The sequence below is a fragment of the Candoia aspera genome, chromosome 2 (genome assembly GCF_035149785.1).
Source record: "Candoia aspera isolate rCanAsp1 chromosome 2, rCanAsp1.hap2, whole genome shotgun sequence".
Taxonomy (NCBI): domain Eukaryota; kingdom Metazoa; phylum Chordata; class Lepidosauria; order Squamata; family Boidae; genus Candoia; species Candoia aspera.
The window spans coordinates 151,091,380-151,233,609 of NC_086154.1; the positions used below are offsets into that span (position 1 = coordinate 151,091,380).

The 142,230-nt window shown below is 42.6% G+C and overlaps 7 protein-coding genes across 10 annotated transcripts; 4 read left to right on the forward strand and 3 right to left on the reverse strand.

Moving 5' to 3' along the window:
* The first annotated feature begins 371 nt into the window (after window positions 1-371).
* On the forward strand, window positions 372-12,605 carry IKBKG (inhibitor of nuclear factor kappa B kinase regulatory subunit gamma). Of its 3 annotated transcripts, none has more exons than XM_063294294.1 (16): window positions 372-473; window positions 2,455-2,543; window positions 2,657-2,851; window positions 4,209-4,408; window positions 4,603-4,698; window positions 5,060-5,233; window positions 5,395-5,456; window positions 6,085-6,147; window positions 7,432-7,543; window positions 7,655-7,773; window positions 8,619-8,771; window positions 8,879-8,975; window positions 9,133-9,282; window positions 9,389-9,531; window positions 9,716-9,774; window positions 12,269-12,605. In XM_063294294.1, the coding sequence occupies exons 3-16, from the start codon at window positions 2,668-2,670 to the stop codon at window positions 12,424-12,426; spliced, it is 1,770 nt and encodes a 589-aa protein (XP_063150364.1). In that variant the 5' UTR covers window positions 372-473; window positions 2,455-2,543; window positions 2,657-2,667; the 3' UTR covers window positions 12,427-12,605. The 3 variants fall into 3 exon arrangements, with proteins under 3 accessions (XP_063150364.1, XP_063150366.1, XP_063150365.1); XM_063294296.1 differs by having other exon boundaries at window positions 5,060-5,194; XM_063294295.1 differs by having other exon boundaries at window positions 2,455-2,527.
* Window positions 12,606-13,129: 524 nt separating this feature from the next.
* On the reverse strand, window positions 13,130-19,466 carry LOC134490918 (selenide, water dikinase 1-like). Its single transcript, XM_063294297.1, has 8 exons — window positions 19,169-19,466; window positions 18,403-18,506; window positions 18,141-18,248; window positions 16,680-16,834; window positions 15,887-15,977; window positions 15,368-15,467; window positions 14,235-14,447; window positions 13,130-13,856 (listed from the first exon to the last, which is right to left on the reverse strand). The coding sequence occupies exons 1-8, from the start codon at window positions 19,449-19,451 to the stop codon at window positions 13,627-13,629; spliced, it is 1,284 nt and encodes a 427-aa protein (XP_063150367.1). The 5' UTR covers window positions 19,452-19,466; the 3' UTR covers window positions 13,130-13,626.
* Window positions 19,467-28,521: 9,055 nt separating this feature from the next.
* Window positions 28,522-47,314, forward strand: SHFL (shiftless antiviral inhibitor of ribosomal frameshifting). The gene is made up of 9 exons (XM_063294300.1): window positions 28,522-28,629; window positions 37,170-37,311; window positions 38,511-38,554; window positions 39,596-39,640; window positions 40,319-40,351; window positions 41,807-41,956; window positions 43,695-43,798; window positions 45,051-45,199; window positions 46,014-47,314. The coding sequence occupies exons 1-9, from the start codon at window positions 28,597-28,599 to the stop codon at window positions 46,229-46,231; spliced, it is 918 nt and encodes a 305-aa protein (XP_063150370.1). The 5' UTR covers window positions 28,522-28,596; the 3' UTR covers window positions 46,232-47,314.
* Window positions 47,315-47,411: 97 nt separating this feature from the next.
* On the reverse strand, window positions 47,412-73,524 carry ANGPTL6 (angiopoietin like 6). Of its 2 annotated transcripts, none has more exons than XM_063294299.1 (6): window positions 73,399-73,524; window positions 56,751-57,393; window positions 53,739-53,925; window positions 52,457-52,647; window positions 51,426-51,696; window positions 47,412-48,856 (listed from the first exon to the last, which is right to left on the reverse strand). In XM_063294299.1, exons 2-6 carry the CDS (start codon window positions 57,324-57,326, stop codon window positions 48,663-48,665), a joined length of 1,419 nt encoding a protein of 472 aa, XP_063150369.1. In that variant the 5' UTR covers window positions 57,327-57,393; window positions 73,399-73,524; the 3' UTR covers window positions 47,412-48,662. The 2 variants fall into 2 exon arrangements, with proteins under 2 accessions (XP_063150369.1, XP_063150368.1); XM_063294298.1 differs by lacking the exon at window positions 73,399-73,524 and adding an exon at window positions 61,122-61,340.
* A 7,104-nt stretch (window positions 73,525-80,628) lies between these two features.
* On the reverse strand, window positions 80,629-114,565 carry KIF17 (kinesin family member 17). Its single transcript, XM_063296636.1, has 14 exons — window positions 114,335-114,565; window positions 112,161-112,307; window positions 110,089-110,190; window positions 106,854-107,043; window positions 105,314-105,754; window positions 100,372-100,481; window positions 99,235-99,397; window positions 96,121-96,188; window positions 91,220-91,353; window positions 88,920-89,151; window positions 86,500-86,758; window positions 85,378-85,445; window positions 82,955-83,075; window positions 80,629-81,876 (listed from the first exon to the last, which is right to left on the reverse strand). Exons 1-14 carry the CDS (start codon window positions 114,563-114,565, stop codon window positions 81,680-81,682), a joined length of 2,463 nt encoding a protein of 820 aa, XP_063152706.1. The 3' UTR covers window positions 80,629-81,679.
* Window positions 114,566-117,369: 2,804 nt separating this feature from the next.
* On the forward strand, window positions 117,370-129,708 carry PPAN (peter pan homolog). The gene is made up of 12 exons (XM_063294305.1): window positions 117,370-117,457; window positions 118,638-118,808; window positions 119,973-120,074; window positions 122,441-122,491; window positions 122,873-123,043; window positions 124,034-124,110; window positions 125,906-126,013; window positions 126,336-126,459; window positions 127,013-127,091; window positions 128,242-128,371; window positions 128,523-128,683; window positions 129,219-129,708. The coding sequence occupies exons 1-12, from the start codon at window positions 117,440-117,442 to the stop codon at window positions 129,641-129,643; spliced, it is 1,617 nt and encodes a 538-aa protein (XP_063150375.1). The 5' UTR covers window positions 117,370-117,439; the 3' UTR covers window positions 129,644-129,708.
* Window positions 129,709-134,281: 4,573 nt separating this feature from the next.
* P2RY11 (purinergic receptor P2Y11) lies at window positions 134,282-135,658 on the forward strand. Its single transcript, XM_063294307.1, has one exon. The coding sequence runs from the start codon at window positions 134,329-134,331 to the stop codon at window positions 135,298-135,300; it is 972 nt and encodes a 323-aa protein (XP_063150377.1). The 5' UTR covers window positions 134,282-134,328; the 3' UTR covers window positions 135,301-135,658.
* The last annotated feature ends 6,572 nt before the right edge of the window (window positions 135,659-142,230 follow it).

A 142,230-nucleotide genomic window follows, 5' to 3' on the forward strand; every position in this document is an offset into this window, starting at 1 on the left:
AGGTGTCAGTGGCTGTTTGGGACGTGTGTGTGTGAGAGAGAGAGGAGAGACCACATATGGACATCCCAAATATTATTGTTAGTAGGGTTTTGTTTTTTGCCTTTAAAAAAAGTATCCATCGCTACTTCTGGCAACCAGATCTCGGATGCAAAAATCCGGACGACCACTAGGAGGTACAGAAAGCACTCGCTCCTTCCTCCCCCGCCGCGATCGTCCGCCCGCCCGAAGTTCTGCGACTCAGATTTAGGAATCCTATGCACATTAGACCCTTAAGGTACACTCTGTTTGATGTATCTATGGCCACCGCCTTTATTGACGTTACTTCCGGGCCCTTCCTGGACTCGAGGCGGGCCTCTTTCGTTTTCCCGATCCGCTTTCTCTTTCTAGATGTCACTTCCGGTGCACAAGAAAACAACAAACCAGGAAGGAAGAAGTCCCAGGAAGGAGTGTGGGATCTGAAGTTCGAAGTAGAGGTGCGACTTTTTCTCTTATCCCTCTTTAGACGGGGGTGTCCTTTGCAGCAAGGGGTTACTTTAGCAAGGGGACCCAGGTGTCCGGCCCCTTCCACACCACCGTGGTCTGCGAGCCATGCGGACTCCCTCGTTCGGCCTTAGGCACTAGTCGTTTGGAGATGCTTTGCCCACCTGGCGCTCCCCAGATGCGTTAGATTACGATTTCCATCATCCTAGTCCCCACAGCCATGCTGGCTAGGTACAATGGGAACTGTAGTCAAACACGTCTGAAGGATGCTAGGATGGGGAAGAGTGCCATGAGAGTGTGCTCAGTAATGCTGGATCTGATCAAACGTTTGTCTAGAGCAGTATTTTTCAACCTTGGCAACTTTAAGATGTGTGGGCTTCAACTCCCAGAATTCCCCAGCCAGCATGAAGTCCACACATCTTAAAGTTGTCAAGGTTGAAAAATACTGCTGCAGAGCAGTGGTTCTTAAACTGGGGGTGATTAGCCAAGGGGGTAATTTGGGCATATCCTGTTGGTAATGGAGCAATTTGTAACTGCTTGTTTGTGAGTCAAGGATCTAGTCTGGGACTGCTGCTGCCAAGGCGTTTCTGTAAAACATCAGAGTCTGTTTTTTAATGGGGGGAAATGATATTTTTGGAGACCAGGAAAAGGGTCAAACAGTTTAAGAACCACTGGTCTAGAGCAAGTCTTTTTAAACACTTGCTAGCCAAATACTTTGGGAAACTTGCAAGTGGGTATGAGGACATAGCTGCTTCTCTTATTTTATGGTGCTATTTAAGGTGAGGGTTGTAAACTACCATGTCTAGTGGTGATAGGCCTATTTCCTCTCCTCCCTACTGAGTCATTTTATTTATTGCATTTTTATGTGTTCCCTTTCTAAAGAGCTTAGGGTAGGTTACATAAGTCCCACTCCCTTCTTTTTATTCTGCTATCCTTGTAACACGTTTTACATATCACAATACATCATAATATGATTTAACCTGCTAACAGGTTAGCTATACCTGCTAACAACAGGTTGTTAAGCTTGTTGTTGCTGTGTATATGTTTATGTTTATACAATCCACCTGTTCTAGTTTTTTTAAGAAGCCATAACTTAGTGCAGGATATAAAGCTATCCTATGAGCCATCTAATATGCTTTAGCACTAACCTAAGATTTGGACCTTGATCTTTCTGATCTTAATCCCAGACGCTCAGACCTTGACATCATAATCTGTCCAAATGTGTACCCAGAAACTACACTTAATTATATTCTTTGGGACTCATGCATTCAACTTACCCTTCCTATTCTCCTGTTATAGTTGGGCATTGAAGAGCACATTCTCTCTGCATATAGATTTTTCCCTGTTGCAATGGTACCTCTCTTCTTGGGCTGTATCACTGAACTTTCAGCAGGAAGATTTTCACAAGACTAAGCGTTTGTCCATTTAAAAAAAATCCACATGAAAAGCAGAGATGTCAGGCTAAGGAACTGTAGCCTCATCTTCTCCTTGACATGCTAATTTTTTATGTGGGGCTCACACATCATGCTAAACTATATTTCCTTGATTTTGACTTTGCTTATTTTATATTTGAACCTAGCAAATTATGACTTATTCAACAAACCAAGAGCTAACTGCATCATACCATAGCATAATTTGTGACCCCATTCAATAGGCAGAACATTCTGTTTCTTTGTATGAAGAAGCACTTAATTATAGGAGTCTTCTGTCTGAAGTGCTATTGCCTGGAGGTAGACAAATGGTAGTTCTAGATCGGCTGTTAGATCCCTGGAGATTGGAAGTAGATTGGCAATGTTTTGGGGCCCCAATTTTTTAAGAAAAAGCAGAATCTGTATTACACCCCCCCAATTCATATATAACTTATCTTGCTGAAATGAGGAAAATTTCCTTTATGGCAAATGAACAGACTCTGAACTGGTATTCAGAACAAATTCCTGTGCATAGTGTTCTTTAACTATATGTCCTTTTCACTAGATTCAGTTTAATGGATCTTGAGACTAGTAAAAAAAGACAAAGCACCTCCACCTCTGCATAGCCCAGGCATACAGTAAATGAGAAAGAAGGTAAAGTCTTATCACTTCCTATTTCTTTTTCATAAACTGAGGCAAAGGGATGTGTATGTGTGGTTATTGTGCATGTGTGTGCTTTGACGAAGGTGTGCTTCTTCTGTTCCCAGGATCTGGCTGGATGAGTATAGCCCAGGGGGACTGGAGCTGCAACATGGTGCAGCCAAGTGGGTGCCCAGCTAGTGACTATGGCATGATGGGAGATGACTCCTCTCTGGGCAAAGCTGGTACCCTTCAGTTGCCAGCTGAGCTAGCAGGACATGAAGCTGTGCAATATTTCCTGGCTGAGAACAGAGACCTCAAAGGTGAGGACGTGTTGGAGTGAGCTTCGCTGTTATGTTTAGATGGAAAATATCCAGGTTGATAAATCCAGTTTTCTCTTGTTGGGTCCGGTCATTCAGTTTATATTCAGTCCCTGTTTCCTGTCATGGACATTACCATAAATGAATTAGGTAATATTTTAAGCTTAAGCATCAGAGTAGGTAGATAACTAGAATGGTTTAGAAGAAAGAATCTATGCCTTTCCTAGGTGTTCCTGAATTATAATTCTCTGCAGCTCCAGCCATCATGATTAATCATGAGGGATCCTGTGGGGGCTATAATTCTGTAACCTCTGAGGTCTCAGGATATCCAACCCTTGATTAGATTCTAATTTTCCTGTTTTTGATTTTGCTTATATTCAGTGACCTGATGTATTTAGGAAGAAACCTAACCAACTGGGCTAGCTGACTAAGATTTGGTTTCATGCATTCCAGTTTTCCTTGTTTTTGCATCACAGGCTCCAAAAGCTTTAATTCTTCACCTCTCTGAATTTATATTGGGCAGCTTTGTAAATCAGTCCACAATTACTTTCTGTTGATGGCTGAAAAGCTTGTCCCTCCTTTTCTCATTTCATTTCTATGCTCGGTATGTAAGAGGGGACTCCCTTGGTTTTTTTACTAGAGACAGAACAGGTTCAGAGCACTTCACCCCTTTCCTGCCAGCTCTCTAAGTCATTTGAATAGAGTTTCTTTTGGCCAGTCATTGTATATAATCTTCTGCAAAGGAGAAGTATTACTCATGTAATCAACTCCAGATGGAAATGAATGGCTGCATTGCAGGGACAAATCAGAGGAGGAGAGAATAGTTCTCTTACAACTGAATTTGCTGATGGAAATTGCAGAAATAAAGTAATAAATGCTGATGTTACAGTGGGAGAGAGTCTGACCAGCATCAGTCTAAAAGCAATAGCTTGTAGATATAATAAAAAATAGGTTAGAATAGTCCCCTATAATAAAAATCTGGTCTGTAGTAAGATGAATTAATCTGAAGGGAAAGAGAAATAGGACCATGAGTAGCATCCTGAATGGATGAGTTATATTTGATGAAATTCTAATCTGTCAGACCTTTTGCTTTCGATAGCCTGATCCTAACATAGTTATTTGGGTGTGTTTCCCTAGTTTTTAGGAGCTTCTGAGATTATGTGACTAGAACTGAGAATTGGACTCTCATCACAGAAGAATGCACACATCCTGCAGAATAAAAAGGGATTTTGATGGGAAGGTGGATTTGCTGTTTGTTCAATCATTGTCCCATAATGTAATAAGTGTGCCCCCACCTCTGTGCAAAAAGAAGGTAGGACACTGATCTAGTAAACCTCCTTTGTCTGTGTTCTGTGTGCAGAAGCCATCCGACAAAGTAACCACATGCTACGAGAACGGTACCAGGAATTTGTGCAGTTCCAGGCGTCCAAAAAGGAGGAGAAGGAATTCCTTATGAGCAAGTTCCAGGAGGCTCGGCTTGTGGTGGAAAAGTTGCACTTGGAACGCATGGGGCTGGAGAAGCAGTTGGAGCAGGCTTTTCAGGATCTAGAGCGACTGAAGGTGCAACGGGATGTAGTTGGGGACAGAGAAGGGATAAGAGTTTGGGGTCTTCCTGTAGTTCCCATTTGTTCCAGTTTAAGTATCTTGCTAAAGAATAGGTCTCCTTATAATGTGTGGTATATGTTGGCATGAGAGAGAACATTGAATTTGCAAAACTGTCACATATGTCAAGATTTTTGTACCCCTCTTCATAGACAGCTTCTCAACCATTTCTCTCAGAGAAAGGCCCTGCTGGCACCCAAGAGGAGCCAGACACTGTGACTCTTACTGAGGAAGATGTATGTACTGTGGTAAGTATGTGTTGTCTATTGTTCTGTCCCATTCTCTAATTTAATCCCCTCTGGATATGTTGATCTACAAATTCCGGCAGCTCTAACTAGGGTAGCAAATCCTGATGAAGCATGATGGGATTGGAAATGTAGTTCAGCACCTCTGGAAAATTTCACATAAGGGAACACTGACTTAGATGAGCAAGTAGGATTTGTAACTGACCCAAAGAAATAGCATAGAAAATGGGGTTTGCAGTCTTTCTACATCTGTCTCAGCCTGTAGATAGATTAAGGCTGTATCTTTTTGCCTGCTGTGAATGGCTGATACTAAATTTCCCATCCCAGTGACGTTCCTTCTTCCCATTGTTGTTTTTTATTTCAGACATCGGGGATACTAAAGCAGAAAAAGGAAAGGCTGGAAGAGGACTTGAAGGCATTGCAAGACGCCAACCAGGCCTTACAGAAAGAAAAACTTGCCTTGCAGGCCAAGATCGCCACACTCCAACAAACAGCAAAGGTCACTGTGCCAGTAAAGGAGTTCAGAATAAAGATTAATGTGAGAATTGGCAGCAGAGGAAGCTGAATGTGTGATGGAAGAAGGGAGGACAGTGGGGGAAAAGCTCACATGAAGTCCAGAATAGCGGCCTGAGAGATGAGGCATGGCAACTGGAGCTGGTAAGGCTGAACTCACAATGCCCCCCCTTTTTGCCTTCCTAGGAGAATGGTTTTCCACTGGAGCAGTCCCTGGAAGTAGAGTCCCTGCAGGGTTCAGGGGACAAGTAAGTATCCGGAGACCTTTAGAGACTAGACTGGATACTCATCCTAGTGTACTTCTTTATCTGTCAGTATTGTTGATTATTAAGATTTATGCCCTATTATGGTTTGCAATGAATTATTTTAAATGTACAATAAAATAATTAATACAGATAAACTGCTTCAAACAGTAAATTTGTAACAGTAAGTGCACAAATATGTCTGCCAGAAGAAGAGAAGCCAGCTAAAATTAAAAATGCTGGACAAAAATGGTGATGGTGAAAATATGTGACAATGACAACCCCCTCCCAGAACCAGGGAGCCACCCTGGAAAAGAAAGACCCTTCTGTCAGTCACTCTCACACTTGACAGGAATGTGCACAAATGTAACTGATGATGATCGTCTTAGGAGTTCAGTGTAAGGCAGTGCTACGTTGGAAGTATCCAGTTCCATTTAGGTTGCCTACGTATCCCTCCATCCATGCAGTCTCTAGCACTGGAGTGTTTAATCCACACAAAACCCTGCAGTATCCACAGCATTTGAGTATAATGTGAAAGGGCTTGCAGAGATGCAGTCCTCCATCATCATCATCATCTCCTCCTCCTCCTCCTCCTCCTCCCACTTCCACTTCCATTTCCATTTCCACTTCTCAGAGACAGTGTTGGTGGGAAACAAATTGAGCAGCTGCAAAGAAGGCTGAAGGAGGCCGAAGATGAGTAAGTAGAAACGATGCACTGGTATTTTATCAGAAACAGCCAGTTAAGTACGCATGCCGTTAGAAGAGGTCAAGGACTAAAAGTTCCAGATGCTTGAGAAATCGGGTGTTTGAGGAAAGAGCAAGTAGGAGTAACCATCTCCTGGATGGCCACCATAACTGAAGGAAATGCAATGTTTTGATGAGAAAGGAAGATAAGGCTAGCCAAATGCTTGAAAAACGATGGGCATCTGTTGGCAATTCTTTAAAGCAACAGTCAGGCATATGACGCAAGACCGAACAGCATTTCGTTCTGTTACACACAGGGTTGCCGTGAGTTGTAAACGACTTGACGGCAACTAACAACAACCAAGTCAGTAGAACCATTATTTTGGATAAGTAAGATCACCTATTGGCAAATTGATGTTCTTCCCTGAGGGTTTAGTCCCACTGGCTCTATTAGATAGCTTTTACTCAACTTGGAAGAAGAGCTTAGAGGCAAAATGACAAAATATTGGCCTGTCTGTAACAGCGCTGGCATTGGGGGAGGGAGGGGGCGGTTACTGAAGCTAAAGGAGTTTTCAGGCAGCAAATAATGATTATCAATTTGCAGAGAGAGAACGCTAGGAGCTTCCCCTGATCTGAGAAGTAGGCAAACCTTTTGTCCTGTCTGAATATCTACAGTATATAATCTTACTACTGCAATATACACTGCTTTCACCCTTACTGGAAGGAGGATACAAATGTGTCCGTATTAGAGAGAGGCTTTGTCCTTGTTGTTCAGGAGCAGCTGAAACTATATGGCAGTTTCATGATGAAATTTGTCACTTATACTTCACTCCACTCCTAAGCAATTTCCTGAGCAGACTAGACACATGTTGAGTTTCATTTCTTCTTTCAGGCAACGGCATTACTTTTAAAGTTGCCAAATTGTATTTCATAGCTCTTATCATTAGGGAACAGATAGTGAAACAAGACAAATTTTCATTCAACCCAAGTAGAGGCAGAGGATGGAATTTGGCAGCTCCATCTAAATTTTATGTCATTTTACACTATTTTATAACTAAATATGTTCTTTAATAGTTTAGCAAAGCAGCTTTATAATGAAGTGATTCGTCTTAAGTATTTAACTTTTTAGACCTTGGCACGGGTATTTTCCTGCTCCATTTTACTTCATTTTATTTTAATTCCTACATTGGATATTTTTGTGTATTTCCATTCAGACTTCGTAAAGCCTATTATTTGTAAAGTTGGGTGAAGTTCATTGTGTGAATCCGGGCCCCTCCTTGTTTTGTTCCACCCACAGGAACTTAGCCCTTCGGCAACAGCTGGCATCCAGTCTGGAGGAGCTGGCCTCCCGGACAGCCCGGGAGCAGGAGATCCAGCAGCAGCTGCATGCCTTGACCAAGCAGCTGGAGGTGAATGTGCTCCCAGACTCTCCTTTGCAAGATGGGGAGGAGGAGTGAATCAGGAGGCTTCTCTCCATCCCTCTGCAGGCATATTGACCCTTCGCCCCCTTCTCATTCCAGCAAGCTGGGGAGGATAAGACCCTGGCAAAGGCCCAGGTGACATCCCTGCTGGGGGAGCTGCTGGAGAGCCAAAGCCGCCTCGAAACTTGCACAGAGCGAAAGAAGGAGCTGGAGGAGAGGTGAGGGGCACGCAGGAGGCCTGTGCAAGATGTTGTGGGCAGCCAGCTGGGAGAGGCCTCTTTCCCTGCAGTGATGCAGACATTATGGAACAATGAGCTGGGTCTGCTCTGTGGGACAGGGAGGGAGGCTCCCCTGCCTTTCCTCTCTGAGCACACTTGGCTTCAAACTAGCAGAGATAATGGGATCACCCTCGTGCTCTAAATCTGCTTGCAGTGTCTTTCTGTGCCAATTGTGAAAAACGCTGGCTGTTTGAAACCCCAAAATAGGCTTTTTTTCAGTCTTGGAGGAAGAACCTCTCATTTTGAAAAGCAGAAGAGGCCAGCATCTCTTCCAGGCTGGAAGGGCAAGGCATCTCTTTCTGTCCAGCGCTCAGTCACTGAACAAAATTTTTTTTATTCAGCTGTGAACTGGGTACTGCTGTGGGTCATCAGTTGCTGGTGATCTATGGGATCACAACAAAAATAATGCAGAAAATAGCGAAGAGCTGGAGATGATTCTTTGTTGTTTCCACTGTGTTTACTTGCACTGCTGAAGAGGTAGGCGGGTTGCTTCTTCAGGGGTGCAAGCAGCTGGGATGGAAAGCTCAGAGGGACCCCCGTTTGCATGCACATCCTCCAAAGTGACACACTTTCCATGTGAAGCCACAGAAGAGGATGATGCCCCTGAACATGATGGTGAAGATTCAGGAAGCTGTGTAGAAAACTTACTGAATCAAACAATGCTGGATCTGGTGTTGTCATGGTGCGTACTTGCTGGGGTAAAAGGTTGAAGGGAATTCTGTGCACACTGGAATTTTGGCAAGCAAGCAGAGCTAGATGCCTGTGTGTGCGTATCATCTCGACAGGGTTCGTGGGGCTGGTGAACGACTGCAGCAGCTTGAAAAGGAGGCGGAAGTCCGCACCAAGCAGCACAGCGTACAGGTGGATCAGTTACGGCTGCAGGTGCAAAACCTTGAGAGTGCTCTGCGAGTGGAACGGCAGGGTGCCACAGAGGAAAAGTGAGTGCGAGAGTGGTATGGGCAGAGCCAAAGGAAGAGGGCATTCCTGATAGAAGTGGTCAAATCTGAGTCCCGTGGCAATGATTTGTATGTTTTCCCCCATTTAGGAGAAAACTAGCCCAAGTGCAGGTGGCCTATCACCAACTCTTCCAAGAGTACGATACCCACATCAAGACCAGCTTGGAAAGTGAGAAGAGGAGCAAGGTGGGAACAATTATGCGAATTGTAACAGAAAATCTTGATGCTGTGGATGAGTGGGAGCTAGAATGTGGGATGGGACAATCTTCTCTTGCCCCAGGAAAAAGGTTTCTTTGCCCGTAGTGTCAACACTGTAATTGTGGTCTCCTTGTCCCCTTCTCAGGGCTTGGATCTGCAGGTCGCTGAACTGTCTCAGCAACTGCAGCAGGCCGAGGAGGCTCTGGTGGCCAAGCAAGAGCTCATTGACAAGCTGAAGGAGGAGGCTGAACAACACAAAACTGTAATGGAGACTGTGCCTGTGCTCAAGGCACAGGTGAGTATGGTGCCACAATGTTAGAGAAGAGAGTGGGATTCCTGTGTGTTTGTGAGTGGTGCAGCATGAGGAGTAACGGGAACTTCATCCTGTCCTTTCCATTCAGGCTGATATTTTCAAGACAGATTTCTTGGCAGAGCGCCAGGCTCGTGAAAAGCTACATGAACAGCGAGAGACCCTGGTGGAGCAAGTTGCACAATTGCAGAGGGAGAATGAGAAGCTGAAATCCGACTCTGAAGGAGTCAGCCGGTGAGTAGGTAGAGGATGGAAAGAAACCCTCATGCGTCTGGAATAGAGCCGTTTTTCTACCCCAGCTCATGTTGGGGTAGAAGTTTTGTTGGAAATGGAGTCTGTAGTCAGAGACAATCCAGCTCACTCTTCTTCTGCCATTTCCTAGTGAAAGCCATTCCAGTGTTCTCTCTTGTCCATCTAGGGCACTGATGGAAGAGATGAGGAATCGCCATTCAGAAATGCGTCCACCTCCTCAGCCATGTAAGTGTTGGCACCAATTATTTTGCAACGATCTCCACTGATTTCAGAGGCTGACACAACTACAGAGCGAGGCTATGCAGCACTTCAGATCTGAAGGCAAAGAAGTGCTTTAGAGCGTGTGTAGATGCAGCACTTGGCTGCAGCTCTTTCAATCAAATGCGGCATTTCCCAGGATCAGGTATAGCTGTGGAGGGCAACCATGCAGCCCAAAGCTGCTGCTGCTGCTTTAAAGATTAACAGACAAGGGCTATATGATCATCCCTGCAGAAAGATAAACCTGATAGGATTAGAAGCCTTAGAGTTGTTTCTTTGAGCAAGGATGTATGGCTGTCATTTCAGTGTTAGTACAGAGACACTTGAATGTAGGATGTAGATACTCTTAAGAATCAAATAATGCCTGTCTTTGGACAGTACATTTGAGTTGTGAATTTCATCTTTTTACTGTTATATGAAGTAATTTCTCTAGTGTTAACTGTGAGTTTGAATTTGCCCTCCATGCACTGAATCAATGAAAGGAAACACTTTTTCTCCTCAACTTAAAGTTCCAAATCTTTTCATCATTCTTTGTAGGTAAAGTATGCCAAACTGAGCTAAATTTGCTGAAAATATGGGTGCTGTTTCAGCAGTTTGGGGCATGTGGCAAAGTTAAAACTTAAAAGAGTTTCAGTCCAGGGCTTATTATAGGCAAGTCTTTCGCTGCTGCTAGGTTTGCAGCAGTTTTTTCTTAAGGTCGCTCAATTTTCTTTTTTGCCATTTGCTCTGATATACATGAAAATAGTCAGCAGCTGTCTTGGGGAAACTCTCTTGCTCTCATTGGAAGCAAAATAAAAAAATAGAAAATAGGAACTTCTGCACCTAAATTGTGGCAATGTTTTTAGATCAGCACTACTGCAGCCTCTTGCTGTTTCTTTTCTTTTGCAACTTGATCTCAACCTTCTTGCAATAGGAAAACTGCTTAAGTGGCTATGTCAGAACTTGAGATTCTGGTAGCTTCATTTTTCATTATTTTCCTGATTTGTGGCATGGGATTTGCTTCCGATTTCTGTCACTTATAATATTTTCATTGCACTATTAATATTTTTCTTGTAACTAGCAGTTCAGAGTCTGACATATGTGGGAATTGAGGTATTACTTTTCACTTCCATAAATAGGACTTTATTTGTTCACTGGAGAAACCTCTTTTCAACCTTATGTGAAGAATGTATACATTCCTAATAATTTGATAGTACGTACAGACCTGGCTAGGTTACTGCTGACCTGTAATTTCAGAAATTTAGGTCAAGCAGTGTGGTGCCCATGTGTACCCACTAGGCTCCTGCATCTCCTTTAATATTTTAAAGGTTTTATCTTTTGAAGAGAAGTACTTGCCTCCAGCACCATCTTTATTTCAAAGAATACCTTTGGGCCTCCTTGGCAGTCTTGGGGGGGGGGGGAAGTTGCATGGCTGTTGCCCAGTCCTTGGTTTGGAAGTGTGCAGTGCTACCCTTAAAAAAAAAAACCTGGATTGTAGAAATTGTGGGGTGCTAAAGAGGGTGGTGGGAATCCATCTTGCCAGTTTGCCTTCTGGTAAATGGGTGTTTTTATGACTGGCCACACCTAGCACAGCAACAATGTTATAGTCACACCCACTTCACAAGGCTAAGGTCTCCCCAAGAACAGTAACAAGGTAATTGTGCTCCAATTAGGTACTTGAGAGAATCATTTGTGTTTGTTTTTAAAAACTAAATATTTAGACCAGCTCTGCGCTTGCTGGTCTAAATATTTAGTTAAAAATATTAACCAGTCGCTTATCTAAGATGGGCTGTCATCTTTTCTTACGTCTGAGTTTATATTGGATGAAGCCTTTCATAGATTTTCTCAAAGTCCTTTTATGCTGACTACCAAGTTGGTATAAAACTCGGACACATTTGGAGAGCTCCAAAAGGGGTTTCTAAGAAAAAAGTTGTTTCTGATACTCTATTAGCACAATTTTTACATCACAGATCACCAACCTTTTTGCACCCCCGCCCCCAAAATCACGCAAATGTTGAATGCCCTGGAACCTACCAGGTTTTCTCTATACTTAGCAATCCATTTTTTCCTCCTAGTGGGAAGTACAGTGGCCTGCAATGTCCTGAACTTTTAAAAAACAATGGTTTGTTAACGGTCGTCTTCTCTGAAAAGCAGCTTTCCTTCAATTGCATATTTATTAACTATTGCTGGCTCCTTGATAAAGACTAGTGAAATTTTTGTCAGAAAACCCTTCCTTAGAAAGGGTAGATAAAAGTTATTAAGCTTCTCAGTGATCATACTGTATTTTAGCAATTGTATCTTTGGACCGTTAGATCACTGCCTCCATTAATTCAGTGCAGAATTAACATGGCTCTTTTTCTTGTATTTCTACCAGACGCTGCTCCTTTTCATAACTTTCGTTAAATATTGCCATCGCTGTCTGTTGAGGGAATGACTATACCGTGTGTTCAGTTTGCTAACTTCTGCCTCCTTCCCTTTCCAGCTTTCTTGATGGGTACTGCTCCATTCCACCCCCAGCTTATAACAGGGCGAAGACAAAGCGTTCTAGAAGAACCACCTATCCACTATTGTCCCAAATGCCAGTATAAAGCTCCAGACATGGACACCCTACAGATCCATGTCATGGATTGTATCCAGTGATAGCGATAAAGAAGGGGAAGATCCAGGCTGACGTGCATTTGCATTGCTTTAAACAGAACCAGCAGTTCAACTGCCGATCCTGGAGCAAAGACCGTGGACTGCTTACTTCCCGCTCCCCTGTATGTCATTAACTTTTTTCCTCTTATAATAATGGCTGAGCCTACTGCTGTCCTTCTTCAGGGCCTGGCTATTATAGCCATGGGGGAAAGGGGCTGCACTGTCTAAGTTTGTGTAAAGCAATCTTTTCAAGTGTTTCTGGTTTACTGTATGTCGGGGCTACCAGGGATTAGGTCACTCCCTCAGAATAACAAGTCACGTCTCTATTAACCTCCAAGTAACTCATTTTGTGGGTGATGAAAAAAATCTCTCCTTCCCTACAAAGACTACCACTGGTTCTCTCTTTGTCCCATGTTCCAGTAAGAATCCTTCAATCTGCATAACTTTGCCTTAAACATTTCCTCAATTAAGCCATAATGAGGTAATTTGTCCATGAAATAAAAAGGATGGAGGGTTTTATTTTCCTTCTGCTTTCTAAGAGTACTTCCAAGTGAAACTGCTTGTTGTTAGTAACCAATCTTTCAAGGTGAAAAGGCACCGTATGACTCTTTTACCTTAAGTCAATTAAAGCAACAATAAGTAGTGACTTTCCTACTTAAATCAGGTACTCCCTTCTAGGCCAACAATGCATTAGCACTCCATCCTGTAGAAATCAACTTTTTATTAACTCAATCACCCATAATTTACAACCAAAACAATAATCCACAAAGCTGAGCTTGGCACTGCTCCTCTAGGATTCCTCTGCTCCTCCAAGCCCTGGCAGGGTTTTCAGGGAGATGCTTCATGAAGAGAGGAGACACCGCTGACTCAGCCAAATGGCCTTTTAAATCACCCACCCTCCTTTTGGACCAGCTGCTCAGTCTGACCAAAAGTTGGGAGAACTCAACAATAGGCAGAACTATTCCAATAAATAATTTGAATTATCATATTCTCCAAATCAACCATGCTAGCAATTTACCTGCTTGCAGGAAATGACTTCAAAACTAATTATCTCAGATAGCAGGAAGGAACCAGCCATCAACCCATAAGGAGGTACGTTCTGGGCACACTTCTGGTGTAGAGACCAGTACATTGACCCAGAACTTCTGAATGCTGCCCTGTTCAACTGCAGCGCCTTTGGTGGGGAGAAATCATTTTCCCTCCTCATGAGGCAACTTCAGGGCTAGCACTGGAATTGTTATCCTGAGGGGAAGCGCTGGCTCCCCGCGGGGTTACTTCAATAATACGAGGTTTGTCAATGATGCGAGCTGTCTGGTTGCCCTTCTCCACAATGCCAATGATCCAGGCTTGGTGACCTTCTCCATATTTAGGCGACTTTATTTCGGCACAGAAGCGGGCAGCTTGCTCCCGGGGCAGGCAGATCAGTAGTCCCCCTGGTAACAGAAAGACAGCAAATTATAACCACCCAAAGGATGATACTTCCCTATTCCCCCCTATGCTGACAGTAGCCTTCTTTGGATCAGATTAACCTAAACGCTGACAGTCCACTAAATTAATGCTATACAAGACAGGTTTAACTTACACAGGGTTCTGTAGAGCCGTTTTTCCACACCTAATTACCCCATTGTTTGTTTTGTTCTGTTTTTTGTTTTAATTTCAGCAGTTTTGTGGGAGGACTGGGGAAGTTAAGTAATTTTGTTAAATGTTCGGGACTCTGCACTTGTTGCTGATCTACTGCAAATCATTTAGAGGTCTTCCAAGGAATCCCAGTCTACATTTTGCTTGTTCCTTGTCTAGTTTATCCCACTTACCAGAAGTCTCTGGAGATGTCCCTTGGAGGAGCCTGGACCGGTTGCCACATGCTTTGCTAATAGCAGCCATCTTGGCAATGATGGGTAGATTATGAATGACAAATGATACCTCGCTACGCTGCTGCTTGGCCAAGTTCTGTGCGTGGCCCAGAATCCCAAATCCTGTAATGTCTGTGGCAGCATGGGCATTGAAAGTATGCATCAAACTGGCAGCTGGAGAGCAGGAACAAAAGTGGCATCATAAGGGGTAACAGAAGAGTAGCTAAACCCATGTTCAACGGTTCTTAGCTAACTGCTGTCTGTCTCGTGGCTGAAACAGCAAGAATCAAACATTTACTCTCTAGACGTCTGTTAGGAGACATCTAGTGACAGCAATATATGCGCAGAGGGATACAGCCTTTGATGCACACGAAAGATGGGTTTACAGCTGCACATTATATATGTAAGGAAGCTCCCAATAAAAACAGTTCTGTACGTATCTAGATGTTCTACCTCTGATAGCATATTAATCTAATTGCTGCTCAATTATTTTAATTTTGCCTCTATAGGTCAACAAACGACTTTTACAATCCCAGAGATGGTTGCAAATCATCTGTGGCAAAAACCCTGTGATCATTTCACACAGCTTTGTTTAGTATTTTGCAAGTCAATACCAATCATGCTCAACACACCTTGCTATAGAACATTAAGTACTTTAGTGTCATGTTTAACTGTTTCCCTAAACAGGTTTTTTGTAGGGGAATATGACTGAATGCTATCTGTGAAAATAAAACAGCTCTTCTACTAGAGATTGTCAGACTGTACTTTATACACCTCTTTAAAGAACAGGGGTAAGGTGTTTAAAAATGTAGAAAGCTCCATTCAGCATAATTTCCCTTTAAATTATGGTGGGATTCAAACATTCCAAGAATATTTAGAAATTCAAAACCAAGTGTGGACATTAAAGAAGAAATAATCACTAGACTGATTTCTATTCCACTTTGCTCCTGTGAAGCATGTTCAAAAATATGTTTATTATGACTCTAATGTATATTAGCTTGGTGTTTTGGTTGTTTTCTGAAGTCAGCATTTCCAGCCACAGCAGCCTTGTGCTGCAACCTGAGTAATGGCCCAACCCCACATTCAGCTCCTACCTGTTCTGTTCAGCATGGCCATACTAAACATGGCTTCCTGGTAGGCCAACTCAACATCTTCTTTGGAGACCACCAGCTTAATCTTATTCCACCGCTCTGGCTGGAAGAGTAATACAAGCATTTAAAGTGGCTGTAAGGTTTCACTCTTCCCTAGCAAAAGCAAGAATATCTGACAGATCATTGTGACCTCAATAAATAAATTTCACTGTTTGATACAAAGCAACTTAGTTGGGACAACAACAACAGTCTTCCCTGCTTATTTACCACCTTCACATCAAGCAAATGATATAGATTTTGTGGATGGGAATACAGTGTTCTAAAATCACCTTGCAATTTGGAGCCTGCACTAGTGTTTTCCTTTTGCACTTTTCCATGTGTGGATGGGGTGGGGAAAGGACCCTTTTCCTCTCTATTGGTATATGTAAACACAAAGAGACATGCACATTTCCCCATGGATAAATTTATTTATTTATTTATATTTCAAATTTCTGTCACCGCCCATCTCCCCCAAATACTTACATTATCTAACCATTGGTGAGCATTTACAGCCACTTGAGTCCCCAGAGGCTTGGTAAGCACAAGGACATCTCCTGGAACTGCACTGTCTGGCCTAGAATCAAGGGAACAAGAATCCAACATTAAAAAATGCCTTGCCTTACTATTTTCTTACTATCTTAATAGTCTAACTTACAGCCTGTGAAGCTTATTTGTCGTATAATGAATCACATAACACAAATGTAACTACAAAAAGAAAAAAATACAGGCAGTCCTTGCTTAACGCACACTTGTTCAGCGACCATCTGAAGTTATGAGGCGCTGAACGAGGGCTACTTACAACAGGTCCTCATAGCTGGAGCTGTCACAACATCCTCACAGTCACATGATCGTCATTTGTGACCTTCACCGCTGGCTCTACAAGCAAAGTTAATGGGGAAGCCAGCAGGAGGTCGTAAACCCTGATGACATGACTGCGGGAGACTGCAGCCATGCAGGATTTGCCTAATGACGGCAACTAGGACTGCTGGAGCTGCCATCATAAGTCGTTGCAGTCACATGTCGTTGTGCCTTATGACTGTGTCACTTAGTGATGGAGTTCCTGGTTCCAACTGCTGTTGGTTAGTGAGGACTACCTGTAGTCTGTTTCAAGTCTGTTGTTTTTCCCCTAGAATATGTTGACCTGAGCGTTTTGGAGAATGTGTGTTTCCCATTGTTTACAGACAATGCAGCATGCTTGCCTCTTCTAAACATGCATCTGAAATGCTACACCCTACTTTTTCAAATTCCCACTTGCTAATGAGAGCTCAATACTCACATAATGAATTCATTGGGCTGACAAACAACTGTTGCAACCCCTCCAACAATGATCCAAGGATTCAAGACAGTCTGCCCACCGGTTACTGAAGTGCCACCATCTTCTGCTGCATCCCGGAAACCCTTGATTATCAGAGGCATGATTTTTTCCCGCTCCTGGGTGACATATACAAGAAAGGATTTAAGAACCATTTGTAACCATCAGACGAGGAAGTTACGTCAAGGAGATTCAAGATGATTTGCCAGAATACTTCACAACAAAAGATGATCTACATCAGTGTAACATTGCTTGCTCAATTCGGATATACTAAGCTATGATTATCAAGATGTCCAACTTGATAAATCATTATTTGCAAAAAGACAGCAAACCAGAATTTACAAAATGTAATGAATTGCATTAACAATTGCCTATGAATATCCCTGCACATAGGTGTACAAATGCTGATGGAAAATGAACATAAGCAATTCTAAGCTATGCTTTTGCTGGCTATTTGCAAAGACTATGGTCTCATTTAAAAATATTACCAGGACAAACTATGGTTTAGCACATTGTCTAAGCTTTTCTCTACAATAAATCATTCACTCAAATCCTAGAAACAAACTTTGTTCCAGAAAATCTGCATTGGTAACACATTTGAGCATGTAAAAAGTGATCTTTTCTTACTGAAAAATGCCTCATACTCTGTTTGGCTTTCTAACTCAGAGACATCTATTTTGTCAATGTCGTTCTAAAATTACAGCTTGAGGACTTTCATCTTAGCTGCTACTGGATCCAGTTAAGTGCTGTGCAAGGACTGAACCTGGAATCTTCTGCACTGAAAACATATGATCTATCACTGAGCTATGTTTCTACCCTTTTAAGATTTTCAAAATACTGTACTGTTTTCATTTTCCTGGCTACAGCAAAGATCACAGAATTTTTGGGGGGTCAAAAGGTGGAATTAAGAAGGTAGGTTTTTTAAAAATCATTAATTTTGCATTCAACACTCACAATACAGAAAGGTAATGTTTAATTTAATAATTAGGTACATAAATCTGTCCTGTAATTACAAGTAGTTATGCTTAACAATATGCTAAGGCATCATTTGTTTAAATAAGCTTCACTGAACAGACTACAACTTCATTCAGCTACAGTACCATAATTAACCAAAACTGTGGTTTAGTTGTTTTATTTACTATGGCTTCTATGCTGCTCAGTTCCCACAGGTTTTAAGCAGTTTACACCTACCAACGTAAGTTACAAACAGTACAAGAAAATGTCCCATTATAATACTAGAAACGATAGACTAGGGACAGGCTAAAGCTCAATGTCCCCTTTATTCATTCAAGGGGTTAGACTAACTTGTTTGCACATCTTAAGCCAAAAATCACTGAATCACATTATAACTTGAAGTGCTGCATGAACCTAGCCAGCATATAAAAAACATATTCAAATTATTTTAAGAGGTAAAATGTTTCTCACCTCCTCAGTCATTTTCTGGCTCACACTCAGCAGCATAAGCATGTTGTCACATTCTGTGATGCCCATAGCATAAAGGTCACTCAGCACATTGGCACAAGCAATGCGGCCCTAAATCAGATAAATGAAACAACAAGCACTGAGCAAGAAGGGCAAGGCAACTGTTATAATCAGCTGGAAGGAAGAAACCTATTTCATTGACACAGCTCAGTCCTTCTAAATTGATCAACACTCCCTCCACCTTCTCACCAGCATGCCAACTCACCATCATATAGGGGTCTTCTACTAGTGGGTAAAAAAAGTCTGTAGTCTGTACAAGGGATAGACCCCCATGCCTCAAGGGAATCACACAGGAGTCCATTCCAATGCCTGTAGAGAAGAGGGATCAAAGCATTCTTCAACCTTTAGAATTATTTCCAATTCAAGCAATTACTTGCTTGAAGTGGATAGTCTGTATCTTCATTTTCAGAACTCATACAATAAAATAGAGAACGTGATGAGACAGTGTCCAGATTACAGAACAGACAGCAAGATAGATTTAGGTAGTGCTTCTGAGCAGCCAGCCATGCACTATGTTACTGTACTGTGATCTTTGTAACCTCAGCTAGACCAAAGTTTTAAAAAATCCCAGAATACAACTGCAAACCATTTCTGCAGTACTGACAAGAATTACATATCCATGGGGTCACCAGGAGTAAAGTTCAAATCAAGGGAGATTTTTATTTAACAGAATGTAACATATTATCCACATGTGAAGATTATGTGGGAGCAGAGACTAAAATCCTACGGATGTAGTTTATTTAGGGCCAACGTTTATGCAAAATAAAGGTTTTAAACAGCGCACCCCTGTAATCTGTAGTCCAGACGCTGCCACTGCACCGTATCGGACTCGCTCTTCAAGTTCTGCACTACCACTCCCATCATCCACTACTAGCACTCCAACAGTTTGGAACATCCCCGCGTAGTAGCACACAACAGGCAACGGCCCTCCCCCGAAGGCCACCTTCGTCCCTTTCCCCATCAAGGCTTACCGAGGGTGGGAGGAGGACTCCCGGCCGCCCCCGCCTCCCCCGCCCCGGCATGGGAAGTGCCAAGTCCCTCCAGGAGCCTGAGCAGCGTCTCCTGGGGGACCTTGCAGCCTCAGCCGCGCAGCTCCCCGTAGCTGGTGAGCCTCCAGCCCGGGCTGAGACCCAATGCCTCAGGCTCAAAAGGCCGATAACCTGGCGGCCCAGGCGGCAAGGCGGCGGGACCGGGGGTGGTAGTAGTCGCCAAAGAAGGCAGAGGGGCAGAGGGTGAACCTGCCACCACCGCCATGATGGCTCCACCGCAGAAGCTTCTCTTCCCGCGAGAACTCAACAGAAAAACGTTCGCCAGACTTCGAGCGGGCAGGGCGGGAGTTGGCCTCAACCTAAGGGCGAGCGGGCATTTCCCCTTCCCCCGCCCGCGGGTTATTCTCTAGCAATGCGAAGGGAAAATCTCGCGAGAAGTTGAGGGAGGACACTTTGGAAGTTCACATTTAAATTGTAAGCGGTGATGTCATAGAAGGGGGCGTTCCAGACAAAGGATAAAAGTTTGTTTTTTCTCAAACTGTCTAGAGCACAACAGTTAATATGAACTGCCCTGTGGAATATCATCTGGAGCAAAAACATGGGATTGAGATTTCTAGTACACGAATGTTAATAACACACTTCTATAAGATAGAGTCAACTTACCTCCAAGGAGAAGTTCACCTTGTTTTCTTTGCAACAACATACAGAAGTGGTTTTCCACTATGGTTTTCTGGGTTATTTCTGTAACTTCCTACTCTGGTCTGCAGACATTTCTGGTATCCCACCTATGTTCTAACCAGGCTGTATCCTACATAGCTTTTCAGACTGGCTAACTGCTATCCCACATCCAGAAGTTTCATTATGGTCACCTTTTAAAAGTTTCCAGGCAGTGCTATAAGCAAGCATGCAGCCAAAAATTATATAAATTTTCAGTATGAATTAATCGAATAGTCACTATTAACCACATACCATATCAAGAATCCTTCAGGATTATGGTGGGTTATAAATGTGACAAATAAACATGGAAGACAAAAAAAGAATGTTTCCAAGATTGCTTATTTGTTTAATTTGATTTTGGCACCACCCCATGCCAGAAGGACTCTGAATTTCAATTTCAAATAGATGAAATTCAAATATCAGTTTTTTCAGAATCATAATTATTACCTGAGTGCTGGTAAAGATACCAATGGTACTGTTTAAAGTTTCTTTTTGAAGGCCTAGCGATATGGAACTCAGTTATAGAAACAATCAACTTTACCCAGATGATTCTACCCATAATTTAGAATGTTCATTTCAGGTTCTTCACTCTGGTCCTCCATTACATCAGACTTCTTCACTAAGTCCAGGGAGATGAGAACTTTTTTGCAGTGGCATCTTGATTAAGGATGTTTCTCACCAGATGGCCCTTCTCTGGCACTTGGCCTAACTACCCAGAGTTGTCAGACTGGGGCAGCATAGAGATTGGGTTAATTAATAAAAACATTGTTAATATATCCAAAATATGTCAGTACACTGCATGTGTCCCCTACTGGGTGGCATGGGAGTAACCAAATGTTTCCTTGCAAGGTAACCTTTAGTTCGAAGATCATAACGTGAACATGCCTGGCACAGAATGAGCTTTGGTTGCACTTAGCATACTGGCAAACTGACTGATATTTGTCTCCTTACAGTACTGTGAGCTGGCAATGCTACACATGTCACAGGTGTGACTAAGGATAGTACCTAATCTGCTTTCCTTCTCTTATTAAAAGCATTATGGAAAGCTGCAATCAGTCTTAGCTATAATGAGCAGTGGAAGTCAATATCTGTCATGACTTATGGAAGATTATGACTTGGAATGTATGAAGAGTAGATGATAAGCATTCATTTCTTTAAAGAATTCAAATGGCCACCCATCTCACAAAAGTGACTCTGGGTGGCATGTGGTGGTGAAAGGTCCCCTGTGCAAGCACCCAGTCATGTCTGACCCTTTGGGGGGACGCCGCCTTCGTGACGCTTCCTTGGCAGACTATAGTGGGGTGGTTTGCCATTGCCTTCCCCAGTTGTCACCTTCCCCAGCAAGCAAGCTGGGCCCTCATTTTACCAACCTCAGAAGGATGGAAGGCTGAGCCGACCTGAGCCGGCTACCCGAGAATCCAGCTTCCGCTGGGGTCGAACTCGGGTCGTGGGGAGAGTTTCGGTTGCAATACTGCCACCTACCACTCTGCGACCCGTGAGGCTCTCCCATGTGTATGGGCGTATGGGTGGCATACAAGGGTTAAAAACAATAATTTAATGACAGTGTTAATACCTGAGGTCACAAACCAAACACAACCAGGTCTTTAATGCTTTATGAAAGGCCAATAAGTTTGGAATCATCCAGAGCTCTGAAGGGATGCTGTTCCATAGGACAGGCACTGCCCCAGAGAAGGCATGACTCCAGGGTCCAACACAATGACATTGTTTAATGGAAGAGAGCACACCCTCACTGCTAGTTCTAGTGGGGCTGGCAGAGACAATGTGGACCATGGAGATGGCTTTGAGGGATATATTCAGAAGCTGTTGGTGGTATATAGATTTTAGTGGCCAGACTTGACCGCTGTGGTGCTGGCCTGAGTCAGCAGAAGGAGAAAATTTTTAAAAAGGGAGGGGGGGGTAGAAGAAGTTCAGATATGGCCTTGGAGTGCAGCTGTGCTATCACGAGGGCTGGTGAGCCAGGGCTGTTGTGGGGCAGATATAGGTAGCATTTCCACTGGTCAAGCCTTGTATATAGGTGTTGGGGACTAAATCCCTGGGGGGGGGAGCCTACTATCTGAGTTGCTGGGGGGGCGTGCTGCTGGTCTGACCTGGGAAGGAGAGAGAGAGGCAGAGAGAGAAGAGAAACAGAGAGATATGTTGCCACATTGTAGCAAGTACTTCAGAACATGCCCTTGGGGAGACTGTGTTAGATGTTTTGGCTGGAGAGAAACATCATAGTAAGTATGTGGAAGTGTGTGGTCACCATTTCCCAGCCCCGGGAGGGAGAAGAGGGTGAAGAAGTTGACAGGAAGCTTCCCCTGGCAGAAAAGACACGAAACTCCAGAAAGAAGGACAAACTTTGCCTAAAACCCATGGCAGATGGGGAAGGAGGGAGGCAGCTGGCTCCAGACAATCACTTGGAGGCTTTGGGGAAGTCCCAGGCTGGAAGGGCTGGGCAGAAGACCCAGAGGGAGAAGACCCAGAGGGAAGTGCATCATGCAACAACACGCAGAGGGTTGGCTGATGAGATCCAAGAAGGCAGAACATGCTGAGCACACTCTGGAGTAATCCAGCCAATTTTCTTCCTATTTTTCTCAGTGAGAAACCAAAGAGGGAGGGAGGAAGAAAAAGTGCATGTGGGGAGGGAACTGGTAGCTTAGCCCCAGAGCTGGTGGTTGTTAGTGAATAGCCCTGAGAAAGAGGCTTGGAGAAAGTGACACTTTTGTATATAGAAGTTCCTACTAGCTGTAAATAGTTGTATATAGTAAAAGAATCATAAAAGCCTCTACTGTTTCTGTTGTTGTGTTGCAATTGCCCTCCTTAATGGTGAAAGGACATCCAGCTGCCAAAGGAACCATGGTCACAAAAATAACAAGGGCAGAAGCTTTCCTTGAGCCCTGGAAAGGAGGTGGTATTAGGAAGAGACTCAGGCTGGTTCCCCCTGACTCACTGGGGTATAAGAGGGAGGGGAGGAAGAACACAGTCAGACTTGCAAGATTCTGTTAATATAGTCCATCTCAGTAAAGCTGAGTTCTAGTCTTCTTGTGGTCTCTGTTTCCTGATCTGGACGATCTCGAATGGCTGACACAATGGGAGACAGGCAGTCCCATATATAGCCTGGCACTATGCCATGTAAGGCTTTATAGCTGATGACCAGCAGCCTGAACAGCATCTGGAAGCCCACTGGGAATCAGTGCAGTTCTCAAAGCAGTGGTGTTAAATGGGTGTAATGAGAAACACCAAAAAATGCCAGCGCCACTGCATTCTGGACCAGTTCTAGTTTCTGAGTGGTCTTCAAGGACAGTCCCATGCAGAGAGTGTTATAGTGACCCATGTGGTAGATGACTAAGGCATGAGTCACTGTGAACAAGGTCTCCCAGTCCAGGAAAGGGCACAGTTGGTGCACAGGAAGAACCTGTGCAAAGATTCTCCTATCCACGGCTGCTACCTGCTTTTCGAGCAGGAGTCATGACTCTAGAAGCACCCCTAAATTGTATACAAACTCTGACTGGAGAAGTACCCCTCCTCCATGTAGAGTTAAAGATGGAAAATCTCCAGATCTCCACAGCTATTTGGTCTTGCCAGGGTTGAGCTGAATCTTTTTCTCCCACATCCAAACCCTGAAAGTCTTGAGGCACTGGGGAAGGACCTTGATGGCATTTCCGTGTTGGTCTAGGACAGAGATGTACAACTGGGTATCATCAGTTTACTGATGATACCATACTCTATGCTGATGGATGACCTTGCCCAGCAGCTCCATGCAGATGTTAAATAAGAGTGGGAAGAGAGGAGAGCCCTGAGGTACCTCATAAAGCAAGGGCCCCAGGCTCAATCTCTAACCCCCCTATCACCAACAACTAGAACCAGCCCTGGAAAAAGGAGGAGAACCACCATAAAACCATGCCTCCTACTCCCAATTCTCTAAGCTGGCCCAGAAGGATACCATGATTGATGATATTGAAGGCTGATGAGAGATCAAAGAGGGTGAGGATGGATGCATTATTCCCATCCTGAGTCCATCAGAGGTGGACCAGCGTAATACCAGCGTGATCAATCCTGGTATTATGGCTAGGCCTGAATCCTGAGTGGAAGGGGTCCAGATAATCTGATTCTTCCACAGCCCTCTGAAGCTATAGACCAACCACCATCTCAACCACCTTCTGTTCAAGGAATGTTGGAGACTGGATGGCAACTGTCCAAATTCATTGGGTCCAGTGACTTTATCCAATGGAAGCCTAGAACAATCCTCACAACAGTCCTACTGGTAATCCCCCAGCCCCTCCTTATTCAGGAGGAACTGGGTTATTCTAAATAGGGCCACTGGTTGGCTCTCTGTAGATGCACTAAGAGCAGGAAAATAACTCCATTTTGTTGCCCTTATTGCCATGAGGTAATCCTTAAGAAGGGCTCTTACCTGTGTTTGGTCAGTTCATTCTTCATTTTCCTCCAGCAGCAGCCCAGGCATCTCTTATGCCATTTCATCTCCTGGAGGTTCTGTGAAAATCAGGGGACCCTCTGGGACCCACATACATGGAGAGTCCTGATAGGCGCCATCTGGTCCAAGACCATTGTTGCTCTCTTATTCCAAGTGGTGACCAAAGCTTTGGTTGAACTATGTACCAGAGCCTCAGGAACAACTCCAAGTTCTTCCTGAAACCCAGTAGGATCCATCAGGCTCCTGGGGCTGACTGGTCAAATAGACCCCACCTCTCCTCTCCAAAGCCAACAAGGAGTGTTCTCTCCATAACAAGGGACTGATGGTAACATCCCATAGCTCCAGATCACACCACCACTGCCCTGAAATAAAAACCAGGCCTACTGTGTGGCCTCCGTTGTGAGTCAGGCCAGAGATAACTTGGGTCATGTCTGTGGTTGCCATGTGCCATGAATTCCTGAGCTGCCTCCAAGTCTGCTCCCAAGGATGGCAGGTTAAAGTCCCCCCAACATGGAAACCCCACTGCCAATCCAGCGACAGCATGGACTTTGCTGCTATTGTTGCTACTGCTGCCTGGGAAGAACGCTCCAAGTTCACTGCTGTTGCTACCACATTGCTAAAAGATCTTCAACATCTGAATGTTGTGTGGTAACATCCCATAGCTGATGGTAACATCCCATAGCTGATGGTAACATCCCATAGCTCCAGATCACACCACCACTGCCCGGACCCTTGTGTGAGGGGGGGGGGGCAAGGTAAAGAAAAACCCTTGTACGTGCCTCAAACTCATGAGAGAAGAAAAAGGGAGTTAGCCACAGATGGGTGAACAGACCCTGAACACTGATAAAATTGCTTAGGTTAAGAATTTGTAGCTGATTGTGTGTAGGATGGCTGGCCAATAGAAATATGTGTTTGAATAGAGATAGACCTTGAAACAAGGATGGGAAAGGATCTGCAGAAATCATCCCACAGACCCATAAATTTAATAGCTAGTTCAGGAATGTATGAGATAATGCTGAATGTCTGGGGAAACAGGAAGATTGTGAGCTGAGCCCTTGGAGGAGGGGGAGGACAGGTAGGGTATAAAAACTTTGAGCTAGCTTTGTTCTTGGTTCCTTCTTGCACGGAGGGACCTGCCTTTGCAAACGCGTTATAAATAAAACTCTTTTCTCTGAATCATCGAACCTTGTGGATTGGAATTCTTTTGGGAGGTTTTCCCGCTGACACTTGGCTTCCACCAAATAGCCGATAAGTGGCACCACTGCACATCCAATTCACCCAAAGCCTCTGTTGCTGCTTTAACTGCTCTGGCCAGAAACAATGGCTTTGAGCCTGCAGATCCAGCTGGCTCTCAAACATTTCAGAGCCTTGTGAGGTAGTCCAGACAAGAAGCACACCCAGAAGTACTAGCTCTAAGTATATTGTAAGGTTACATGAACAGAATCGTGCAAGCCTGAAAGTACATTTCTCCTCTGTCACCTTTACAGCCCATGAAACTGGGGGGGGGGGTAGGGGTAGGGGGGTGTTCCCTTCTGGGAGGTTTGCCATGCCCACATTCCTTCTGCATGCTAAGCTGCCTCTTATCCAGCCATTCCCCTGGCTGTGGCTCTTCCCCCTGTCTCCCAAGGTCATTCCCACATACCATTACAGAGTCACATTCAGACATCCAACCTCAAACTATCTCCAATATCCTAAATCCTCCACACCAGCATCAGTGAGCTTTGCTGACACACATCTAGTCTTGGTTCCATTGCAAAACAAACAAACAAAAATTAGATAATGTATAGAATGAATAAAGAAAAAATACGTTGTGTGCCTGTAAAATTAAGAGAAGGGAAAAGATGTAATAGGTCTGAATGAAGGTGGGCTGATCCTGTGGCAGGGTGATCCATAAGGGAAATCAACGAAGTCCAAATGGCATATACTTGACACTACCTGTCACTAGATATAAATAACTGGGTGATCCAAACTTCGTCCCTTTTTACCAGGAACAGCTAAAATGTGTGCTCAGAAATTTGAATCAAAGTCCTCTAAATTGCTGTAGTTATGTATGAGAATAGGAATTCATAACCTAGTGATTGTTGCACAGGAGTATGCTCCAGTGAATGGTAATAAGGAAAGAACCAGGAATGAGTTTTGGGAAAAATTACCCAATTTTTGGAATGCCAGTGATTCTAGGTGAAAAATTATGCTATTAAGTGACATGAAGAGGTGGGTGGAGAGATAGTACCAAAAAAGTGGTAATATGGCCATTTATGAACCCAAGAAGGAAGAGAAATGGTGAATGTTTTTAAGTATCTGCTTAGAAAAAGGTCTGTTTTACATGGCTTAAGCACCAGTTTATTTATGCAAGCACGTGGCACAGGAATGATGTAAACCTGAAACTATGACTGAGTTGATCATTTACACTGAAAGATTGAGAAAACTAGTAAAGAATACTTGGATGATCTGAATTTGAGACAGGTAATTATTTGAGAATGTCAGGAGTGGATCCTGGGAAAAAATGGATATTAAGAAAAATGAAAGGGTGGAGTCCTTGGAGCTCTCTGAGCCTTTTTGTTTTCTTGCAGACATTTCATTGCCAGACTAGGCAACATCTTCAGTGCAAAGAGGGAGTGGGCCTTGCTCTCTGTTTATACACCGTGGCTTGCCCTGCTTGTGTTGGTGGGGGTGTTGTTCTCCTCTTGGGAGTTCTTTGATTGGGCTGTTGTTTGCTGCATGGTTGATTGACTGAGCTAATAGTTCCTTGATTAGGGTATATTGTGCTGTTTGTTCATCTGGTGTTAATCCTAGTATTGATTTTTGCATATTTGGGTGTTGATTGCTGGCAAGGGAGTGTACTGGTCTTTTGGCTTTTCTATTGTCCCTTTTGAACGGTATGTAAATGTTGTTTACCTCTATGTGTCTGTTGATGGCTGCTTTGTCTGAGTGCCAAGCTTCCAGGAATTCTCTAGCGTTTTTTGGATTTGGCTTGGTTTAGGATGCTCACCGTTTCCCAGTTGAAACTGTGGTTGAGTCTGTCCATGTGTTGTGAGATTAAGGAGTTCTCATTGTGTCTTCTGACCGCTAGTTGGTGTTCGTGGATGCGCTCTGCTAGTCTTCTGCCTGTCTGTCCTACATAGTGGCTGTTAAAGTCTTTGCACTGTATGTTGTAAATAACATACAGTGAATTATTCAAAGTCGTACATAAATGGTGACAAATTAAGAGCATGGAGTTGAATTTGGGCACCTTGATAGAATGAAGAAATGGATGGGGAAAATTTAAAGTATGCAAATGCTGGTAGAAAGGTAGTGTGAAGTATATGGTCTCTTGCAAGGAAATGTTTATTAAAAGAAGTGCAAATGGCTATTTATAAGAGCATGTTTCTACCCATTTTGTTATATGGAAGTGACAGTTGGTATGTTAGGAGAAACATAAAAGTTAAGTTAAATGCAGGGGGAATGGAGGGCTTAAAAAGGGGTGTATGACAAATCAAGAAGAAATAGAGTGCTGAATGAATGTGGACTGACTACAGAAGTGAGTGACCAGTATGAATGGAGTTATGTGAACATGGTTTGGTCGTATTGAGAGAATGAATGAGGATTACATCACAAAACAAGAACAGTGAATGAATCAAGATGGAGGTGTGTTGGTACTTCATGCCAGTTGCATGATGCTCAATCCAGAGTGAGGGAAAAAGCAAAGGGGACAATATAGCAGTGTGAAAAAAAATCAGAAGTCCTTGACCCTATAGTGGTTTCAACCATGAACTCAAAGAATGGACAAACGAATATCCAACAGGTACCATTTTCTAAGAGTGAAGCTGAGAAAGCGAGGCGGACAGGGAGCTCTGAATGCTGGCTCGCCAGTCGCGAGGATAATCCCATGCCATGGGATGAACTGCAAATGCAATAGCAAATATCCAGCAAAATTGTTTCTTGGGGTGAGGGGGCGGCGTCCGAATGATAAGTGACTTCCCGAGGACCCAGAGGGGGTCAACCGCGTTAATTCCTGGAGGATGCTTGCTCGCTGCAACATGTCACTCGATGGGGCTTCGCTCTGGCGAATTTTCTAGCCGGAAAGAGGAAGGAAGTCCGGTCAGGCTGAACATCCGGGCGGACCCTTGTTTTGAGCCGATCGAAAGTGAAAGCAACGCCAGGCTGGGCCGGGCCAGGCGGGCCTCCTGTGCCGCCCTCCGCTCCCAAGCGGGAGGGAGCACCAAGCTCAAGCTGGAGAAGTAACTCTCGCGGACCGAAGTGATCCCTCGCCAGCAGCGTCATGCACCGGAGGGACAGGCAGGATGAGGTGGAGGTAGGCATTACCCTTCGCGGTAGCGAGAGGACGATTGTATTTTAAAGAAAGGGGCCGGAGGAATTTGTAGTATTTGGTCGATGCCCTGCGGAGGAGTTTCCTCCAAGGCGATGCTCCTCCAGAGGGGGGAGATTGTAACACCCTTCATCTTTGATCAGCATTAGATTTTGCTGGTTTAGGAGGGTGGTAGAATCGTTTATCCCTCAGATCTGGAGGACGATAGGTCTGAAGAAGGCCGTTCCCGTCTAATAGCTTTCGGCGACAAAGCCGTCGCCTGCAAAAACCCGGGCGAACACTAGACGGCAATAAAGAGGGACTCCACTTCTTACTGCCTCCGAAAATTCCATATGTAACATGTTAATAAAAGACAAACAGAAAAGACAACAACAGTAATTGCATCAGGGAAATAGCCTCAAATTTCTGCTGTTGGTGTCAGGCCAAGGACAGGGAATTACAGGGTATAGAATTTTATATGTGTGTAGATAGCTCAAGTTCCCACCCAAAATATTTGTAGTAGCAGATTATCAGTTATTGCAGAGTTTCTGACTCAACCAGTATAGATGGGTTTTGCCTGAATATGCATAGAATTAAATTAAAATTTGTAATTTTTAACAATAATTTTTAATGATATATATATGGATATCTTTTAAGCTAAAAAGGACAGGGCCTTAGAAGTCAGTTTTAAAAGATATGAAAAGAATCAATTAAATTAAAAAATGAGAAATTAAATGTCTCAAAGTTCCAATTCTTTTTTCAGAACATACATACCACTGTTTTTGTATATTTACCCAATAACTTTTATTTAATCATTTCTGAGCTCAAAGTGGCAAGAATGACTACATTTTTCTGAAACATTTAACGTAGCTTGGAGGCAAATTTTGCTAGCTAGGGGCAACTGCATTTGGGCAGGTGGTTTACAAACCCTAATCAGCATAACACAGAAAGCCTGAAATGCTTTAATTAAAGAAGGGTTACAACTAAATTTGTGCAAAATACCACACTTGAAATGCCCCTTTCTGATTCACATCGAAGAGGACTGCTTCAGTGATTTTGGAAATACGTTCAGCTCAAAACAGAGCTGTTTCATGCTTGACACATTGAGAAAATGATTGGAACTGTCTGCCTCTAATGCAAAACTGCTGTGTTGCACTGAAACAAATGTTTGGGACTCAAAATGGCATGTTTAAATACAAAACACTTTGAGTTTAAAACATTTTGCACACTACTGGGTATAAATATGTTCCATCAAGAGCAGGGCTGTGTGCTTTGTAAACATGCAGTTCCTAGACATGGGTTTGTTAATGAGTATAGGAGAGAGACAATTTCCAAACCTATCCCAGAATCCTCCTGTACATTTTCCTGTAGCTCCCACTTTCCAGCAACTTAGGCCTCTTCCTTCTCTTTATCTGCTTGGTCAGTGGCTTGGAGTTTATTAGAGAAAAAGTGCCCAAGTATTAATAGAACTGCAATATGCTTGCTCACTTTCGTTGCCTAGAGAAAGAAGTATAGTGGACTAATGATAAACAAAAACTTTTTTTGATGTGCAAAAGCTGATTGCATTCCATTGCCTCTTGGCCTTGAAATTGATTTTAAACATAGGAAAATGCTACTGCAAAGAAGGAAGAGGATCACATGATCATAATGGCATTTAAACAAAGAAAAAAAAAGTTCTATTTGCAGAATTGATACCATGTCACTAACTTGTTTTGAGCAATAATGCCAGGAAAACACAGCCAGTAATCTTCATGTTTTCTTGGCAAGGCTTTTTGTAAGTAGTTTGCCATTGTCTCCTTCCTAGGACTGAGAGAAGGTGACTGGCCCGAGGTCGTCCACACCTAAGGTGGGACCAGAACTCATAGTCAGCTGGTTTCTAGCCTGATGCCTCAACTACTACCCGAAACCAGCTCTCTACTTTACTACTGTTTCAGTTTCTTGAGGTCCTTCTTGCTGTGCAGCTTGGATTATGTTTCTTTGAAATTACATTTGTTAATGGAATCAGTTAATTATGCAAATTTGGAATGCAAGCTGAAGTTTGAGCGTATTTATTAGCTAAATAGGTGTTTTCAACTATAAAAAGAAAAATGCATAGCAGATATTCTGGGTGTGTGTTTGTGTGCTACACTGAGCATTAGAAATGTAATCTTATGTCAGCCTTAAGCCTGCATGACTTCCCTTTCCCCCTGTTATCTTTTCTTTTGTTGTTTCTCTGGTCCTGTTTTTCATTAACAATACACGCCGGCTCCAAGGCTTAGAAACGGAGATGAGCACCGCCCCCTAGAGTCGGACACGACTGGACTTTACGTCAAGGGAAACCTTTACCTTTACCTTTACAATCTGTTTGCACTAATAAAATACAACAACAACATTCTTTCTAGACTCCTGGCAGATGCATCCAAAGAGGGCAGAGGGAAAACTGATTTTTGTAAATTTAAACATCCACACACAAAAAAGGTTTAGCATTTCATATGAATGGAGGCAGAGCGTGGGTTCACCTATCACACTAAGCCAGGATTCTCCAGAGTGGTCAGTATCGACTCCCAAGCATCAATGGGACTGTTGTTGTTATTTGTGGTACTATTAAAGTAGCATTTATGAAGTTATTTTCATATAAATGTTTGGGGGTTGATGAAAAATCTGCAACTTCATCAAGGGGTCGATGCTCTTAAGGGTTTGGGGCCCCTGCACTAAACTGTAAAGTAGTTTGGCTTTGGCTTAATACGTGAAATTTAAAAATTGTGGCTTACTATTACTGTATGTGCAAACCAGGCTGTTTGAAAGAAAGAATTATTTTTGGTTTAAAAAATAATGGTTTCTTGGGACATCTGAATAGCTCTTCACATTTTGAAGTAATATGTAATTGCCCAGCAGTGGGGGAATGGAATTAGAATATAGATGAAGATGATAATCATCATTTGCCAAGGAAACAGAATATTGCAATCTCCCTAGATTACTGTCTGTGAGCTAGCTTTGCTCTTTTCTAGTGCACAGGCCAAACAGCACCCAAACTCCTTCAAACTGTGCAAAGTTTAATTTAACAAATGCAAATTACAGGTTCACGCTCGGCCTCCAACCAATAGTTTCATTAGTGTTGAAAACTTCAAAAACACCAGGTGCAAGCACAACCAAATTTTCTTTAGAAAAGAGGAATCAGTTCTTAGCAGATGCACAGACCCTAAACCCACCACTGATTTTCAGCTCATTGGGTGGATTTGTATTCAGCAATGGTCAGCTGGAGTTGTGTTTACCTTGAGTAAACTGATAAAGCAAGGACAAAGGTAGGAAAGATCCCTGGTGTAATGCTGATGCAACCTGTAGATTTTGTCCTCCCTTATCGGAAGAGCCAAAGGACAGTGACACAACAAATGTCACAAGCCAACTGGTCTGTTTATTTGTTGATATCTAGCTCTTTGCTCCTTTCAGCTTTCCTCTGAGCGTCTGCTCCTTCACAAATTTTTGGAAAGGCTGCGGAAACTGGGGGCACTGCCAGGCAACTGGGTTAATGGGCTTTCCGCTGGTGCTTGAGTTGGCAAAAAAAAAAAAAAAAGGACGCTGGCATAGACTTTTGCTGCCTTGGTGGCCAAGCTCTAATCTGTGGCTGTCCTTTTAGGTGGCCCTACTTAAGGGTAGTGATTGGTGGATTCCTCAGCTTTACTTCCCCTTCCCACTCAGCATCACATACTGGTGGGTAAAACAGCCTCCAATTGCTCTCCTTAATGTAGGGTTGGGTGAGTGTGGGCAGCTGTCTGGGTTGGAGGTTTTAGCCAGTTTTCCATTTGCCTGAAAAACAGGTCACTAGTATGGAACTGCTCCCTATTGGTGGTTTGTCACATGGGCTGTTTCTGAACATGCGACTGGTGCTCTTGTGTCCCAAAATAACCTGGCTGACAGGTCGATGGGGTAGAAGAAGGGTGCAGGATGAATTGGGGGAAGCTCTGTGGCTCCTTGGAAGAATTGGGTGAAATTCAACCCACATCCGTCCCCAGTTCTGTGATAGTTTGTCAACTGGGGAAGCTCAGCAGCCTAAAGGAAGTAGTAGATGCTGGGCAGATCCCCCTCTATCCCTGTCATCACCAACCTCATCAGAGATTGTTCTGCATCAGGAGAAGTGGGAAAACATTACCACAACACCAGAAGAGCTAAAGAGCAATTTAGGCTGCCTCCATGGCAGGGCTGGATGAGACAAAGGAGATACCATGAAGATCTGTCCTTTAAAGAGGATTAGCAAGGCAACTTTCTGACATGGTAAAGTTGCATTTCATGCACAAGCCTATAGCAACTTGCAACATTTTCAGGAACAACCTTGACTTGGAATACCTAGAACAACATAATGAAAAATAAGCCGCATTGATTTTTCTAGATGTAGAAAAGGCCTTTGACAATTTGAACTGGACTTTCTTGTTTAAAGTTTTGGAAGATACAGACTTTGGTGAGGATTTTATTAAATGGGTAAAATTGATTTATACCTCACAAAAGGCATAGATAATTGTAAGTGGAGAATTAAAAAAACCTTGTGAGATACAGAAAGGGACAAGACAAGAATGTCCCTTGTCAGCACTGTTATTCATATTAGTTTTGGAAGTATTGAACAGAGACAAGGCAAGATGAGAGAGTTGCTGGATTGAGTGAGGATTAAAAGGGAAACATAAATTACAGGCATTTGCTGATGATCTGGTCATAATTTTGGAAGATCCTTTGGAAGAAATAGAAATATTACTGGAAAAGCTAAAGGATTTTGGTCTATAGCTGGTTTTAAAATTAATTACCAAAAGAAAAGACAAAGAGGTCAAAGAATATGAAAATGGAAAACCAAATGAAACTGATGGAAAAAACTGGTTTTAAGATTGAGACAATTTGGGTATTACTATGACTAATATGAATTGTATGTTATTTCAGAACAATTAAGTTAAGACATGGAATGAAATTAAGAAGGACATGTGAAAATGGGAGAAATTACAATTGTCATTGTTGGGGAGAATCACTGTGATAAAAATGAATGTATTGCCTAGAATAATGTTTTTGTTTCAAACTATACCTGTTTTGACAACTGATGCACCATTACAGCAATGGCAGAAAAATATATCTAGGTTTGTATGGCAAGGGAAAAAGCCAAGAGTTAAATATAAAGTCCTCGAAGATGCAAAGGAATGAGAAGAATTGGGATTACCTGCTTTAAAATTGTAGTTAACTGCTGTTTGGTTTGGATGAAAGGGGGTGCTGCTGAGAAATAAAAGAATTTAAGAATTAGAAGAGCACAATCTCAGGTTTGGATGACATGGTTTTCTATGGTATGATAAAATTAAAATCAGTGTAGATTTCAAAAACCATTATGTGCCATATTGAGAATATGGAATAGATATAAACCCAGATTGTGCCTGAAAATGCTTTTATGGGTCTCAGCACAAGAAGGATTTTATAGGAAAGAAATAGCAGGTAAAGAGAAATGGTTAACCTATTGAGAGTTGTTTGAGCAACAGCATGGAGGATATAAAATGAAATTAAGAGAACAACTGGTTGCAGAGGGATTTAGTTTTCATTGGTTTTCGTACTCACAGTTAAGAGAAAGATTCAAGGTAGATAACAGGACATTTGGAATTGAGCAACAGAAGACAGAATTGTACAGTAAGTTGAATTATGTACAAATGATGAACATGTAATTGCCAAAATGTATGTATTCTTGCTGAAATTTGAAATGGAGGATGAACAAGTAAAAGAGTGTATGATGAAATGGGCTAAGAATTTTGGAGACTTCCAAGGGAGGCATGGCAAACTGAAGACATCTTCACAAAAGCAGAGCTGGCGACTGTGGCAAAGACCAAAGAACTGGTGAGTAGTGCGGTCCTTTGGAACCTCTCCAGATAAGGAGAGGATGGGAGATTGCCCATGTGCTCCAGATGGCTTCTCTTTGTGAGTGCCAGGAGATGAAGGGATTAGCTATCTTGCTTGCAACTGTGGTAGAGCCTTTTAAAGGACACTTAGTTTGCAAACCTCACTTTCTAATCACTTTTGGAAATTGCCTATTAACCCTCTTAAAGCTATTAGAGACCTTCAGAATGACAAGTTTGAAAGATGAGTTTAGCTCCAACTCCAAACAAAAGAAAAATTAATTATAAGCTTAAGAACTTAAAGAATTTGAAACACACAGCAAAAAGCTAAATAAGATTTTGATTAGGAAAGTTATAAATGGATTAAGGGTCCAGATAAACTTGGAATATTGACTTTTACTATAAGATTTTGGAATTAACTATAAAAATAAGTAGCTTCTTGTGGGAACTAAATATATTTTGACTATCTTGGCTATTCTAAGTCATAATAAAGATAAGTGACTGTATGATTTTAGAAACTGGACACAGGAGGGGACTAAAGATTCTAAGTAGAAGGAAGAAAAATACAAGCCTGCTTTTGGTGTTGGTTAGCACTGGGAGTTACAAAATGACACAAAGTGTCATAACGTTGGAAGTATTAAAGGAGATCTTTGAAGAACAGGGCCAGAAATTAGCTGGTACAATATTAACAGTATCAGTAATGATGTCTGACTCTATGGATAGACTGTGTCCAAAAGTTGTTAATGAGGGAATGACAGATGTTGAGCAATTTTTTTCTGACAAGACAGAAAGTACTAAAAATGGAACTACAAATGGCAGGCCAAGAGAATGATTTGGAAAAGGATGCTTTACTGGATATACAAAAGAAACTGGTAGAAGTTTTAAAAATGAAAGGGGAAATACAAATGACAAACCAAGAGAATGATCTGGAAAATGTTTTCTTATTGGATCTACGAAAGAGACTTGTTAATCCCTTGAAGACATCTGCGATGGGATAAAGAAGAATTGAGACATCAAATCCTATGACAATTTTTGAATGAACTAAATATTAAGATTGATAGAAGTAAAAGGAAAGAATATAAAGTTGGTTTATTTGATCAAGGTTAAAATAAGACTTTTTTTTTTTTTCCAAAGCTCTGGCAACCCTTCATGGACTTTTTGCTGACACCAGGATTGAAAAGTTGATGTTTTATAGATTTGCTTATAGATAAGGGATGGTATATGGGATGAAGAGATATCTGTTTGTAACCTTATAGGGGAGGAATAGTTACTAAATGGTTGGTGAATATGACAGAACTAGCAGAGATGGCAAAATTAACTTGTTTGCTTAGAGAAAGATCAACTACTACATTTATTACTGACTGGAAACTCCTTATGGACTTTTTGCTGAAAAAAGAAAAAAAATGAACTGAAGATTTATGGATTTAATGATTAGAAAGGGCAGATTATGGAAAGAAGGAAACTTTGATGTAACCTTAGAGAGAGAGGGTAAAATATAAAGGTACCTATAACTGATGCTAAGAACATTGGAAGCCACTTCTTTATTATTTTTTCTTTTTTCTTTTTCCTTCTTTTCTATCTCTTTTCTATCTCTTTTTCTTTATTTCTTTTTCACTTGTCTATTACTTCTCTTCCCTTTAACTTTGTATTTTTATTCTGTGGAAAAACTTCTTAAAAAAAATCTATCCATCTACCTACCTATCTATGGAACAACCTTGGCTAATCCAGAAGCTAAGCAGGGTTGGACCTGGTTTGTACAAAATTGGAGGCCACCAGTTAATCCCAGGGCTGTAGGCTAAACTGGGAAGTTGAAATAAGCACCCCCAGAAGAAAGGGATGGCAAATTACTTCCAAATTACTGCTAAAAAAATGACATGGGTGCATCCATGAGAGTCAGCTTTGACTTGAAGAAGCCTTTGTCTTTATCATGCACATGGGACATTGGCCGAGAAGGATGAGCGTTCCAGTTTTGCAAAGTCTACATTGCCTGTTGAGTGAAAATTTCACAGCAAGTTATGGTTTGCTCTACAGTCCACGGTTTAATCTTTAGGTACCAAAGCATCCTAAAGTATAGATAAGCCTTCCCGCTTCTGTTTTTGGTCCTCTCAGTACCCAGATTCATAAACTAACTCTTGCTGTTGGGGAATGGGAACTCTGGCATGTCTGTTACTATGACTTACCAATTCTGACATTGAAAAGGATGCACTTTCTGGGGAACATTTGCAAACCAAATTTGCAAACAGTTTGGAAAAACTGGTGAAATTCTAGACAGCTGCTCAGTAAAGGCCAAAGAAGAAATGATGCTTGATATGCTAAAGGTTTTAAGGGAGAACCTTTGTGTGTGTGCATACATGTGTGTGTGAACTCTTTCCTCCCCTGCTACAATCCTGATTAAAAAAAAAATCCCTCCTCCCCTAGCTCTCCGTCAGTCTGGATGGAAAGCTCACATTTGTGCTAATAGTAGTCAAAAGGAGAGTTCGATCAAAATCACAAGTGAGGAAAGAATTAAGCCTGCTCCTGTATCTGCCTACGTTCATATTCAGCCACCAGCCTGTTTTAAATAAATGATTAAATAAATGATTAAATAAATGCATTTATGAATCCAATTGCTGAGCAGCAAGTCTCAATTGGCTCTAAGGAGTAAACCTGCCCTGAAAGAAAATATGACAGGATTCTGAAAATTTTACCTTTTTGATTGACCTCATCTTTCTGGTGCAGCTGGAGAAAAGTGTCCGCCGACTACGGGAGAAATTCTATGGGAAAGTGAGCATCAGAGATGCTGTGGTTCTGATGCAGACATTCGACAACAATCATGACCTGGTCTGCAAGTACATTGTCCTTGTGAAAGATGAAACAGAAGGTCAGTCTAGCACTGATGCTGATACACTGTATTGCATGGGAGGAGGAGGAGTCCGTGCCCAAACATTTCAGGCCACCCATGGTGGTTAGGGATATATCCATGGAGAAGGGAACTTGCCGAAGGAAGAATCTCAAGGATTTCCGTAGTCTGTTTGAAGATCTGAACGGTATCTTCCGTATTACCTTTTTTTTTGAAGTTTGCAGTCTGTTATAATTCTGAAGCATCCTTATTCTCCCTGCTTGCATGTCCAGACACAGGGTTATTATTATTAAGCATATTTTTTTGTCTTTTTACTCCTGCAGCCTGTCTTGCCTCGTAGGGACTGGAGGTATAGGTATCTTGTTTGTCATAAGTGCTGGGAGAAAAAAAAAGTTTCTCCAAAAAAAAAGTGCTTAACTGATGTAAAACCCACATTACCCCAGTCAGACTAACCACTGGAGTGTGTATTTTCCTTTCAACATGTGCCTTGCCTTGCTTTCTTGAGTTTCTTGGATGCTTTTATTAACATATTCATTGCATCCCATAGGTTTTGCAAATATGTGCATACAGACATTTATTTCTCTTGTTTATGGCTTACTCTAGTACAGTATTTCTCAACCTTAGCAACTTCAAGATATGTAGACTTCAACTCCCAGAATTCCCAGCCAGCCATGGTGGAATTCTGGGAGTTGAAGTCCACATATCTTAAAGTTGCTAAGGTTGAGAAACCTTGCTCTAGTATCGGGACAGGCAACCTTGGTGACTGATTGCTGGCATAGTTTCCCTCCATGTTGAGGTGGGAAGCTGATGAAAAGTATTGTATACATGGAGGGAGGGAGGGAGGGGAAGGAAGGACCATATTCTCCCCAATCCTCAGTCTTACCTAAAAGTTGCCTATCGATGCTGCAGTAAAAATGCAGTTCCTTAATTTTAAAGGACTCTTAATATATGGAACAGCACAGAAATAATAAAAGTACAGAGATAATGTTGAGAAAGTATAATCCATGAGCAGTAAAGATAAAAATCAATATAAATTATGCCAAATTGATTATTCTGTGTTGGCCTTTATCCCCAGTCAACTGTTGCATATCTGTCCAGCATAGATTTCCATTAAGTATGAATTTCCCAGTTTCACAATTAGAAACCTTTATATTGACTGTCTGTTTGGTTGTTTTAAATCTAATCTGCTCTAACTGTATATTGTTGTTCTTTGGGTGTAGAATCAGAAGATGAAGAGAAGTTCAGTGATGATCCAATAGCATTGGTAATAATACTCTTTTAGATGCTCTGTTTACTTTAGGCAAAGACTGAGGAGTGAAAGGCCACATTTAAAGGGTTACCATGGACACTAAACTGGGAAAGGGAATAGAAACCAATGTGAAATATCATATGACTAATATATTCTAATACATAATTGAAAGCTTTTAATACTATAAAGTATTTCATACCATTTTCTAATCAAAACATTTCTCTATTAAACTTTGAAGGTACTTGGTTAAGACAATTCAAGTCATTAAAAGAAAAAGAGAGAAGCTAGAGGTGATAATTAATGTATTAAGACAATACTGTAAATAATATGTAGATCAAACATCAAGATATAAATTCTAAAACCTGAATTTTGGATGTGGCACCATTCCATGTATAAAATCGTAGTCTAAAGATGGAAATAGTATAGAACTGAATTCCATATTAGATTTACTTTTTAAATAGGAAGTTATTCCAGGCTTGGAAGCATACTCCTACAATTTGGTTAGCCATTCTTTTACTGTTAAACCTCTGTCGGCACAACTTCACCAGCTTCATGTTCTGCCATTATACCTAAGCTGTTCTACCTGTCTATTGGTCATGGCATCCAGATAGAACATTCTAGGGTTGGTTTACTCAGGTAAATTTGTGATTTGGCATCTCACAATGTGTGTCAGTGCCCAAGAAGAAAGCATTGGTAGATGTAGTAGCTAGTTGTCCAAGTGACTTCCTTCTTCCTGAGGGGCTGAGGTCATCAATGTTGACTTAGTGCCATTGAGCCTAATCCCTTAAAAAGAACCACACCTCTGGTTCCTAAGTTACATTCTATTGCTATGAATACTGATACAGTTAGTTATTATAATAAATGATTAATCACGTGCAAACAATAGCTTATTCTTTCTGATCTGTTTGTTCCTGAAAAATTACTTGCCATTCTAATTTCCCCCACAATATGTTTTTGTAACTTGGAAATGGGTTCTTTGTTGTATGGCTGTAATTTCATAGTTGTTAATACTTCTGCTGTCTACTTACTGACTTTAACTTTTCCCTCTGTTTTTAGAAAGTAGTGAATAAACTGAAGAAAGAAGAGGAGCAGAATAAACAGGTGATTAAGGGAGGAGGCAGGTGGAAAGGGCAGGTACAGCTGATGGAACTTACTTTGGTAGCAATTTTTTCTGCTTTATTTAGATCAGGTTCTCTGAACAGTTGCACTGTCAACAATTAAGTTTGAAATTTTTAAGAGAGAAAAGCATGTGGTTAAATTTCTTTGGCAAATCTAAAATGTCTTTTTTGTCAGTTCCTGTTAACAGTTAACAGACTGATCAACGGTTCAATCATTTGATGTTGAAGAATTTATCAGATTGTTGATAGGTAGATCTTAAATCATAGGCATGCAATGCAGGACCTGTGCTCACAGGCACTTTTCTTAACACCTCCCACCTGCTTTTAAGATTTTTTTTTAATTAAAAAAGGAATTGAATAGAAAGTTAAGATATTGAAAAGCAAATCATTCTCCTCTCAGCATCATTATTTCCAGGTGTGCCTCTGAAGCCCCCATAAAATTCACAGGCATTCTTGCAAAATTAAAGAATGAGTAGCTGCATTTTATCTGCTGCCTACCCAGAAAAAAGGGCAAAGGTCTGTGGAGTGGGAAAGAATATCCAGAGGGTCTAAAATGGAGAAGACATAGAGCAACCTTATTAATTGTTTCCAAGTTACTGTTCGCACTGTTACTTACGAAGTTCAGCAGACGTGTGCCTTATAATATTTATTTTCTTTGCAGAGCCCAAGTGGCAAGGATGATAAGAAAATTAAGGTGAGAATAGAATGCTGGGGCATGATGGAACTATGCGAGATGTACAGCCCGAAGGCTCTGTGACAGCAGGAAGGATGAAAACTCGCCATCATACTGACATGATATAGTTAATTTATCTGCATTGTTAATTTATCTGCCGTAAATATTGCTTGATGACAATATTAGTACAGTGTCCCAGGAAACAATCCATGGATGGATTGGGAAGTGAAAAAAATAACTCCACATTAGAACGCATGGTTCACTCCTAAAGTTAGCTTTTCTGGTAATATATGTCAGACCAGTATTAGGAGCACTATGCACACATGCCTGCATAGACAGACATATATATAGACATACACTGCCCAGAGTGCAGGAGATATGTACCATAAAGGAATAATTCTAAAACAAATAGTCTGGAACTTGTGCTCCAATGCAGTGGGCTCAACCGGTTTTGGAATCATTTCCAGGAAGGTTATTCTTTGCTCTAGCAGCAACAGAGTTATGGCAGCTTAAAGAAGCAACAAACGTGATCAGGTACGAACGTTCATAGCCTGGAGCTACTTCAGGTTTATCATTGGTGGAGAGAGAGGGAGAGATAACAGCATTTTTATCTTTGTGTCAATGTTAACTTAGTAAAGCTAGGATGTTTATTTTCTCCTCAGTTATCCAATGGTCACTGGGTTGATTTTGCATACATTACAATTTTAATGTAATTTCCCTTTTTCCCTCTCTATGCATACCTTATAGCTGAGAATGCCATTTCATCATTCTAATCCTTGAAAACCAGTGCCACAAGAGTCACCTCTCCTTATTCAGTACCCTTTTCCTCTTCCTCCTTTGTGTGAGATCAGCCCTGTTGCTCCCCAATCCAGCCTGAGAGGGCTTAATTCCCACTAGTGCTTTCCTGGGCCATAGATCTCAGTGACCAGGAAATTAGTCCTAGTAGGCTCCTGTATGTGCATGATCGTTACTCTCTGGAGACTAACTCCAGCGCCTGGCCCAAATATCAGAGGGCTGAAAGAATTAAAATAGGAAAGCTACCTATGATTTGGAGCACCCAATTCCTCACCCCTTTGTGATAATGCTTCTAGATATTTAGTGGTGAAATAAAAGAATGTTTATTGATGCTCAAACACATTGCAAAATAAAACATACCTAGAAATACATTGGTAGCTGTATTAATTTCCTTACTTACTAACCCTTCATAAGTTTCTCCCCAGCACCAGTCAGAACTTTTATATTCAAAGTCCTTCCTTCCTTCCTTCCTTCCTTCCTTCCTTCCTTCCTTCCTTCCTTCCTTCCTTCCTTCCTTCCTTCCTTCCTTCCTTCCTTCCTTCCTTCCTTCCTTCCCCCCTCACTCACTTCCCTTGTTGATAAGGGACATTAATGTAATCTATGGGGAAAATTCTTGGACATTTAGTATTTCAGAGCACTTGGGATCACCTCTGTGTCCTCCTTCCTCTTTATTTTCCTCAGGAAGTTGCTAGGCAGCTGAAACCCTTGACAGAGGAGAACCTACGGATGTTCAATAATGCCCAAAACAATCGCATCCCTCCAGTTAACCGCCAGTTTGCCTGCCAGTCCTGTGACAAGATGTGGTGGCGTCGGGTCCCAGAGAGAAAAGAGGTGGGTGTGATGTCCATGCATGCATGAGCCTGTCTGAGAAATAATGATTGCTTAGGCCTCAAAGGAAGGTTGTCCAAGAAAGGTGACTTCTGACTATACTGTTCTCCTGGCCTCACTGAGTCTTCCTTGCTGTTTTCACCCTACTCTTGCCTAAATTTAAAAGAAAAAGGCCTAGTAAGTATGTGATAAAACTGAGTCCTCCACTAAATTCATATGAAGCATAGAGGTTAGTATTTTCACTTGCTATTCTAGTTTTAAAAGGAGGTGGGCAAACTTTTGCAACTGGGAAGCACATTTATTTTTCTTTTTTTCTAAATCCTAGTTTCTGAGGCAGTGTCATGGCTCCTTGGGCTGGTGACCTGGTGATCTCACCAGTGGAACAGAGCCCACTTTTCTAGCCATTTTTGTGTTTCTTTGGGTTTTACAGTTTTTCAAACATTAAAGTTATTGGATGGTTCATGCATCCTTTTTTTAGCCCTTATTTGAAAGAAACATTTACAAAGAGACTTCCCTCATTGGTACTGAAAATCAGCTCTTTCCTGCCAATGATCAGTAGTGTGTCCTCAGAGAGCTTCCAAGAGCTAATAAAATGGGGCTGGAGGTTGCTTGAGGACCATGAGTTATCCAGCTTGACCAAAGTTTTCTTGGGAAGAAAACTGTAGCATGAGCAACTTGGGGATGTGGATATGAACTTTCTCCAGTCTCCTGCCTTTCGCTCTTCAACTCATGGGCATGCTGAGGACTGGTTGAGATGAAGCCATCCTAGGGTCCACTCCAGAGCTGCACTTTGCTGTAGAGATTCAGCAGAATCTGAGTTGTGTCTGCTACTGTTGCATCTACTTTGATCCTTGCTGTGACCTCCAAGAGTTCTCTCTGCATTTGCTTCCTTCTCCTAAGAGACACAAAACCCGCCATTACCTGCACAGTAGCCAAATTTTGCATTGTTGCAATGAAAATTAAACATTAGGGCTAGTTACTTATGCCTTATTTCTTACTTAAGATTTAATATGCAGATTTGTACTGTAATCACTTTAGATACTTTATTTGAGGTAATGTGTATTTTTACTTTACAGACTGTAGTATTTTAGATTCACATCTGACAGTTTATTATTCTACATCATTGTGGTATTTTCTGTTGTATTTTACTATGGACGTTTTCTGCTATGTTGGTATTTTATCTTATTCATTTTGATCTGATTTGTTGTGTTGCATGTGATATATGCTATTACTGGTCATTGAATAAACATGTTGCATCTGCTTCTGGATAGCTCCCTGTCAGTCATGAGGTGCTGACTCCCAACTCAAAATCTGGAGCTCTGCAACTTCAGGAAACAAGCTTTTTCCCTATATACACTCCAACACATTTTTCTTGCAGTTTTTTTCCCCCAGTAAAGAGACTGAGTGCGAGCCTTCCCCCCTGCTTCCCAGCTCGCATTTTGCAGTAACCCAAATGGTGATTGTAAGTCCTTGAAAATGTCTGTGATTCCCATTGGTAAGGAGAAAACAGAAGAGAAGTGTGTTTGGGTTACAATACATTGGTTGTAGTTTGCAAATGAAACAGATTGCTGTGTGGCAGGACTCCAGGAGAGAAATGGCTGGGTTAAACCAGCCTTGGACCAAAAGTCACAACAACACACTGATACACAAATCTGACAGTATTTCCACTCTTGTGACCATTGTTGGGATTCTTTCTGGAAGTTGGAAGCCTGTTCAGCTCTTGGTTTGATGTCTTCCACAGGTGTCCCGTTGCTGCCGATGTGGGACCCGTTACGATCCAGTGCCATACAATAAAATGTGGGGCACAGGAGAGTTCAATTGCCCCTCATGTGGACATACCTTCAGGTGAGAGGCAAGCAGTGCATGGCCTGGGATAGTTACCATCCCCAAGTCTTAGAAATCCATGTATTTGATAAATCTAGCAAAAGAAAAATATACAGTATGTTAATGATGCAAATTGATCATCTTTTGTTAGGCCAGTTGATATCTAGACCTCAGGATGACGTGTTGACATATCCTGAATGACAGGGCGCGGAGGGCTTCAAATCTTCCTTCGGCATTTGGAATGGAAGATCTATCTGAACTGTGGGGAAAACAGCCTCCTTTCCTTTGGGAGAGCAGAAAAGCAAATTGCCTCCCAGAAATAGGATGCTCTGTGTGTTACTAGCTGAGTTAGCTAGAACCTGGGATGGTGCTCCTTCGAATCTTAGGTCTGTTCTTAGAACTCTCCTGTATTGTACTTAAAAAGGATCTGCTTGGATTATCATTATCATCAGGGAGTCTGTTTGGTGTAGTGGTGAAGGTGCTGGCCTAGAAACTGGAAGACTCTGAGTTCTAGGCCTCCCTTAGGCATGAAAGCCGGCTGGATGTCTTTGGGCCAGTCACGCTCTCTCAGCTCAACCCACCTCGTAGTGTTGTTGTGGGAAAAATAGGAGGAGGAAGGAGTATTAGGTATGTTTGCCAGCTTGAGTTGGGGAGGGAGAGAGAGGCAGGATATATGGGGGGGAGAGGATAAAAACCTAACCATCATCATCCTTAATTTTTAATGTGTTTGTGTACCATCTAGAATTGCTTGAGTTGGGTGGCCATGTAAGCTGAAAAAAATAAAATAATAGAACAAAATATCTGTCAATGCATAAAACATTATGAAGACACTAAGTACTAGTGTTCTCTCAAACAAAGGAAAAAATCCAGTAATAATAGCCGTAAAATTTACTATCAAACAGGAGCAAGGGATGTGATGCAGTCCAATATTAATATTGTAAGCTAATAGAAGAGAAGCTAGCTTGGGTCTTCCTTGCTTTGGGGCAATGTTATGTATTTATTTTGCAAAATTTCTATCTCGCCCAATTCTGCAGAATCTGGACAGTCTCACAACAGACTCTGAATCATTAAAATTTATCTTTTCTCTTTAGTTCAGTGGCCTTGCTGAGGAAAAGCTGTAAAATGCAATGCTTTGAATTATAATAAATCAGGGGGTGTGGGAATGGAATGTGCAGGCAATAAAGTTTTATTGTAAGCCACCCAGAGTTGTATGCGAGTTGGGTAGCTATATAAATCAAAGAAAGAAAGAAAGAAACTTCTCTCCCCCATACAGGGGGTCAGCTCAGATGGGGACTCCATCTCCCTGCTACCGTTGCCATTCACCTGTGCTCCCAAGCTTCATCATTCCACCTCGTAAGACCCCAGGACCCCGAAGCAGACAGCAGCATTCTTGCTTTGCAGAGGATTGCTACAACCGATCAGGTGAGATTCACTCTGCCCTGAATCTTCAGGGTCCTGGCATGCGCGGTAGGCAGTGTATGTGTCATCTTTTGGGATGCTATGCCAAATGGTGTCCGGTCGTTGTCAGCAAAAATGGCAGTAGGAACTAGATTTTTATTTTTCTTCATTTAGCTGTTTTTAACACCGTATCAGGGACGCGGTGGCGCTGCGGGTTAAACCGCTGAGCTGTCGATCGGAAGGTCGGCGGTTCGAAACCGCGCGGCGGGGTGAGCTCCCGTTGCTAGTCCCAGCTCCTGCACACCAAGCAGTTCGAAAACATGCAAATGTGAGTAGATTAATTGGTACCGCTTCGGCGGGAAGGTAACGGCGTTCCGTGAGTCATGCTGGCCACATGACCCGGAAGTGTCTATGACAACGCCGGCTCTAAGGCTTAGAAACGGAGATGAGCACCGCCCCCTAGAGTCGGACACGACTGGACTTTACGTCAAGGGAGACCTTTACCTTTACCTAACACTGTATCAAAAATCCAAACAGCACCTTCTGCAGGGCTTGTATGGAATGCTTTCTGGTGATGAATACAAAAATAAGACAGCAGGTAGATGATTTTGTTGGGCTCACAGGACTGTTTTAGTTAAGGATCCTACGGCATCTATCTCTTAACCCACACTGGGGCTTGGAAAGGATCTTGCTGCTATCTAGAAAAGGTGGAGGTGGAGGGGTAAGGAAGCAAGTCAAGCTGGGGTTCAGGTTTCAACAAACAGAGCCTCCTCTTTCGTCACAGGGGCAGGAGACAGCCCTTATTGTCTTGTCTTCTCCTCCTCCTCCTCCCTCACAGAGCCTCACATTCCTGGAACCCATTGTGTCCATCCGCGAAGCCGGATGAAGAATTACTTGCCGAAAGTCATCTGTCCCAGCCAAGTGCATGATAGCACCGGTTCCACAGTAGCCACCTGCATAAGCCAAGGCAGCTTGGCATGTTCGGACATCGATGAGCTCATCTTAGAGGACCTGAAAGAACAGGATGAGGAGAACGATAGCGAGGGCAGCGATTAGCTGCCCGAAGGCTTGAGATGCCGACCATCTTGTGGGAGATGGATGGGAGGTTGCAAATTAGGGGAAGTGGCATGGGCAGAAGTCTTGCTTTATATTCTCCTGGGCTCCAAGCCTGCCTCTTCTAATCATGAAGAGTGAATATGGATTTGCTCCAAGCCCAATTTGATGCCATGAAAAAGATAGGGAGGGGACTGGGGCACCCCTGGTCATTGCCATGAAGCTCATAAACCTGCACTTTAGGCTCATGGGACCAAAACATTGGAGTTCATGGAGTTGGAGGATCCCTGTTAGAAATAATATGCTACTTGATGAAGGGAATAATTCTAATTTTGAAATGTTTTTATTCTTGAAATATAAAACCGAAAGGCAACATCCAGATATTTTTCTTTATTAAAAAGGGCAAGCAACTACCCTCCACAGTACCTGCATAATAATAGTAATGCTATTGAAGTATTAGTTACTACCATATATAAACCATCCTCCTCCACATAGGCTAGAGCAGGGTTTCTCAACCTTGGCAATTTTTAAGATGTATGGACTTCAACTCCCAGAATTCCCCAGCCAGCTTGTCGTCCACACATCTTAAAGTTGCCAAGTTTGAGAAACACTGGGGTAGAGAATTATCATTTTTAGAGGGCATCAGAGTGGGGGAAGTTAACATATACAGTGCCTTACAATTGTGAGCATACTTCTTGATTTGCTGGTAGAAAGCGTTCAGTATGTCTCCTAACTGTGCAGATTTTTTATCAGTTATGAATGCACATAATGAATTGCAGTGTATCTTTTTGCCCTGGTGTATTAAAATGCAAATTAAAATGTTTTTCCCATGGACATGTCTGGTTTCATCAACAATCCAATGTCCCATATTAGTCTAAAATCAATCAGAAGTTGCCTGCTGTGGGGAGAACCACCTGAGAGAGGATGTTGAGAAACGTACAAGATCTTCACCGCAACTATTCTCTTGGAATTACTAAGTGCAACAGCATTTGTAATCTGGGTTTGTTGAAGGCCTTTCACAATCAGGAAGAACTTCACTAGAATTCAGAATTAAATCCAGCAGCTCTGAAGATGTGTGTGCTTATTCTAAGGGCAGAATGTGGGTTTCTTTGGTGCTGACTTTTGATTGGGAAAAAAAAAACAAGTGCACAAGGCAGTGTTATCCATAATAAATGCAGCTGTCTTCATTTGCAGGATTTGTATTTGCAAGATTTTACATTCAGGATTTTATTTTCTCTGGAACAGAATTTTTATCTGGGCAGGCAGAGGAAATAGAATATGAGCCACACCAGCCGTTAAAAGACATCTAGCAGAGTTAACACAAGCACCTCCTCAAAAATAAACCCTGCTCTGGTCAGACTAGACTAGACTTTAATGTCATACAGGCAGGTTGGAGATTGCTGCACTGCCATTTTGAGACTCCCAGTTGGAGCCGGACCAGAGAACTCCCCTCAGGAAGTGAATTTCCCCTGACACCGTGCCAGGATAAGGGTGAGGATGCATCTCAGAGGCTGTGTCCCCACATGCATTTCAACATGGGACAAATGTGCCCTGGCAACGTCTTTTTCTTTTCTCCTGCCCTGCCTTCTTCTCATCCCTAGCCTGTGAATAAGACAAATCAAAATTGTCCTTGGCTGTACTGGTGATGAAATTATTTTTCCTTTCCAAGGGCAGCCTCAGGGTGCATAGAATCTGTTGAAAGTTTTGTTACCTTGAAGCAGTGTTTCTCAACCGTGGCAACTTTAAGATGTGTGGACTTCAACTCCCAGAATTCCCCAGCCAGCATTGCTGGCTAGGGAATTCTGGGAGTTGAAGTCCACACATCTTAAAGTTGCCACGGTTGAGAAACACTGCCTTGGAGGGACTGGGGTGGACTGCAGGGACTAGGGCTGGCAACATCAAGGACAGCAAATTTTATGCCAATATCATTTTCTGTTGACTCAAGGATGTGCTGAGTAGCAGGGCAGGATTCCCTGCTATAGTCCTCTCTTGAGGTGGAGAGAACTATAGCTGGGAAAAGCCCAAAGTATTTTTGAAATAAGAGATCTTGGAAAGCCTACAATATTACTTTCTGCCACATGGTGTCTCAGTATACTAGGCGCTTTCTCTTTTTGCCAGATTTTAAAGGTTTTAAAATGGTTTAAAGCACTATTTGGGATACCTTTGGCACCTTCTTTTGATGAAAGGTGAAAGCAATACATTCTATGAAAGCTGCAACATGGCTTGAGAAGTGGGTGGGCTGGTGAGTCTGTGAAGTACAAGGCCCCCAGCCAATCCGTGCAATGCACAGATAGTGAAAGAGGTTTCCCCTGAGGTCAGTCCTAGAGAATAAAAAAGCATAGTGTGTATCCAGAGTTCAGTGAATTCTTTTATAAAGTACATCCATCTGGATTCTTGTTTGGTTTGTCTTCTTTTCTGTGGCTAAGAATGGAACTTAGTTGCCTTGCGCAGACCGGACCATCATCACCACCTTACGGAGAGAGTAGGCACCACCACGAAACTCTGCCCAGTAGACTCCATCCTGGTAGCGGCTTCGGTAGTGACCGCCCTTGTACCAGACACCGTTGAGATTGGAGTGGGCGCACATATTGTACCACCAACCACCTTTCTGGTAATGGGCACAGTTCCCTAGGGAGAAAGAATATGCGGGGTGGGGTGGGGGGAGACCGGAGAACAGATCATCAAACCTTGAATTCAGATGCCACTACACTTTTGGTACCCTAGGGCAGAACTGGAAGCCACAGGGTGACATGGAGCTTAATTGGATGTGTCTTGGCCTAATTTAAATACCTTTTGCAGATAATACATTTAGACATCAAGCAAATCCAGCAGATGTTATATACCCTGGGGAGGAGGGGGAGGGAGGGAGGGAGGATCCATTGACTCTGGGCCCTGCTTCAGCCCAACCCAGTATTAGCATGCAATGCAACCTCTAAAAAATTACTGAGAGAATATGGCCATTCCTTGGCAGGAAAAAGTGCACCTGCATTTTCTTAAGACCTTCAGAGGCTGCCATCCATGCTTACCTTTAGTACAAGTGCACAAGAAATTCCCTTACGTTCATTCCAAGCAACCTTGGGAATTGGATTTCTATGGATTTTTTACAAACATTTCAGGAAAGTTATGAGCTGCTCCCTCCTGTAATCTGGAGTTTAATTAATATAGTACTGTGAGTTTGTGTATACATTCATATGCATTTACTCTGCTTGGTACCGTATGCCAAAACAGAAGAAAATGCACTGCATTGATAAAATATCAATTGATTAGATAGATAAATACAGGTAGTCTTCACTTAGTGGCTGCCTTGGACAGCAACTCTTTGCAGTTACGACGGTGGTGAAAAAGCAATTATGCAACCAAGGCATGCATTTACAACCTTGGCAGCGTCTCTCTCTCTCTCTCTCTGACGTGATTGCCATTACAATCAGTACATGTTGTCCTGTGTAAAATTGTAAGCACAGTCATGGTGTTTTTACTTAGCGACTGCTTCACTTAACAACCAAGTTGCCAGTTGCAGTTGCTGAATGAGGACTACCTGTAGATAGATCAGATGATGCTTTATCAGTGCAGTGTGTTTCTCTCCAGTTTTGCTATGTGGTATCGAGCAGCATTTGGAATGAACATAACTTCCAATTAGTGGAAAGAAAAAAAAGAAACAGCTTGGAGCCAGTTTTGAAATGGTGGAAGACAAATGAGAGAAAGATAATTAACTGAAAGTGAAATCTTTTAAATGCCCAGGCTCCCTTCTAGAAATCTGACGCAGAATTGAGCAGGTTTAACGCCTGCTTTAGAAATATTAATTTGCTTCCCACCTAAGCTCTCCTTTAATATCTTGTGAATTGCAGATATTGCAGGTTCTCAATGCTCTTTTATGTAGCACAATTCTTGCTCTTCCTACTGCTCAACAAAATGGGAAATAAGAACCAACACTGTGTTTTAAACAGAAATAAAACCAATGGACATCACTGAAACTAATACAGTATGATGTACCTAGGGCCAGAGTACAAGTCAACTGCTAAATCATAAAACAGACAAGGATTTTATTATGCACCCAGCCTGCCCCGCATACAGAATTCTGCCCAGGCCAAGTGGGAAACCCAGATTGTGCTGTCTTGCTATTTTTCCCCCTCTCATTTTTTTCCTATTATGTTTGATATAAATTACTTCAGAAAATCTTCAAGAGGGAAAGACAGACTAACTGCACAAGGTCTTTTGAGTCTTTTGCCTGGAAATCTTTGATTTTCCAGAAGTAAAAGAGCTAGTTTTGTCTCCTAAAATGAAAGTTTTTGCTGAGGCAGCATATCTAACCAGATAATGTGTTTTGCAGGACAGATGTCTCCTTGATGTATGCAAGACAACATATGGCCTTTATAGGTCAAAATCTTTTAAACTGGCTGAAATTTGAGTACGGATATAATCATGGTCTTGGGGCCAGTTTCATCTCTTTGTACATTCTAACAATCTGGGCTTTTTTGAATTAAGGATATGGAAAACACATACGTACCCACATAATGTTGTGTCATTTGGGAAAAATAAGCTAACCCTCTAACCATTCTCTTCAGAGGCAGGATAATTTCCTTTCACAATACTCCATCCTTATGGTCTGCACATGTTGATTTATCTTATGGATCCATGTGGAGTGAGTTCCATATTTTGGCCACAGATTTGTATTCATGATCCTAGATGTCATAGTCCTTTCTCTGAGTCCCATCACAGCAGCTTCCTCCTGCTTTACTCTCATGTGGAAGCAACTAGTGGGATGTTCCATAGGCCAGCGGAATGTAAGCCCTAGGTTCAGGTTGCTGGCTCAGCCCAACTGGTTGATCCTGAGCTGAAGCCTCCCTCACAGTTTTTGTGAGGAAACAAATAGAAGGCTCCCACCCATCAATCTGAGCTCCAAGGAGAAAGAAAGGGATAAAAATATAATGAGTAAACCCTTATCTATACAATTCAAAGTGGCATCCATAATGCTCCCTTCTCCTATGTTACCCACAACCACCACCAAGTGAAGTACATTGGGCTGAGAGAAAGTAACTTAGCCACAGTCACCCAGCTAGCTTCCACACCTAAGGAAAGATTGGAACTCACAGTCCAATGGCTTCCAGTCCAGCTCCTTAAATTATTTTATCAACAGGACTTCCTGCCCAGTTCTTGATGTATCCTTCCAGCAGCTTCTGCCAGCACTTATGCCTCTTACCTGAGTAAGCATCATGGTCATGGTCAAGAGTGCTGAACTGTCGGCCACTGTGCCAGGAGAGAGAGTCTCCAGCATTGCCTTGATATTTGCCCAGCCGTAACCGGTAGAAGTCATTCTCAGGCTCCAGAGCAAAGGTACTATATTCAGCCTGTGCTTGTCGCCCACTCCAGTCTTCCATTGACACATGCAACATGTATGAACCTTGGCGGGTCAGCAAGTGAATGGATTCCAGGCCCAGCCAGTGCTCCCCTTCCAGGTTCCCAAAACCATTCTAAGAAAAACACAGCAAGCAAATGATTAGAAGGGTGCCCATTAAGGCAGATGACTCTCTCTGGAATACTTCTGGAATGGGAAATTAGGAAAATATACAGTACATACACAGAATGTGCACTCATACCACCCCAGGTCAGTATCCAAAATTATCTGCCATCTGGACTCAGCACCATCTCCTTCCTTTGCAAGATCATCTAGTATCTCTGGAGCCATTGGGGTGCTTAAGAGAACAGCCCTATATCCCTGGTTAGGTGCCTATCTCCTACTAAGCCAAAACGTGTCTTAGTGTGTTTTTGGCTTAATATGTTTTGTGAATTATGGTTTATGGCTTAACTTTATGGATGAATCCATTCATTATGGCTTTCTCAAGAAACTAAAGTTCAAAACAATCTTACCCAATTCCTTCTCCCTGAGGACAAATACAAACATATAACCATTTTTCTATTATAGTACACAGGCCCCAGAGTACATATGCCTGAGCCTTTGGCTTTGAGGCTCACGAACCAGTTCTCCTGTTAATGCTACTTATGATGACCCACTGAAGGGCAGCTCGTGAACCTGGCTCCTAGCTTTGTCATGGGTGACTCTTCACCCTTTAACTTCCAGTCCAACTATGTGACTTCAGCTCTCTAATACTAACTTCAAGGAAGTGTGCATCCTACAATTCTGACCACTCCACTGTACCCACAATGTGGGCACCCTTCCACATCACAGCTCCTCTCCTTGGGGGGGGGGTACCTGAAACCACATCCCCCAACCTTGTAATGCTGCCATGTGGTAAAGAAATTGACTGATCCATCCTGCCGCCGTTGGATGACTGTCCAGCCGCCTCCATCGTGTTCCTGGTCGCACCAGACCTGGATGATACCCTGGGCATGAACTGGTTGCAGCATGACGATGCCACTGGGTTGCCCATCCTGTTGAGCTGCTTGACAGTCAGACCAAGGCCCTGCACAGGAAACAAAATAGAGCTATTCCAAAGTGACTGATGCTGCCGTGGCTCCTAAAAAAACCACACATTTTGGGCTAAGGGACCATTGTTGGTACTTTGCCTTGTGGCAGGCATGCCTTTATTCATAAGCCACATTTTCCACAGAGAGACCCAGACAAAGGGGGCTGGAATGTCTCCCCTGCACCAAGGGCCTCCTATGTGCTTGGAAAGCCATGGTCTGGCATTTAGGCCCTTGTCAGTTTTGAAAGCCTATCAACAAATCATTGGTTTTCCCTTAGCAAATGCTGTTTGATGCTCAGCCAAGCTAGAACATCAGATCAAGGGCTTGGATCTCCAAGATGAAAGGGGTGGGGCATAGTTGTCAGTGTAAACGGCATTCATTTTTTTTGGCTCTGGTCTACAGATGCTTTGTGGAAGAAGCAGGAGGCTCCAAGTACAAGTAAGGGAGAACAGTATTGGGTGGGAGAGGCTAGAAGGCCAACACTTCACGTTAAAAGTGTGAATCCTCCCTCTAAATTACAATAAACTACTTGTGGTGGTTTATACTGTAATTCTACTTCAACTTTCAAAACCAGAGCTGATGAATCTGAGGAAAGGAACATCCTTTAGTTAGCAGTCTGAAGGTATACTAGGAATGGCATGAAGCACATGCAGTGTACATTTTGGGCCAGGGGATAAGGCAGTGCACAGAAAAGTGGTGAATTGGTTACAAGATAATGAATTCTCGGGATGTTCCTGCTTTGTTTGAGTCCCAGAGCCTACACATTAATCTGTATTTCACACTGATAAATAGCATTAAGCCGTTCCTGCGCTTATTGACTTCAATTACGGGTGGAAGTAATTGCATAGCTGAATAATTCCCTACAGAAAACAAAACATATATCATCATACCAACATCAGAGAGAAAGGTAACTTGGATTTCTCTCCCTGACAGATGGAGATGAAGTGAAGGAGCATTACTTCTTCAATTTTAAGGATAGCTTTACCTCCCCATTTAGGTGACCTAGGTCCTGGTCAGTTCCCACCATGGCAACAGACTGTCAGGCACAGCTTTAGCTGTGTTCTTTGGCAGCTGTGTGCTCCCTCACCTATAGATTTGGTGGGCTCAACAGCAGGAAGCAGAGGAGTGCCATCCAGCGGAGAGGGAGCTTTGTCAGACCAGTGCTGGGCAGATGCCGTCTGGTCTCGCTGGATGTCATTGACGGTGTCAAAGTGGGCTCTGCTTTCATTGGAGGTACTTGCAGGGTTGTGAGGAACCACTGGTGCCAAAGGTGGCTGTGGAAAGAGGAGGACCAATCTCATCCAACGACCATATCCTTGAGGAGAAACATCCCATTTTCTTAAGATGATAGACCTGAAGTGTGGAGGAAGTCTTTTGCTCATCCCACCCTGGTGGCCTGAAAGCAAATTAACTTGGAATGCTGGAAATATGGGTTGGTTCAAACCACATCTGTTCCACCCTATGATTACTGTCACAGGGGCTTCCTGTGGGTTCATAGGATTTGATGGACAACAGCAACTTCTTTAGATTTTTGGATGGGGGACATTTATTAAGAAAACACATCAAAGCTAATGGCATCAGTTAGTCTAGTCTTCCCCAGTCTAGCTCTGCAAGCAAGATTTACATTTAGCTAACTGCATTCCAATGCTTCCCTTCTGGTAATGCTGCCACGTGATTTTTAAACTGCAAAGAGAACTGAATATTATAGCCTAATTCTCTAATTGCATATATGTCTGTGGGCAATGTTGTTTTAATAGGTATGTCCACACAGTTTTTTTGAACTGCTCTATCCTACTTTAAAAATAAGGAAAGGGTGAATTATATGCTGGCCAGCTTCCATTCTGGGAATGGAAGCTGGCCAGCATATATTTTCAGACTGGGAAAAGATTTCTCCCTTGGCTCTGCCTGGCAGCATGTCTATCCTTCCATCCTCTTCAATCCCTGAAGGATTAACTTTGTTGAGTAGAAAAAGTTCCCCTAAGCATCCTTCTTTTTGGGTCTTCAGTGTGTCCAGTGGTGTCCATAGGTGGCTGGGTCAAATCAACAAGAATGGTGGCTGGAGCACTGTAATGTAAGCCCTGTCCCTTTTGAATGTGTGCATGACACCTGTACAAAAGATTGGGACTTTGATTGTGATGCTGATTGTGCTTGTTGATTTTGACCCCACTCAAACACTGCTGAGTAAAGTTTCTTCCAGATATCACCTAGCAGCTTCTCTGGAATTGTCCTCAGACACACAAGTCTTCAGCAGTATAACACTGCCCAGTCCAATTTAGGTTGACTAGCCTCGGTTATTCTTTATTAAAACAATAAACCTAGATGGTCTAGACCAGTGTTTCTCAAATTTGGCAACTAAGACATATGGACCTCAACTCCCAGAATTCCCCAGCTGGCTGGGAGTTGAAGTCCACACATCTTAAAGTTGCCAAGGTTGAGAAACACTGGTCTAGATCCACCTTACTATAGGTTCTGCCAGCCGTTACACTTCCTCCATCAAAGTACTCCAGGGTCCTTTCTGGTGTTCTAAAAACTCTGTGATGGAAGCTCAACAGCCTTTCTTCTCCTGTGAGAATATGGGAAACTAAACTATCCATTCTCTTTTCACTTTCTACTTATCTCCATCATGTTTGTTTGGATGTCTGCATTGATATGTGAACAGCCTACAGGTAGTCAGGGCTGAATGCAGGCTGTCACAATTACCATTTTATTCCCTCTGAGCTTGGACCTATAGCAGCAGCTGCTGCCCACACAAAATTTCAGCAGGTGAAGTTTTTCTCAGCAAAGGAGATTCAACTAGCAATGGGAAAACCTTTCTGCACCCTTACTCTGATGTTTGGCCCAGAAGCCTAGCCAGAAAAATATTATAATTAAAACCATTATAAATATGGCCCTAGAAAATCCTGGAGTCAGCTCAGCACAGATTTGAATTTTGCCCCAACCTCATTGAGTTCCTGGGTTTGGGAAGGAGAGGGTGGTTGTTGCACAAAGCAAGTTTTGCAGCTGAGGTGGGAAGAAAGTTGTCCAAGGACTGAAAGTAAGATACAGTTTAGGTTTAGGTTAGTTTTTCCTGTTGTCAGGACTCCTGAGTTCTTAACTGCTGCCTGATGTGCAGACATGTAGCTTTTACAGACATGAGAAAAGCTTGCTCTCTCCAAGGCAGGGAAACACACACATGTATTTAAACATACAAAGATAACCAGAAGGTTCATCTAGGCAGGATTTGTTTTAAACAACCAAAAGATTTCAGGATCAGACCCCAAATATATTTCTCAGACTATGAGAAAAATGGGATTTGGGAAAGAAATGGCAAACTGAAGGTGGAGCCGATGACCGCGGTGGAATGAAGAGCTGGCGAGTAGACCGGCTCTTCGATAATTCCTCTGGAAAAGGAGAGGACTGGAGATCACCCACTAGTGCTTCAGACAGTTGCTCCTTGTGAGAAGACAGCAAGACAGCGAACATATTTGGTTCTACATGCAAGAGTACTTCCTGAACATGGACTCTGAGGAACTCACAATGTGGGAGGTTGCCTTCAGAACAAAAATATTCCCTTGATGGTAAAAAGTTCATCACAACAGGGAGAAAGCTGGATTACAGACCTGCCTTGGGAGGTGGTGGCCTCTCTGCTGGAGAAGTTTAAAGAGAAGCTGGATAGGGACACTGGACTGGTGGATTCCTACACTGGCCAGGGGGTTGGACTAGCTAATCTTCAGGATCCTTTCCCATCCTTTCATTCTGTGCTTCTTTGATTCCTGACATTCTGCTTTTCTATAAACAAGGACTTTTGGAATGAGGAAGATGAAGAATCCTTCATACAAGTTCTTGCCTGAAGTCGCACACAGCAGATACCAGCCCTCTGGCTAAAAGTTATGGAAGTAGAAGCCCAACAAACTGAGAAAGCATCAGATAGCTGTATATGGAAGATTAAACAGTAATGCTTCCCATGGAGAACATGTGATTTTAGGAAGCTCCAGTTTCAAATTTTAAAAAAAATCAGCTACCATTATCCTGATAATCCTGAAGCCATGCTTTTTTCTGCCCTGCCTACCCCCTTGTCCTCCCATCTGGTTCCTGAGTCCCAGTTCCCTCTGGCCAGTACCTGTGGGCGCACCTCCCTGCTAGCTGCTCCTTGCTGGCACTCTCTCTCTAGGCGGCTGATGAGGGCACTCTGATTGTTGACAAGGGCAGCCAAAGCATTGTACTTCCCCTCCAGCTGACGATAATTGGCAGCCACCCGTGCGGCCTCAGCAGAAGCATTGGCTACGCGCCCTTCAAGCTGAGAGGTCTGCACTGGCCGCTCTCGTCGCTGAAGGATCTCGTGAAGCAGCTGAGTATAGAGCTGGGTGACCCGGGCATTGACGTTGCGGCTTTCCTTGCGCAACGCCTTGACCTCGCTCACCATGGCCCCGTCCACCTCCACCAGTCGTCGTAGCTCATCCATTTGGGCCTGCTGCCGGCTCAGCTGGTCATGGAGCTCCTCCACCGCACTACGGTTGGGACCTGGAGGTTCAGGGGGAGGACGTACACTGCTCCAGCACACGGCTCCTGTGAACTTCTGCTGGGGCAAGATGAAGGTATAGGTACATCTTGGTCCAGTGATTGGCTCAGGACCTGACAGAACTGGCCTAGCCAGGCTCAGTAACAGCAGCACCAGCACTGAGGACTGAGGCTCCATGCTTGTGGGAAAAGGGGCAGAAGCTGCCAGCAGGATGGACTGCAAACAAGCCCTCTTCCTGGAAGACCTACGAAGCAGAGGATGAACAGCTTCAAACCCAAGAAGGCCTTAGCAATAAGGAATGCACGCTGAAACAAGTAAAGCCACCTGTTTTCACAAACAATACAAAACTTGCTGTGGGGCTTCCCTTGGGCTCTTTTATTATCATAACTCATGAGAGAAGAAAACTCCACTTTTGCATGTCAGCATTTGGAGCCAACTGAAAACAAAGCTGATAGAAGCCTCACACGTAAGATGGCTAGATGTCTCCGACATCCCTCGGCTGCAAGTGAGAAGCAACCAAGACAGAAACCCTGAAGGGTGTTTCCATCTTGCAAACTTCAGAGTTGGCAAATAACCAGTTTAGATTTGGATTAACACTGCGATGGGAACTTGAGGGAGAAGGAGAGCAAGAGATAAACCCTGGACAGATGGGGGTCTCCTAGTTCCTGTGTAAACAGCGTCCACTCCCAGGCCTCTTGGGCAGCACCATCTGGGTTTTATCACTGCTCCTTTACCCTCCCCCCCACTCTCCTCCTCTCCGTTCTCATGCTGGCTTTCAAGGGGAGAAGGAGAGATTAAAATAGCTAAGGGTATTTATTGTTGTGTGGGGGCTGGAACTAACCAACATGGCTGTTTTCAGTCAAGTCAGTCAAGACAGGACAGAAAATCATTACACCCTCTTGCAATCTCTGTCAGCCAACTGCTGTGTAAAGTTACTCAGAAGTAAGTCTGAATGAGTTAAAAAGAAACAATCTTGCCAAACTAAGGAAATCTTTGTAGCTATTAAAAAGTGCGTCTGAATGGGTTAAAAGAGCATAAAGTCCTTGCAAAGCTAGCTACAAGAGCTAGTAGCTATTAACAAATACGGGCCAGTGAGAATCTCTTGTTTGCCAAGATAATTTCATTTCAGGCAATCCATTTTGTTTCTTTCCAAGGTATGCCTTGCAAGAGATCAGATGCAAGCCAGTTACAGCTGTAATGCTGTGCACCTGCCTTCTGAATTAAGCCACATTTAATTAGCCATATATAGCACTGCACAGTAGGAGCCAAAAATAGGTATTTGCATTTAATGTATTTTTTTAAGCATCAGCTGAAGAGGGACTGATCACTATTTAGTTTACATCTGATGTGAAACAGAAGTGTAACATACCTTCCTCTTTTGCAGCCTTGAGGAAAACATTTTCTCTGAAACCCATATTTGCTTAGAGGAAAAATTGGCCATTGGTGCCACTGACCAATGTTCTTCCATCCAAATAGAGAAGGATTTTTTCCCCTTTCAAGACTGCAGCACAGGAGCAAAAGCATCCAATTCCATCCCTACCCCTAGGACACCTCTTCTCTCTAATCCCAATCATCAGTTGTCCTTTATTTGATAGCATTTGCATGAAAAAGTTATCTGAAACATTAAAGGGGAAGATGCATTTAATATCACACCATTTAGCCTTAGGAACAATCTAGACCAGTGTTTCGTAAAGTATGGTCCTAAGTCCCCTGGGGGTCCCCAAGATCCTCTCAGAGATCCACAAAATCAAAATTCTTTGCCAGTCTATGTTGAAAAATAATATTAAAATCCCATCAAACAATCATGAGAAGCGGTAGCGGCAGAGAATGTGTCAATTTTAATTTTTAGTACGGTAAATATCGATAAATATAACCCATACAAACAAAAGTCTTTTGGGGCCCTCCATAATTTTTAAGTGGGAAGGAGTCCTGAGAGGAGAAAGTTTAAGGAACACTAATTGAGACAACCTTTTCTTCAGCCTTTGGCATGGGCCTCTGAACTAGCTGCCTGCAGGTTTCCAAACTCCCAACCACAAGGATTCGAAACTTGAATTAAAAACATGAAACCTGAGAATCTAGATTTTATAGGTACTTGTTTCAATGTAAGGTTCAATTAGAAAATAAAATCTGGTATGATGTCCAGTCCATCGATGATTTTTAAAAGTCCAGAATTTGGTATTAAGTATGTGATGTATTAAAGGCAGTTTTAAAGTGGAATTTAAAGGAAGGCCTAGCAAGGATGGACATCAGAACATTACAGTCTCAAGTCTCAGCTTGTTTCATAGACCAACACTGCAGCCCTAAACGTATTTATTTGAGAGGAAGAATGACTAAATACAGTTGTATTTATTTCTGAGGAATGTGAGTAAAATTTCATTAAAATAATCAGATTTTGCTTGTGGAAAAACAGAAGAGAGTCCTTCTGAGCAGCTACAGAGTGTGTTTTGATAATGAAACAACATTTTAAAAAGTCACACTATTCCTGCAAAGCAGGTACAAAGTGTCATTTTCTGGGAAGTGAACCTTTCCTTCTCCTTCCCAGATTTTACATAGGATGGCTTTAAAGTAAAAGTAGATCTTAAGCAAAAGCCAGTTTGGTGTTGTGGTGAAAGGCTGCAGGTCTGAAATCAAGAGACCCTGAGTTCTAGTCCTGCCTTAGGCATGAAGCCAGCTGCATGAGTTTGGGCCAATCATTCTTTCTCAACCCTAGGAAAAAGGCGATGGAAAATCGTAAGTTAGAGCTCAATATCATTTTAAATAAGATTCAGTGCAAAGTCTTTTTTATAAAATATGTATAATCATCATCATCATTTATTAAATTTATATGCCTCCCATTATGTTTATGAGGTATTCTGTTTCATGTTTTTATAAAATGAACTGACCAAACTCTAACCAAACTCAGAATTGCTGAGCCCGGGAAATTTATTTAAATATTTATTTGTTTGATTTTTTAAAAATTGATTATGTATCATCAAGTTGTTTACAATACATAGTATTGTATTGTACATATGCAGTACAATATATGTACAATACAGTACATAGATTTTTTGATGTCCAATGACGTATATCCTGCCTCTTCCTAGGCATCTAGGTAACTCACAATAAAATAAAAAGCATAAGCAGCCATAAAACAAAGATTCAAATCAACAAAATAAAACCCATTATATTGGCCTCTAAACCACAAGATATTCCTCCCTGGATTGGCTGCTTCCACTTAAGTTGCATCCTCTGCCCCAAAGCCCTGAAGGAAATGTCTTCAGTGCTTCCAGAAAGGACAACATTGCTTCTCCGGTATGCAGTTGGGGTGGGTGGGTAGGTAGGTAGCTATTCCCCAGTGATGGGTCTGCCATTGAGAAGGTCTGATTCCTGGCTCCCTCCCCTTGGACTTCTCCTGAAAGATGGTCTCTCAGTCTGCCCACCTGTCTGCACGATGCAGATGGGCAGACTCTACCTGGGTCTGGTAGAAATGTTGGCATCAGTTCTATGTTTTATTATTCAGCCTGCAGGATGCAGGACTGGGGAGAAGCAGTCAACACTGCCATCAGTCTGCCACAGGGCAACTCCCTACAAGCAATGGCATGGAAGGAAGCCCAGCCAAGGACACATTTGAGTGTTTGGTTCTGAGGCTGGGTATGTGTCCAGCCTTGGGTTGGATATGGAAAGCCAATTCCGTATTGACTTCTTTTGTCTAACTCTCTTCCACTTTGTTGTGAAGATTAAACAGCTACATGGACCCCTCCCCCAACATTTATAAGCAGAATAGATGATTCTCTGCATAGACACACTCTCTCTTGTACACAAAGCTTCTCCAAACCAAAAGGCAAAAGGAATTTTTAAAAAATCTGTGATAATAAGTAACTTTGTTCTATATATAGATGCGAATTGGCAGCTCTTTGAAACTGCTGGAGAAAGACTTCTGCGTAACTTGGAAAAGTGTGTCCTCTCAGTCCAATCAATGTACCGCTGTCTTACCTGCGTGCTTGTCACCTCCGTGCCCAAAACAAACATCCAGCTCTTTCTTTGCGTGAACCCACGTCCTTTGCCGAAACAGGGAGAAGAACCCCTAAATCCTAGACCTCACCCTCTCACCAGACCCTCATCTGCCTCTCGCATCATGCGTTCTGCCAGCGCCAGGAAAAAGTGTTAAATTCCTTGTGCTGCACGCTGCAGCCCATCAGGATATAATTTCCAGCTTCCTCTTAAGGCAGTCATAGAACTGTTTATAATAAGAAGAATTAAAGGCACGGAGTGTGTTCCCTTCCCCTTGTTACTCTCCAGATGGTTTGTGGAATTAACCCTTTTTCTGCATTCATATGATACTCTGAATTGTGGACCAATCAAATGGGCTGGGTTTTCACAACTCGCACTCTCTCGCACACATAACTAACCAAGACAGCCTGTTGTGTAAATACAGCCACCAGGTCTTTAGCTACCTGGTGATGTATATGTATGTAAATAGGTGTGTGTGCGTGCATGTAGGCATGTATTCTATGTGGGAGATGAAGAGCACACCATGTAGAATAGAGATGTCAAAGAGAAGGAAAGAAAGCCACAAGGGAGACTAAGAATCTTGCTCAGGTAAACTTCTCCAAAGCAGGAATGTACATACCAGGTGAAATGTGCTCTGTTTCAGTCTTTCTTGGGGACAATTCCTGGTGCAAACATTAAGCAGACCATTTGCGAAGTTAAATCAGACTTACAATCACATTTTATGTGATTCCCTGGGAGATATCTTCCATTTACTGTTCTTTAGCATAGAGCACTTAGTTCTTCCAGTCAGATGATCTATTTTTTGCAGCCTTTCTTGGAATAACCATGGAATCATTGAATTAACAAATAAGTCTAATCCACATGCATCTCAGGAGATTTTTTTTTAAAAGAGAGGAAGGAAACTATTCATCTGTTCCTGACATGGATCTCCTGAGAATGAAGTGTCCAAATTTGCTCCCACCAGACTTCTTCTAAATCCCTACCTTAAATATCACATTCTCAAAATGCCCAAATTTATTTTCGTGGGAAGAAAAAGAAGTAAGCATTTAGTAGTGCAGTTCTCAGTGGGAACCAGTATGTGCCCACAGACACTCTCTTTGGCATTAGTTAGACTCCCTTCCCTCCTATTCATTTATAATTTGGTTGTGTTTTAACTGGGGAGGATCCTGGAGTTGACAGTCTCTGGCTGATCTTGTTTGGGCTTGGAAGCGAAGTAGTCTGGGGCTTGAATAATACTTGGATGGGAGACTACCAGGGAACAGTAGAGCTGTAGACGAGCCTAGGAAGTAGAAAAACATCTGGACAAGACAAAGGCAAAGAAACAGATGGATGGGCTTCCCTGGGAGACTTTACTCCACTTCATGCTTTCCTTCAAGGACATGAAGATGTGGGGTCTTCCTCTAAGCATCTGCTGAAATGGACACACTGTTGGGTTTCAAAGGGGCAAATTTGTGAACTGATGTTTGAGCCTCAGACCCCACCCCTCACTTGAACATAATTTCTTGGCCAAATTATAACTGAGATCTTGGGGTTCAGTGAGCTTGGTATTCTTGCAGCTCTGCAAAACCAATATCCCAACATCTTAACCCTGCGATACACAGATTCTCCACTATGTCAGATTATTATTTTCTGACTCCTCTGATCAGTTCTCTTCTGGGTAGGGTGGTGCTGTTGGGAGCATAAATTTACAGTTTTGAAAAAGTGGCTTTTGGGAGAGGGGAAGCCATCTCTGCCTTGATCTGTGCTCTTTATTGATTTATTTGGCTTTTAGCCTCACTATTTTGGTTCTGGGAAATGGGTGTTTTGTAAATAGCTCATTTGTGAATGAGGACCCTTTCTGGCAAAATAGCCGAAATAAAATAGCCCTAAAATTCCCTCAAAATTTCAGATGTCTCCCTGACCACAAATGGCAAGGATGTCTCTTTGTAGCCTTTTATTTACAGAGATGTATGGGAAAATCTCCAGTGTAAATAGCTCTGAGGTTCTCTCTCTCCAGATCCGCTCCTACTTTGAAGCCAATTATTTTCGCCAATGAACATAAAGGCCCTATTGTGCTTGAATGTAAGGACTTCCATCTCTGTATAAAGTGGGGTGGCCATTTTTCTTCTCAGCAGCATCCCGTCCCTGGTACTTCAATAGAATTGCATCAGAAAGAAGATGGGAAAAGAAGATGAGATGCTGCCAGGAGCAGGAGCTGAAAGACTCTCAAGCTGACAAGGAAGTGATATGTGGTCCTTTGGATCTCACCCTTTGGATTTTGGTTTAATGTTTATTGGCTGGATAGAATTTATCCAGTACAAATTGGCATTCATTTTACGCTAGACAATTTGTCTTGGGATTTACTGTTTGCTGAAGCTGCTATTAATTTTTTCCCATAGAAGTCCCATGGAGAGAATCAATCACATACAGTATACCTATTTTAAACCATGACATTCTTGGGGGAAAAAAACCCTTTTGCAGAAAAGATGGGAGGTTTGGCTGGACTCGTACGATAGATGGCATTGAGCGATGGAGAATCCAGCTCTGAACAACTGAACTTACTGAATAATTTTGCCAGATTTTTGCTAAATTTACTCTGTCCTAAAACTGGCCCCTCACACTGTGTTTTTGCTGGCAATGAGATAAAGCAAATTACCACATTCAGTCCTGGCAAAGGATATTGCACGAGTGGTAATTCCCAATAATCCAGCCTGCTGGCCAGGGTTGCTGTGATTTTAATATGGAACACTGTACACAGATGTAAGTGCAGAAGTCTACTAGTGAATTCACATAAGGTGTTTCCTTCGCCTTATGTGAATTCGCTAGTATGCAACTGATAATTTTCATCCAAGAATTTGTTTTAGGCAAAAAAAAAAAGCTATTACGCAATTTATGCTGGGTGACCTTGAGCCAGTCACTTTCTCTCAGCCCTAGGAAGGACGCAATGGCAAAGCACTTCCGAAAAACCTTGCCAAGAAAATTGCAGGGACTTGTCCAGGCAGTCTCCGAGAATGGGACACGATTGAACAAATTAAAAAAAACAAAGTCAATTTGCACCAGAGGTCTGAAACCCCCAAAACTGCTTGAACATTTTCCCACCAAAACCCCTTTCTGCCCCCACTCACATATTTACCATTGTGTTGTGCAGTTGCTCTCGTTGTGCGTCCTGCTTACTTCCATGCTTGCAATAACTACTACTGTTACTATGGGGTCAAACAGCCATCAATCCTGTCCAACAATCTTACCTAAAATAAAAAAGAAAAGGGCCTCTCTAACACTAGAAACAAAGTTGGACATATTACATTGTGCCAAAGCTGATGAAGAGTCCTCAGCCCTAGGACAAGCTTTTAACCTGGGCAAATCTACTATGCACAACAGAATGAAGAATGCTAATACAATTCATTGCGTCATGATGTACCTCTTACAAAATTTGACACCATACCCTACAACTCACTTTTTTTTCCTACTAGTTCAGTGTCTCACTTTATGTAAACTTGTTTTATGCATAAAGCGAGGGAGGCCTATATCTGGGGTAACAATAAGAATGCCAGATTGATAGACAGACATATGATTTTGGGGCTTTATTTATTTATTTATTAAATTTATATCACCGCCCATCTCCCCCAGTGGGGGACTCTGGGCAGTTTACAATAAAATAACACTAAAAACATAACCATCTAAAAATTACCATTAAAATATATGTAAAAACAACTGTAAAATCCAAGTGGAGACGGAACATAATCACTAAGAGGTGCTATGGCGCCAGCCATCCCCAGGTGGAGCTATCACTCTCCCCCTCCCAAGCAAGGCAGCAGAACCAGGTCTTAAGTTTCTTCTGGAAGTCCAGGAGTGAGGAAATCTGTCTCAACTCTGGGGGCAAGATGTTCCAAAGGGCGGGCACCACTGCAGAGAAGGCTCGCCTCCTGGACCCCGCTAGATGAAATTCCTTTGCTGATGGGGTCCGTAGCATGCCCTCCCTGCCTGACCGGGTGGGACAGGTGAATGTTATGGGGAGGAGACGGTCCCTCAGGTACCCTGGTCCCATGCCATGTAGTGCTTTAAAGGTGATAACCAACACCTTGAATTGGACCCGGAAGCAAACTGGTACCCAATGCAGCTCGCGTAACAGTGGTGTCACTTGGGCTGATTTTACAGCCCTGATAACTGTCCACGCAGCCGCATTCTGGACCAGCTGAAGCTTCCGAATGCTTTTCAAGGGTAGCCCCATATAGAGTGCATTGCAGTAGTCTATATGGGAGATGACAAGGGCATGAGTGACTGTTCGGAGGGCATCTTGGTCCAGGAATGGGCGTAGCTGGCGCACCACCCGAAGATGTGCAAAGGCCCTCCTGGCCACGACTGCCACCTGCTCTTCGAGCAGGAGTCACGAGTCCAGGAGGACCCCCAGGTTCCGCACTGGTTCTGAATGGGGCAGTGCCACCCCATCCAGAACCAAAGATGACAACTTCCTGGAACCTGAGGGGCCATCAATCCACAGCCACTCTGTCTTACCAGGGTTCAGTTGAAGCCTGTTGTTCCCCATCCAGGCCCCCACAGCCCCCAGGCACCTGGAAAGGGTGGAGACCTCATCACTTACTTCATCCGGGATGGAGATATATAACTGGGTATCATCAGCATATTGATGATACCTCATCCCATGGTGACGGATGATCTCACCCAGCAGCTTCATGTATTCCTATCATAAGGATAGTTTTATATCCAGGCCTCATAGAAATGAATGGGAGTTGCAATACAGTGTAGTAGATACAATTGGAAATGCATGGATAGTGTCATAATAAAACATGGTTGCACCAAGTCTTATCTTAATGGAGTGAGAAACTTCCTATTGCTGTTCTGTTCTCATTGGAAAGAGATAATGGCCCTATGTAATTATTGGCCTACACAGGAACACACCAAAATTGTAGAGAGCAAGGAAGATGACCTTGATGAGATATGTAGAAGCTGTTGCCTAGGCCAAAGGATGGAGGGAGGGAGGGATTATGTGTATATAAGTCATTTTTGACTCCTAGTGACCACATAGATAGATAGCTTTTCTCCATGAAGGTAAAGGGGGCTGAAACATTTTTTAAGTCCACAACATCCAAATAACATTTGCAAGTGGCTCAGGCAAACACCTCCCTAATTCACTGACCTATAAGGAGGAAAATGAAGTACTGCACAATTAGATTCACAAGATTCTGTTATTATAGCCAATCTCAATAAAAGTAGTTTTAGCCTTCCTGTGGTTGATTTCATGGTCTGGTCTACCTAGTGGGGTTGAAAAAATGGATTTGAGTAATACGATGATAAACCGTACTCTCAATATCTCTCTACGATCAAGTGCTTACAAAATTCCAGCTACTAAGAATCCTGCCTTATCACAATTCCTGATGGGTGAAGTTCTGTAAATACATTATTAGATTTAACTTCACGCTATATATATATATATATATATATATATATATATATATATATATGATTAATTGGGAATTAGGCATGTCGGAATATTGCAGACATGGGGCATCTGTCTACTAATAACACAAAAAAGCCTGCCTGGAGAATGTAAATGCCAGCAAAGTCAAAGATAACTCCATCGTTAAAATTTCAGTGGTAAGTGCTGAAGCTAACTGCTATAGACCAGATCAGGATGGGGAACAGAATCCTTCTGAAGCCTCTTTTTGGAATTTCAGTAACCTGGTTGTGACAAAAGTAACCCAGCTGATGATAGCTCAGTTCCTGCACTCTAGACATCTTTACCACTTTATCCATTTTACACTAACCTTAAGCACCCTCAGATATAGATAATAAATTGCAAAGAAAACGGGAGACAGGAAGACTCACAAATTGCTGCACAGGTATAAATAACCACTGGTAACTACAGGATATGCTTAGACAGATTTGTAATGGGAAACCAAATCAGAATACTCATGCCACCCCCTGGAGAATCAGCTCATTCCAAAGTAGTTTGACCTAGAAAATAAATACTGTACCTCTTCAGATAACCTGCTAAAAGTAATGGTGAACATTTCTAAAATTAACACAGTTTAGCAAAAACTAACCCAATTCAGAAAGAACTTTTAGACAATATTCTATTTAGAATTAGAACTATTACATCTGTTTTCTCCCCAAAGTTATCATCACATAGTACCTGAAAATCCCATTTTGTCCAGTGAGATTGGCCAGAATCATCTTGTGATGATAGTGATGCTACTCTTCAGATGATTGCATAATCTTATTTTGCTTTTTGGAGGCCTTTGAGATTTTAAGATGAGTGATTACATGAATGGTTTCAATGGTAATGCTGTTACTTTAAATAAAAGAGGACAGCCACATGGATAATGTCATTATGTTATTCAGCCACTAGGTGGCACAAGATTTTAGTAGTATCTTGTGGAGTCAGACCTTTCCTTCTCTTTTTGCTGTTGCTAAAGGGAAACTATAGATTTTTTTCTATTACTTCTTGATAACTAGGTCCTTTCTACTTATTTTAATTTCTCTTGCTCTAATATCAATGGAATTTCACAACTGAATGTTCTAGATCAACTTTTCTCAGCCTGATGCCTTCAGACATCAACTTCCATCATTCTCAGATGTTATGAAAAACAGGAAAGGACCAACATCCAACACATTTGGATGACACTGAGTTGGGGAAACCTGTCCTAGTGGCCCGTGCCTCTTAGATAAGGTGATACTTGTATTTTCCATTTCAGGCAACAAAATATTTGTGGAATATCCTTCACCATTGCCCCAAATCTTGCTTCATATAGAGATGTAGAGACCCATGGAGATGGTTTTGAGAGAAATGTTCAGAAGCCATCACAAAGACAAAAAGGGCAGAAGCTTTCCTTGAGCCCTGGAAAGGAGGTGGTATTAGGAAGAGACTCAGGCTGGTTCCCCCTGACTCACTGGGGTATAAGAGGGAGGGGAGGAAGAACACAGTCAGACTTGCAAGTTTCTGTTAATATAGCCCATCTCAATAAAGCTGAGTTCTAGTCTTCTTGTGGTCTCTGTTTCCTGATCTAGACCACTTTGAAGGGCTGACATGGGCCTCCAGAATCCTGATGTTTTTCACAGGCGCTATCCAAAGCAATGAAGATTAGAAAATTGGCATCAAGTGCTATGAAAAAGTTCATTCACCATTGGACTCATGGACCATGAACTAGTATCTCTATGGAATGTGAAATTATACATACACACTTACATGCAGTTAATTACAGGGTATGTTATTGTGTTTGAAGGTTTACTGACTAAGGTTTTGTCTATTCCACACAATGTTGGGAGCATTTCCTGCTATTGAACTGCCTTGCCCCAAGTTTATTTTCTCAGGCAGTGGGAACTTTCCCATGATCCAGTGTCTAAAGAAGGTTTTTTCTTGTATCTTAATGGCTAGTTGTTGTTTATACTGGCTGGATGTGGCAGCTCATATTTCTCCTTCAAAGCAGCCATGGCAACACCCTAGCTATCACTGCTTATGTATTTTCCTAGCTCCAGCTTGAACTGGGTGTGTGAGAACTAAAACAAAGCCCTGGTAGTTATTAAGTGGACATTGCTTGCATCAACATGTCAATGTCTCATTAGTTTCCTCAAAGAAGAGGTAATTCTGGCAGCTCTGCATGACAAGGTGCACTTGCAGAAGTATCTCTGTGTAACAACAGTAGATAACCCCACCGGGAGAAAGAAGTACACAGAGCCGTGGAAGTTGGGTTGTCCTCTGCTTCAGGAACAGATAAAAAGAGACTGAAGCAAGTGAAAGTAACATGGCCCCCTCAAGTCATCTTAGATTGCAATTCCCATAATCCTTTGCCTTGTCTGCATTGACTGAGGCTAATGAAAAACTGGTATGTGAGGGACCCTGGCACTGTATTTCTATCTGCTCCAGTCTCCTTTGCATCAGGTTTCTCTAGCAGGTACAACCAAATGCGGCATTTGGGTGGGAGGAATTTTATAGAAACTTGGCTTCCTTCCCTTAATCTTTAGTGGACCACAATGTTCATGTGAAAGACTTCATAGCTTCTGTCAAAACACAGGAATACATAGGAGAGAAAATAGTTTATGGATGATAGGAATTAGATGTTCTCTCTGGGACATCTTATCACCGTTCATCCCATTTTGAGCTGTTCCAGAAGACCTTTTTTTCTGATAAGAGTTTTAATTTGGTGAGCAATAAGCACAGAAACAGAATGTCTGGCAAATAAAATTCCCACAGGGAATGCAGAGGCACTCTTCCTAAGAGACAGCAAGGTCAATGGAACAGATGCTACGATGCACAGCAGATGGGGAGAGGTTTGGCATTTTAGCACCCCTCCTCCTCATTGCAAAGTACTTTATGTAGAGCGACCTTTGAAGGCAATTTGGAAATGACAATTGATGCAAAATGTAGTACAGGTAGTCCTCATTTAACAACAATTCATTTAGTGATGGTTCAGACTTTCAGGTGCTGAAAAAAAACAACTTACAACTGATCCTCACACTTATGACTATCACAGCATCCCCATGCTCATGTGCTTACAATTTGGGCGCTTGGCAACTGGTTCACATTTATGACCGTGCAGCATCCCCTAGTCACAGGATCACCATTTTCAACCTTTCCAACCAGCTTCTGGCAAGCAAAATCAATGGGGAACTGCATGATTCACTTAACAACCACATGGCTTGCTTAATGCCTGCTATGATATTCTTAATGGCCACCACAAAAAGGTCGTAAAATTGGGTCAGATTCACTTAATGACCGCTTTGCTTAGCAACCAAAATTCTGGTCCCAATTGTGGTTGTTAAGCAAGAACTACCTGTAGCAGTTACAGCCACATTAACCTGTGTTGTGGGCATTATATTGGATTTTGATAGTTCTTCAGATACTATTCAAAGTGCTGGTTTTATAATGCCCTTCATTAGCTTGGTTCCAAGGACCTTTAGGAGCATCTCCTCCATATGGAGCCTACCCATCCTCTACACTCATCCTGGGTCAGGATGTTCATTGTCTTCCATCCACATGGGATGGTATGAGAGGCTTAGGGTCTTGGAGACAATGTTATTCTATGGCTGCCCTCTTTTATGGAACAGACTACCCTGCTCCCCAAGCCGCCCAGAGTCATTTGTTGAGAAGGGCGGCTATAGAAATCGAATAAACAAACAAACAAACAAACAAATAAATAAGTTCAGTTGGCGCCTATCCTTTTGGAAAGCTGTGAAAACCTAATTCTTTCAATAAGGCCTTTGAGAATTAACAGTTGCTGTTACTGAGATAGGTGTTGGAACTGATGCTGTTGACGCCACAGCACTTTCAAAGGATCACTATCTGCCAGAGGACAGTGTTCCCTACCTACTTTTCAGGGAGTGGCAATTTGTGCTGGTGCGCCAGTTGTGGCTCTCCTTGGAGCAGGAGCTCTGGCAAGAGTCACTCATGCCCTTCTGGCACCAGAGATGTATAACTCAAAGACATGAACATTTGCGCCTTTTGTATGCAGATGATACCGTGCTGTTGGCTGAGAAACTGAATGATAGGCCATACGATGCAATTCAACATATCAGGGACCAAGCTGGTTTCATTTGGTGGGCAATGAAGTAAATTATTGCAAGTAAATGGCCTCAACATTTGGAGCAAGCAGGTGAATGTGTGTACCTCATGAGAGTGTTTATTAAAGAGGGGGAAATGGACAGAAAAATCTTAAGGCATACATATGCTCTTAGTACGTTGGTCTGTTGCAAATAACAAATATTGGTTAAAAAGAAAGAAAGAAAAGTAGAAATAGCTGTGCAAAAGAGTGTGCTTTCTCCCACTGTGTTATAGGGCATGAGAGTCAGGTGTGCCAGGAGAACCATAAAAATAGTTGAATGAAGTAGGAAAGGTGTACTTAATTAATGCCTGCGGCAAAACAAAAAGATGAATGAAAGGATGCTGAATGAATGTGGATTGAATAGAAAATCAGTGACCAATGCAAGGAAAGTACATTGAGGTAGTTTGGCCATAGAGAGATAATGAATGAGACTCAAATTGCTAATCAAATATGTGAAGAAAGAGTCAAAATGTCAAAAGAAAGGGGAAGATGGATGGAGTTTATGAGATCCTATAAAAGAGAGAGGTTAAAAGTTTAAAGAACAAAAGGCAGTATATGAATTGGTATAGGGATGTGGTGGAAACAAAAAGGATTTGCAAAGATAGTAAAGAGAAGTATAGTGACTTTTGTTAATATATGCTAGATTCCGTAAGAGTTCCTCTTCAGTTCAATTTCTTCAATTTCAATTTAATTATTTAATTTAAATTTAACTCTTCATTTTAATTCCTTTTGAGTACTATTTCGTACTCTCTTTCTGTCCTTTGTACAGCATTGCTTATCTGAATGGGAATAGCATAATGGACATGCATGTAGATCATCTCCCATTTTGTTATTTGCTGCACACATAAAAAAGGGACGCGGTGGCGCTGCGGGTTAAACCGCTGAGCTGCTGAGCTTGCCGATCGGAAGGTCGGCGGCTCGAATCCGCGCGACGGGGTGAGCTCCCCTTGCTAGTCCCAGCTCCTGCCAACCTAGCAATTCTAAAACATGCAAATGTGAGTAGATTAACAGGTACTGCTTCGGCGGGCAGGTAACGGCATTCCGTGTAGTCATGCTGGCCACATGACCACGGAGGAAGTGTCTATGGACAAACGCCGGCTCTTCGGCTTTGAAACGGAGATGAGCACCGCCCCCTAGAGTCGGACACGACTGGACTTCATGTCAAGGGAAACCTTTACCTTTACCTTTTTAATTTCTTTTGAGTACTATTTCGTACTCTCTTTCTGTCCTTTGTACAGCATTGCTTATCTGAATGGGAATAGCATAATGGACATGCACGTAGATCATCTCCCATTTTGTTATTTGCTGCACACAAAGAGAACCACAAACTAGCTTTATCCTAGCCAGAATACTCTTGTGAAAAAACAGGGGAGGGAGGAAGCCAGTGACCCTGCTTCAACGGTAACGTTATTCCATTGCTTTGATCTGGAAAAGAAAAGTTGTGAGATCTTATTCTACAGAACAATCTCTCAATGGATTGCAGGCTCAGAAGTAGAACCTCCAGAGAGAAACATCTCAATCCCTTCCCTGAGAGCTCATTTATCGGCTGCAGATGGTTAAGAGAGAGAATGAGAGAGGGGGAGACTTAATGACATCCTAAAAAAGAAAGAGGGGAGAAGTTTAAAGAATAAATCGTGAATGTGGTAGAAGCTAGCAAGACATGGAGGGATATAGTGAATAGCATTGGTGTAAACTACATTTAGTTAGATTTCCTTTGATTTATTTTGCTGACTGCTCTTCCTCTTTTTCTGTGTATTACATAGTATTGCTCATCCTGAAAGGGAATAGAATGATGGGGAGGGCTATATGGAAGGATTTGTGTGACTTGCCTGCACTGAAGAATTCAACATAAGCAAACTCCTCCTGTACAACCATATGATAACCCTGATTCTAAGAAGAAGAAACAATTGCCAGCAGATCCAAAGCTATTTTTTTAAAAAAAATACTTCCATCGTTCACTGTTCTAAAAAGTGGGTGCTCATTCACAAGGATGACTGACCACCTGTGTACCCGTTGATGAAATTGGCAACTGTTTTGACTGGGGGATAAGCAGGGGAGATGAGTGTGAGTAGGAAAGAGACTGAGGAACAGTATGTGGAATATACTGTATATGTAGAAATCTGGGAATATGCCATTCCAATTTTCTCCCCATCACCAGGATGGAGGGGATATGACCTTTTTTTTTCCTGCAACAAAACTTACCTTTTTTTTTCTGGGTATGACCTTTTTTTTCCTGCAACAAAACGTACCTAAGTTTTATATAATAAACAGTACAGATACCCCATTGCAAAGCAACAAATCACAGAAAATCAGAAACCAGAAACCAGAAAATCAGTGACGGATATGAAAAAAGGGCCCCACCTGGTAAGCTGACAGAGGAGGTTATCTCAGGTTCTTTCTGCCACAATACATAACACGCAGAAAGAGAGACATTTGCTCCAAGTCTCATAATTCCTCTTTCTACCTTCTTTCCTCCTCTTCTCCTGCCACCTCTCCTGGGGCATTAACAGCTGAGGAAAGTCACCTACTGAATTTCTACCAGCTATTTCAAAGGAATCCCTTCTTTAGCAAGGAGAGCCAGCTGTTCCTGCATTCTGGAAATGGGGTACCTCCTTTTGGGGCTGAGGCATGAATCCAATAATTCTAATGTTTACACCAGACACATTGTCTCTTTTGACAAGGAAAGCTTCTTGAAGATTCAGGCTGGAAGTAAGACCTGGGCTTACCTTTAAGGGACAGGGCTTCAGGTATCGGAAGGCAGGGAGCGGCCTTCTCCTGATCACCTCCTTACAGGTTTTGGTCTCCGCTGAGGCTGACCAATTATCCAACTACATTCTCCAAAACTGAAGGGAATGGAGGTCTGTGTTAGAAGAAACAGAGCTCAGATAAACAGGGAGATGCCAGCAGAAGCTTTATCCCCTCCCATCACCAATCCTTCCCACACTACACAGAGCCTCTTCCCCCCCAGAGCCCAAGCAGCCTCCTGGGACAGGAACCTTAGTCTTGGCCTCACAATCAAGGCCTGTAAATGTTTACATGTCGCTCATTCCGGATGCTCTGAAAGAAGAGAATTGCACACATTTTCTCTCTGGGTCTATGCCTGACTCTCTCCCTCAGCTTCCCTGATCTGAGGGCTGGAACCTGGCAGCCAAAACTTTCCACTCTCTTTGGTGAGTGGGCCAGCAGCTCTGCACCCACCTGTTACCAAAACAATTCAATAGGGATGGAGGGATCCATTTTAGGACCATCCCTTCTCAAGAAGAGGCTGAGCAAGGGGCAAGGGCAGCAGTGTTCTTCAGGACATGGACTTTAGGATGAGCGTGGAGGGGGCTTTTGTTGGACATTGGCCATGCTTCAAACGCAGCTCTGACAAGAGGTACAGATGGCAAAGTCTTCCATTGGCCTTCCTCCTGCATTTTCTTCCATCCCTCTCACCCAAACATGCACACAGATAATAAGGTTGGGAAAGACTGAATAGCTGATCAATGCTTTGGCTTGGTCACACTAGAGCCCTCAGTTCGGGAGCAGCCTTGCAATCACTTGAATAATAAAAATGTCTCAACCTGGAGGTTTTGTGAATTCTCCAGAAGATACTGCCACACAAAAATCAGCTAACTGTATTTGTGTGTCGTTTAGGATTAAAAAATCCCCAGGAATCAACCTACTGTAAACCCATTCCTTGGGAGGGAGAGATGGTTGATTTTGGAGTGATTGGGAGCAAGTTATTAACATCTCCTGCACAAACAATGAATGGCCATCAGAAAATCTGTGTGTGTTAGATGGATGTCGTAAATAAAAATTGTAAAGCCAAAAGCATGGTTCGGGGTCACACGCTGTGATCAACCTATAAAATCCTACCCTAATGTATGGGTCATTAGAACCCATTAGAAGGGCTCGATTGCAGTGTATTTGGCTTAAGCAGCTCCCTTTGCAGGGTAATTTAAGGTCTTCTCTTCCAGATCAAGGGTAAATGTCATCAAGCTACTTCTTTCCCCCTTATTTAAGTGTGACTGTAGACCAGTCTTGGAATCTTGCAAACTGGGTGGTCAACTTCTTTTGCAGCAGGAGGTATTCTAAACTCTCTCCTCCTTGTGAAGTGTGCATTCTAGGCAATTAATGGCGCCACTGAGGGTGCATTCTAGGCAATTGACACCTTTTGCCCATTGGGGGCTGTGCCATCTAGAGGGCTTCCTTCCCTGGCTTGATGCACCTGGCCCCATTCATTTTAATGAACTGTAAATTTAAAAAATTAGGTCAGTTTTAGTTTTTGATACAGTCACAGCAATTACCTTTTGAAGGGCATCCCTAGCATGTCAGGCTTCATATGGCCTTTAAGCCCAGAAAACTTGGCATGTTTATGCTATAAACCATGGTTTATAGCCATAAAGTGTTGGGTTATGCATTATACCAAACCATAATAAAATAAAACACATTATGGCTTAGTGCAATGTATGCTCTCCCCCACTGCATATTCACAAGGCAAATTCTGAGATTGCAAAGCTGGTGGTTTGGCTTTCCATTCTTGGTGCTCAGGATGAAAACAGATATGGTATTAATTAAGTAAATGGATTTGATGTATCTGACTTTTTCTTTTTTTATTGCCTGTTTAATTTAAAGCATTTCAGCTCACTTTATTTCCATGGAATTTTAGATGACTTACAATAAAGTCAATCACTTAACAATGAAAGCCATTCTTCCAATATACATCTAAAGTATGTGCTGCAGTTTTAACCATCGCCTGCTTTTTTAAAGCTTTCTTTCCCTTAATACCAGGGCAAAAGCTAGCTCATTTCTACCTGCAAAGTCATTAGACAGCAGCACTGAAGGTGTGATTTCACTGCCCCCCCCTTCTGCTGCCTTATATTTCCACCTCATTTCTGTTGGCAGGATTGGCTAGGCTTAAATGCCACAAGCATACTAATGCTAAGATGAAGGCAGGGACACGTGTTTGGATGCATTTTTTAAATGCAAATTTTATTAAAGGTTTTAAAAAGAAGATAAAAACTAAGAAAAACTAATACAAAGGAAAGAAAGGAAGAAAGAGAAGGAAAGAAAAAGACAAAAGTACAAAAAGAACAGGTAAAAAGACATAGAAAGAAGAAGCTTCCGATTGCCTTTGCAGCAAATACGAGCATGATGACAAAATTATCTCTTACTCTATGGTTACAAAAAAAGCTCTCTTTTTTCTATTATCTAATGTTTTCTAATCATCAAAAACACAAATCAAAAGTTCATTTTTTTCTGTTTCATGCAAAAAGTCTATGAAGGGTTTCCAGTCAGCAATAAATGTAGATGTTGTCTTTTCTCTAATCAAAGAAGTCAATTTTAGCCATCTCTGCAAATTCCATCATCTTCACCATCCATTCCTACATTGTGGGTAATACCAAACCTTTCCACTTTTGAGCATATAATAACCCTGCTGCAGTTATCATATATAAAAACAAAGTTCCATGACTTTTTTCCAGCTGTTTATCCATTAGTCCCAAAAGAAAAGCCTCTGGTTTCAACTGTACATTAGTCTTTAAAATCTTCTGAATTAGTGCATGTATTTGTATCCAAAATTCTCTGGCTTTTTTACACGTCCACCAAACATGATAAAAAGTCCCTTCATGTTGTTCAGATTTCCAGCATATATTCCAAGTACCTTTATACATTCTAGACAATTTCTCTGGTGACATATACCAATGGTACATCATTTTATAAAAGTTCTCTTTAAGACTAGAATATAATGTAAATCCCAATCCTTTCAACCACATATTTTTCCATTGTTCCATTTGTATAATAACTGAAATTTTAGCCCATTTTATCAGACATTCTTTCACTTCTTCTGTCTCAAATTTCAACAAAAATTTATACATTTTAGCAATTACATGTTCATCATTTGTACATAATTCTATTTCAAACTCAGTCTTACATTGTTCAAAACAGTAACATCTTTTATCTACTTTAAACCTTTCTGATAACTGTACATAAGAAAACCATTGGCAAGTATGTCCTTCTCTTATCAGATCTTCTCTTGATTTTATTTTACATTTCCCTTGAAAAAATTCTAGTGTATCACAATAAGTTAACAATTTACGTTTACTTATCATCTCTGCCCGTTTGGATGTATTTGGATCTTCACCTGAAAACAACTGGAGATAAAAACGATGGGCTGGTCTAAATCACTGGCAACTCTCCAAAGGCACATCATAAGCAGAAGCAGGCTGTTTAAAACCCCACTGATGTTATAAGAAGCTTTCAGACTCAGACTCCTGTATTATGCCCAGTTATTTGGGAATGGCTCAATTCACAATAGTTACGAAGCCGTGGTTTGCTTTAACTATGATTTGTGAAATAAGCCACAAGGATTGGGTTTATACAAGACGTTTAGTCATCCAACGTGGTTTACAAAATATAATGCCTGGGTTCTTGCAACATGCTACTCTTGTCCCTAGAGTGATGGGGAGGGGACTGAAGGAGGTAGCCCTACAGCAGGCCAACTGCGGCCCAGCACATTAGAGATTTTCTGCTGGCATAGGATGGAAAACATTAGTTTCATGCCAAAACACCTTGTCCCAATGAAATGGAGACAATGTTGTGACCACATGTCCTCAGCAAATGATTAGTGGGGCATCTTCACGTTGTGGGAATCAACTTCATCAAGCCGATCACTTGGTTATAGTTAAAACTGCCTGACATTTTATCAGTGAGTAGTTTAACAAATCAGTATTAGTGTGCTTTGAAAATGGAATTTCTCTTCAGATTTTGGAATACTGGTCAGAGTATAGAAGAGTTATACCCTGTAAGTAGTGGGAATGCAGGGGCAAAAAAAGACCAGGACAAGTTTGACTGAGGAGACAGATTTGAGCTGGCCACTGGTGAAGCATCATATAATGCAATGGCTTCATCAGGAAGCCTGATGCATGATTTCATGGATATGCTGCCTGCTGTGAGAAAGTTTATTTGCCTCCAGCATGCTCTGCTTATGCATCTGTAACTGTGGCAGCTTTTACAAATACACTAGCTATCCAGAGTGGACTGTCACCTAAAGAAAACTAAATTTTACAGCATTTTCCCTGGAAATTCTTGCCTCCTGAGAGTGGGGAGTGCTTAACAGGGCAATGCGTATTTGCAGTTTCCATGTTGCTGGTATGGAGATCCTTCCCATCTCACAAAGCTCCAGCTGCAGATGTCAGTTGCTGCCACGCGGAGCCCAGATCACAAGATACCATTCATGGAGCACATGAGTTCACGTTCTTATTTACTAGTGAAAATTGGCAGGTAAAATTCAATATGTTGCCAAAGCTTTCTGTCTGCTGTGTTGCAGTGCAGCAGAGAAACTAGGGAACAACTTCCATACAACATGGCAGATCTTCAGGGGAGAGTGTGGCGATGGGCTGGGGAATTGTTCGTTGCTTCTTGCTGATTCAGACCAAGAAATGGCCCAGATGGGTTAAGCACTAGTTGGCTGCTGGCAGGCAGGTCTATGTGCCTTTTATCCAACAAGGAAATGCAATGTTGGAGGCTGACCCTCTTCTTCCTCTTGCGTTCCAGAACTTTTAAGGGCACCATTGTGTGCTTTTAATTTGTACTTCTTTAGAGGGAGGGCAATGAATGAATGGAGGAGGGTGCAAACTAAGAGGGTGGGGTTGGGTTCCTGAAAAGAATATTCCAATTGTGCTGTGTCTTTCTTCAGAATTAGCCGCTGAAGCTGCCAGCAGGGGTCTTGACGTGACTCGCTCACCAGTTTCAAATTATTGTGTTTTGCTTAATTCATGCCTAATTCTCTACTCTGTTGTAATGTTTGCTTTGCTTCCAGACCCTTTTTAAAAAAACAATACTTATGCATATGTAATGCATAATATATAAGTTAAAGTACACAGTACACAGATGTACTGTGACTTTTCTTACTATTAGCAATGTTTATTGGATAATTGGCAGCTCCTGACCATTCCCAACACTTGCAGCTTTTATGCCTGCACCTTTATCGAAGTATTTTTAAAAAACGTATTAATGGGGCACAGATTACTCTGTTCCATCATTGGATTATTTAGGAAGTGCTACCCTTGGAGCCGAATCTATTCTGCAAGGCTGTTGAGAGGACAGAATAACAGTACCTGTAACAGGGAGCACATTTCCACAATTACGGCTAGTGTGCAAACATTCTTGAGCAGATCAGCTTTAGCAAGCTGACCTCATCCCATCTTGACTAAGCAGCTCCAACAAAGGATGTTGGAATGCTGCGACTGGTGTGAAATCAGTCAGCTAGGCTCCTAGCCAGGGTAGGATACAAGTATCCTATCACATCTGTACTAGAAGATCTGCCCTGGTTGCCATTTGCTTTCTGGATACAAATTAGAGTGCTAATATTAATATCTAACCTTTCAATAATCTTAGGATTTAACTGAGGAACTGCCTTTCCCATTATGAATCTGCCTGTGTTAAAATAGGATACCAGATAGTGCTGCAAGGATATGGATGACCACTAGGTGGCAGCAAAGAGATAGAGCCTAGTCTAAATTAAGATTCAGATTGTGCCAAAAAGCAGGAACATTTTCAACACCACTCAGAGGCTGTATTGTTTTTTTAGTGTGCAATGTCCCCCACCTTGGGGCTTTCCCCCTTGCTGGGTTGCAGTGCTCTTTACCCATTCTTGAGCTGGCTGAAAACTACACCAGCATGAAATTCACTGCCAGTCACCTGCTTCCCCTTCATGGGGATGAAGGACAAAGCCTCCCAGATTTTATACACCTTGAGGCTGCCCTTGGATGGTGTTGGAGTAAGGGGGAAAACACTACTCTTAACACTGGATTACTTAAGCCTGTCTCACTCAACAGGCTGGGGATAAGATGAAGGCAATGTCACGAGGACCCAGCAGCAAAGAAGATATCGTCACAGCATCTTTGTGTCATAGCGCAAATGGAGAAAGGCCCTCAGGCATTTTGTATCCTCCATCTTTTTTTTTCTTTCCATGAAAAAAATAGCTGTAGAATGTTATTTCAATTAGTAGTGCTAAAACCTCAGTGCCAACTTTGCAGCACCCAGATCTCAACTTTTGATGGTACAAATGTTTGAAGTACAATGCTTAAGGCAGCCACTTTGCTCCCTTAAGCCCTGCCAATCCAACTGCAAACGATGCCCACCGTTACTGGTTAGAGGGATCCGCTGTTTCCCTCTTCTGCTCGGATTTTATTCTCTGCATAAGTCACTGTGTTAGAAAGCCCTAAGGAAGCCCATATCATATTCCATTTATTCTAGGCATCCATTCAGCAGTAACTTCCTCATAGCAATTCAGTGGCTCTTTTGGTTCAGTAAATTATTCCAAAACCAGGACTTCCCAAACACAAGCAAGGACAGATGCCTATGGGCTGCTAAGAAGATTCCGGGGAGACAGTGCTCCATTCTGGTTGGGCGAGAAGAGGAAGGAGTCATTATTTACACTAGAAATTTGGGGCAAAGGCTCTCTCCCCCTGCCCGTCGGCTTCTTCTTTCATATCATCCCAAGAGCAACCCCTTTGGGGTGACAGCCAGCAATAGACCCCTTTGGGCTGTGAAGCAATCAAACTGAAGTTGTCTTAACAGACGGTTTATTACGCTGAGGGGAAAGGTGAATATGAACAATCAATAACACAGACAGAGCAGTGTCTAAAAGTAAAATCTGAATCCCACACAAATATACCACAATGGCAGCAGTGCTGGTCCCCTCCACCCCCCACCCACCCCCCATCTATTATTCTCAGCTGGTGAGCTGTTGTGCAAATCAGAAGCTTGTGTTGTGCTGCTGGCTATGCAACTTGAAACAGACTGGCTTTTCCAGCTTCCTCTGGTCCAGTGGGAAGAAAGCAGCAGCTGAGACGTGGCAGCAGTGCTGCTGTTACCAGAGGCTTTTTTCTTGCTTGCTACAGTGAGGAAGAAGGCAGCAGTGGATTCCAGACTGAGGTGATCTCAGGTTACAGAGGTTACTCGGTGGGCTCAGGACAGCTACCTTAAGGCTTTCATAAAAAAGGATGCACTCTGAAACCCAAGTGCCAAAGGCAGAAAAACAATGGGGCGTGCAAACCTTCATGGAAAATTCTGAGCAGGATGATTTGGGAAAGGGTTATTAGGTGAAGTCCAAGTCCTCTCTCTCCCACTCCTTTCTTCCCTCAGGTCAGAGCCATTACATAGATGAACGAGGCAGAATCACTAATATGAGCCAGAATAAACAGGAAGAACGAGAACCTTGCTGGAGGACCACCAGAGGCAGCTTCTCCTGTCCTGCCTCTTCGTCACGCAACTGGCTTGGGACAGAAATTCTTAGACACAGCCTTAGGTCTCCACCCTAGATCAGCAGTGCATTTACATTTTGCCTGGCAATTACAACTGCCCTGTTGGGAGTAGTAATCCCTACTCACTCTTTACCCACAACCTAAATCAAGCAGCTTCAGTTCCATCCATCTTTTAGGCTGAGTTCCCAATTACTCAAGAAGCCTTCCCTTCTTGAGAGGTCCCTCTTTGGGGCACCATTTAAGCTGAGCCAGCAACTTGTCTGTTCTCTTGCTCTTCCCATGAATTCCAAAGGGATAATAGCAGAATCAGGATCTAAAGTGAGCAGGTAAGTCAGTGATGCACCAGGCCATCTTGCAGGTTCCAGGGATTTCTGACAAAGGAGAAGGGAAATGCTGGAGGCTGTGGGATGGGGAGGAGAGAAGCTCATGGCCAGGAACTTTCACACCATTTCTTCTGGGACTGATTTCCCTTCCTGTTGCTGGGTAGAGCAGTGATTTGGAGAGAAAGGACGGGCACACGAGTACAAAATAGCAAAGGACTGGGTTGCGATACGAGGTGCCAGCCCCAACTTGAACATGGAGGGCTGATCAGACGAATGGTCTTTGGGAAGCACCTTTTAATTGCTTTCACTCTCCCCAGATGGGAAAGAAAAGCCTTGGATTCTTGGAACTTCAGCAGGGGCCGCCAACAGGAGGCCAGTGAAGGAGGGCTAGTTATCGGCCAGACAGAATAGCAGGCAGGCAACGGCCCCCTCAGTCAGAGGGGGTCACCATTCAGGTTGCTTCGGCTCTTCTTGCGTTTTGTCTTGGCTGAAGGGGAGGAGAAGTCCAGGGATTCCAGGCGGAAGGGGCGTGGCTGGGGCATCTCCACTGCTTGGGCAGGGGAAAGAGATACTAAGCCGGAAGTCAACATGGAGCTGCCGTTGTTCAGTAAAGGAGGCGAGCTATGGGAAGCTGCAGAGGGAAAAAGACAAAAAGAGGAGTTTGGGGTGTGTGCACTTGGGTTTAATTTCAGGAACACCAATAGCAATACCTCACTGTCCATTCTCCATCCTCCCCAGGAGAAATTTACCTTAAAGTCTTGCAACAATGCTTTTGTTCAGTAGATGTCGAGCTTGTGCGCAAAGACTTTTTAAAAGTTCTGTACAAGTATGAGATATATACTGTACTTCAGTGCTGCTGCTCCCAGCTGACCTTCACTGTCTTCCTGCCACTGCTGACAAGGTGCACCTGGCCTGGCCCTATACAAGGCAGCTGCTGGCCATGCCAGGCCCTCTTCCTGACTTTCGGAAAGCAGCTGGGCCAGCAGAGCGCAGGGCGGTGGGAGCGGCTGGGGCTTTGCGCTGTGGCGCTGGGGTGGCTGGCCATGGTGCGGGGCTTGAGGCGGCCCTCCTCGGCGGCAGCAACAGGGCTGGGGCTGAAGTAGAGGCCCAGGGGTGGTGGCAGTGGGCTGAGACCATTGAAGGCCCTAGGCCTCTACTCCAGCCCCACCACGGCCACCACCATTGAGGAGTACCACTGTGCAGGGCGGTCAAAAGGGCAGAGATGGGGGGAGATAGGTGGGGGTGGGAGTTGAAGGGCCCTGTGGTGGTAAGTGTGCGTGCTCTGCCAAGCACCCAAATTTTGATCACATGACCACGGGGGTGCTGCGATGGCTGTAACTTTGGGGACTGAGAGTAAGTACCATTCGCTCAGTGCCACCATAACTTCAAACGGTCGCTGAACGAATGGTCATCAAGCAAGGACTACCTGTAATAAAGAATGGAATCACTAAAACAGTAATACGGAACTGATATTGTGATTTCTCCGCCCTCCAACACAGAGACAAATTTCTGCCAGCCTTGGGGACAAAGGAAATGATTTCTCTCCCCCAAGGCGGAGATACTGAAAAAAAAAAAGAATGCCTCTCTTTAGATGTCTCTGAGACTCTGAGTGAAATTGTATTGTTCTATAAAAATATTAAACGCACGTGAGGTTATTAAGCAGGGACAGTTTTCAGGAGAAAAAATAAAGAGCATGCGAAGGGATTTACCTAGGCTCTTCATGGGGTCAGCGTTGAGAATCTGGCTGGCTCGTTTTGAGCGGAAGTAATTACTGGCAATGTTTTCACTGTCACTCTTACTCAGCATCATCTTGTAGCGGTCTTCTTCTGGCTGGGGACAGAGACAAGGGACTACCAGTTTATCGTTCTTCAGTTCAAGTAGGATCACGGCTTTCCTAATTCCACAGTAAGGGGACCGAGGCTTGAGACCTCTGCCTTACCTTTTCAAGCCCCAATTTACCTTGCTATACTGTCTCCAAACGAGAAAGTAATGGCAGTTAGTGGCGAAACTAGAAACCCCACAATTGTGATGATTCCATAGTAATCTGCCGTGAAGGATTATTATGGAATAGTTATTTATTTATTTGCATATGTATGTATGTATGTATTTATTTTCTATCCCACCTTTATTATTTTTATAAATAACTCAAGGTGGCAAACATACTGAATACTCCCTCCTCCTCCTCTTTTCCCCACAACAGCAACCCTGTGAGGTGAGTTGGGCTGAGAGAGGGTGGCTGGCCCAAGGTCACCCAGCTGGCTTTCAGGCCTAAGGCGGGACTAGAACTCTCATACCACGCCTGACTGGCTCTTGGGCTGAGAGAGGGTGGCTGGCCCAAGGTCACCCAGCTGGCTTTCACGTCTAAGGCGGGACTAGAACTCTCATACCACGCCTGACTGGCTCTTGGGCTGAGAGAGGGTGGCTGGCCCAAGGTCACCCAGCTGGCTTTCACGTCTAAGGCGGGACTAGAACTCTCATACCACGCCTGACTGGGAGAGGGTGACTGGCCCAAGGTCACCCAGCTGGCTCTCATGCCTAAGGGGGGACTAGAACTCTCGGTCTCCTGGTTTCTAGCCTGTTGCCTTCACCACTAGACCAAACTGGCTCTCTATTATATTTATTTTATGATAATATATTTATTATGTATATTTATTATACTCCAGAAAAGCAGTTCAAAGTGCTCCAGCTACATTTGATGTCCTGCCTGCTGCAACCCCACAAGACAGAAGTGAAAACAGAGGGATCATCTTCATCTAGATCTGATCCACATGTTTTCCTAGGTTGAGGTACTTCATCCTCTGCTTATACCCCACCTCATCCCTTTTGGGGCTGAGACTGCAATTTTTCAGCCTTGAAAACAGCCAGCCATGGGGAGGGGGTAAAGGGACACCCTAGGCTATTGGGGCATTATCTTAGAGGCTGTAGGATTGTGGGCTTAATAAGAGAAGGCAACCCAATGGGACCATCCCTTTGTTGCTCCTGATATTGCACTAGTAGTAGCTGGGTGGCCAGAAGGAGGCAGCAGCCCCCCCACCCCCAGCTGTGGCAAGTATAAGGGAGATAATAGCAATCAGTCCCAACCCTGTTTCCCCACTAAGTTCTTCCTCCAGTGATCAAGACAAGACAAAGGCTGGGAATGCTGGTTTTACCCTTTCCTTCCTTATAAAAGTAAGGGGAAGAGTTCTGACTTGAAGCAAATCCTCCCAAGTTTATTTTTCATTTTAACAAGTGAAATTCTCAGTTCTGACCAAGAAGTTGGGAAAAATGCTGTCCACCAGTAAGACATCACTGATTATGGATTATGTGCGTATGGCATGCGAAACACGTTAGAGGTTGAAGTGTTGTGCGTATTTGCAGGAGCATTTCTGAGAGCGGTAACTGAGCTAGGATTAGTGTTAACTATAACAGAAAGGAGATTTATTTCTGGAGATTTATTTACTTATCTCTTTGTTGTTGTTTATTTGTTTAAGTCGCTTCCGACTCTTTGTGACTTCATGGACCAGCCCACACCAGAGCTTCCTGTCAGTCGTCAACACCCCCAGCTCCCCCAGGGACGAGTCTGTCACCTCCAGAATATCATCCATCCACCTTGCCCTTGGTCGGCCCCTCTTCCTTTTGCCCTCCACTCTCCCTAGCATCAGCATCTCCTCCAGGGTGTCCTGTCTTCTCATGATGTGGCCAAAGTATTTCAGTTTTGCCTTTAATATCATTCCCTCAAGTGAGCAGTCTGGCTTTATTTCCTGGAGTTTGATCTTCTTGCAGTCCAAGGCACTCTCCGAATTTTCCTCCAACACCATAAATATTGGCAAAGCCTAGCACCTGCCTAACCACATCCTACCAGGAGGGGAATCAGAAAGCATCCGCTTTGTGTGTATATGTGTGCATATATGTGCACCTGGGGGAAAAAAATAGAAGGAAGTGACTTCAGATTAGCAATCTCTTAGACAAAGAGCAGGCAGGATGACAAAGAGAGTATACAGAATGAATCCTTAACTCTCCATCAAGACTTTAGTGCCCCCTTGTGGTCAATAGGTCATAAAGTACTGAAGAGACAACGCCACTGGACTTGGACCTCCAAGAAAACACTTGCAGCTTATTTTCATTAGGCGCTGAGCGCCCTTTGTCACCTTACCACTGTCGCTGTCTCCCCATTCTCTGAATTCTTCTTGCCCGCCTTGGTCTGTGACATTGATGAAACTGCTGTGAGAAAAACAACAACAGTGGCTCTTAATCTCTTTCAAAGTGCCATGGCAATATCCCAGTCAATATTGTGCCATTGAGCAGGGGCAGAGGGCATCTGGTAGACACAAAACCCCCTGCTCCAGTGTTCCTTTTGAATGTTTTTAGAGTATTTTATTGTTAAACAGAATTTAAAATGCTGCAAAGCAAAGCACCACCCATGTCTATTTCCAAGAACAGCTCTGGATTCCTTAAGGACACTCTGGGACTTTGTACAATGTGGCTTCCTGCACAAAACTAGAAACATAAGGTGTGAGAGGTCACCATAAGGGCCCTGGAGGGCTAGAGAAGGTGACAGGGACCAGGCTCTGTAGTCTGCCTACTGGTAAATGGGAATGCAGGCAATGGCAGGAATTTTCTGAATGTTCGGGAAGCTATTAAAGGCTATTCTCCTAGACTTTGGGGTGGAGTGATGATTGAGCCCCTGTTGGATTGGGAGGAGGTGCTTTATCTGTTATCTTTGGGCCACTTCTTATTTTTTGTTCTTTTGCTTTCTTTTCTTATGTTTAATTGTAAGTCACCCAGAGTTGTTGGGAGTCAGGCAGTCTTTAAATTGGATGGATGGACCGACAGATAAAAAAAATAGGGGATGCCACTTGCTGGATCATAAAAATAGGTCTTGAGCTATGCTTAGATATAAGCGCATGGCAAATAAAAATGCTAAACTACACCAAAGGCTCTCCTAACTCTAACCACTCTCAGTGGCATACTTCCAGTTCTGTTTCATTTCAGTTCCCGGCCTGTTCATTTCAGTATTTTTATTTGAATAAATCCTAACTGGCTGGATTAATTAATTGTACTGTCTTAAATCACAGTTTAAAATCCTCAATGGCTGCGTTCGCCCAGTAAACCAAGCCAAAGCCAAACAGCATGTTTCGGGTTAGCATATGCCATGAATTAGGCCAGTAAGTTGGTGGAATGCGTTGGCATTGTCTAGCAAGTTATTCCTTGCCTGAGTTGGGCATCTGGAGCAATCCTATCCAGATGATACTGAAGCGCATGGGGCTTTTCTTACCTGCAGGGAGGCTGGTCTTCTGAGTGACAGGCTCTGGGATTTTCCAGCAGCCTGATTCCTCATCCCAGGTGGATTCCCACTTGATTTTATCAAAGTTGCTATAACTGCAGTCCCGCCGTATGAGAGGTTGCACTTGGTCCAGGAGCTGCTGAAACAGCAGGAGTTCTCGCTCCTGGCGGCGGATGGTGGCCAGATAATCAATCCTTTCGAGTTCAAACTCCGACTGGAGATCTTTGATTTCAGTCTCAGCAGCCCGCAGCTGGGAAGGAGAGAATCAGTATCATCAAAAGCACTGAGTAAAGGTTTAAAATTATTATTTTATAATAAATTTAATATATGTTCCACTCTTCCCCTGGAAAAAGCCCATTGTATGGGTGAGACAATCAACATGCAGCATCACCATGTACAGAGTAAAAGATAAACACCTGAATGAAATGCTAACAGCACCTTTATATCCATTATCTAAATCAAGGTGGCTGGCTCCTCTTTAGAAGAACTGCAAGGTTCAAGAAATACAAGCATGCTGTCCTTATCAGAAGCTATCAGAGGATTGGCTTCGCACACATGAACATCACTGGGCGACTTGGTACTTGACAACTGCACATCAGGAACATGTGGACATGAAAAACATGATAACCACAAAGCCTTTATACCTACAATATGAAGCAATGCGCTCATCAGTGGATTAACACACATGTACAAATTGTGTGTTAATTGTACAAACATTTAATCTTGCAGTTTTCTAGTTCTTTTTCAAACTGCCACAGATAACCTCAATTTATGTATTTTTATTTTTTGTTAATTATCTACATATAATGTTACCATTGTATTAATTAATTTGGGTCACACACACTGCTCTCTAAGTGCTGGCTGTTTAGTTCAATGGATTATTGAATAAAATCACACCTGGCTAGATTCAGAGAATGTCACAAAACATGATTTTTAAACCACGGTGGCTGGATTTGTGCAAAATGTTAACCAAAAAACCACTTTAGTTCAGAGTCTAAACCAGTATTTTTCAAACTTGGCAATTTTAAGATGTGTGGATTTCAACTCCCAGAATTCCTCAATCAGCATCCACAAATCTTAAAGTTGCCAAGTTTGAAAAACACTGCTCTAAACAAACTTATAAGCCACTTACAATCTCCAGATACGGAGTGGCATATAAATAGTAATAGTAATAATAAAAAGTAAAAAAATAACAATAAAATACTATTGACAAGCCATGCAAAACACTTAGAGCACTTCCACACTGCCACTCTCTTGATTCCCCATCCCCCAAACACAGACTTGACCTCATTATGCTGAGAACAAGGAGCAACCCCACCCCACCGCAGTCTAAGAAAGAAGACAAGCAAGCACACACACCAAAAATAAATAAATAAACAAATCAGCTTTTTGGTTTGCAAGGTTAATCCCCTGCTGAAGACAAGGGGAAAACTGACCATACTTTTGGCATTAGCTTGCTTTGCCTAGGTTACTGAGAGGGAGATGCAAAGCCAGCAAGCCAGCATTCCCCTTACAGGCCCTTTTGAAGCTCAAAAACCAGGAGACAGAGACAGGCAAGATCCCTCTCCAATGGTCATGTGGCCCACTCCCATAGTCTGTGTTTTTACCTGAAAACCAAGTCCAGGACAATTCCTGCTTCTTTTTCATAGCAACCAAATTATTAGCAACAAGATCCAGATCCAGCACCAACAAGGATTTCATGATCAGTGGAAATGGCCTGCTAGACAAGACTACCTTTTTCATACTACTCTTCTTGTGGGATCATAAACAAAGTGGGGGCTGAATATTTTCATCCCGAATTATATTGAAAAAGAAATTTGGCAGATACAGGTAGTCCTAGTTTAGTGACCATGATTGGGACCGGCAGCTTGGTTGTTAAGCAAAGCAATCACTAAGTGAAACTGCAACCGTGCTTATGGTCTTACTTCAGCTTTCCTTTATTTTATAGACCTGTGAAGGTCATAAATGCAAGGATTAGTCACCAAGTTACTTTTTCATCACCAGTGTAACTGCAAACTGTCACTAAACAAGGCAGTCGCTAAATGAGGACTACCTGTATAGCTAGTTCAGCATGGATAGGAAAAGCTGACCCAGCTGTTAATAATTATTAAAGGTAAAGGAGCTCTGATCCATCTTTTGACTGGCATGTCCTCTCGTTTTTTTTTTTCTTGTTTGCCTCTTATATAAATAAATATAACTAAACCTAGAAAGAAAAGAATGACAGTGCAACTGGTGTAGCCCAACACACGGATCAGGACCTACAGTCAACTTATGGGTCTTGACCTATGTGTTGAAAACCAGTGCTTAAAAGAGAAGCTTTTTAAACTTGCGCACTTCCAGCCATTTCATATGGACTGGAAATAAATAAAAGTATCGATGCAGGTAATTGCTTCAGAAGGGGAAAGTGTCACCTTTTCCTTCATCTTTTCCAACAATCGACTTTTGGCTCGCACTTCTTCCTGGATAGAGTCATAGACGTTGAGTAGGACCCAGTCGCTGCTGTCCTCATCCGATTTCTGCAGAGCTGCCAGCAGCTGCTTCTTCCGTTCATCTGCAACTTTCTTTCGATGCTTATGCTTTTCCTTCAGATCTTTGTTCTTGGCCTGTTCTCCTCCAACCACTTGTTGCTCTAGCATCTGCAGTCTAAGAGGGCCAGAGATACATCTTAACTTTGGGTACATCTTTTCAAGCCATTTCTAAACTCAGGGAGCCTTCTGCTATACAGGGCCTGTTGAGAACCCCGGAAGTCTGCAGCCTCTGTGCTGAGCAATGGAAAAGTCCACTGCAGGAAAGAGCTGAAGGTGGCAGGCAAGCTGTTTCACAGTGTCCGTGAAGCTTGTTCAGTGTTAGTGATCTTGTGACTGTGAAATGTTTCAGCAATTCCAAATGGATGGCTTGGAAGGGGATGAACTGGTATACGAGTAAAAGCATGGCACCATCTTTGAGTTGGCAGAAAATTATACTGGCATGAAATTGGTTGTCTGTGTTGCCAACCCCTATCCTGCTTCTACTGATGCTTGTTCAAATCACCGCAGTCACCTAACTTCCTCCCAAGGTAATGGGTGACAAAGTGTAATGGATTCACACATTATGGGGCTGCCCTTGGATGGTGGCAAAATAAGGGGAAATGCTACTTCTTTTGTGAGTGTGGCTAACAATGACTTCAGCATGTCTCACTCCCAGGCTGAGAAAGAGGCAAACGTAATGTCCTGGGGCGCTGCAGAAAATAGCTTCTGTCAGGGCATGTTTATGCTGTGGTTAGGTGCAAATGAGGAAAGGCCCTAAGGATGGGCATCCGCTTTTAGTCCCAGGATTGTAATCCTTAAGAGGTCAAACAGGGTACCTTAGGGCAAGAGCTAAAACCAGCAGTCAAAAAGGCAGAGGCCAAAATGGGAGGTCCCTCCTCTTTTTTCCCTCTCATTTTTCCACCACCCCATTTCTTCTTTTGTCTCTTCTCATCCTCCCCATATCACTCTACCATTAGAGAAGGGAAAGATCCTTTTGAATCAGAGATGTGACCGGACTGCTTACAGAGAAGTTGTGAAATTAGGCTGAAGTCTCAACGAAATTAGGTTAAGGTTGCACATGATATTTAAGATGCAGTATGTCTACTCCTATTGTTGATTTCTAAAGATCCTCTTAGAGTGAATCGGAGTGAACCATGAACTGTTACTCCAGACACGGCCAGGGGAGAAGGAGGTATTTTTACCACCACCCTCCTTTTTCCCTCTGCTGAAGCCTGAGCAAAAGCTGTCAGTTAAGAACCCCACCCCCCCATCCCATGTGAATACAGGTGCAGCATTCCCCACAAACAGTGCTGGAGGCATAGAGACACCTTTCATTGCTCATGCACATCTGTTCACGACCAACACGCTGGTATAAGTCTGGATTGCAGAGAATGCTCAAATACTAGTCCTTATAGTGAGGTAGGGAAACAAATATGTAAGCCAGGATCCAAAGATTGGCTAAGCTGTAATTAGAATGAATCTTCACATGTGCTCATCCATTTTCTTCAGTCAATGCTGGGGAACGTTCCAGGTTTACAGAGAAGGGTCTGCAAGAGAACATTCCCCAACACCAGAGGAAAAGAGGTCTGCCTCGTGCACTTGGGAGCTTCGTGCATTGCAAACTGAGACCAATGTGTGGATCCTTAATTTTTCTTAAGAATGCAAGTACATAAGCAGTTCTATGCTGGATTGGATGCCTGGGCCATCTAGTCAGGCAGCCTGTTCTTACGGTGGCCAACCAACTGCACAAGGAAGCCCGCAGCCCAACAGATGGCCTTCCAAGGCAGTCATGCTGCCATCAAGGGGAATAGCCACTGATCCCCATGACTTCCCTGAATTGGTCCAACCCTTCTTTGGAACCAGCCAAGCTGATAGCCAGCACCAATCCATATTCCATATTCTGCAATCAGTTGCACCTCTTTTGCCCAGCATTGATTCCAAGCCATTTATACCTAGAGAGAGTAAGAGAGAGATCGGGAGTGGGGGGTGGGGAGAAGATACCAAATTCAAATATCACAGAACAACTGCAGAGTAATCAAGCCTAGGTATAGTTAGGCTGAGACTCTAGTTTGCCCTGATACCCAGCTTTGTCTAATTTATTTTCACCCTGAAGAATACAGATTTTTGAAAACTGGATTGCTTTTCTTTCAAATAGCAACATGAGGCATTCATGATCACCATTCTGATGCCTTTCAGTCACTGACCTGGCAAGTACTTGCTGCTGGTTCACAGGCACAGGAACGTTCTCAGCTACATCAGTCCCAGGTGTGCCTGGTCGGAAAACTTTCCTCACTTGCAGGCTCACTGGAGGAGCAGGCGACTCCTCTATATTGAACTCCTGAGCATAAAAGGAAATGGGAGGCAGCAATTGGGAATATAATGTACATGAGGTCTGGGTTGACAGATATCAGGCTGAATCTTAGAGAGCTTTCCATCGGGTGATGCCTGTATTTTAAAAGTCCCTTCAAAAGGAAGTGGGGCAAAATGAATCAAGAGTAGCCCACCCTTTATATAGGTGGAATTAAGTCTAAGGTCAAGGCTGATTGGAGCATGAGCACCCAGCATCTGCTTCCTATTGTCCTTGGTTCTGCTGTTGTTGGACTTTAGTCCCAGCCAAATGTTCTGCAAGGGGAATGGAAGAGCAAACAATTCACTCTGCATGTGTTGAAGATGCTACGCAGTGACAGAGTGCTTCTGCTCCAAACCAAAAAGCCATTCAGCTGTTGACCTCACAATGCTCGTTTAATCCGAATCAGACTAAGATGGAGCATTTTCAGGGATGTGCAAGACCCCACCCCCCAGATATGCAATGTACGACACACGTCTTCCCCCTCCGCCAACTAGGTCAGTTCATAGCCACTAGATGACATCATCCCACATTGACAAGATTGACCTGTGGTAATACATCATAGAAGAGATAAACAATCTAGATGTTTTGGTCTTCAGCTGCTGCGGTCCCTTGCCACTGGCTTGGCCTGATAAAAATTGAAGTCAATAATATCTGGAGGGCATCAGCTGCCAGTCTTATACTATAGCAAGCAAAATGGATTGAACTAAACTCTCATGGATGTCAACACTGTGTGAAGCATAATCCAGTATATTTACTAAGAAGTAATTTTTTTTCAGTGGTATGTGCATTTTGGATTATAGCATAAGTGCTCAAAAATATGCATGTTTATCATGAAGGATTTATTTCTTTAAATAGGATTTATTCCCAATTAAGGGTATGTAAGATTACGTCAATGTGATACCAATGCACACTTAGGAAGTAAGCCCAATTTATCTGAATGGGGGTTTCTGTGGTAGGGCTACCAGACAGGGCCGCAACTGGGGGGGGGGGCGTGGGACATGTGCCCCGGGCACTGGGGGTGGTGGTGCTGGGGGTGTGCCAAAATGACAAAATAGTATTTGTATACTGAATGTTTCCTGGCACTTATAATAATCCCCACAATAAAACTTGCTAACACCTCCCTCACCAACCCATGGCGGGGAGGCTTGGAATCCATGTTTGTCCTGGGTGACACAGACCCTAGTTGTGGGCCTGCTACCAGATATAGGCTGCAAAAATCCAGATGACTTCCAGAGGGCAGCAAAGAGATACATACATCACAAATGGTTTGCTGCCATCAAGGAGTCATCTGGATTTTTGCAACCCAGATCTGGAGCCCTGACACACTTAGGATTGTTCTACAGTAGTGCGACACTAAATATATTTGGAGGAGGAGACCCTTTGAATTTCACAGGGTTAACCTCTCATTCCCCCTCAACATGGTGCCTCATCAAGGCTAGCAGGGGAGGTGTGTATTCCTGGGAAAGATGAGTGAAGAACACCAGGAGTATATATACTCAAGGCACGAAGGTCATCCCAGCTACTCAGCTAAAGCAAGCCGATACCTACAGTATATTGGGCGGCTGTCATATAGGGAGAAGCTGGGAGGCAGAGGATCACTTTAGTGACAACAGCAAAGGCATAATTACACATGTGGGAGAAAGCACTGGTAAATCACTCTTGTATATGTGGTTAGCGACATGAAGTGGTTGATAAAATATTGTCAAATGCTGGACCCCTCAGGCTGGATGGCCCTCAACATGCTCATATGGAAGAACTGAAGATTTTTGGAGTACTAATAGTGTTTATGATGCAGCTAGATTAAAGCTGTAGGGAGGTTCAGTTGCTGATATTGTCATGCAGGAAAAGAAATTCCAAAACTGCAAAGGCAGTGGGAACATGGAATGTAAGAGGCTCAACACAGTGAAAGATGAAATGAATCAACTAGACATTAACATCTTAGGCATCAACTTGGACACTTTCAGTCAGAAGAGCATGTGGTGGAAGGTCCCCTGTGCAAGCACCGAGTCATGTCTGACCCTGGCCTACAGAACAGAAATGAAGCAGGAGAATAACTTATCAGTTTCTGCCAATTGAAGGATTTCTTAATTGCTAACATTCAAAACTTTTAAATACCGCTTTTGCAATATTTTCCTGGCAGACTATATCAGGGTGGTTTGCCATTGCCTTCCCCAGTCGTCACCTTCCCCAGCAAGCAAGCTGGGTACTCATTTTACCAACCTCGGAAGGATGGAAGGCTGAGTCGACCTGAGCCGGCTACCCAAGAATCCAGCTTCCGCTGGGGTCAAACTCAGGTCGTGGGGAGAGTTTTGGTTGCAATACTGACACCTACCACCCTGCGCCACACGAGAAGAGCTTACTGTTTACTATTTAAGGAATGAAAAACGAAGACCGGAGTTGCTTTCATAGTCAGAAAAATATAGAAAAGACAGGCACGTGGGTAAACTGCAGTCAGTGACTTAATAATATAAATTAGACTTCAGAGATAGCTTTTTAGTATGATGGTTGTCAAGTTTATGCTCCAACCGATGATGTAGAAGAAGAGGAAGTTAACAGGTTTGATGGTCAAGTTTACTTTGAAATAGACAGAAGGTGCAAGTAAGTTGTGCTGCTTGTGGCTGCAGACTAGAATGCCAAAGTTGGGAACAATAAAGAGAAAAATCTGGTTGTACTATATGGCCTACGGAACAGAAATGAAGCAGGAGAATAACTTATCAGTTTCTGCCAATTGAAGGATTTCTTAATTGCTAACATTCAAAACTTTTAAATAACCAAAATGATGCCTATATACATGGATATCACCAGATGGAGTACACAGAAATCAAATTGACTATATTATTATTAATACAAGGATTGTGTTGGCCACGTCAAGATGTGGAATGTGCTTAGCGAAGTAGGAAGTCCCAGAACTTTTCCTGTGAAACCTATACACAGGATAGGAAACCACAACCAAGACAGAACATGGCAAAAGAGAGAGATTCCCGATTGGCAAAAGAGGGAGACAAGACTGTATATTCTTTTCCTATTTATTCAACCTATGGGCTGATTACATATTAAGGGAGGCTGGATTGGAGGAAGATGAGCATAGTTTTAAAACTGGAGAAAGAAACAACAATAACTTGCACTGTGCTGTGCTGTGCTGATGACACTGCCCCGATGGCGGAAAATGCAAATGAACTGCAAGCTCTAGTATAAAAGTCAAGGAGCCCAGTAAAAAAGTGATTATGATTAAATATAAAGAAGACCAAAATAATGACAGCAGGTATTGCCACCATCCTTAGAACTGACAATGAAGGATACTGAAGTGATGGACAGCTTCTTATCCTTAGAATCAACTATCAGCATAAAGGAACCAGTAGTCAAGTTCTTGATAGGGGAGCAATGAAGACCTTGGAAAAGATAATCTGATGTTGTGGTGCATCTACATCTACAAAGATCAGAATTGTGCAGCTAATCGTTTTCCGTGACATTCAATGGAAGCAAAAGTTGGACTTTGAAGAATGGAAGCCAGGGAGAAATGAATGCTGATGCTTTTTAACTTTGGTGTTGTAGAAGATTTCTGAGAATACCATGGATAGCACAAGAAAGCAAACCAACAGGCTATAGAATAAATAATTCCAGAGTTCTCACTTGAGGCACAAATGACCAGGCTCAAATTATCATATTTTGGGCACAATATGCAAAGACCTAGCTCTCTTGAGAAGTCTATAATGCTGGGAAAGGTGGAAGGATAGAGGATGGCCAGCAGCAAGGTGGATGGATGTCATGGGCAGCAGCAATACCCTTGAGGAACAGGTGTAAGAGCCACAACCAGGACAACAGTCAGACAAAAGAAATTTGACTCTGAGGGAGAAATGCAATTTGAGTAAGTGTCTCAGACCTGACCCTCCGTAAGTTCTCTTGAAGATAAAGGGAGAGAGGGGGGAGGTGCATTCAGACTTGCAAGATTCTGTTAACCTCATAATAGTAGTAATGGCTTTCGTAACTTTGGTTTCCTAGACTGGTCTACCTCAAAGGGCTGACATTGGACTTGATTACAGTGGTGATGGGTACACTGCTGGAAAGCCCTAATGCCAGGCTGGGGACAGATTATCCTGGAGAAAATCTATCTAAGTGGTCACTAAGAGTTGACACTGACCTGATGGCACATAACCCATCCACCCACCTATGATTACACACACCTAGGATAGTACTGTAGGACTTTTTTCAAGAATTACTGTAACCTAGGAATGCCTACCATTTCAAGGGTGGCTCCTCTGTCCTTCCAAAGTTATCATATGTTATGAAGTAGTAAGTGTTTAAGTATTAGGTTTAATCAATTACTCCATCACACTTAGCTTAAAATACCTTCTATTGTTAATTCATATTCATTTGATCCAATAATTCAGCACTGTTGGATACAGCTTTGAAATAACTCCCCAATTCTGCTGGCAATTTTCCATGTGAAATATATGAGTCATAATAAAAAAGAAACTATTTTATAAATGCATTAAAAGAATACCCTCAAGATATTATATTAATCACTTATAATATTTTGAAGCATTTTGAGGTCTTCATAAAAACCAAAATAAATGCTAAGAATTACAATCATTAGGAAACCCAATTTTTCTCCCCTCAAAGCACACAGTATTGATAAATCTACTCCATCTGACCCAGAGACATTTGTGAACCTCCTGGTATTGATGACAAAAGTACAATCCCACTTCTCCTTTGCTGTTTTATAACAAGGAGATGGAGTCCCATCTAGCAGAATACCTCAGCTGATAGTTCAGTTTCTGCAGCAGGGCTGGGAGGCAAAGAGGATTGGTCAGGAAGAGCTTCAGCTGACTGTGCCATTTCTAGAACAAACAGGAAGTGGAGATAAGATAAGAAGAAGCCATTAGCAGAAAGCTCTGTTAACTGTTGGCAGCTGGAATTGATTTGGGATAGGCATTGTTTGAATGCAGCTGAGCACCCTGAAGGGCCAGGCATACATTTTGGGCCTCCTCACTGCTTCAAGGCTCTCCATGAAGAAGCAGATGGTGATGCTGTTTAACAGCTCTGGCTGACTCACTAGAGCATCTTTCCACCATCAAACTGTCTATCCTGGTTATATCCAGATGACTTTTGTAATATGCTCTACATGAAAGTCTTTGATCAGAGTTTGGGAGCTTTAGCCACCTAAACAGCAGCACTTCCATCTTGTTTAGTTTATCTGTGCAGTCTAATTTAATGCAAAACTCCTGCAAGACACCAGCTTCCACAGATTCTCTAGGATTCAAGGATGAAAACTAAAGACATAGCTGGTGCCATTAGACGGCAACGCTTCACTCTGGGAGGTCTTGATTCAAAAGATCTCACTTGTGCAGGAAAACTCATCAAAGCAAAATCTTGGGTCCTCTGGCTATTCCAAATACTGCACTGCTCACCTCTTCCAAAAGCCAAAGCAAGGAAACCCCACTGGGTCTCCCCAGAGCATTGTTTGGCACCTGAGGAAGGGCACTGGGCTTACTGCTCCAAAGAGTCAGCCAGCCACCTTCCTTTTGGCAAGGAGAGTGTTCCCCTGCTGGCACAGGCAGTACTCCATGGTTGGCAGATGGCAAGTGCAATCAGTGATAGAAGAGAAGAGGGCAGCGTAATCTGCTTCTCCAATACAGCAGGGAAGCTGTATGTGGGCTGCAGCCCACTAGAGGGCAGCACAGAGATGGAGATCTGTGTATCTCTTTGCTGCCATCTAGTGCTCCTCCAGATTTCTGCAGCCCACATATGAGTAAGCTTACAATTCATTGCATGAGATCAGAGTCTCACCATGCCTCAAGAGAACTTGGCCCTAACAATTTCTTCTAGCACTTTTGAACAGATGTTAAAATAATATGAGAAATGGGAATTTCTGCTATTATGTGCACTAAATCTAAGAAGTGACCTTTCCGTCTACTAGATCACTTTCTGGGACCCACCACCAATATTACTAACTAATCCTATCTCATTCCAGGTGGTCTGAGGAATTATGCATATTGTTTTATTTTATAAAAATTATTCTTCAATTTTAATCCTTGGCTTAATTTATTATGGTTTTTTGCTAGTCTTGTAGAGGGGCAAAATTACCTCCCTCCCCCCCCAAATCTCTAATTTCCTGGAATGTTCAATGTTATCCAGCAGATTTTCTGTCATGAAAATCCTGAGAAGCGTCTCCTTACAGTCCCTTGTACTCTTCCTTGGGTGCCTTGATTCATAATTAGGGTTTTCAGTATGACTGCTGTGCTGATGATACTCAAGCCTAGCAGTCTTTTGTAATCCCTGATGACAATGCATGTGATAGAAAGTCTTACTAATGTTTTGTCTTGGATGTCTCTTATTGCCTCAGGTTGAATAGGGAGAAGACATAGATGGCTAAGTTTCTGCTTGATTATCCTTCTCATTCTCTGTTATTTTCCTCCCTGTTTGTCTCCAGGACTCCCAGATTACTCTAGTTTCCTCTGCCCATTGACAGATGAATAGCTGACTTTGCCCCCTTTTACTGACCTTACAGTAAAACAGTTGCAAATTTTCACTTCATAATATACATAGGATGCAAGAGGAACTCGACAGAAGACACTGTGACTTTATTGGTATCTGTTTTGGGTGTTTCAGTCTAAAATTACTGTGGTAGTTTCTTGCCAGGTGTTCTCAGTATCTCTCTCCATCCCCTGATCTTAGTCCACAGCAGTGTTGTTCAGGCTGCCTGAGGTTTTCATGCTATTCTTGTGTTTTGTTCCATCATAGCGTTCTTCACTGGCTCCCTATGCGGGTCAGAGCCTAGTTCAAACTTATGGGTGTTGATATTCGCAGCCCTCCATTCATAACCCTGCCAATCTCTGTCTGCCTTGATTTCTCCTGCTAGTTCTTTGTGTTCCCCTGGGGCAAGGCTGTCTTTTGGTTCCCCATTCCAGGATTGCAATCTAGAGGCTCTGGGCTTTCGGTCCTGGGCCTGAAAATCTAGAATAAGCTCTCTCCTTGCCTTCATCTCTGTGAAGTGTGATGGTCTTTAAAAGGTTAAAGACTTTTTTATTTGACCACTGTAGTGGGTTAGCATGGGGCTTGGTTATTTTACCCTGCTCACAGTAAGATTAGTAGTTTCCAGGTTAGTATTAGTTTTATATTAATCATGGATGCACACATGCTATGGAGTATTTTAGGACATTCTTTTAATATGTATGGTGGTTGTGTTTCGTTTGATTTGTTTTAGTTCCAAATATTTATTTTACTGGTTTGTTGTTAAGTTATGAACTGATTTTAATTGGTGGAATTCTGTACCTATTTTGTTTTTCTTTGGACTGGTACTGTGCATTGATAAAGGCACATAATAAATAATAATTATATTTTTATAAATAAGAACTATTTACATTTTAATTATTATATAATAATTATTGTTATAATCAGGCTACATTAGCCAGTTCGGTCTAGTGGTTAAGGTGCTGGGCTAGAAACCAGGAGACTGTGAGTTCTAGTCCTCCCTTAGGCATGAGAGCCGGCTGGGTGACCTTGGGCCAGTCCCTCTCTCTCAGCCCAAGAGCCAATCAGGCATGGTATGAGAGTTCTAGTCCCGCCTTAGGCCTGAAAGCCGGCTGGGTGACCTTGGGCCAGTCCCTCTCTCTCAGCCCAACTCACCTCACAGGGTTGTTGTTGTGGGGAAAATAGGAGGAGGAAGGAGTATTAGTTATGTTCACCGCCTTGAGTTATTTATAAAAATAATAAAGGCTATAGTAAATAAATAAACAAACAAACAAATTCTGCAACCAGAATCAATCAATCAATCAATTCTGCAACCAGAATCAAGTTTTGGTGCATGCATGGATCCCTACTTTACCTACAATCTTGTCTGTAAGACCCAAAGAGCCTTTTCAGATGTACCTGTTCCACTTGTATCCACTTCCTTCTTGACACTTTCTTCCAAAGTGTGGAACTTCAGGTCATAAGCATTCCTCAAGGCGCTGATGTCTTCCTCAAGCCGGAAACGAGACTCTTGTTCAGCTTCATAATCAGCCTTCAGCCGGGCCAGCTTCTCCTCATACTCCTGAAAATGTCAGGCAAATCAGCCAACAATTGTGCTGTATGTTTGAAACCGAGACCTCCTTTCCTTCTAGGGGATGTGTTTGTGGTTGACAGAGAATTTAAATCTTTTAGGCAGTGGCCAAGAGCAGTGGCCAAGAATTACAGATTTGCATTCCAGTTTATTTAATGGGTGCCCAGTTGAGAAGCCTAAGTTACATTTTGTAGAAGCCCAGTTTTGTGGCCTCAGAGGATGCAGCTTTGACTGATCTAGAACGCTAAGTAGGATTAGCTCTGGTTAAGCTTGGATGGAGACCACTTTGATACTCCAGGGCTATAAACTATACATTATTTCTGGAAAACTAGCATGAACCAATAGTCACAGATAGCTAACAATGCCTTAATTATATTAAATGGTCATAAAAATAAACAGTGAGCAGTTTTTCAGAAGTCTCCTTCTTTCTTGGTTGTGTCTCTTGCTCTCTCAAAATGCACATCTTGAAGTTCACAATCAAAAACAGACAGCTGAGATCCAAGGGAGTCTTTTTCAGAGATGGTGCCCTGTCTTCAGAATATATTTCCCAGAGAGGTTTATTGATACCATCACTTTTATCTTTTAGGCTCCCAGAAAAAAGACAACTCTTAAAACACACACACACACACACACACACACACACACACACACACGCTTCTTTAATGAATTGCAGAGTGCTGTGCTTGGGCGAAGCTAATTAGTTTTGAACTGTGCACAGCTTTAATGTTTTCAAAGCACTGGGAAAGAGGCTCATGATTCAGCTTCCCTGCTGGGTGATTTAGTTAATTCCTAAAAGTCAGTTAACAGACTGCCTGTACTAGGAAACCTCTATGGCACTCAATCTGCCCTGTTGGCTAGGGGTTATGTGAATGAACCTATCTGGAAGGACCAAATTGAGGAAAACATCAGGGCAGAACTCCCTCCCCCCACCCTGTACCAGTGTTCAGAGGACATGGCCAACTTACTTCTCGGATTAGCTGCTTCTCTTTCTCAACATCTGCCTGGGACTCAGGAGAAAGTTCTAGCTTGTCCTCAAGTTGAACAGCCTCAGGAGGTAACAGGTGAGGACACTCCACTGAGGAAGGAATGACATATTGTGACTAAAAAGCAGCATGCCTTAGAGGCATATCCACACTGTACCCTTCAGTTGCTCCTGTCCTGTGCTTATGCTGGCTTGACACTGAGATACTTGGGCAACAGTTTGCAAGGGATTCAACCTGGATGGCAGGTTGCTACACCCTCCCCCTACATAATTCCCCTGCAGCTGTTCCATCCCACTTTTCTGTTTCAAGAAAGCAATGACCAATCAATTTCTTTCCTGAGAGCAAATCTTCCTGGACATACATGTTTTTATATGTCCCTGGGTATAACTGAATTGGATAAAGGGAGTTAAAGCATCAAAGTATACACATGTGTAAACACAACAATCAACTTTAAAATCAAAATTCCTTTTATTGTCCTGTTGATCTCTTACGTTTTCTAGAGCTACCCCTATCAGAAATGCTGTAATAGCACAATGGTTAAAACACTTACCTTGTAAATGGAAGGCTGTTGTTTGAAGTTTGGTTGAAATAATTGCTTTTAAAAAAACATTATTTTCCTTCCCATGAGCATCTACCATTCCCAATACATTTTAGTATGTCATGTAGGGACTGAAAAAAATGATGAAATGGTGCACTGATGAATTTATTAAAAAAATAAATAAAAGCACAGGGGAAAGGAGAGAGCTCAGTCAAAGAAAAGTAGTAGGGTGTTGTTTTTTTTAAATTTCTGCTGGGTTTTGACCAGTGACCTTCTATTCACAAGGTAAATGTTCTAACCTTTGTGCTATTATAATATTCCTGGTAAAAGTAACTCTAGAAGATGTTACAGACCATGATACTCACTGACTCAGTTGAGAGGGGATTCTTGTTTTTGTGAATTAATCAATGAACTGCTGGGGTTATCTTGTAGAATGGCCAGGAGCACTCAAAGCACTATATGATGAAATGGAGTACTTTAAAACTGCAGGAAACACACACACACACACACCAAGAGATCAAATTTGCAATGGGAGGGGGTTAATATAGAATGACGTTGCCTGGTCCTGACCTCCAAAATGGTTGCTGGTCCATTCTGGTGACCTGGCAACCAGGGAGTGCAGATAAGGCCTAGATGGCTTGAAAATGGTCCTGGCAGCAAGGTTATTCCGCTAATTCTTTTGTAATGACTGAAACTATCACAACTTCTTATAGTTGGATAATGTCCACATTAATTCCAAATAGACAAACTTTCAAAGTTTCGTTTCTCTCATTATTTTAGCATGGGAAATGTGTGCTTGTATTTAGTTGCTGCAGGCAATCTGGATTTTGTATCCACAATTTGTGGGGAAAGCATTATTTCCCAGAATTTACAGTACTGAGTTTCTGGGAAAATGCCATTTCCTCCCAACCATTTCAAGATACAATCACAATTATGAGTGCGTCATGGAAAAATGGTTTGCCAGCATTAAGAGCATATTTTTGTTAATTCCAAAGATATAACTAGAAAACAACAGTGCAATTCCTGCTATCGACATTGTGATATATATATATATTTAAAATTACTTTATTTTACAATACTTAAAAATCCATCTACAGCACCTAGTGCTCCTGGCTTTATCCACAGAGTATGAGGTTTACCCCTTCAAATAATTTTTTAAAGGTAAGAGCCCCAGTTAGGTTACTTTTTCCTTCTTGCAGAATTTTGGAAATTACTATGGATGTTTTTCAGTTGAAGCTGTTTACGGCTGGACCAGTTGCTACTTTGACTCCCTCATAACAGTGTAAAAACTGCTGTGTGCAGTAGCCAAATTTTGTGTTGCTGCAATGAAAGTAAGACAAAACCAGCTAAAGGAGTAATTCCCTTGTTTTAAAAATTACTTTTAAATGGAAAAGTCTTAATTAATAAATTGTTAGGGGATATATTTATTTATTTGTTTGTTTGTTTATTTAATACTAATGTTTTAGACTCATACTACCTAGGTAACAAATGTATTACTATAGTAATAGCGGAGTAAATGCTTTATTATTATGTGATATATTTTATTAGTTGGTAGTATATTATTTCTTTGTTTTACTTTATTTTTCCCCTTTTAAATTTTGCTGGTCATTGACTGAATAAATATGATTGATTGCGGTATCGAATAGTAACGCTTCACAGCTGATTTTAACTGCTCAGAGGGGAGAGTGCCTTGACAGTTCTCCTTAAAATGAAAAATATTTTTTTTCTTTAAATAGCACCAAACAAGATATTTAAACGTAGGTGGGAGGTGTTGGTATTTGCTTGTTTTGCAAGGACCAAGCCACTAAGTTACTATGGTAACAAATCACTCTGGCAGAGTCAGAAGGTCAAACTTAAGTATCTTCAGGTTGGGGTGTGAAAAAGAATGACCATATAAGGTAAAGCTGCTGATTTGCCTGTGAAAGGAACTTGCCTGGACTTGTTTAGTTTCCTTTTACACAGCCTTCCTTCCAGTCCTACTCAGAGCGCGTGTGCGTGTATGAGCTTGTAAAGCTTTTGTGCCTATCCAGGATATCTGGATATGAAACCGTTTATGTTTTTATGCTTTCTGTAAATACGTTTATTTTTATAGAAATGCCTGGTGTTTTTTCTGATCTCTCGGGCCAAACACTTTCCAGCACTCTAACAGGAGGCAGGTTACTGGGCAGAGCACCATGTTCTGCATTCCCTTACAGCAGCATCTGTGGGATGTGTGTTACGAAATAAAGATAGCAGTCTTGACTGCATGACTGAAGTCCTGTCTCTTTTCTCACATGTGTCACGTGAGACATGTACGCTCCCTAATGAGCTGGTGGGATCAGCTGATATGGTATTAGTGCTTCAAGACTGGCCACAAAGAGAACACACATGGGTTGGTTTTACAGTTTTACAGGATACTGTACAGGGGTGAAATCAATGGCAATGTGGAAAGGTCTTAATGATCACAGGTACTGCTCCAACCTACATTTAAATATCTTGTTTGGTGCTTTTTATGGAAAAAAATAGTTTTCATATTAAGGAGGACTGTCAAGGCACTCTCCCCTCTGAGCAGTTAAAATCAGCTGTGAGGTGCATTTGCGGGGTGGGGGGAGAGACCAGGGAGAGGTCAGACTGATGAAAGTCGAGCTAAAGCATCACAGTGCAAGCCCTGTTCCTCTTCTGTGCGTGCCCCAAATTTTGCAAACAAAAAAGGGTGGAACTTGTGCCAGGATACTGCTCTTTTTGTCATTCTGATGAATGAACGCAGCAAGACCCTGCAGATACCCCTGTCCATAATGACTGATAGCCTGATTCTCCACTAATCTGTCCAGTCTCCTTTTAAAACCACTGTAACGTGCTGCCATCATCCTTGCAGCAACTTTATCTCCTCCTACATTCTCTTCATCCTGGTCTCACTTTCTCTCTTTTTTGACAGGAGCATTCTATTGTATTTCCTTTTTATATTCTCTTATGGCCCCACCCAAAAGGCCTGTACTGCATGTTTCATTTCAGTGTAGGAAATGCCCAACTGTGGGTCAATTTAGGAGTTACTAAGTGGCACCTTAGAGTCCTAGAAATGTCTTGGTTCTAACAATAGTAGAATTTGGTTATTCTTACAGCACTGACAATGGTCAGATATATTTGAGTCCTATTGGAAAGAAAATTACTATTTGACCCCAACTTTCATGTGAAATCAGTATTGTGATCTCTATTTTAAAATGTCTGGAAACTTTTTTCTTTTTTTGAGAACTTGGGCTGAAAATGGCATTACTGAAGAATTACAAAAGGAATGTAACTTATCTAATTATAGCTGAACAGGAGTATATACAGTTAAAACAATGTTAGTTTCATTGTTTGGCCTTGATGCCCTAGCACCTTTCAAAATTCTGGAAGTGTTGGGAGTATTAGATAAGGCTTTTATAAAGACCAAACCAACATTTTACCCTTCCCCCCCAAAACTGCCCTAGTTCCTTGGCTCATTTGTATTTCATTGCACAGAAATACATTTTGATAATATGTTAGAAATACAGAATATCCTATGTTGAAAAATCAATCGCTTCACTTTAAAAAAATGTTAGATATGTTTTGTATGCTTTAAAAACTCACTAAATTCAACAAAAATACTTTTGCGGGTTTATTAGACTCCTCAAAGTACGTTTTTAAAAAAAAAAAAAAAGATTGGCTGTCATCCTTTTCATGCTGGAGATATAATAAACTTGAAGGAACTCTAGTGCACATGTTAAGGTTACATCCACGAATAATTCTTTATTGGTTAGATATTATTACTACAGTGAACTTGTTTCTTGGGAAAAAGTTAAAAGTTGAAACAAGCTAAGGGGTTACTGAACTATATTCCAAAAATTGGGATTTGTCAATGTAGGAAGGACTTTGCATAAATCGTGCCTGGAGAGTTGTGAAAAAATTATTAAGTTTGTGTAACAGGTTCCAAATGTTGGTTCAATGAAATTTGTTGAATTAGCTCTCTCTTGATAGGGTGGCAAGATCAGGACAATATCATTCCATTTGGTCTTTCTCTTGGAGATGCCAAGGATGGAATCTGGGGCTTCTTCATAAGCAGCACAAGTTCTACCATTTGGAAACGAAACTATTAGGAAGAAGCATCCTTAGAAATATATAAGAAAATATACCCAGCGTTCCCACTCTCTTGCAAACATTTTCCATTTTGTTCCCCCGGGGCCCTCACATTAATGCAACTTTTGTAAACATCTTCTTAATTCTTCCTTCCACTTGCCAGACAACTAACTGGAAAGTGGGCAGTGTCCCGCCCTCATAAGATGCAATGGCTGTCATTATTGATGCAGATAAATCCCTTTTTAAGCAGATGACCCAAGGAACTAGGGCAACTGCACCATCACCAATCTAAAAGATCCCTACCTTGTAAGTTACTCATGTTCATCTGCTGAGCCAAGATAGCCCTCAAATTCTTGATCTCCTCCTGATACTCTCTCAGGAGCGCATCCTTGGGGTCCTCATTGATGCGAGGCTTGTTGCGGATGTTCTTGGCTCGGTGGGCATAGCGCAAACTGCTAAGTGTCTCATCATAATTGTTATCAGCAGGTGACAAGCATGCCACCATAAGTGTCTTGGTGTTACCTCCAAGGGAGTCCTGCAGCACCCGGGTCAGTTTGGAATCTCGGTAAGGGACATGTCTACACCTCCCATCTGCCAGGGCTGAGATGACATTGCCAAGTGCTGAGAGAGATAGGTTGATTTTGGTGGCCTCTCTGAGGCGCTCACCAACAGCTCCAGTTTTGGACTGCCTCTCACTCCCAGCAAGGTCTACCAGATTGAGCTTTGCAGCCCTCAGATGATCTTGACCTCTCTCATCTGCATGAAAAGGAAGAATCTGGGTTGAACAAAATTCTTGAAAGAGAATGTAACTCCTAAATTGGGCATTGTAGCCTTCAAACTACCTGGGATTGCATCTCCCAGACTTCCCAGCCAATACGGTTGTTGACACATCTGTTACAGTCCCACCATATTTAACAGGTGTCAGATTCAGAAAAGCTGCTCTAAAATGTAAGCAATGCATACATCCTCTGCCAGTGGTAAGAAAGTTCTTTCTGTTCCCTTCAGGTGTCAGAAAGCACATCTGAAGGCATTTTGAAAACTGAACTTGTGGATTAGATCTACTCAAGGATTAAATAATGTGGTAATAAAGTGAAGTGTTTGACTGGACTCCCAACATTCCTCGATTCCACTCTCTACATTAAAATGTGTAAGGAAAATGTATTTATTTATTTAATTTATTTCAAACATTTATATGGCTGCCCAACTCAACCAATGTGACTCTGGGAGGTGTACAACAAAAATGAACACTAAACAAGATAAAAACAGCAACATATCATTAAAAATTAACCCAGATGTGTAAAATGGCAAACTGAACAGAATAGACTACGACTTGCACTTCAGAAAGTTGAGCTGAGGTATAATGTGGTTTGCTTGGTTCTGGCTCAGTAGAACACACAACATCACCCAAAGTGATTTTGGCTTAGTGTTATATGTGAATCGGGTTTCTATGAGTTGTTCAACAAACTATGATTAAAAGAAATTGTGGCTTAACTATGTGAAACCAACAATAACTTGATCGGGAATAAATGACATGAAGCAGCTATACACAATCCTCTATGACATTATAAAAGATTCTGGAGCTTGTTTCAATTTAAGACTTATAATCAATATTCTCCATAAAGGCTCCATCTGTTCCACTATGCAGTATCATCAGCTGCTGCTGACTAGAAGAAAAAGCCTTGGGGCAGCCCTACCTTTATACAAGTTCCATGGATCAGTAGTGGAACACAATTCCATTTTCACAGGAACTGAATTTTCTTTTCATTCTTCTCTTCCTGATTCACCAGCAGAGAGCCAGAAATTTGCTTTATGCTACCCCACCCAACGTCCTTACCCATCTATATTTCATTTTTACCTACAACGTAGATTTCCATATTGATGGTGAAGATAGAATGGGAACGGGAGGAGTCCTTGTTCATCAAGGTATAGCCCACTGCACGATTCCTCCAGCCTGTCTCCATGATGCGCTCGCACTGCGTGATACTATGTACTGTGTGCTGTGATAGGCCCTTCACATAGACCCCTTTCTCCGGATGCTCTTTCAGCTGCAAGGAGGGTCATTATAGCAAGAATTACAGTAAAGGCTGCAGAGAACTGTGTGGACTAAGAAATGGCCAGAGGCTCAATGTGTAATCTACTAGAAGAAAAGTCTTGAATATATACTATAATGGTGCTTTACTACTAAATGAATGCCCTGCTACTGAGTACCTGAAGGGATAAATTCTTCCTCTTTTTTTGTATATAATTTTATTAAAAGTTTTAAAAACAAAGGTAAAAACTAATACAAACTAATATAAAGTAAGGACAAAAACGAAAAAGAAATCAAAGAGAAAGCTAAGAGTGCAAGAAAGAAAGAAAAAGAGAAAAGAGAAAAGAAAGAGAAAAGATACAAAGTGGCTTCTGATCTTCTTTACAGCAGTTGTAAGTACAATTATAAATTTACCTCTTTCTCTAAAGTTACATCATGACTCTCTTCTTTCTATAATCTATCCTGTCTAATCATCAAAACTATAAATTATAAGTTCATTTTTTTCTGTTTTATGCAAAAAGCCCATATGGGATTTCCAGTCAGCAGTAAACATGGATATTCTTTTCTCTAATCAAACAAGTCAGTTTGGCCATTCAGCAAGTTGCATCATCTTCACCAACCATTCCTCCGTTCTGAAGGGACAAATTCTTGATCATACTGGGTTCTGACATCTCTTCCCATGAGTTAAAATCAAGATGGGCCAAATCTGCTCTCCATATCTGTGTGTTTTCCTAGAAGAACTGTATCAGCTTATGCAATACAACTGAAATGGTACTTGTGATCTTGAAATTGCCATTAAGAGACCAAATGTAGATTTCCTCAATAAGGTAACAAACCTAAGGGGCTATTGTCATAAACTATAATTGGAAGGTCCAGGGGTCCTTGGTTGAATTCATAGCCAGGTCCCAAGTCTTGTGCCTAATGTTGAAACTATTTCAAGAAAGATGGGCTGGGAAAAACCGACTCCTGCCTGAATAGGATTCCTGGAGAGATCCTATTATCTAGTCCAGATCCAAGGTCCCCAACTATATGGCCAGGGCTCATACACATTTATTCAAACATACAGAAGTCTGTATACTTCCTACTTCAAAGTCTCAAGCAATTTTGATTATGATTGATTATGGGCCATGAAGTCATGATGACTCTTAGCGGCCATATAGCTAGATCTTCTCCAGGGTGACAAGGACTTTTGCAATACCAAAAGGGAAAAAAACCCCAATATATAAATATACACCCAGTAAGGACTACAAATGTTAACTCAGTTTAAATTTGGAAGGCATGCTATTAGTACTACAGCTACTATGAGGAAAGGAGGCTGTCCTAGTCACAAAACAACTGTCATGGCAGTACAACCAGACATAAACAAAAAGTCAGATAGGACAGGGTCTGGAGGACACCAGTGGAAGTATCCATGAGTACAACAGTGCTTGCAAACATAGTTATAGCCGTCCCAGATTTAACTGGACCAATGACTTCACCATATAATGTCACTGCAGAAGAAGCTCAGTTCTTGGCCATGTTAGAAACCAATGGCTGAAAAGAAGGTGAGGTAAAACCATGCAAACTCCTCGGTCACTGACAGTCAATAGTATCTGGAAGAATTCTAATACATATATTCCTTCTTCAATCTTTACAGTTCTGCAGACCCCAATCCCAATTTTATGCTTTATTTTGTAATTCCATTCTTCACTATATTATTGGAAATTAAGAAACAATGGCTGGATTCACCCAACAGGCTAAAGCAAAACCATATTATATCTTAATAGGATGAGTGAACCCAGCCACTGTGATTCAGTCAAGAAACTATGGTTAAAAATGATGGTTTACAAAGTATGCAGCAAGCCAATATTTTTGCTGATCCTTCTTCTAAGTATATCTAGCTTAAAAGATCAGGTTAAAGAAAGAGCCTAAGGACTAAAGTCATTTGCTCTGTGCACACCATCTAATCAGATTCTATTTCTGACTATCCCCAGCTCAGACCAAGCTCCAACTCCTGACCAATAAACCAGCCCTTAATTTTTATGCTTATTTTTTTTATAATTTGCCTAAATGCAAAGAAAGGGCAAGGAGAGAGAAAGAGAAAAAAAAACCCTCTCCATTACTATGGATTTAGGAGGAGGAACGCGGTGGCGCTGCGGGTTAAACCGCTGAGCTGCTGATCGGAAGGTCGGCGGTTCGAAACCGCGCGGCGGGGTGAGCTCCCGTTGCTCGTCCCAGCTCCTGCTCACCAAGCAGTTCGAAAACATGCAAATGTGAGTAGATGAATTGGTACCGCTTCGGCGGGAAGGTAACGGCGTTCCGTGAGTCATGCTGGCCACATGACCCGGAAGTGTCCTATGGACAACGCCGGCTCCAAGGCTTAGAAACGGAGATGAGCACCGCCCCCTAGAGTCGGATTCGACTGGACTTTACGTCAAGGGAAACCTTTACCTTTACTAGGAGGAGGAAGATATCTGATCATAATGACAAGGGGAGCAGAAGGTTGACCTGGTTTGGTTTTGACTCAGCATATTATGTGACTCCATTTACTACGATTGACAGGCCATTGTTTATGGCAGGAATGGGCAACTTTTTTTCCCTTCTTGAGCTATATTTTTATTTTCAGCATCTAAGGGCTACAGGGAATGTGGCTGGTGATGAGCAAAGAGGGGGGAACTAAGGTTTTAGACTTGACTGGCAGTGATTCTTTTAATGCAATATAAGGTTTTTAAGACTTGCAGAGGTGTAAGATACCTATTTTACCCTCTTTTCTCATCACTCCCAATATTTAAAAAATATGCTGCTGAAAATCTGGAGGCTCATAAAAATGGATCTGGGGTATTACATGAGGACCATAGATAGATCACCTTTAGTCTATTGCTTAATTCGGTGTGTTACTTATTGGGCTAACCTGTCCAATCTCTGACTTCAGGTCTCTAATAACTTTTTCATTGTATAATGTACATTCTTGGCATAGTTCCTTTTGCTCACAGTGAATTGTCAGAGCTTAAATTTCTGGCATTGTTGGCTTGTTTGACTTACTTCATACTAAGATCTTGCCCTGTTAGTCTGTTGTCCTCACCTCCAGTTTCTGTTTGGTGTTTGGACCCAGGAGGTCTCTGATGTCTTCATTATAGATCTCCAAGAAAGAGGCTCTCACCAAGAACTTGGTGTTTTCTGCACACTATAAAAGAAAAAAGAAAAAAAAATCTTTCTTAGATTTCCAGGATGAGAGTTTATCTGGTGGGGGCAGGGGGATTTATTTCCCATAAGAGGTGCACAGGGGGATCCCATTTTCATAGGATCTGGGATTTAGCTGTAGTATACCAACCCTCTGCAACTACTAACATAGGATGTCAGGAAAAATGGATTATAGATAATCTATTATTAATACTACTTTCTTATTTATTCATTACTTATTCAAGTACTGTCAGGGCAACTTACATAATTGTTATCTTCTTAAATATGTTAGTTCACTATGTATAGATATAGGTGTGTGTGTGCGCGCACGCATGTTTATATAATTAAAAAAAAGAAACTTCAAAACTTTGTTGATATAGTTTGAACTTCCCAATGTCTAATACAAAATCAGAATGGCTTCATTGATATTTATTATCAAAACACACTGAAGGGAGGAAATTCACTTACCAGAGCTCTTATCTTTTGCTATCACCGGAGGGCACCATGCCTCCTAATACCTTTAGTTATCATCTACTAACTAGATTTTTAATTACTTATTTTGTGGAGTGAGTCCTCCTGCAAGCCTACTCCTAGGTGCCTGAGGCAGAAGATCTAATTTCAAAGAGTAGTTAAAAATAAAACAGTAAAAAAGTGTATTGGAAGTATGTTTCTGATATGTTGAAGCTCAGCCACAATCTCTCAAGATGCTGTAGTCCTTAGAATTTTGAAAATAAAAAAGAATAGCACCCACTAAGAACTTCGGATAAAATATGGAATACATGTCAGATAATAACATCTAAAGAGGTTATTCCTTATGAACTAACATGGAGCAAAACCTTCCTTCCAGAAAGATTTCTTGTACATGAATAGATGCTGCACAAGAGCATGGTAACTCTATTAGCGCTCTTTCAATAAGCCTGTGCAGATGTTCTTGATGGAAGTTATACTTAGAACTGCTTGAATTGAGGTGAATCATCATAAGTAAATATTAAAATTAGTGTAGCTCTTTGATTTATTCTAATTTATGTTATCACAAATGTTCACTGATCATTATTGTAACATGACATTATCTATATACACGTATACACACACATACATATGTAATGCCACTATGATTTTAGGAGAAATGCATTATATCCTGAGCCGCCTCCGTTGTATGAGTATAGTCATATGAATATAGGCTCATGTGAGACCATCAGTAGGGAACATTACTAATAAATACTAATCTCTTTAACAAAATGGAGTTATATTAAATTTTACTAAACCTAACTCATGCTCCTGTTGTTCAGGATCTCTCTTTAATGATCCTGCAGTGCAGAACTGGTAAAACCAATCTGTAAGACGGTAGGTGGGTGGGTATGTCCATTAGACAGAACTGTATCTTGATGTTGTGCATAAACATTCTGCACACATTGCAGTGCTCATGTTAGAGATGGGGATGGTGGCAAAGAATCTGGCTTTTACCTTTTAACTTGGCATGCCCAATTATTGTTATAAGAAATCTTTAAATAGCTCATGGTTTATCTAAACCTGGAGAAGTCAGTGAGTGAGGTTTTGGATTTGACAAGGTTCTCCTTTCCATCCATAACTCAGGCATTGTACTGCATGAAACTATAGCCACCAGAAAGCAGTGATGGGAATCAGTGCACCCAAGGGGAAATAGGAGCACATGGGCTTACAGCAAAGTAGTAAGGTAAAGGTAAAGGTTTCCCTTGACATTAAGTCCAGTCGTGTCCGACTCTAGGGGGCGGTGCTCATCTCCGTTTCAAAGCCGAAGAGCTGGCGTTTGTCCATAGACACTTCCGTGGTCATGTGGCCGCAACAGCTAAACTGTAATGTCTGAGATTAGCCAATCTTTTAATGAGACACACAGAGTTGTTAAACTCGAGTTTCTAGAAGAAGAAACCCAGATGAGCCAGCTGTCTACACATCTTAACCAGATGTTCTTTCGTACAATTTTTATCACTGATATACCTGCACACTCTCGAACAGATGTTCAAAGGCTCTGGGAATGATACCCTTCTGGGAAGGTGGGTCCAGAATCCCTTGCATGGTAAAGGATTTCCCACTGCCCGTTTGCCCATAGGCAAAAATGGTCCCATTATAGCCTTCCGTAACACCCTGAAAAAGAAGAAATCAATCAGGATAATGATGATAAGCAACTTGGATTTGTGTGTTTCCAGCTCAGTATCTGTCCTGCCTTAAAAGATCCTTTTTCTAGCAACCCACCCAGGAGCTTATGAACATTCACTTGCTTGACTAAACTTGTCCAAGAGTTTCAGCAACCTCTTTTTAACTTACCCCAAAGAACCTCTGTGATTTTTATAATCACAGAAATATAATATGGGAAGGGAAGTTGAGAGGCCAACACTCAGCCCCATAAACTAAGCATCTTTGGAGAGGGGCTTCAACAAAAACAAAGATGCATACAAAGTAATAGGGAAATTATTAAATGGCTGCCAGAAGAAGCACCACCTTATTGCATGTAAATTTGGCAACTGACAAATTCTAAACAAGCAGAATAGCAGCCTATTTATAAAATAGGTTGCTCCAACTTGGAACTGGAATTCCCATTCTCCTCAGCAAGACTGGCCAAACTTCTATATTGGAGCAAGAGCGGAAAGAATGGGAGAGAGAGAGAGAGAAAAAAAGACTGATAATCTGTAGGGTAAAGGTGTAACATTACAGCCATACTTCTATCCAGGAACAGAAATTAAAGAGAACCTTTTCTAAGTATTCATCTGCAAGAATGCACTGTAAAGATGCTTTAAATGAGCATCCTGTTACAAGCTAGTGTGAAATATGGAGACTCTCAGGAAGATTAAATGTCACTCTTGTACACTTAAAGCATTGGAGCCTTTATTAATTTGGGTCAATAAATCACCACTTACTGGGGCCACTTAGGTAGCCAGACAGATGCTACATATCTGTTCTCTCCAGGTTAATGCATGAAACTAATTGTCACTTGCACAACAGGCTTAATCCAGTACACAAATAACCCAATCAATATCTCCTTCCCAGTGGTTCTAGCAGTATACAATCACATGGACAGCTGATTCGTACAACCAGGTTATCTTAGTATGACTACAGGCCCCTAATCATTTCTCAAGTGCAGGAATGCACAACTCTATCCTCAGTCCCCAGCCCACTGGGAAGGCAACCTCTGCTCATCTTTTTCAGTCACACATCAAAACTAGTGTGTTTTCTCACTTGCACAGCACTGCACTTATTTATTTATGAAATTTGTATGGCTGCCCAACTCATAATTTATTAATCTGAGCAGTGTACACTAATAAAAACCAAGAATGGTCAAAATCCAACCTAAAATAATATAGAGCCAATATAAAAACCACAATCATATAAACAGTCAAATCTGGGCATGACAAGTACTTACTCTCAAAGCAGAATAGGCTCAGTTATCATCCTAGCCCAATGCTATGGTAGGTAAATACCTTTACTCCAATTAGCTACTATATTTGAGGCTACTATTTTGGGAATGCAGAATCCCCTTCTTCCATCCTGCTTTTTATCTCATAAGCTCTTAGGCCAGAATACTGTTACAGTTTCACTATATCACTAGCCTCTTCCCATTGGGCAGGCAAACAGCAATGGGCATTGCTTCGCTTCTGCAGTCTATCAGTCTTTGGGAGGGATGCTCTGAGCTACCAGGCATTGAGTTACTGTATAATAGTATCTTCAGTTCTTCTTGGAGATGACTGGGTAGGTTTTGGAAAATGCCCCCACAGTTGACTGAGTTTTGGGGTTTATATGACAGTTGATCAGGGAAAGGCAATTTGACCCAAAACAACCCAGAGACCATTTTAATTTAAAATGAGCCTTTTCTAATCCACTGATTGGTTACACTAACCCCATTCTTGGCATAGTCAAATATATTGTGCAGGCACAGACATAAGTTCCTCTGGTGGGAGGAGATGGATAGTGACAAATCAGATAAATAAATAAATAATGTGATTTCTGAACCACTGGTATGGCTTAAGGTGTTGTGTGATCCCAGCCAATTTTAACTACATTAATCCAATTTAAACCATATTAATCAAGCCACAACTTAGCATCAAATACATCTGCAAGATTTACGTACTGTAACTGATTGGATCTGATCCCTCTAACACCTGATCACTTCCACTTACCTCTATCAATGGGTAGGCAATTTCATTGTAGATCTGCTCTGTATTGTGGTTCATGTAATACGCTCCATCAAAGGTAAATTGTTTGGGAGGATCGTCTTCGGCTGTAGGGTTCTGGATGAAGCACTGACCCCGGGCACTGTCCATGCTAACTACTACCTTGCAGCCAAGCTGCTTTTCACGTTCATTCAAAGGGCGGCAACGCACAATCACTTTCACTGCTTCTGAGGCCATCGCCAAGACCCATGAACTCTGGCTTGGTGATCTGAGTGTGTGTGTGCGCACACACGCACACGTGTATGCTAGGTCAAATTAATTCTAGAGCATGAAGTTCCTACTCACTTCTGTGGAGGTCAGGAGCAAAGTCACAAAGAAAGAAAGGCAAGTTACAGGCAGCTGTTGTACTCAGATGTAACTGGCTTTGGAAACTGGCTCATTTTGCCTGGCAGTGTAAACACTAGAAAACAAGTACTTCCTTATGGGTACAATTGGTGCAAAGAGATGTGCCCTGAACAAGACTGCATAAGGCAATGAGCTTTCTAGAAAGAAGGGAGACCCAGCAACTTCAATTAAAAAGTGCCAAGGATGGAAAAAAGCCAAAGGCAGTGTTGTGCCTGGATGGTAGAGGGGGAATCTGAACAAAAGAGGCAGATGATTTTCCTTGGTGTTGCTTTGAGAGAGGCAGTGATAGGCTATAGCAGAAGGTTCCAGGTTTCCATCTCCCACATAGCTAGGCTGTGAATTTGTACAGATTCTGGGGACAGTTTTCTATGGGACACACCTAGAACCCACTTATGACCTCACAATACCACCTAGAGGCATAGAAGGCCAAGCGATGAAAGGGAGGCATCCAGCAGATGATCTCTGCTTGTTTCATCCACGGGTTTGATGCCGTGGCAAGTGAAAGGAATATGGAGCCCTTCCACCACTCTGACTGGAGCTGATCTGAAAAGGGGCTTTCAAGCACAGAAACCATGTAGCTCCGCTGCCCCCAGAGAGGCCCCAGCGTTATTAGGAACTCTGAATTGTGCCTGCATGGAAACGGCACAACAGGGAAGGTGGCAAGAAATTAGTTGCTTTTTCTGATCCGTTTGGCCCTAAGGACCGCTAAGTGCTGTGTCTGGGAAACAAGAACACGAGAAGATGCATTCAGTCAAACACCACTCCTATCTCAAGCCTGGTGCAATAGGCCTAGCTCCTCCATCAACCCCTGCTCTTCAGCAGGGCATCAAGACAGGTGAAATGGCAGTGGAAAGAATAAAACACCCTTTGGAGTGCTACCTTGACCCTGGCAGTCTGTGGTCAGAGAGTGAACAGAGGGTGTGAGGCTCACACCAACCTCTGGAGCAGTGCCAGAAACATGGCAGGAGCCAAAAAAGGAAAAGGGGGCCGTGCTAAGTGGTGTTCCAGTAGCAAAGAAGTGCCTGGCAGGGTCTTTGTGTCTTGCATGTGGGGCAGAGGGTTGGTGGCTGAAAACCACTTACTCTGGCACCAGCACTGACCTGGGATGAAATTGGGGGGAAGGGGGGGAGGCAGAAGAGCAGGAGACTACAACCTATTTATTATTTGGATGAAAAGGGGCAGAGTGATGATGGACTGGGAAGCCAAGGAAAGTTTAGCGAGTGCAGGCAATGTGGCATAAAGCAGGGGTGCCCAGCGAAGCAGGAGGGGCAGGGAAGCAATGCTCCCCTTTATAAGTAGGCAGAGCTTGCCATGCAAGAGGACTGCTGGCGGGGGAGAGAGAAAATGGGGCAGTGGTGGAGGGTAACACACAGGGCGCGGCCTCTGTCCCCGGACCTTCCTTCCACGTGCCCGCCTCTCACCGTCCCTTCGAGGCGGGTCCTGGCTTGCCCGCCTGCACCCTCGCCCGGCGCCACCGACTTCCAGCTTCTGTTTGCAACCTGCAGGGCTGCTGACGGCAGCGTCCCCGTTGCCCCAGGATACCAGGGAGCATCGCTTAAGTCCCCGCTGCTGCTCAGCGGAGCAACGGGCAGGGAGCGTCGCGCAACTACTCTGCTCGTTCTCGGGAGGAAAAACACAATCCCATGAGAACAGATGCAGAGGTTTCAGAAAGGCGCGGGTTAGGCGGTTGCAGAAGCGACGAAAAGACTTGTGGCACTTTAAAGTTTGTGGAGTCCTTGGTGCTTTCTGAGCGTGGTTGTTTTCTTGCAGACATTTCATTGCCCGCCTAGGCCACATCTTCAGTTCATGACGTTGCCTAGTCGAGCAATGAAACGCCTGCAAGAAAACAACCACGCTCAGAGAGCACCAGGGACACCACAGTTAAACCCTGAGCTACAGATATTCTCTCCGATTGGTAAAGATTGCTAGGATTATAATGACATAAACATCAAGGATCACACACAATGCATTAGACGCTTGAAGTATAATCCTGAGACAGGAGAATATATACACCCATAATATGCTTTTCCTATGATCTCATTATTTCCACCCTCACGGTCACAGGTTTACTGTTTCTCATTTTTGAGCGCTCCGTTGCATTCACAAGCCTTGTTCCTTGGTTGTTTGTAGTTGTTTTTTAAACGTAAAAGGACATTCAAAATTTTAATATACCCCCAATTAGAGCAAAAATAACTCCGAGTTTGTCGCTAATTTAGGGTACATGTACTAGTGCCAACTTGGTCTCCAAAGATCCAGATGGCGCAAATTAAAATAGACCACGCTCTGTTTCCATTTAGTGGCGGTCCGGATTTTTGCAGCCTAAATCTGATCTAATTTACGCTGGGGAGAAGCACGCTGAGGGTCTAATCATAGCTTCAATCATCACCATCATAACCCTTAATTTCCTCCATTGTTTTCTATAGCACCCATGCCTAACTTGGCATGGATGCGATAGAAAACTTCTGAAGCAAGGGAAAGAAGATCAGGAATATCTACATTAAACTGAGATTCATCAGTCGCTTATTAAACTACGCAAGAGACTCGCCGGACAATTATTTTGGTAGCACACATTGTTTGACTGGAAGCCGGAACTCTTTAGCGCGGGGAGGGAGGGGAGGGGGAAGAGTAGTTCAGTACACTAGAGACCGGAAGTGAGTGTATCTCGCGTGGTCGCGGCACGAGGAGTTCGAGGAGGGCGCGAGCGTTATGGGGAGGCCCAGCAAAGTGAGGACTGAGGATGGGGGTGGAGGGTTGCTTGAAAGAGTTTGGGAGACGCTGAATTTGTGGCCAAAGCCAGGTTCCGTGATGGGGTGGGGGTGGTGGAGAATGAGAGCGCCTTGAAAGGCAGTGGAGCCTGGGGTGGGTGCAGTGCGGAGTTGGTGAATGATGGAAGGACAAAACGGGATTCGAAGTCCTAGGAATGGAAACACCTGTAGCGAGCGATAAGGACTTAGAAGACTCATTACTGGCCTGATCCGAGATTGCTGTAGTGCATCTTTTCCCAACCTGGGACGCACCACATGTGCTGGGTAGCAACTTCCATTATGGCTGGGGGTTAATAGGATTGCATTCTGGTATATCTGAGAGAGAGCCAGTTTGGTGCAGTGGTTCAAGTGCTGACCTAGAAATCAGTTCTAATCCCGTTTTAGTAATGAAAGCCGGCTGCGCGACTTAGGGCCAGTCACACTCTTTCAACCCAACCCACCTCACAAGGTGGTGGTTATGGGAAAATAGGTGGGAGTATTAGGTATGTTCACCGCCTTGAGTTGACCACTACATACATACAAATTCATATTCACATACATACATGGGATAAAAATCTAATAATAATATCTGGAGGCCACCAGGTTAGAGGAGACTGCTCTAGTCTGCACAAGAAAATTACAATGACATGTCTTATTTTGTGGGAAAATAATTGTTCACCCTTGGATGAAATCTGTCCTAATTATAAAGTTGACCCGCTTCTCACTGTGAGGTTCTAAGAGTCTTTTTTAAAAATGTATTAATAGAACAATTTCACTTAGTATCTTCCCCCCCACCCCATCTGGCTTACTGTTCCTGTTGTCTGGGTAATTCCAAATGAATGGATTGAAAATAATATTGTAAAACTGCTTTTATGGCCAGCTTGGTTTTGAAACAGTTGAAATTCGTTGCTGCTCTGGGGCTTTTAGGAGGCTATTCCATAACTGCACATTTCCAATAGTTTCTCACCTCTAATCATTGGTACACAGTTGGCAGACATCTGTTAAGAAGAGAGGGGAAAACTAGAAGAAGCTGTTACCCTAGAAGAGTATGGGGGAAGTATCCTGAAATGAGAAAATTTGGCATGGGAGGGGGATATTTGTTTTGTGTAACTTGAAACCCACTAGTATTATTCTTCATTCAATTCATTTTTCCCTCACAGACTAAGAACCAAAAGAAGGAGCGGACAGTTGCCCAGCATCGATCTCAGGAGGAATATGGCTCTGTGCCTCACTCCTTTGTTTTTCATCGTGGTCGTATTGGCAAGAATATACAGCAGCTCATCCTGGATGTTCGGCGAGTGATGGAACCCTACACTGCTGCCAGCCTCAAGGTAAAATTATGAGATACCACGGCGTGCCACTGTGGTTCATGGAAATAATTGCTTTATTCAATCAAACTGTAGACAGGCGATTGCAAAACAAAGTGGTCATGAAAAAAATGGAATTTAGGAATCATGAGCTGAGCGAGGGGGAAATTGGGTCACCCACAAATGGAATGTGATTTGGAGGATTAGAACAAGAAATACAGAAATCAGGGGTCTTGGTTTTGGGAGGAACAGGATCTAATGGCGATTCCTGTTTCTTTATTATTGCACTTGTCATGTTCACTGATTCAGTGTAGTTTATACATCATAACATTTCACATGCCATGGCACTGATGCGCGTTTCTGTTTGGTAGGGAGCTGCTGTGAGATCTTATACCAAGCTCTGTATGTGAAATCAGTACAATGGAATGTGTTTGGGTTACTGTCTCTGCTCAAGGACTTTTCCCGCAGACCATCAGAAACCGTTAGCAGCACCTGGGATTGTGGACTTGAGAAGATTCTACGGGGGGAGGGATTTCATTTGCACCGAGGGTTTTTAGTTTGAATTTGGCGCGCTTTCATCATTCTCAGCTTTCTCTGTGATCCTGCATACTATTCTTTAATAAATCAGATATCTTTGAATTCCTACTTATGAGTCTGATGGTGTTTTAGAATAGGCAACCATTACAGCACTGCAGTGTAGTAGTAGCTGTGATCTGTGGACTTGAATTACATTATGTAAAAATAATGTGGTCAAGAATATTTCTTTTTACTTGTCACCTCTGAATGATATTGGGATCGTTAACATTTTCTAAATTCCATATGAACATTTGAAATAATCTTTCCAAAAGCAAATATTAATTATGCAGATATACATGTTTATGGAAGCAATCATGTTGTGCAAAACACATATTTGCACTTTATTCAAGTTACAATTTCTAGTGTTTGCATTTTATTGTCAAAGTAGAGTATAAAATGAGGTGAGGGGGGCAATTAAAAGGATGAGAGGCTGTAAGTAGAAGAAGGAAAACAGGGAGCTTTGCTAAATGCTGTAACATCACAAAGGCAATTGTGCAGACCAGTCTTAAACTTCAGTCCATTTTTGCAATGCTATTTCTATTAATCTTAGGTTTTGTCCCAAAGGCATCCCAGACAATGGAGTGGCCCTAATCACAGTTCTGGCTTTTTCAGGTACGGAAGAAGAATTCTTTGAAAGATTTTGTGACAATAGCTGGACCTCTGGGTGTAACTCACTTCCTGGTCTTTACAAAAAACCCCACCAGCATCAACCTTGTAAGTGATATATTAAGGAATTGTTCCATTTTAAGAACCTATGATCCTGGATGTCTGTGCTAGCTGGTCTAGTTTGAGCACCGAATGCCTCTATTCAACTACTACATGTTGGAGCGGATTTTGGAGCATGTTCTGACCTGGAGCATAGGCTCAGTTTTCATGCATGTTACATCTTTTTGTCACCCCGTGTGAAGAGGAGATGTCTAGAAGATGGTCATCTCTCTGCTTGCATGTGGCAGATCAGCCCTACTGTATGTACTTAGAAGCAAAATAGGAAAATTTCACTGTCACTAATCCTCTTTTTGAACCTGTCATGATAAAATTTTGTAGCTTCCCTGACTGAGCAGGAAAAAGACCTTGGAGCTGTGGTGAAATAGTTTCATGACAAGTATGTGCTTGTGGTAACAAGAAATGTATTCCATGTTGGAAACTGTGAAGAAAGTACTTGAAAATAAAGCTGTCAATATTGTAAAGCCTCATACTGGATGTTGTAGGCTGGAAATAAGATAGGGCAGCCAGAATGATCAAGAGGTGGAAGCACTTCTCCTTGAGGAAAAATATAACATTTGGGGCTTTGTTTGCTTTTTAAAAAGGCAGGTAAGAGGTGACTTACAGTAAAAAGAAATTGGCCCTTATTTATTTAATTAAACAGAAAAGAAACATTGAAAAGAAAGGAGAACTACATACCAAATTCACACAGGGTTTCTCATACATGAAAGTTTTATTCCCCAGATTCAGTAAAGGATTACCATATTTCATTATACTCATCCATACATAATCTACGTCTAGCACGCAACAGATGTATGCAACTGATTTATAAGTCACAAATTACACCAGGTCTTCAATCCATTGAATAATTGGGACCGTAAATGTGTATTTCCTATGTTGAAGGACAAGTCTTACATGCAGTTAGAGAGGTTAGAATAATTAGAATCCACTTGCATAGTCCAGCCATCAATTTCTATGTGCTAGATGTGAAATGTCGTGAAAGCAGTGTCCCTCTAAAGGGTCAGACATGACTCGGTGCTTGCACAGGGGACTTTTCACCTTTCACCAGATATGTACAGTATTTCAAAAGAATATGGGCATTCAAAAATATATTTGATCTCAAAAGCCAAATTAATATGTATAACTCCTTCCCTGAATATAACAATTTCAGGACATTCCAAATGCATATGTTTTAATGAAGCATTATTCTCCTTGCTCCTCCAACATCATGATAGAGCATATAGAATTTTACATGGGGTGGAAAAGGTAGCAAAGAAAAACATGTTGCTCCTCTCCCACTAGAAACCCAAGGTTGGCCAGTAAATTGAATGATAGGGGATTCAGAGCAGATCAAAAGGAACATTTTTTTCATGCAGTATATTTAAATTGTGAAAGTTGTAGTGATAGTTACTGATTTGGAAAGGTTTAAAAGGGAAATATCACAATGTGTGAAGCGCTCCGTTGTAACTCCAGGTAGTCCTCACCGACTGCAGTTGGAACCAGCAGTTGGAACCGTTGCTAAGCAACGCAGTTGTAAAGTGAAATGTCACATGACTGCGCTTGACTTACAACAGCAGTTCCAGCTGCAGTCATTAGTGAATCACCTGTGGTTGTTAAACACGACATCACATGATCGCAACTTCCTGCCAGCTTCCCCATTGACTTCGCCAGAAGCCGGCTGTGAAGGTCGCAAATGCTGATCATGTGACCATGAGATGCTGCGACTGTTGTAAATGAACACTGATTGCCAAGTACCCAAATCAGATCACATGACTGTGGGGATGCTGTGACAGCCACGGCTTTGAGGACTGGTTGTAAATCTCCTTTTTCAGTGCCCTCATAACTTTGAACACTTGCTGAACGAGCGGTCAGTAAGCAAGGACTACCTGTAATCATATTAGTATTGGAGGAAGTGTTGATTGCAGGGAAATATGAGCAGGAAGACCCCTGTGCCCATTTTCTGCTTTGGGGCTCCCTAAGGCATCCAGTGGGCAACTATTGTGGAGAAATAAAGTTGTTGAACTAAACAGATATTTAACAATCACCAGAACATGGTTTGAAGGCCCCTGCTTTCACAGTGGTTGAATGTTAAGCATGTTTCTTCCCTGAACAAATAGCTGTTAGATTTCTTTGCCCAGTGAATTATCTTAATTCTGCCAGATGCAAATGATGACAATTGTCTTGCTGATTTAAACCTGTGATTCTTACTTCAAAGTAAACGTGCTGATGCATCTGTATTAAGAGTGCACATAACATTGGAAATGCAACCAAAATAAGAGCTATAAGCTCTATTAGTGCTAGGGCCTACTTTGAACTGCTGAATTTTATAATGTTGGTATTTAGGAATTAGTGCTCCTTACTGCTGATTTCTCTCTTAGAGACTCCTGCGCCTCCCTGGTGGACCAACCCTGACCTTCAGAGTCACTCAGGTACCAAAGGGATTATATTATTTACAGTGGGATAGGCTGGGTAGAATTAGAACTCACTCTGGAATTTGTCAAGGAAGAAGGTGCTGTGTCTATGATTTTAACTGCTTGCTCTTTCCTGTGGATAGTATACAGGATTGCAGATGTGTTCCTTAGTGTTTTTGTCCTTTGCTTAGCTGCAAAGTAGTTGTTATCTCCTCCTCTTCCTCCTGTACCTAAGTCATTGAATTTTGAAACCTTATTAACACATTTACTAACATGAAGAATACAGACTTGTAGGTTATTTTAAATAAAAGCTGAAATTCTGAGGCAGTCCTAGAAATATGGACATCCCCTCTAAAAAGAACGTATGCCTCACTTGTCTGTGTTTGTCGTTTGCAACAGTATTCACTCATCAAAGATGTTGTGTCATCTCTGAAGCGGCACCGGATGCATGAGCAACAGTTTACCCATCCTCCTCTCCTAGTGCTCAACAACTTTGGCATTCAGGGCATGCACATCAAGGTCATGGCCACTATGTTCCAGAACATGTTTCCTTCCATCAATGTCCACAAGGTGGGTGAATACAAGCTTGGAGATTGTGGGAAGCTACCTAGGTGACTGTAGTTTGCTGCTTAGACACTCTGGTGTGACTGCAGCCCTTGGGATAATGTTGCTGCCTAAAAATTGAAGTGGGGGATAGAGCTAAGTCTTGCCCAGGAGGACCTCATTCCTCTAATAGGCATAGAGCAGCGATAGATGAAACCTAAATGATGGCATAATTATTTAAAATACAGTTCAAGCTCTTGGGGCTGATTTTGGTCCAGATGCAAATGATGATAGTGTATCTTGGATGATAGTTCTCTGTGATTTCCTTCCAAAGTAAACGCACTGATGCATCTACATGTTATCATCCCTTTATCGTTCCTTTTGCTGGATGTTTGGTGTTTCTAGCACTGAGTCTGACAAATGCAGTTTCTCTTCCTTGCAAACTTAGGGGCACAAGTTTTATAAATGCAGAAACAGAGCAGGGTTATCTAATGTTTGCTGTTGGACGTATATATCCTTGGAGACTTCCAAAGTTGAATGTAGTTCTCCCTTTGAGGGCTGCGCTGACATTGTTCAAATATACCTGGTGGTTGTCTCTAACTGATGAGAGGGAGGACATAGGAGCAGGATAAGGCTCATTCCCACTGCCTGGGTTAAATATGGTTTTAGTCAGCATTGAAATAAATGTGCTTTTTCAGAACCTGGAGTTGGAAACTATGGAAATAAGATGCTCCAGAAACATTTTCAAAAATGTTATAGAGAAGAAAATAAGGACTTTCCAAGTTTTCCCCTATCCTCCTCCCTCCCAGAGATTTTTAAATCTCTGATATGGTAGATTAGAAGAATTGGATGTAAGAACTCTTGGGCTTATAAATTCTGTCATTGGGAAGTAGTTTGGTACTGATTGTTGGCATCTGGAAAATCTTAACCCTCGGACTGCTTTTCCAGAAAGGGCTTGAGCCATAGTATGGATCCTCAGTCTCACCATGTGTGCTGTTCTTTCTCCCTATCCATCAGGTCAGTTTAAATACCATCAAACGCTGTGTACTGGTCAATTATAATCCAGACACTCAGATAATGGAATTCCGTCACTAGTAAGTAGGTTTTGATTTCTGCTGTGTGCCTTCTTGCTGCTGATGGGTTGAAATTGGCCATGCAGGGATCCCTTGATGTGAGGTGTGATGTATTCGTATTCATTAAAATGCCCACAGTTCCACAGTGCGACATGAGCATGCAGTCAGGGAAGAAGGGGCTTTGCGGGGGAGGGCTCTGTGCTTTGTTGGTAAGCTGGAAGCTAAGGGGAGCCCATGTGTCCTTTGCTATTTTCACAGTAGCTCTGTAGATACCTTAAGAGATTTGGTAACAAGCCATTATTTAAATATGGGTCCATGTCCCACACCAGCTCTCCCTTTGGCTTGCTCCAGATGAATTGGAGTTCAATCCCCATCATCCTCAGCCAGCTATGGCATGCTACTTGGGGGTAGGGGGTGATGGAAGTTATAGATCAGTGTAATGGGAAGAGAGGGATAAGTTAGGAGGGCTTCCCTACACTCTCCACGACTGAGCTCTAGCGTTGCTATGGATTCCGCTGCATACAGGGGCAAGGCCCTTCCTAAGCTGGATGCAGATGATGAGGGTATAGTCTGCTGATGTGTCTCTGATCTTATTTTTCAGTAAACGCTCTGATGTGTCCAAGCCAGTTATAGATAGCCTTTTTTTATTATGGGTGGTTGCAGTTTTGCCTAATGAGCTCAGAAACCTTTCCTCTTTTTATCATACCAACCCTGGCTTCCTCTAAAAAGCCAACAAAACAAAAGCTCACAAAAACATTCATGTCTTAGTTACTAACCAGTATCTGTTCATTAACATTTAAGACAGTTTACTGAACAATATAAATAGTAAATGAGAAACTAAATATAAAAATTTCTAAGTCATCCTGTAATTAGGCCTCCTGGTAATAAAATGCTTAAGCAGTTAGAGAAAGAAACGTGAACTCTTCAGGCTATTTTATAATTGACAGAATAAGTGTCGTTCCAAGTTTGTATGATCATTTTGTTTTGCAACTGTAAAGCATGCAATATTGATCTCGGTTGTCTTCTTAGTTTTCAAACTGTTGGCATGTAATTCAAAAGAACATAAGGATCTGCAAAAGCCAGGATGAAACTAGTATGTGAAAGAAAGATGTCTATCCAAAAGGGAGATGTTATTGTACTGTATATGACTGTATCATCTCACCCAGTCTTCTTTTTCTCAGCAACTCCTTTATTTTATACTGTATAACATTGAGAACCATAGTAGTTAGAAAACTTGATCAACAGTGGGGTGCTTCATTAGATGAAGTAGGGTTCAAAGAGCTATATAGGTTCTTGGGTTCTCCACTTATGGCTGAAGGATCTTATTTATTTCAGAGGATGTTTGTGTATAAATTGTATCTTGTTAGTACGAGATCAAGAATAGCCCTTCCTGAGGTGATACATAATTATACTATAGAATTATAATATAATAACTGTCTTGCATAATGCTGGTAATTGAACCATTAATCAGTTAGTATTGACTGCCTTTCTCCATCTTATACTCTCTAGATGTGTTGAATTGTAACTCCCAGGATTTCCAGGTGGCATGGCTAATAGCAGTTGTAGACCAACACATCTAACATCCACACTAGTTTGGGGAAGACTGATCTACTCTGATCAGGGTTCTCAAGCACCTTGGTCAGAAGAAGGATCTTTCCAGGCCTGCTACCAAAGAACCTTCCCTTGGAGAAATGCCCAGGCCTGAGCCAGGGCTACCTCTCCTCCTCTTTTTCTCCCCCCCTCCAAACACAGTAATAGTGATTTGTGTTTTTCTTCCTGATGAAATCTGCTCACACCTATCTCTTCTATTTTGCAGCAGCCTGAAAGTGGTGCCAGTAGGCATGAGCAAAGGGCTGAAGAAGCTCCTACAAGAAAAATTCCCTAACATGAGCCGCCTGGAGGACATCAGTGAACTGTTGATTAGGTGAGAGAGAGAGAGACTGCCTGCCTGCCCCTTCCATCTAGAATTTAGCTTCCTTCTGAGCCCCAGAGGAATTCTGCAGAGGCGTGAGGAGGAAAATGATTTGAAGGCAGGGCTGGTGTTGTGTCTTTTGTTTTACAGTATGTGCATTCCTTTGGTCAGCCTTCCCCAGCATGGTGCCCCTTCAAACTCCAGTCAGTACCATGCTAACTACAATCAGTGGGGATTGTAGTCCAGTACATCAGAATGAGAATTATTTGCTGTGCTGATGATAGTCATGCTAGAAAGAACAAAAATGTGTTGTTTTGTTGCCCTGACCTTGCAGAGACATCAATCTCTCTGAGAGCGAAGCTGAGCAAGATGGCAGTCACAATATCACAGAGCTGCCTCAGGCCTGCGCTGGTCGTGGGAACATGAAGGCCCAGCAGAGTGCAGTCCGACTCACTGAGGTCAGTCAGGAATGTTGTATTTGAGAGTTGGGGGAGAGTGTTAAAAGACTAGAAACGCTTTATGGACTTTTTGCTGAAAATAGAAAAGAGTGAAGTGATGATTTGTGGATTTGACAATTGAAAAAAGACTAAATAATGGACTGAAGGGATTTTTGTAATATCAGACAGGGTGGAGAAATGATGAGTTTGTTTATAACTGTTGAAAAGGTTGGAAGCCACTCTTTCTGATTCTTGTTTCTTTAACTGTTTTCTTTCTTTCAAGGTTTTTCTCTTTTTTTTTCTTTGTATTTTTTCTTTATATTCATCTTTTACTTGTATAAAAATTCTGAATAAAAATTATATTAAAAAAGAGAGAATTGGGTGAGGGTGGATCTAGCATGGGGCCAGATATAGCAGAAGACCAAACGCTTCTGATCCTCCAGAGGGTCTGTTCTGATCATCTGACTTTGGGATGGACCCCAAACTCCTGCAGCCTTTCTTCCCTTCTGCCCAGGATGCCTAAATTTGAATTTCTTTGTCCTCATGGGCTCTCATGTCTTGTCTCCATGTCCAGATTGGCCCTCGCATGACGTTGCAGCTCATCAAGGTGGAAGAAGGACTAAGTCAAGGCAATGTACTCTATCATAGCTTCAGTGAGTATTGTGGTTTTTCTGTTTTAGTCCCTTCTGTTGAGGAGCAGAGCTAGAGTATTGATGGAGCCATGTTTCCAAGAACACCTCTACTGTGGTGGTGTACTGTTTGACTTAGAGCATAATTGGGGGATAGTCTGGCCAATGCAGTTACTGTTCCAATACTGTTGCAAACCTTTCTCCCTTTTTGCAAGATCCTTTCAACTGGAGCGAAAGCTCTGGGGAAACCAGTGTTGTGCCTTGGAGGAGTTAGTGAACATGTATCATGGACCTGCTTTAAGAAATCTGGGATGGCTGGCCTTGGATGTTTGCAGTTCTGAAAGGGGTGTGTGTGAGAGAGAACTGAATCCACTGGCTAAGAATGCCTCGACTGCTTCTTGTACTCCTGGATCTAATAAACTAGGCCTGCAACATATCCAAGGCCAAATTCAGACATGCAGCCCCCCTGAACTTTGTAGTTGAAAACGAGTCCGCTGCCTGTCCACTTCCTACCCGGGATCCCTGAAAACTAAAGGGTTATAAAGGTCCTAGACAGATCCAGTTGGGGTGCTGGTGGGGATGTGTGCTATACCCTTAGGAAAACGCCATCGGTCTGAGGCAGAGCTGCTTGTTGTGCAAGTACATTCATAGAATCCTAGAGTTGGAAAGAGCTATTTAGGCCATCAAGACCAACCTGCAGTGCTCAGTGCAGGGATCCTGATTAAACAATCCCAGACAAGCATTTTCTAGCCTCTGCCTGAGCACAAGTAATGAAGGGGAGCCCACCACCTCTCTGGCTAGTTGGTTCCAACGTTGAGCTGCTCTGTAAGAAACATTTGCAGTGTCATTTCCAGGGGGGAAAGCTCTTCCTGAAGCCTTACATTGCTGCTATCAGTCGGTATAATGAATTAGATGGATGAATGATCTGTCAGTGCAAGGTAGCTCTTTGTCTTCCCATAAGTTGATCTGTCTTCCAGCAGTCCAAACTTAGTTTCTGAGACTCAGCTCACTGACTCCTGTGCGTGTTACTGCTAGTCCTGGCAAACAGATCGCACCTGCTCCCTCGGGTGCCTCTAGGCCCCCATAAGTGAATGAAGGGGGGAGTTACCTGCCTGACCGTAGTGACTCCTCCCTGTGCAGCTTCCCATCATTAATGTCTTTTGCCTTCTTCCAGTTCACAAGACTGAAGAAGAGATTCGAGAAGCCCTGGCCAGAAAAGAGGAAAAACTGCAGCTCAAGGCTCGGCGGCGCCAGAAGCAAGAGGCAGACGTGGCCCGCAAAAAAGTGCTAAAGCAGGCTCACCGGTGAGGCAAGGGATGGGCAGGCACCCAAGCCAGGAACGCTCCTCTTCCAGCACACGCTTCTCTCTCCCAGAGCGTAACCAGGAGCAGCGAACGGCCCTTTGGGTTGGGGACGTTGGCCCAAGGCGCTCACAGAAATTACCCTTGGCTACAGGAAGAAGAGCCTGGTAGGGATGAAGAGGAAGACGGAGCAAGTGGCAGGGGGAGACAGCGATGCTGAGGACCCTGGGATGCAGGAGCAGCAAAATGTGGAAGAACCCTCTGACAATGACGTGGAATATTACCGCCAGGAAGTGGGGGAAGAGCCGGATGAAGGTCGGTGCCTACTTGGTGGGGTTTTAAGTTTTAACAATTTGGAGGTGGGCCCGGTTGCTAACAGCGTGAACCCTGGTTCTCCAAAGTAACCCTTCTGGCGCATCTGTCCTGGGGAAGGAGGAGGAGAAGGTGGTTTCCCAGCTCAGCTCATCGTTACGGTCTGGGCCCAGCAGCAGCAGCATTTGGCAGATTCACATTTGATCCTCAGCAAGGGATGCTGCCGTGAGGCTTTGACTGCACGTGTCCAGCTTTCTCCTCTCAAGGGGCAAATACAGGTGCAGGAGGGAGAATTTGGGGAGGACCAGATTTTCCAGCAACCTCTTGCCAAGTTTTCCTCTTGGTTCTCATAATGCTACAAGCTGTGTCTCTTTTTGTAGCTGCTCTTCCTGGGAGGGCTGTGACTTCCTCCTTTCAGACTCTGCGATCAAAAGAGTTGCTGCTGCTCTAGGATCATTCATTTTTTAAAAATAAAGTGTTGAGATTGCAAGTATTACTCCTCTTAACTGCTGTCTCTGTCGTGCTCCACTCTTTCTAGATCTGTTCCTCCAAAGCACAAAGAGGAAACAAAGGTTCGGCCAATCCACCACACCCAGGAAGAAATGCAAATATGTGCCTTCAGGGGGAGATCAGAGTCTAGAGCGTGTGGGAGCCAGCGCCACGATGAAACACAGGAAGGCCTCACAGTCTGGGCAGCAAAGGCAGCCACAGAGAGACTCTCCTCAACAGCACAAGGGAATGCTGAGACAGCAGCAGAGGAATACAAAGCAGCACAGGAGGCCACAGAATATGAAGCGGAAGCAACCCCAGGCTGCAGGACAGCCCAGAGCCAAAAGTCAGACTGGCTTTAGGTCTCTGGGACCACGATGGCAGGGTAGATCTCGCCTGAGGCAGAAGCAGGCCTTCAGAGGAAAAAGCACCTTCCGAAAGCCAGGGCATTCGAGGAAGCCAAAGTCAGCATAATGTCCTGAACCTCTTGCATGGTCTTTGTGATGTACTGGTTGTTTGTAAAATATATATTGACTCCCCTAATCTGCCTCCTCTTCTCTTTGGGTTGGATTTATACATGCTTTGATGTGGGATTGGCTGGAAGTGCCATCAGCTGGAAAGGGCAGCTGATCAAACTTTTTTTTCCTAAAAACAACTAAAGAGACCAGTATAATAGTAGGAGAAAGTTAACCAAGTTAAGCAAAATAGGAGTTACCTGTCTCTTGGTCTCTACTGTTTCATATCTCTCTTATTTGCTAGTTATGGTTTAAAAAAATCATTTTAAGATTACTTCAGATACTTTAGAAGGAGAGTCAAATAAGGAACAGATGGCCATTCCTTCTGAGGGTGTAATATATCAAATGGATGGAAAAATATATGATGAATATTGTACCTATTAGAAGAACCATTCCAATTTCTGAGATGTTGGCAGTCGTTCCATTGCTTTCAAGCATATTTTAAAACAATGAGATACAGTTGTAAAAAAAAAGTCCAGAGATTGCCATGAAACTGAATTTTGCATCCTTGTCTGTCTGAATCATAAACCCAGTTGTTTAAGTCTCACTAGTTGCAAACCTAGGCAGCACTGCCACAGAACATCAAGTTCTTTGAACCGATTTCTTTTCTTTTCTTTGGACTCTAGTAGGATCTAAAGTTGATTAGAATTCAGGATGTGGTTAGGGTCAAAGTCAACTTTTCCCATCACTGTAACAGTCGCCACACTAGAAACCACATTTCCTTCTTTGACTGCTGATCCCTGTGGTCTTTCAGAAAACGAGGTGATGGAGCTGGGTCAGGACCATGCATGTGCCCATACATCTGCCCATCTCTGGTTATTTGAGATGGACTGCATCTGGGAGTTCGATCAGTTGGAGCATCCTTTCAGAATTCTGTTGTTTTAAATAGCTTTTTGGTGGGTTTTTTTAAAGCAAAAAAATCCTCCCAGTCTGGCTTGATTAAATGCAATGAGCTCTTGGTAGTAGATGTCCACAAGTCATTCTTCCCTACAGTTAGAGCAAAACTACTGCTATTTGCAGTTATATGAGAGTTCAAAAGTGTGATGATGAGGAATGACATCAACAGCTACAAATCTTGGCTGCTGCTTAAACACGTTCATTTCTCTCAGCACCTTCATCCCATCTCATCTCACGTTCTCCTGAGTTATCCATGGAGTTTAAAATTAATGAGCAGGCAGGATTCCAGAGGAAGTCAATCCTTTTTCAGGGCTGGGATTTATTTCTCCTCTGTTAGGTAGCCAGTGCTATTCTAACTCCAGGATTCCTTCACTCCACCCCATTCTGTCTTGTATTTTTCTTGCTCTCTTTTTCTGCATGTTGTGGTCACACGGAAAGAGCTGAAAAGGCATCAATTTGTTAGGCAAAGCAGATTGCTCCAACTTCAGTTATTCATCTAAAGCACTTCCTCCTGCAGTTCCTCAGGATCCACGTGACATTACACTACCTCATTTTGAATACAGACTGAAACAGCTGCTTCACAATACGGGAAAATTACGACTGACCCACTTACAGAATCGGCTGGAAGCTGGATTAGGTATATGTGTACTATGATACTATTTACTTAGCTACCGCACTCTCTCTCTAATCTTTCCTACCTTAGTGTCCTCCAGATGTTTCTGACTACATTCCCAATATTTCCAATCCATCAGCATGGTTGGAGATGATGAGGACTGTAGTTTTATAAAACGAGGTCAGGTTGAAGAAGGCAGATGTAATACTAGCTCTTTTCTTTGCTTCCATACTGTTCCTTTGACTTCGTTTCACCTTGTTCCATGTTTATATCTGTCTTTTAACTCTGCACCTAGTATCTGAAGTACTGAAGAATGTATTTTATTAAACTCCAGGAATGGATGAGTTGGGAGAGATGACCATCCGGCTGGTGCAGAAAGTCTGTCTCTGCTGCTTAGGCTTTGTGATCAGGAGACACGCCCAGATACTACAACCAAATCAGGGATTCCTGTTTCCGTTAGTCAATATGCCCTTTATCTCCTAGGTTTCCTGGTCCCCTCACCCTTATTGCTCTTTGCAAATGCTGCAAGTGACTCGTCGAAGATGGAATAGCTTAGAACTTTTTGGGGGCGGTGTCTCTGACCGTTTGGGATATTGGTGAGCATCCCGTGCCATTTTGCCTATTGAGCCAAATGATGACGTCCAGTTACAGTTTCAATAGGATACAGTGTTTGTAACAGGTAGCATTGGACAGAAGAACCATTCGCACAGGTTCAAGGGAGAATGGGAAGTAATTACATACTTTGGTTCAATGGCAAAGGACAAACAAAACAAAACAACAAAACAAAAGTGAAGGGGCTTTTAGTGAACACAGGTTAAATTTAATCTAACTGCCACAGCACAAAAGCTAGAATGAATATATTAGGTTAATTAATGTATTAAATAAACAAAAGTGCCCAATACACTTTTGGCTAAGCTAAGATCCAGAACTTGCTTCTATACAGGAAAGAAATAATGTAATTATGCGATAGTTCAAAAGGAATACAGTGGATGGCTAAAACATGAGAACAGAAGAGCAAATGTAAAAGAGACAGGAAATGTAGTTTGATGAAACAAGAAGGCAGAATAACTGCTGTATATATGCAAGGGGGAGAAGTTAAGAATGTATGGGCTATTACTGATGAATTGTTTGTGATCAGGGATGGATGATTGGCCACTTTAAAAAAAAAACAGAAACAAACCAGAAAAAGTGTATATTGAACTGTATTTAAATCATTGGGAGTAGCCTTTAAAGCAGCCTTTGAACAAAGCAAGCATTAGGGAAAACAGTATTTTCCGCTCTACAAGACTTTCTACAATTTAGAAATGGAATAGTAACCTGTAAGATAAGGAGGAGAGGTTTTTTTCAAAACTTCTAAAACGTTCTTTGTCAGGGCATGGGTTCAACCCTTGTAGAACTTAGGTGGAGTATGGAGTGTATACTTGAGATCTATGAATACTGAGGTGTTGATTTTTTTTTAATACAACTACAGTATAAGAGCCAGTCTGGCTTGTGTTTGTGGAATAAAGAACAGGTCTAAGCCAGAGGTGAAAGCCAGTTTGGCGTAGTGGTTAAGGCACCAGGCTAGAAACCGGGAGACCCTGAGTTCTAGTCCTGCCTCAGGCACAAAGCCAGCTGGCTGACCTTGGGCCAGTCACTCAGCCCTAGGAAGCAGGCAAGGGCAAACCACTTCATATTTTCAGCTAAAGCATCTTTCGGCTAAAGGCCAAGAAACCTGTAAGTTTTAAAATGCCTCTAAAACTAGAGGATTTAACATGCTCTGTGTGAAATAAAAAGTCTATTGTAATTAATGTATAAATGATTGTTAGAATGCACTAAATTATATGTTTGAAAGTATAGGGAGGCACTGAATAAGAATTGGAACCTGTAGTACATGAACATCAATGGAAGACTACTTTGGCATGCCTATAATATATTTCTGCATTTTTTCCCCTGGAAAAAATTGATCAGTCAATTGTTGGAAACGTGACATCAAGATGCAAAATTAGTTTGTAGGGTTGGCTCTTGGGCTGTAATAGCTTACAGGTGGTCCTCATTTAACAACCACTTGTTCAGCGACTGTTTGAACTTGCAACAAGTGGTACTTACAACCAGTCCTTGAAGTTCCAGCCTGTGCAGCGCTCCCCCCATGATCATGTGATCATGATCCAGGCACTCTGCAACCCACCCCAGATTTCTGACTGTCACAGTGTCTCACAGTCATGTGATCATGATTTGTGACCTTCCCTGCTGGCTTCCCACAAAGTCAATGGGGAAGCCAGCAGGAAGTTGAAAGTCACGATCATGCGAAGTCCTCACTTAATGTCCCACACAGTCCTCAATGCCAGTAACCAGGGACTCCCAGAACTGCTGTTGCTAAGCGGCATGGTCATGTGAAGTCGCACTTTATGACTACATCACCGATCGATGGAAATTCTGGTCCAAATTACTGCCATTAGCTGAGGACTACCTGTACTTCAAGGCAGAAGCTATTCCACATATTAACCTGTTCTGGAAGACTCTTTTTTTTTTTTTGTAAATGCATTTTTAAAATTCATTCTGGGAACTAACAGGAAGATACTAGTAATGAATACTGCCTATCCCCAAAATTGATCCTATAAAGGGACATCCATTGTCCATTAATTAATTGTACAATGACCTGAAAAACACAGCTTGGTAGATCTGAAGAAGGATTTTATCTATGGAAGTCCCAGCTGGAGGACTTTCATATTTTGACTATGTATTGTTTATATGCTGAATTCCTAATTTTTTCCAGTGATCAGTAAACTGACTAATACATTAATCTGATTGCACAGCAGATCATGAATACATAGGCAAAATTGGTTTTGACGGTATATGAGAGTTGTTTCAGTTTTGTGAATTTTCTCTTTCGTTTTCCCTTATTTCTATATAACCGCCATAATCACATGAAACTTGGTGGAAATTCTGTTTACCAAACAGGCACCTATTCCAAGCAGGACAACAAAAGGGGGGCTATAAGCCTAAGCTGGAGGTGGCCAGTCATTTTTTAAGAAAGCTATGGTTGAAATGGCAGGTGCCAGCATTCCTCATGACGTGCTCACTCCTGTTCTCTGTCTGCAGTCAGACAGGCGGCCACGGAAGTCTCTCGTCTGGCCCGTCCGGCTTTCTCCAGGATGGACCCAAGCTGTAGGGACAAACTGGACCACTTCCAGGAACAGTTGTGGGTCATCATAGTTCTGCAGTTCCTTTTCGCTGTGGTTGGGAACGGCTTTACCATCTACTACTTTGTGACCTGCCAACGCACCTGGCATTCCGGCATCATCTACTCCTTCAACCTGGCTCTCTGTGACCTCTTCTATGCCATATCCTTGCTGCCCTTGGCTGCTTACTATTTCCCCCCCAAGGACTGGAAGTACAACTCCTTCTTCTGCAAATTGGACCGCTTTGTCTTTTTCTTCAACTTGTACAGCAGCACCTTTTTCATCACCTGCATCAGCCTGAACCGCTACATCGCCATCGTCCACCCCTTCTTTGCCCACGAGCGCATCGAGCCCTTCCATGCCAAGCTTGTCAGCGGGGCGGTGTGGCTGCTGGCGATGGCCATCTCTGCCCCCGTCCTTCATTTCTCCTCCTTGGAAAAAAAAGACAATGCCACGCATTGCCTAGGAAGTGCTCGTGATTCAGAATTGCGTGCTTACTGGCCGTACAGCTTGTTCCTCCTGACTTTTGGCTGCGGACTGCCTTTTCTCCTGACTCTTTTCTCTTGTGTGGCCATTGTTTGTGCCATTCGACGCAGTCACGGGACCACCAGGGAGGAAAAGTGCAAAGTGAAGATACTGATTTCCACCATTGTGCTCCTCTATGCCCTCTTCTACTTGCCTTTTCACGTCCTTCGCAATATGAACCTTGCTAATCGTATGCACAGCAGGTGCAGCCTGTCCCTCGTCATCGTCTACCAAATAGCCAAGATCCTAGTTCACTTTCATGTTTGCATCCACCCATTCATCTACGCAGCCCTAGCTAAGAGCATGCCCAAATGTTGCTGCAGAGGTTTACAGCGGCAGAAGGAGCTACAAGCAAAAGAGAAGAATGTGGAACTGCGTCATTGCAACCAGCCCCCTCCTTATGGCGACCAAGGCCAGTGATGACAATATATTTGGCTACTAGTTGGAGTTGCTATTTACTGGGAAGCTGTCTACTGCAGTCCGAGTTGGAAACCTTTGGGCCTTCTTGATGCTGCTGGATTCCAGTGCCCAGAATTCCCAGCCAGCCTGGCCAGTGGCCAGAGATGCTGGAGAGTGTAATTTAGCCATATTCAGAGGGCCTCTCATCTTCCAGCCCTCCTGTGTTGCAGTGTGGCAAGGCTCAGCATTGCTGCTAAAGGGGTGGCATGTCCTTCTATACCAGCTGTTTGATGTAAGAGCAGAGTCTTAAATTAGGGAGTACAAATGCCCCCTGGCAACATATTAATTCTGCCATGTGCCTGTGACATTGCCTTCCCCAACCCATTGTGAGGAATGATGGAATGTTGTTTTTGCAATGGAAGAAAGCCTGCTTTTCCAGTAAATTGTAAAACTAAGCTTGCTTTTTCAGTAAATAGTTTTGTAAAACTAAGACCTGTGGTGCAGAGGATGTGGGGTGTGGTTGGGTGAACAGGAGACTGTTTCCCTACCTTCACAGGTGTAAAGGAAATAAGATGCTTAACCACTGCTGAAAATATGCTCAGAGACAGTTCTAGCAAGCTTTGCGGTCAAAAATGACCCGGACCTACTTGCTCCAAGGAAGCTAGCTGCCCTATAAGGGAAAGAATAAATAAGGGACTGGGGGAGGTGAAAAGTGGGGAATGGGAGATATAAACAGGGGCAGAGATTCACGTGGTGTGATCAGGCATTTCGGATAGGCTGTACACTCCTTAGCACCTATCCAGTGGGGAACAGGAGGAGGGCTTCTAACGGCCGGGATAGGGAATAAAACTGTGTGCTTTGTGTTCATGGGGTGTGCCTACTTTGCTAGCCACCCGTCCTTGCAAGAACGTATTAATAAAGTTTGCTTCTGCTGCTTCTCAAGACCTTGTCAAATTTATTCTGTGAGCTGCATTTCTCACAACTGGGGGCTTGTCCGGGATGCAAAAGTCTTCAGAGTTTGAAGCTCTGCCCTGACAGCTGAGAAGACATGTCCCACTGAGTTCAGTGGTCCTGTGCAACAAGGGTCAGTGGTCCAACATCTCCGAATGACAGAGAATCACAGGAAAATGTACTTGCGAAGTAGCAGAAGGGCATTAAGAAAAAGGAAGTAGGCATATAACCGCGGCAGCCAGGCAGACCTCGTGCACGAGCCAAGGTAAGGAAAAAGGGGACTATAAGTACTTAAGTTGGTGGTCGGGACCAGGGCAAGGAAAATTGGACTTAAGTACTTCCCTGGTGGTTGGGACATTCTGTGAGGGTGGGACCCTCGGTGAGACTTTGAAAGTGTGTGGTTGAGACATACAATGGTGTATGAAGTGAGTGTGGAGTCCGGATCTGCAATTCTGTTCTCCCGCGAGGGAAACAGTCAGAGAAGGACGAAGTGTTGGTTAGCGGGTGAAAGTCAAAGTCTTGGGTAGACAGAATGGGAAACAGGAAATCTAGGCCTAGCGGGGAGAACGGGGATTCTCCGGGAAATAAGGACACCAGGAAAGGTAGTCCGGGAAACATTCCTCCAAATAGTTCTTTAGGAATTATGTTGAAGAAGTGGAAGCATTTACCTTGTACAAGGGATAAGGATAAAGATAAGAAAATGATACAGTACTGTCGTTTTGTGTGGACTAAAGAACCCATAAAGGGGACAGCTGTCTGGTGGCCCAAGTTTGGGTCTTAGGAAGATTGGGTGAAACAAGCCCTAAACATCTATGTTAACAATAAGGAGCCTTGGCCAGAGGAGGAATCAAAATATGCTTTGTTTTTTTTTAAATCTACCAGCCTAATGATGCCTCTCAGGGCCAAAGAAACTAAAGGGAGTCAGAAAGTAAAATTTACAAAAGAAAACCATGGTGAATTATTCTGTAAAAGTATGGCCTACGTATAAATTGATTAGGGGTTTTGTTTGGCCACCATATGGAACTGACGATTTGGCTATTTAAATATTACTATAAATGAGACTAAAGTAAGAAGTGAGGAGTTTAGATATGCTGCAGCATGGTTAGGAAAACAAACCAACTCAATCATGAAATTGACAGAATGGGACCCCTTGGATGACTTGCCGCCCTACAATGTAGTGGTGACGGCGCCTCCAACAGAACCCCGGTCTAAAAAGGATAATGGAATTCCAAAGGAAACCAGAAATCTCCCAGGAGAAAATGAAGAGTTAATCAAGAAAATGGAAACTTGTTGTAGGGAAGGGACCTTTTCACCTGTCGGCCGAAGGTTCACACAGCCAGAAATCATTGCACCATTTAGACAGGTGCCCTTGGCTCCTGGTGGCGTGGGTCTGGTGAGGGTTCCCTTGTATGCAAAGGATGTTAGGAACTTCAGGAAGAAATGACAAAATTAGAGGATTGGGAGAAGAGGAAGTTGAAGTGTCACCACCACCCTACAATCCAAGCTATGGGATTGGTAGGGAAGGATGTGGGGGTTGTGGGAAAAAAAAGTGAAACCTGGGGGGACACCTACTAAATTAGAATTGAAAATTAGTAGTAGTTTTTACTTTATTTTGCTTATTTTTGAGTTTGTTTGTGTATGCACATGTATTTTGTTTGTGTGTGTGTTTTGATGTTTATTGTCTCTTTGGAAGATATCTTGGGCTGCCATAGGTGCACATTGGCCCCCAAGTTTGTTTGTTGATGGGAAAGCAACCAAAAACAGTTGCCGTGTTTATAAGTATGTTTGATTTTTATAACCGTGTATGTCTTGTTTATAAGAGAGCTGATGATTGGCAACTGTATGTGGATAGAAGGTTTGACGAAGTGTCAAAGATCGTGATTTTCTGTGGATTGGATTGATGCAAATCCACAATCCAAGGTGGCAAGATATTCAGACTTTGTTATCAGTCTTCCTGACATTGGAGGAACAGAGGAGGGTTATTGAAATAGGACCGAAAAGGGAAAAGTTGGGAGGATATTGAAAGAAAACTACAAAAGTTGGGGCGGGGGGTGCTGGCAGAGCCCATAAATGAACAGGGTGTTTGCAGGGCAACCCCAGGAGGAAGAGAGGAAGGAGAGAGAAAAAGGAAAGATGGAATGCATTGTCCTTAGTTCAAGGTTTGTGGCCCCAAAGAGGGGGAGGCAGGGGAAGTTCTTGGAAGATTGAATTGAGGAGGTGTCCCATGGAATGGCGGGCTAGGAGAATCAACGGTGACAGGCAGGGTACAGGCTGGACCCTCATCAAAGAAGAGACATTAAAGGAGAAAGTGCTCCTTGCTGAAAGGACCTGGAGAGACGCAGTATCTCTGGGGAGGGGAGTTGAACCACAATAGGCCAGTTGAGCGTGGATAGTTTCCAATAGGCTTTGGAGCGGCTAGATTCATCTTGATGGGAGCTATCGCCCTTTTAATAAAGCATTCCTTTCTCCCGGCTGAGAGGTAGGGAGGAAGAGCTTCTGTGTTCCTTTAGGGCTGCGATAGATCGCATGTGGCAACAGCCAGGGGACTGTTTTGTTAATGTTGAAGCGTTGGTGTGCGCTTTCTTTTGTGAGCATTTGTCTGTCTGAATGTGTGCGTGCATGTAAGGTTGAGAAACTGTTTTGAGTTGTGAAAAGAAAGTTTAGAAATTGTGTGAGTCTATTTCTTTGGAGGCTGAGTCTCTTTATGGTGGTAAAGGTGCAGGTTCTGGCCATGCCTGCATCCACCATTTATTCTGGTTTTGTGTGTGTGTGTGTGTGTGTGTGTGTTGTGATTTGTGTAATTTGAATGCATACTATGGGAAAGTTGAAAGGTTTTTGTTGATCCTTTCTCAGTTGTGTTTTTATTATGTGAGGTGTATGTGTGTTTTATTATTTGCCCAGTCTCACCCAAGTTCCCCTGTTCAGTCTGCCTCTTGCCTGCTTGTTACAGGCTTGAGGATTGAGATGAGGGGAGAGAAGAGCAACAGAGGGGAGGGGCAGTGCTTTCCCAGAAGATCCTTTACTCCCCCATCTTTTTAGGATTCTTCCTTTTACAATACCTTTACACACGTCAGAGACAATCTTTTAAGTTTCAGAGATGTCTCTTTCTGCAGCTGCTGCTGTTAGAAGGAAATGATTACTCCTCTTGTGAAACGGGGGGGGGGGAGAAATCTGGGCAGTTTCAGAGAAGCAATGACTCAGAGAAATTTCACCCCTTTGCTCTCACAGCTCCACTCTGCCCTACCCCTGGCATTCCAGTTTTAGAAAAAGTGTGTGTTTTTATAAATTCTATATGGATTATATGGATGAAATTTGTTAAATCTTAATCACTCCTCAACATGGCACATGATGGTAAAAACTGAAGAGAGAGAGAGGAAAAATTTTGGACAATGTATGGTTTTAGTAGAGCTTCCATGGACTGATATGATCTATCTGAATTTTGTGTTTTTGTTTTAACAATTTTGGCTATGGAAACAGTCCAAACACTAGATAAACTCTTATGTCAATGCTTTCTTTTTTTTCTAGTTTTACAAGTTTTGATTTTAGGGAAGTTATTGGGGAATTAAATATTGGCAATTGAAGTATGTAATATTGTTTTTATTGAAAAAAAATGACTTTAAGTCATTCTATATATATTAAAATTAGAGGTTTGGCTGTAAAAGTCATGACCCAATTTTTGGGATTTTGGAAAAGACTTGTTGTTTAAGCAATTGGGTCAGGTGGTGAAGAGATGGCCAGCCTGCTTACTTAGGGTGGTATTTTGCTAGGGCAGGAAAGTTAGTTTTATCCAAAGTAATGCTTAGATAAATCCAAAACTACACCTATGAATCTAGTCACATGGGACAAAATGCTTTAGGGGATTGTGTGTCTAGAGTATTTATTTGTCCTGGAATCTTTTTGAAAGCCAAACAGGTGTGTGTGTGAGATGTGTGGTATGCCAAAAGGACAACCCAAAGACCAACCAAGTTCAACTCCAGGTGAACCTCCAAAGGGGGGTGGCCCTGGGGTGAACTGTTTCTTAGAATGGGTGAAAGCCTTGCTTTATAGGCTGAAAAGACACTTGGAGAGGCTAGGACCAGAGGCAGGATTGACATGGGCACAAGCCCTTTTAGTGACAATACTAAGTCTCTGGATTGCTCCTAAGAAAAGACTAGCAGTCAGTCCATTTGAGATGGGTGACCCTATCCTGGAATTCTTAGCGGAGAAGTAAGAGACATGCATGCCATGGGGAAGAAATTTGTCTGCAAGTATTTGAAACCGTTATCTGCGCAAGTCTCCCTATCTACAGGAACACAGAGCCCTGTTGTTGGAACAGCAGGCGCATCCTTTTAAGTCTGGAAATCGAGTTAAACCAGACGGAAGGGAGTCGGCAACTGCATTGGGAGAAACCCTAAAGAAGACACTGAGATTGCCAGATACTGCCAGACACTGGACTGTGCAGCCCCAGAAAGACCAAGCTAATGCCTTGTAGTTTTGATGACCATATTAGTCCCTGGACCTGGGGAAAAAATTCACAGGGTTCAAGGGATTTCTCAATTTAGAACAATAGGGAATTTCTATTTTCATATGACAAGTGATTAGGGTACAGTTCTGAAATCCAGGCTACCTGATGGAACTACGGTTAATCCACCGGTTGCATTTGTTAGCCTTATGGGCTGGTGCCTGAGTCACAAGTGGACTGATGAACAACTATCGAGGGGGGGTGAGGAATTTAACACCTTAATAGTTTTAACTCAGAAAATAGCTTGTCAGGCTAAATATCTTAATTGCTGGTTGTATTAATAAAGTTTGCTTCTGCTGCTTCTCAAGACCTCGTCAAATTTATTCTGTGAGCTGCATTTCTCACACCATGCATGAGACAACCTTAAACTGTGGTGAGCTGTATCAATGTTAATGTTTTCTCCACAGGAACTTTCCTCCACTGTCGCTCCGTTTTTCCTCCCTGCTGAAAGAGCGGCACACAGCTGTCTTGTTGCTGCTCTGTTCCTGCTAGGCCTAATGCTGGCAAAGTAGGAAACAGCTCACTCCAGACAAGATCTAGGATTTAAACTCTGGAGACTGACAAACACCCACTTTCTCTCTGCTGGATTCCTCTATTGTGCAGTGCTTTTCTTCTGCATTGATAAGATGGCTTCTAGTTTGCAATAAAGCTTTTATCTAATAGTTCTTGAGTCCTAGCAGTTTCTGGGTTTAGCTAGTTACTGATGTCAGAGGACTGAGTAGTCTACAGTTGTGAATCAAGCCATGCCTGCATGAAGTCTGCCTGTGGACATGTAGAGGTGGGAGAGGCTGTGAGACCTGCATTTTCAGAGTTTGAGAGCATGAGTCTAGCGGTCTTCCTCAGCTGCACACCACCACCAGTCTACTGAACACAGTGGCAATCCCAAATCAGCCTTCACCATGGAATTGATCATGGTTGTCATGGGCAAAAATTACTCTCAATTGGTGCTTGCTCTCCCTGACTGGTGTATGGTTCCCTCCTAGCTGGTGACATTCAAAGGGGCAGGTGGGAAACAAAGCCAGAGGATTCTACAAAGCACTTTCCATTACCTGCCCTGCATACAATAAATCAGGACACCCCCATTAGGCAGCAAGCCAGACGAGAAGCAACATATGCAGGATGGGAACTTACGATGAGGACAACAGATGTTTATGCCTGTATAGTTTTATGCTGACTCCAGGATGGGTGGAGAGCACTTAAACCCTGCCGTGTTAAAGTGCCACTTTGCTCACTGATCCTCTGAATCAGTGTATGCATTTGAACCCAAAATCTTCTAGCTTTTTTGCACATCCACCAAGCATGATAAAATGACCCTTCTTGTTGTTCACATTTCCAATAGATTTGAAGTACCTTTATACATTCTAGATCATTTCTCTGGTGTCATATACCAACAATGCATCATTTTATAAAAGTTCTCTTTAAGATTATAACATAGTGTAAATTTCAATTCTTTCAACCACGTATTTCCCCATTGTTCCATCTGTATATTATAACCAAAT

Excerpts from the sequence above, each read along its gene's own strand:
- IKBKG (XM_063294294.1), top strand. The coding sequence starts at position 2,668 with ATGAGTATAGCCCAGGGGGACTGGAGCTGCAACATGGTGCAGCCAAGT. Across the intron at positions 5,234-5,394 it reads AGTTCAGAATAAAGATTAAT|GAGAATGGTTTTCCACTGGA; the intron begins GTGAGAATTGGC and ends TTGCCTTCCTAG. Across the intron at positions 5,457-6,084 it reads CTGCAGGGTTCAGGGGACAA|AGACAGTGTTGGTGGGAAAC; the intron begins GTAAGTATCCGG and ends TCCACTTCTCAG.
- SHFL (XM_063294300.1), top strand. The coding sequence starts at position 28,597 with ATGCACCGGAGGGACAGGCAGGATGAGGTGGAG. Across the intron at positions 41,957-43,694 it reads GGGTCCCAGAGAGAAAAGAG|GTGTCCCGTTGCTGCCGATG; the intron begins GTGGGTGTGATG and ends TGTCTTCCACAG. Across the intron at positions 43,799-45,050 it reads TCATGTGGACATACCTTCAG|GGGGTCAGCTCAGATGGGGA; the intron begins GTGAGAGGCAAG and ends TCCCCCATACAG.
- ANGPTL6 (XM_063294299.1), bottom strand. The coding sequence starts at position 57,326 with ATGGAGCCTCAGTCCTCAGTGCTGGTGCTGCTGTTACTGAGCCTGGCT. Across the intron at positions 52,648-53,738 it reads TGAGCCCACCAAATCTATAG|GGCCTTGGTCTGACTGTCAA; the intron begins GTGAGGGAGCAC and ends TTTCCTGTGCAG. Across the intron at positions 48,857-51,425 it reads TGACCATGATGCTTACTCAG|GGAACTGTGCCCATTACCAG; the intron begins GTAAGAGGCATA and ends CTTTCTCCCTAG.
- KIF17 (XM_063296636.1), bottom strand. The coding sequence starts at position 114,565 with ATGGCCTCAGAAGCAGTGAAAGTGATTGTGCGTTGCCGCCCTTTGAAT. Across the intron at positions 107,044-110,088 it reads ACACCAAACAGAAACTGGAG|CTGAAAGAGCATCCGGAGAA; the intron begins GTGAGGACAACA and ends CCCTCCTTGCAG. Across the intron at positions 85,446-86,499 it reads GAAGACCAGCCTCCCTGCAG|CAGTTTCATCAATGTCACAG; the intron begins GTAAGAAAAGCC and ends TTTTTCTCACAG.
- PPAN (XM_063294305.1), top strand. Across the intron at positions 122,492-122,872 it reads TGACCTTCAGAGTCACTCAG|TATTCACTCATCAAAGATGT; the intron begins GTACCAAAGGGA and ends CGTTTGCAACAG. Across the intron at positions 124,111-125,905 it reads ATAATGGAATTCCGTCACTA|CAGCCTGAAAGTGGTGCCAG; the intron begins GTAAGTAGGTTT and ends TCTATTTTGCAG.
- P2RY11 (XM_063294307.1), top strand. The coding sequence starts at position 134,329 with ATGGACCCAAGCTGTAGGGACAAACTGGACCACTTCCAGGAACAGTTG.